The sequence below is a fragment of the Strix aluco genome, chromosome 16 (genome assembly GCF_031877795.1).
Source record: "Strix aluco isolate bStrAlu1 chromosome 16, bStrAlu1.hap1, whole genome shotgun sequence".
NCBI classification, from domain to species: Eukaryota; Metazoa; Chordata; class Aves; order Strigiformes; family Strigidae; genus Strix; species Strix aluco.
This window is the reverse complement of record NC_133946.1, coordinates 7,779,976-7,906,143: the sequence shown is the minus strand read 5'-3', so window position 1 is coordinate 7,906,143 and position 126,168 is coordinate 7,779,976. Positions and strand designations below refer to the sequence as shown.

The following is a 126,168-nucleotide window of genomic DNA, read 5'->3' as shown; positions in this document are numbered from 1 at the left end:
TCTCCTCTGGCTGTATGAAGGTCTCTGGGAGGATGACCTGCCAGGACAGCTGCAGCCAGCAGGATTGAACGGAGCCAAGAACAAGATTTGTTAGGGCAGAAAAACGGGGCTTCTCAGTCGCTAATCCCATGCAAGGAGCTCCTCCTTCCCCCCCGATCTCCCTCGGGGGACAGGGGACTGGCTGCAGAGCTCATCACGCCCAGCCAGAAGTGAAAACCCCTCTTAATTTTTTTTTTTACAATAGCTTTTCCATAATAATGAAAGCAAGAATAATTCCAAGTAGGTAGATGGAAATGTAGTAGGAGAAAAATGGAAGAGAAGAAAGAAAAGGAAGGGAAGTGAAATAATAGCTATTGGCAGTCATTTTTAAAAATCCTTTTGAATACTTCACAGCAATTTTGGGGGGAAATTTGGCCTCTTTTTTGGCTTCTTGCACATATGTGCAGTTTTCTTATGACTGAAAGAATTCAGTGATAGCAACTTTACAGCAAGTCATGCGTATACAATATATTGGCAGTAAAAAGTAGATATTGGCAGAAAAAAGGATAAACAGGAAAAAAGTCTGTTACACAAGCATATTGTGGCTTCAGGCACATCATTCAATGATGAAAAATAACTCCTTTGGTGGCTGATAGAAGATAATTAAAATTTTCAGGAAGCTGCTGTGAAAAATAGTGTTTTTCTCGATGTATGTATGGAAATCCAGCACAGAGCATGTGGTGTTCTTGTGGTTAATGAATTCTAAAGCAAAGCCAGAAGCTGGAAATACGCAGAAACTCCCCACTGCAGGGATCTTTGGCACCATTGTGTGCCTCTGTGGCTGAGACAATGGGAACAATTTTATGCTAATCAGCGGAAATAAAATGCAACATTTTGGTACAAGAGAAATTAGCTGACACCAGCACTTGAACTTTTCTAAGCAGAAGTCTTGGTTTGTAGGTTATCAAAGTGGATAACGCTGTGAGGCACTTCAAACCTAATGCAAGTTCTGGCAACTGAAACATGTACATCTTCTTTATTTTCCCAATTTTTTTTTTTTTTTTTTGGCAACTACAACATGTGTAATTTCTATATCTTCCCTATTTATTTTTTTCTTTTTGGCTTTACTATCTTAAGTGATACAAATTATGTCTTGTTTACAATAATTTGTTTCTTCTTTGGATGGAAGGATCTACTATTTTCACATGCCTAGTTTAAACGTCCTGCTTAAGGATACTTAAAAGTGATTGATAATAGGTCCTCAGAAAACAAATACAAAATCAGAGGCAGTGGCAGAGAGAGGTCAAAGGCAAAGGGCCAGTGGGGGTGAATGTGATCAAGTAATAGGGGGTGATAGGCGGAGGAGGCTGCATGAATGCATGTGAGGGGAAAACTTTCTGTTGGATTGCCTGTAAGTCTTTTCAGCCAGTTCTGCTGCTGGATCAGAGCTTTTTCTGGACTTTTATAGATAACCCCTGGGTAACACATGTGAAAGCGTGTTAAATGAATATTAGACGTTGTCATGCCACGTTGTTTGTTGAACAGTGTAGAGACACACACACAAATTATATAGACTTTTTTACTTTCAGTGAAACTTCTGCTTAAAGAAATTGTGAAATAAATAACGTATTATTTGTTACAGTTTTTATAAGCATACTAATTGGGATTTATGATTTTGGGAGGAAAGGTAAGCAGGAATCATGGGCTCGATGCATTGGAATGGAAGTATGAACAAAGTCAGATACTGCTGTTTAAATCACGAATCTGCTGGTAGAGAACGAGGATTCTGTGAAATAGCGTTTTTGTCAAGAGAAAGCAGACCCTGAAGCCAAGATAGACAGCCTCAGGGAAATCACCTGATGCACAGTTCTGCTTTTCAATATCAAGACATGTAAATTGAACCATGGAGTTACTTAGGATGTAGAGGCAGAAATATGGAACGAGCTAGTATCATTGATCAAAGAAGTTACCCACCTTCTGTGAAACAGATGCTCCTAATGGGTCTGTCTCTGGTAAATATGGTTTGTCTAACAAAGCCTTTCTTGAGTAATTTGCATTAGCTTGTGCTGAAGTGTTTAGCAGTAGTGATTTTTAGTGGCCCAAATACTGTAGAAGTGCTTGGACTACACCTTGATAAACTATATCTGAACATCCAAATGAATGCAGATGTTCAGCCACTAGTTATTTCATCCAAGAAAAAAACTTTAGAAATAACTCTTAAAAATGAAAACTTTTTCTGACAAAAATAAAGGCTGTCCGAGAACACAACACGGGGTGAGTGTAGTTTGCAATACTGGCATCAAAGAATATGAATGGAATAGGTTGAAAAAGAATCTTAAAATACATGGAGCATTTAAATGTGTGTGGTCCACAAGAATCAAAGTGCTTTTTTTGTGGCAGTAGTCACTATTCTTTTTATTGCTTTATTAATAAAATGAGAAACGCTTAAATTGATAAGCAAAAGGAAAAGAAGATATTGATTCTGCCCACAGTAAAAATGATTTTTTAAAAGGCTATTTTATCAAAAACATGTCTTTCAAAGTACTTTTGACTAATTTCTGCATGACAAAAACCACATTTTGTAGACACTAAAATAGAAATTGATTGCATTAACAAGCGAATATTCTTTAAATGAAAATTCTTGTTCTATGTGTTTGATAAACTCTGAGTAGGAAAGGATTTTTATCTCTGTAGTGTAAGAGCAGCTCAGCCTCAGGTGCTGGTTGTTTATATATGAAAAGTGTTTATCTCAATTCAGCTGAGTTTAGTAGGGTCAGAGGTGACAGGCAGGAAATATGTTAATGCTTATATTTTTATATTGTGAGATTGGAATTATTGAAAAGTTTCTTAAGCTTCCCATGCAGGATAAGGATTAAACCTTCAGGATTCAACTTTCATGAATCACTTAGAAAAAAAATTAATAATTTTTTGTATACCAGTGAGTTGTTAGTAGTACATGCAAACCATGGACATTTTAGTATTTATTTTCTTTTTTTAGAGAAATTTCTCATTTTTTTCATTCACCTCACATAACACTTAACACCATAAGCAGAATGGTATTTATAAGATCAATCACATCCTTATTCTCCATTCTCGCCAAACTCACTGAAAGAGAAGAAAACCAACCCCTTACTTAAGCAAAAGTAGAAAAGAATTTAGAAGTCCTTGAAGTACATGAGGCATAACACAGTGTTGCAAAGAGGGCAGAATACGGCCTTTATAAAAGCCATACTATGCAGCTTTTGTGCTTGCTGCTGCCCATAAGTATACAAAGAATGTGTGCGTGAAGGGTGTAACGGTCTGACGTTTGACTTTGGGGATGGTGAGTTCAGTTGTCCCCATTTCTGTTCTATGATGCAGCAAAATCTTTCTGGCCCAGAACTTGATATAAGCTGAGATAAAACTACCTCTGTCTTCCTAAGGTTTGAATTTTGCCCTGCGGTCCACATTTTCTAGAATCCAGTAGCGACAGGAACAGAGCAAGGAGAGGGCAAGGTCAGGAAGAGAAAGGAATGGGGATGAACACAAAGCTTCCACATTGCTTCAGTTTTAAATTAAATGCAGAGATCCCTGCTTTCTTACCCTTAAGTCCTCCGTCTCACTCCCAAGGCCCTGTGAGTTCATTTGAACATAGTCCCTCACACAAGTAAAGACAGACCTCATACGTTAAAGAGGTTTCAAGTAACTACTCGCTTCTCCGAACTGCCTACTAGCGAAGGTCCACCGGGCCTCCTTCCCTCTGGAATAAAAAGTGATGGATGTGGCTACACAAACATATGTGTGCAGGCCTGCTGCATCCTGCTTTGTCAGCACTTGGCTCTCTAATACAGCTCCTGGTGACCTCAGCATCCTTCAGTCAAGACCGAGGAAAGCTGTGAAATGCAGAACTGAATGTTTTTTTTAACCTGCGCATGCTGTAAGGCAGGTGAAGTTACGGATGCAACAACAGAGACAAGATACGAACTTTCTTTTGTTGGTTTAAACGTTATTACAATTTTTTTTTTTAAAAAAAAAAAGCTACTGCAGAAAATAGATGAAGAATATTTCTCTCATCTGTGGTCGATTTTTGTGTGATGCCGAGAAATTGCAAGAGCAGTAGTTGACACTTAGAGAAGAATCTTTTTTGACTTAGAAATATCAAAATGCATTGTGTTCAGTATCATTCTGTTCAGGGCTGCTCAAGTCTTAGAAGAATTGCCACTTTTGCAGTCAAATCCAAGTAACATCTGCTCTATGCAACCAGTCAATATTGTGGAAAAGTTCAAAGAATGAAGATCATTAGTAGTGTCAGCTTTACAACCAGAAGGTAATGGCATTAAAGTGAGCAAGTATAATACCCAACAATACCAGGCTCATTAACCAGTGATTTATCATGATGAAAAGACCTGTTTAACCTTTAGTCTTCACATGCTTTCTGTTTTTAACAAAGAGACCTATTATTTCTAGTTGTCAAGAGATAATTTGTGGGTTGTTAAAGGGATGTATTAAATTATACTTTAAACGATTATACACAATTACACAAATATTGCTTTTGCAATGGGATAAGTTGAAGCTAATATGACTCCCCCCACACCCCCTTTTAATTTTGTTCATCCTTTTGGAAGCTAAAATGAAGGCATTATATATATTAAGGGTACTAGTATGTGACTTTTAAGCAAGCTAAATTGAGTTTGATGCGTGCAGCACGTGACAACGTTGTTTCACAGAAGCAGCAAAATCCACATAAAATATTTTGGGGGTTGTAAATACCAGTGCAGAAAGCTTGTTCCTTGCCTCTGAATAAACAGGTGCATGCAGCTGACTGTCCTGTAAAACTGTTTCTTTTATCCATATGCTGGGATATTTCAGTAATTTAATTCATTTTTTCCTGGAAAGGAAGCACTGTTGATCCTAGACAGCTTTTGAGAGTTGCCATATAACTTTGTCTACAGCAGATCAGCCCACACAACTTTTTCTGACCTACAGTATCTGTGCCTTGCCAGCAATAAGCCTCTCCGAAAATGTCAGCACTGTCAAATTGTGCCAGACCATATGGTGGCTTTTGTGATGTAGACAAACATCCATTGAGGATCGGAAAGACCACGAGACTCGTTTCAGATCTAATTCGATCATTTATGATCCAATTCAGATTTTCATTGCAGGTCACTGGGAGCACCATGTCATCTCCTGTCTAGTTTCACATTATTTCTATCCATCTATTTGGTTCTCTGTCTATCCTTAGTACATTATAATGCTAAATTTATAACTGACTCCGTAATTCTTCAAATATTTCTGTAGAAAAAGAGATTCTAGACTAACTTGTACAAGCAGATAAAGTAGAAGGGTTGTGGACTTCACACTTGTTTTTTACACCTACTTTTTGAATATCATACATTCAAATGTATCGACATTTCATATACAAAGTTGAGAAAAGTTAGCATTTAAGAAGTTAATAGGAACAAACTAATACTGTTAAACATGGTAGTAGAGAGATCATATACAATATTCAAAATGAACAATCTGGAAGTATTTTCTAATCTATGAGTAGATTTTGTGATGTTAAGTTGGAAGGCAGCTTGGTAATTTACAGGTAATGCAGCATTTGTGACAGAGTTTTTCTTAAGTAGGTATATAATTGTAATATCTTTGAAATGAACAGAAATGTAAGACATTTTCTTTCCCTCAAGCTTTATTAACACATAATTTATGATTGAGAAAATGGCTAGGTACACTTTTTAAATTACAGAGACTCTAGATATATAGATCTCTGTAGATATCCCCTGTATAGATATTTACAGATATTCTCTTTCTCTACTTACCTCCAATTCTAATATACTGATCTCTGTTTTCTGCTGTGAGATTATTATATAAATTTTTTGGGAAAATACTGAGAATGTTTCATTCTTGGTGATGCTGATCTTCATCTCCTTGGTGATCACTTCTAGGTCTGGATAAACATTTGGGGATGTATTACTATCTACCAGTTTGGCTGTAAAATAGTCTTCATTGTCAAGAAAATATTTAAAAGTCTTGCTGCATTTGAGAAAAAGTTTGGACTGAAAATAAGTCATAGTGATCTCTTTTTACCCAGTATTGTAGTAATATCATACTTGTTTATATTTCTGGAGTGCTAGTTTTGGTATTCTCCTCAATCTGGGAAAAATCAAGTCTTCAATTACTGCAGAGTGACTGCCCTAACCACCATGGCATGAAACAATGCAGAGGGTGAGGTGAGCTTCCTTTGTTTCTTGTAGGTGTGCTTCACTATGTATTAAATATTCAGTGAGGTAAGAAATACATGATAAGACTTGAAGTATTTCATGATTAGGACACTGGTCTTGGAGAAGAAATACTTCTGATGCTGGTTTCAAAGATCATTGACTCTATGCACAATGGAATTGCAGTAAGATGAGTGATGGGTAATTGTATAGCATCCACGTCATCATGTATCCTGGTGGTTTTAGTGCTTTCTGTAGAAGCTCTTCAGGCCCTTTTAGGAAAGGGAAGGATTGAAACCAAGTCTTCTGAGTGAGTGACCTGACTACTAGGGTCCTCAAGGGGCTGTGGATGTATGTCAGTCAGGATTTCTCTGAACATACACTTTCTCTTTCCTGTTTTTCTTCCTTTATTTTTTTTTTCTTTTAACATATGCTTCATTCCAAAACATTTAATTCTAGCTCTGAATGTTTTTTGATATCTGCTTTGTTTTTGACCAGGAAGCTAAAAACCCCATGATTCTGAAATATACTCTTTGTATCATTTGGACTGAGAAGTTCTTTACTTGCATATTTGAGAGGACCAGGCTCCTAACAGAAAACTGTGGTTTTAGTTGGATTAATTTTCAATACTTTCCCAATGATCTTGTACTAAATGCAGATCCTTCCTTCTTTAGGCAAGATCCTTCCTTCTTTAGGTAACAGTCACTGATTTCTGTGGTTGCTGTAGGGCTCAAGAGTTTGGGTGAAATTCAGGCCTCATAGAATTTTTGCCATTGACTACTATAGGACCAGGGTCTCAGCTTTTGTCTTTCCACTGCAGTCTGATGGGGAGGGGGAGAGTAGGAAGACAGGCAAGTCTCTAAAGGATGGAAAGAGATGCCAATTTTATATATATTTTTTTTTTCCTGTACAGTTATAAGATTTGAGTGATTGACTGCCATACCTTTAAAAAAAGGACATGACCTCTGTCTCTTGGTTTTCAATTTTGCCTGAAATATAACTTTCAACACATATTTGCCTGTGGAAAAAAGCTTATGGTGCAAAATGAATATGCATAAACTTATCGTTTTCCTTTCAAAATGTAGAAAATGCCCATATCTTGTGTTTGGCTTTGAAAAAATTGTGAATGTTGTAGTTTGTGAATTCTCACAGGGAGGAGGAAAAAAAGTAAATGAGGAGAATTTAGCAGGTTCAGTTTTTGTGTGTGACTATTTGTAGCACTCTGGTGGTGATATCGGATTAGTTTCACAGCTGTAACAAATGTTTGCTCTTTCTGTGTTCAGTTTTGTGAATTCCTGAATGTTCTACCTCTTATGGAGCAGACCGTTTCAGGGTATGACATCTCAGAGATAACCCACGTGTAGAAGTGCTTTCCTACATCTGGGCTGAAATGCACACCACTGAATCCTGTGAGGAAATATGGTGTATGAGATCAGAAACAACATGGTGCCTGTAGTAGGATTGCTCAGAAAGGGGAATGTGGTTGAAACATCATCTGGACTTTTCTTTGAGGATGTCTATCCAGTTAGATGGAATTATAATAATTTTGCAACACTGAAAAATGGATATTCTATTCTTATTGAGAAAAAATGTATCAGAGTTGATTTTATTTGGTTGTTTTCAGTCCTACTTGCTCTAATATATCAAAATTGGAGCATAAACAGTGCTAAAGCACAATTACTAGAAGACCCCAAGAAAATGAAAATGATGGATATATGTGAAAGGTTGTGCAACTGCTTTCAAAGAGACCTTAAAAGCAGCACAGAAATACAGAGTGAGCGAGCTCAGTGGCTTGGCACATCGTGTAGTGTATATCTACATACACATTAAAATGCACTCGCTCTCAGAACGGGCTTTCTCCACTCCCTCTACGCTGCTCCCCCCCCCTCCGCCCCGTTCTGCACTGCCTAACAAAAGATTTTCAACAAAAGAAATTCTTCCTGGTTTGTAAAACAGTTGTGTAAAACTTGGACTGTAAAGCCACAGTTGACTGCTTTAATGTGGAACAGTTGGGAGGGTGGGGAATCGCTGGCAGGTTGGGACAGGACACAGCAATGGTGCCCCTATTCTGTCGAGGGTCTACTTAGTCACACCACCTGCTCCCCCTATTCTTTCAAAGGCAAACCAGTCATGACAGTATGAACAGACGGATGTTTAGCCTCAATACCTTGGACACACAGCACCAGACGGAGCAAGGGGAGTTAAGAAAAGATAAATTAAGTGATCAATAAAGATAAGGGACCTGTTTAGCAGTAAATGGTGGGGACAGAGCAGACAGAACAAGGGGTGAATGTGTGTTAAATAATGCAAGTGTGTGTTCAGCTAAACTCAAACTTTTCAAATCCATGTATTGTTCCCCAAAAAGCCTTTTTCCCCCAGCCTTGGTTAATTGTCTTTTAGGTAGATGTAGAGTGTCTGTAGGCACATACGGGCTCCCCAGTATAAGTCTCTTCAGAGTCAGCTGCACTCTTTGGTGCTTGGCTGGAGTGTGAGGAAGGGGAAGAGAAAGGTGTCTGTGTCTGGGCTTGAGTCAGTGACCTATTTGCACCTCCCACCTTTGTAATAAAGTTCTGATAGAAAATAAGTAATGGTGCATTGACAGCTGATTGACCGTTAAGTGATCCAAAACCATGGGCTTATTTTAACTGGCTATCACACTCTTCATTTCAAGGACACTCGTCCTGTTCTGTCTTTCTGCCTAGCACAGCAAAAGTCTTGACTTCAGGCTTAGGCTGCCAACCCTACTGTAGTTTAATAGGAAGATATAAAAATCAACCTACGGTCTTGCTTCACATTCAGCGTAAAAAAAATTGCAGTAGAGTAGCTGCAGAAAAACTATAGTTTTACGTATCAGTACTCTGCACCGTGAAGAAGCTTCTTCCACCTGTTGATGGTTACAAAGAAGCTACTGATGTAAATTATCATGCCCAGACCAAATGAGAGTTGTTTTTTAACATGACTGGCTCTTGCTCTCCTCTAATGCCCAAAAAAGGAGGTGCTTTTCTCTCTGGAAGATTCAGGGTTGAGTCAATTAAACCAATTACTGTGGTATAAGTGATGGTGTGTCTTATTGTGCCTCTACTACACTGTGGTAGCAGCATACAAGGGAGAAGCCACTTGGTGTTTAGCAAGGGGAATCCTGGAGTAAGTGTAGGCACAGAGGAAGGTGGTATGATGCATTCTAAGTTTATAACTTTGACAAGGCACCTTGTTCTTGTGTTTAAGCCACCAGTATCATCCACTCATTTGGGAAATTGCACTTTAAGTACTACTAATCTTAGAATAGAACAGTTCAGTTGGAAGGAACCGACAAGAATTGTGTAGTCCAACTGCCTAAGTGTCAGCAAGCAAAGCACGTTCAGTGGACCAGAACCTTGTGGCACTCTCAGCTCTCACATTATGGTTCAAAAACCAAAGAATCAAGTGACTTACCTGTTTGTACTGGGTCCATTATGTTGATTAACCTTCTTTTCTGCTTGTTGTTGTCCCAATATGATTAAAGACATTGTGATTCTGTTTGAATGGATAATTGCCAGACCACAATAAATAGGCTCTGATTGCACTTCATCTAGCAGATAATACAGGTCCCATGGTCTCAGCTCCCATCCTTTATTTTATTTGTGTGCTTGTGTAATGCTGAAACAATGATGCTGTACAATATATAGTAAAGTGCTGTAAGGTTTTAAGGTGTCACTCGCCAAAATGTCCCAGGATGTGAAAACTGAATTTTAGTGGTGCAATGGGGGATAAATCTATTTCCGTGTTATAAAGGTATATAAAAGTCTATTCCTTCTCACTAGGCAAAAGAAAATGCAGACCCCTAGAAGTCACTGATAAGTAGACTAAAGGAACACGGAGAAACAGTTGACTCAAGAAGAAGAATTGGTGATGGCTTGAAGTGCAGCTGAGCCTCAGCTGTTCTCTCTGGTGTCATCCTGAACACACACTTTGATTTTCCTTTTAGAGCTGAAACGATTTTCACTGAGTGTCCTCCACAGCTGATCCTGTGCAGCTGTGTGGCCTTGGGCAGTGGGAACCTGTTTCCTGAGGGCAGAGGGGCCAGCACAGCTGCATGGAGACAGCTGCGAGGGTCGGGCGGTTCTCATCACTGTGAAGGTGGAGGTGCCCTCCACAAACAGTCCCAGCATTTCAGGTTGCAATATATGCTTTCAGCCATCCTGCCTGTTCCACAGCAAACCATTCATGAAAAAAACCCATAATTGTGTGGCAATACTGGCCAGCTCAGACTGGGAAGTTTCCAATGCTTCAGGCAGAGCTATCACAGCCTTTCTCTGATGGCCACCTCGGGTGGTATAGGCTCCAATGAGAGCTTGCTGTTTAAAGGCCCTGCATGGTGCAGGATTCCTTTATTTTCACTGTATGCTGGTTTTAGTGATCATGAGAATTCCAGGATGAGGATGGAAAATGAGGGTAACCTGGAGAATGAGCCTTCTGCCCTTTTTAGATGTGAGCCACAGGCCGCTGTAGTGATACATAGTTACATGCAATAGTGATGCAAAGTCAGATAAATGCTTGGAATTACTCCAACAACTGTAGGAATTAATGATTCTGGACTAATGTCCTTGATGTTAGTTCTTTATTCTTACGCAGCTAAACTTTTTTCTTTCCTCCTTCAATGTGTGTTTCTTGGCTGCCTGGAATCCCAGGGCTCAGCTGTGCTTTGGAGACCTGCCTAGCTTGGACTTCATAACAGTATTTCCCCTTTTGTAATTTTAATGGGGTTTATTTTGGGTGGTGGTAAAGGGAGAAGAAGGTATGAAAAAGAGTGGAACTGAGGGATATGAAGGGCTTCTTGCAGTGCCATGTCACAACAGTGCTTGAAAATGGGATGGTGATGCTGACTAGAAACAAAATAAATTGTCAAAGCCTGCAGAAATTAAAAATATTGGTAAATAACTTAAGGCAAAATGTTTCCACTTTTAAAAGTGGTTTCAGTCCTCATAAACAAAGGTTTTAAGTGAGGAGAAATACAAACCTCTGCCTTCATCCTGTATTCTGTGATTGTTCAAAATGGACAAATAGATGACAGCTCTGTGTGAGACAGGATCTTCTGATTTCAGAAGTGGGCCTTGTGAAGTATATAAGCATATGATGAGGATTTTCTTGGTTCTTTTTCAAATCAGCAGCAATGTTGAGATGTCTGCATGCATGCTACATAAAAGCAATAGGAAAATTTTCTGTGCAGGAGGTACATTGACAGTGCTGTAATGGACATGAGTTGGCTGAACACTGTAATTACGACCTGATCCTTGTGGGTACAGAGGGATTTCAGCAGCAGGAAACTGCTGTCTGCTTTGTGCAAAGGGAACATAATCTAACCACATACCCACAAACTCCATAAAACAGATCCCTGGTTTGGTAATTACCTTGATACATTCTGTGATTAATGATTTGCGTCTGTGGGATTATCATTCATGAGCCTGGCAATAAAGCTGTTTATTTTTATGAGATATTTTATAATTCCAAATGCAAGAACGGCACGGTACATTAGTGTTGGTACATCAGCTAAATGTGCGTGCAGCATCATAAGATGATTCAAACAAACAACTGGGAGCATTATTGTGTGCTCTGGAATTTACCATAGTGCAGCCACAGCATGATTCATTTGGCAGCCTCCTCCTACACTTACCGCAGTCATTTTAGAAGACCACGGGTCTTTTTCCACAGAAAATCAGGTTGATAGTAAGATGTATTACATGAATAAAGTGTGTGATCCTCAGTAGTAACAATAAGCTACTCCAAAGTCATTGTGAATTCTTAACAAAAAATGTTGAAGCGCAGCTGAACTTCCTTCATTTTGGGACACAAAGAACACCTTGTTTTCCCCAAAGTTAGTTTCATTATTTAAATAGTTTGTTTTCCCGAACTCCATGAAGTGTGCATTCTGGATTTCAGTTGTTATTTTCTGGAAAGGCGCAGCCATAGAGGGGCCTGAGGGCAGACAAAACTGGCATTGTCAGAGCTGCTGCAGAGGACTCAGCTCCTATAAGAAGGAGAGAAGGAAGAAAGGAAAGGAAGGGCTTTGTCATCAAGAGAGGAAAGTGGTTGCTTGCACAAGCTGGCGGTGCCTTGAGTAGCTTCCTGAAATTCCCACAAGGTCAAATGTAGTCTGCCTGAATTCTCTGGTCTTGGCAGGGATGTGTAGCTACCATAAATGAGAAAGTGGGTAAAGACATGGGGAATTGCTTGTTTCTAATGGCAGATAGGGTTTACTTAAAACAGGGAGTAGACAGGGCACTACTGTGGTATCTTTTAGAGATACCTAGTGCAGACACTTCTTAAATAGTGTAATTCCAAAATTAAATAAGAAAAGAAAATAATTCGGATGTAGATTTTTATTTGGTCTCTTGGCTGCTATCAGTGCTGTTTTAAATGAGAAATGGGCAGAGCAGGAGTCCTCGTTTATGCCCAGAGCACATATAGAGAAGGAATATTGTACATGATGTGGTTGTCACCCACTGGAGGCAGCAGAGGTCAGTGAGTGCAGAAACGCAACTCCTTGGACTCTGGGAATCTTCAAGTGTCGGCACTGTGTCTCACACCATCCAGTTTAAGAGTGTTTGAATCCAAGGATTCGACTCAGCTGTAGGAGTATGAGGCTCCATGGTCTTTGTGTTATGTTGTCACCCAAAGGTGACAGAGCCAATGCGCCCCCAGTTTGTCGCCTTCCAGAGTTTAGGGCTGGCTATGTTCCTGGAGACAAAAGCTGTCACTGGAGAGCTGCAGTTCCTGTCTGGATTTCAGAGGCTTCAGCAGCCAGGCAGGTTGGTTGTGCCTGTCCTTACCTTCCAACGGCCCTAGAGAAAGAAGATGCAAAGCTACTTTTGATGTATATCTTCTAACGCCCTTGAGCTGCCTCATCAGGTCAGCTCACAGCCTGCTGCAGGCATTAACCAAGCATATATAATTCAGGCATGGAATTAAGGAGTAAAAGTTGGGCTGTCTCTAATTTAAATATTCCCTTTGCATCCAATTAGAAACACAGTAGAGTTTTCTTGCTTTGTAATATTCAGGTGAAAGGCAGTAAATGATCATTAAAATGCATGTAACTATATTGACCGTACATGGAGTCAGTAATACAGATTCAATCACTGCTTAATAAATGGGGTGTGTGTCATTATAGTTTCATAGTGATCAAACTGTTCCAGAGAGGAAATCCTGGAATAACACAAGGACAAATCGCATGTTTTTCCTTAATGTTGCATTGCTACTGTGCATTTGGTTGTTCTAAAATATAGTTAGTCATAAAGACCAGAATTTTTTCATTTTTTTCACATCTCTAACTAAACTTTAGTTTCTCTTATTTCACAAACAACTGCCATTGTTTAGGATAAAAACACAAATAAAAAGGCTATATAAAGAAAATTGAGATTTTACTACCAAAATTCAGGCAAGTGTAGTCAGAATGATGGTGTTAAGCTTTGGGGACAAAAAAATATTTTAAAAAAATCATAAATAATATTCTGCCTATGGGTGTTGTTCCTATTGTTATTATTACATTTGAATAGTCCCATCTTCTCTGTACCCCACAGCTTCCTTTTTGTAGTTATTTTTCAAATGTTAAGCTATCCTGAACAGCAGAAAGCATTCTCCAAATTGTTGCTGAAACAATGTGGCCGTGTTGGAATGTCTAAAATATTCCCCTCAAAAAACGTGTCTCTAATTAATGTCTATTGTGCGTAACTTGTGCCTTCACATCCTGCCAAGGCTGTCTTTGGCGTCGGGCTTTCCTGAACTGTTTAGTGTGTTTTCTTCTTGCGGTTGCTGAAGGTGCATTGTTGGCACTATGGAAGAGACAGTCTTGCAAATTTTTTTTTCTACATCATCGGTCACACGGAGTGATTACTCCAGCTGTACAAATAATGTAGGAAATGGATTTTTTTTGCATTAGAATTATGCAAGCCCAGCAAATACTCTCAACAATTGCTCCTTAAGTCAGTGAAATTTCAAGCCATTCAGTTTTCTTGTAAGGAGCTCACGGCTTCTTTGATGATGAGGTTTGTTAAGCCCAAATGTGGAGAACTAATAAAATAATAAAAAGGCTCCAGAGGTGTTTATAGATTTCAATTATCTCTTGCTTTCTCTCCCAGGATTGGGCTAGGCAGGATTGTGCTGCCCTCAAGTAGTACTTGAGTCTAGGCTGCATTTTATGCTGGCTGTCTCCGAGGTTTCTTCTTTGTGGCTGAATCGCCTTAGCGTGGGTAGTGTACAGAGGTGCTAAGGGCTCGCCTAGACAAAGCAGCCATGCTTCACAAAAGCAAAGGAGCAAAAGGAAGCAAAATTGAATCTCTAGCACCCAGCTCCTGGGCAAACAGACAAAACTAATGGATCCACTCTTGCTCCTCCCATCCAATTACTGTGATCCAGTAGAGAGAATATGGCAACATCGGTTCACACAAACTCTAATACTCTTAATCCCTTCCATACATATAAACCTCACATTCACCACCGTTACTTCATTATCGAGCCACCCAGGCAGCCGGAGCGTTGGAATGGACCCACCGGCTGCAAAAACCTGCCTCCTTCAGGTTTTAATCAGCTAATGAGGGATATGCAAATGACAAGATTATGGGATTATGCCTTGTCTAACAGCAGTCCTCCTCACAGTGATACAGTACTAATACAGGTGTTAGTAAACTGGTTATTAGGCGCTGGCTAATTTAGGCCCATTCATGCTGGGATTGTGCTGGCAGCCCTGCCATTTGTACTGGTGTTTGTAGCCCAGTAGGAGATCTATTAGGGCTGTGGTGGGTCTGACACAAACTCCTCACCGCTAGATATGAAGTTAATAAATCTGGTTGGTTTGGTCTTTAGCCATACACAACAACCCATGACTGAAATGGGGATTTCCCCTTCCACCCCAGCTGCCTGGGAAATTGCCACAGGAGGGCAAAGGGGGAGTTTAATTAACAGTTACTTAACATTTATATGAACTGTTCACATAGGTTTGAATAAAATGTAAAGCATAGCAGTATGATTAACCTATATTTTTTCAGTCACAACTAGCAGCCAACTCTCTCTTCCATGAGAGAACATGCAACCTAAAAGTATACAGTGAGCACAAAATACACCGCTTCTGGTGATGAGTGAGCTCTCTGGGGCTTTGGTTGTTTCAGTGGTTCAGTACAACTTTATAATTTTTCTTATTTGGTGATACTTCTTTAAAAAGTTCCTTCACCGTGCAAGCAATTCTACATTGCAGTGCATTTACTCACCGTGTCAGTGGAGAAAAGTGGAGTGACATCAGTAAGGTATTCACAGACCAGAGCATGTGATGTGAGCAATTTGTTAGCTGATACCCCTGCTATATGGTTGTCTAAAATTTCCTTAAGTATACTCGTTTCATAAACAGCAAATGTTCCCTACATGTAGATATATGATGCCAAGTCTAGAGCAATTTTCAATATTTCCCTGAAGGACTTTGGTGCCAGCTCATACAAGCCTACTGTAGAAATTAAGATAGGATTAGCAAATCATTTTAAAGATATGGAAGTATAGCCGTTTCTATGTATGAGGGACCTAGACTATAGTAGAAATCTACAAATACATCATCTGATAAGTGTCAAAATTAAATAGAAGATGTCCAATGAATGATAGCTTTTATATTCTCCAGCCAGCAGAGGAAAGGAGGTATTTTAAAGTAAATCTTATTTTAAGGCCCATTTGACGATTTTGCCAAAAAAGATGGGATGTGGGGTTTTGTTTTTATGACAACAGTAATACCTTCAATTACTCTCCTTCATTTAAATATTACTTAAAATTCAAGGACCTCACTAGAGAGTTGAGCTGTCCTAGGAGAAGCCAGAAATTCAGGGGCCCAGGTAGCCTTTGAGTTCAAAGCTTTGATTTCATCTTCAAAACAACTGAGTTGGAATTGTCATCATTATATGTGGGGAGATTGAGACAAAGATTTAAAGGGCAAAGTGTTTGAAAGTGGGTCCACAAATGTAAATACACAAAGCCTCTTAGATTTAATGCACACATATCTATTGTTCATCTGTTTGCTCTGACTGACCCTAACTAAACGTGTATCTTTAGAGGAAGGTTCTGCATCTGAACTTTTCTTGTGCCTTTTCACTTTAAGGCGTTTGAAAATCAAACACAGGTCCAAAATTTGCAATTCAGATCAGTGATCAATTTCTTGAACCCTAAAGGTTCTGGATAAATGAGGCTGGCTCACCTGCTTATATGGCACTTGCAGTAAGGTTGCCTTGCTCTCCTGGTCTGTAAACTGGGACTTGAGGTGGCCTGTGGACACTGTCTTGTTCAAGCTGTGCTTGGGATAACCTGTCCATATGTGTAATGAATTTGCAAATGATCCACTGGATCTTGTATGAGCTAAAAACCACTGACTAATGGAAAGGTAAAAGCCAGACATAGTGGAACGGTTTAAATAGAGCATGTATTTTTGGCTTCTTTATCATTCTGCCATGCTGCTCTTTGTTCACCTCTAAAACAACATGGAGGAAATTATAAGGAGAATTTGAATCACATTTATTACAATCCAGTGGAGTCCTGATGGCAGAATGTTGTTGTGCTACTTGTAGATAACAAAGGGACCACTGTGTATATATCCTTATGCTTTATAGCTGCATGCTGTTACTTCAAATAGTGAGAAGGTGAGGAAAGCTTACTGAGTTTGGACTTATTCAAAATCTCAGGAGCCAGAATCCCTGAATATTCACAAAGAACATAAATCCTCCAAAAGATTAAGGAACTCTTTAGAACAAGGAAAAAATATTTTAATGGATATTTAGTGAAGCAGCAGCATCTCTGTTTGCTGAGGACTCTGTTTTACTTGAGAGCTGAGAAGGTGAAGGATATTGAAATTATGAAATGCAATGAACTTAAGTGAATGCAAAAGACATGGCAGAAAAAAAGCCTACTTGTACTTGGACAGACCAGATCAGAAATATTGGTCACACTAAAGAAAACTCTCTGATTTGATAACAGCATTGGTAATAGTTGCCACAAGTGGGAGCAAAATAATTGTTTCTAAGAGTGCAGTTACACAATAATTTTTCTGTGTGTTTCTTTTTTCTTTATTTATTTATTTTTTCTTTTTTTTTTTTTTTTAACACAAGAATAATTATTTCTGGCACTTTGAGGAGAGTTCATACGGCATCCAAGAAAAAGGTTACCCCTTGATTTGGTCAAGAAAGTATGCCAATATAGTGTTCAAAAATGGATGTGTGTGTGAAAAAGTGTCTATGGTCCAAGTAAAAAGAAACATATGGGCTATAAGAATGTATACATGTTGAGGGATGAAACAGTGGCAGTAAACATTAAATTAAAATTAAATTAAGTTAAGAACCAACCCATGCTGATTTGTCTGGATGACAAAACCAGCTGCCAGGTGATGTGCTGTCAGCGGTGCACGGCTGGCAAAGGCAGATTATCTGAGTTTGTGAGGTTCTGAGGCTGGTACAAGCAAAAGGACCAACAGGCATGAAAGATGAAAGCTGTCCTCTGTGGAAATCTTTTGGAAAAAGATCCCTTTGACTTTGCTGGGATCAGAATTTCACTCAAAGTCATTAAAGGGTAAAATAATTATGCTATGCAGTGTTTCTTGTTTACTGAATATGTATAGGTCTATTCAAAAGGGAGACTGAGACATTTTGTTATACAAGATATGACTGAACTCCAGCTTGCTGCTGTATGTGTTGCTCTGCAGGGTCTGTTTTCCACTGTGAATTAGCCCTTCAGGCTTTCCCCACAACTGGACCCCTCAGATCGTCTTCATAATTCAACACATAGCAATCACTTGCAGTAAATAAATTAGCAATCATACTTTACAAACAAACCCAGTACTGGTACTGGGATCTTAGGCAGCTGCCAGTCTTGCAGACCAGAAGAGCTAGTCTGAGAGGTTGGAAGAAAGGAGTATATGCCTCAGCTTCTGTCCAGGGACTCTCATCAGTCTAGCAGCAGTTTAATTTGCCAGATAATATTCATTTGTCTTTTGGAAATGAACCCTTCAAATACTAAGCATCCTTGACTTCCACATACATGGTATTCAAAGGACCACTAATACTGCAAGAATTCCATTTTATCCTGCTCTATTGCAATGTTTTTCGCAATCCACTTCTTTGGCTCTAAAATGGAAACGGCACAATGATATTGTCAGGGTTCATAGCAGTTTGAGTTTAAGCAACATCCTCTTCTAGATTTTGGCCTACTGTTTTACTTATGCTTTAGATAATAGGTCTTTCCTTGGTTGCCCTTGAAGTAATATTTTTTGCCAGCAGAAGTTGGGGTTAGATGAATCATGCAGCTATATTCAGGAACTCACTGTAAAACATTTATTTCCCACATGTGCAGAGTAGATAATAAAAAAGAAAACACAACCCACCCTTATAAATAGAATGTGTAGTTTTTACGAATCAGACTCCCTGAGAATTTCAGTTTGAGTGTCAGATGCTGGGATCTGTCTATCTACAGCTGCTGGCTTTACTGTGAGTAATTTTAAAATTACTTCATGGAAACAGATGTATTCATAGAAAAAAGAATCCATTTTTTGCCCTCCTTAACTTCGACAATAGTCCTCCACCGTGCTAAAGACAAGATATTATTCCAGGCTACCAGAATATCTTTAAGAGATCCTACTTTGTAGGACCATCAGCAAGCAATTGTACGTTGTTTAAAGAAATCCTATGTTCAGCTCGCTAACACAGTAAAATATTTCCGACAAGAGAAGATGCCTGCTTGAGAGATGGGGTTGAGATAACATTGCAGATTCAGACCATGAATCTAGCCTGAGCCAACTGAGTTTCATCCTGAACAGTGTCTCATGACATGGCCTGTACGCAGGTGGTAGAGGAGCGTCTGCGGAGCAGCTTACCTGCTCTGGGATCTTCTGCACTTCCAGCTGCCCCCCTGAGCTTTGGCCTCATTCCATGCTGTGGTTTCAACAGAGTGGTTCAAAATACAGTTAATGAGAAGGTGAGACCAAAATATATTTTAGTGTTGATAGTATTTTCTAGTAAGTACCACCAGAGGGAAGTTGTAACTTAATTTATATATGTTTCACAGCTCCTTTCAGCACCTTCACTCTTGCAGCCTAGGTGAAAGCTAAATGCTAAGCCTGGCTTTTCTTATTCAAAGAGAACCTCCTGCGGTGTGGTAGAATTATAATTGCTTCTTTTTCAAGCAAATTTCTTTATCTGACTGCAACAGTTATATTCTGTATGTTCTAGATGGTCATTTTCTATTACATAAAAATGTTATGGCATCTCTCTGCATTACATGGGTTTATTTTTAGTTACAGGCATAAGGCAGGTCTACACCTAGCTCTCCACCTTTCCCAGTGAACGATTTCTAGTCCCTTGGGATAACTCCATTATCAGAAGGATCAGTTGTCAAAGACAGCTTATGTCCCCTGTCCCAGGGAAAGTAAATACGCCTTCTTTCTTAGGCACTTCTGAATCCTAAATTGTTTGCAACTTTTTCTGGAAAGAATTCTCAGTTCCCTCGCTGCTAAACGGGATCACAAAATGGAAAAAGTGCACCATGAAAAGTAAGTTTGTTTGGATTGTTGTTTAAGGAGTTATTTGCAAATGCAAAAAGATGTGAGAAAATTACATCCAAAAGTTACCTTCAGAAAATCCTGAGGTCAAATAGCCTTAATGCTACTCCTTGTGTATCTTTACAATGAGAATTTTAAGCGGATTCCTCCTGCATGGCAGTACATAGGGTTAAAGGTTAACAACTGACCAATTCCTTGGACAAGGTGTTATTCAAAATCAGGTACTTAAGACATTTGCTAGAGGACTTAGCCATTATAGCTGTTTGGAATCAGTGCATTTTCCAGCAGGGAAAGTATTTAGGGGAACAAAAAGAGTGTAGAGATGGGGAATTCCAGAAAGCCTGTCGCCATATAAACTAAAAACCACCATTAGAAGCTGAGTTTTCTTTACAAAAATCTGACAGTATCCAAATACGTTGTGTGGAAACCATGGTCGCTAGAAAGAGATGAGAGCATTCTCTGCAAATACTTTAGCCTGGTTCTATTTAAGCTCTATTTTCAATGTACACATGAGTTTTTCTTCCCATGTTGCTTTCCTTTGATGTAGTTATCCACCTCAAGATCTGACTTGTTTTTCAGAGATTGTAAAGTAAGTGGTAATTTTACAGTCAGATCTGAATCAAAGGAAAAAGCTGTTGGAGGTTTCTGACCTTGCACTGTTCGAAGCAGTATCTCATCAGGGATTGGAGTTTACTTGGGGGAAACCTGAAATATAAAAAACTCTCAAGGTTGTATTGTCCTCTTTTGAAGAAGAGTTTATAGTGTAGGTGGCCAGAAATATTCATATTGTTTAGGCAGTGAGTACAGTTGTTGGATCTTCTTTCTGACCTGGGTTGCAGGGTTTCTTTTCTAATTTTCTTTTCTGTTCCTGGGTCTTCTGTGTTGTGGAGCAGTTGGTTGTTATGGACAACACGGCTATCTTCTTCATTGGGTACGAAAATGTCCACAGTGGTTTTGAGCGGGATGTAGAGAAGCCAAGAGAGGCACTTAAACATCCTTAAAGGACTAATACAGTTCTCAGAACTTGTGTGTATGTAAAGGTAAACATATTGGATTCTAGTAATATGTTTACAAAAATATAAATATTGGATTCCACTGCTGTCATGGGGAGGAAGATGTTCATTCCACCTTCTCTAAATCACTCGTTTGATTCAGGGAAATAAAAAGCTGGTGTCCTACTGGTTGCATTTTGGCTTTTCTGTGACAGATCTATGCCATAGCTTCCCGGCATGTAAAATAGCTTTTAGCTACAAAGCAATCACGAGGCTTAAATGAAAGGCATTGTATTTATAAGGAGGAATAGGAAGCATTATATTTAGATATATTTGGACAGAAAGCAATACAAGATAGCAATGCAACACATACATTTTGGAGAACTGAATTTAGAATTAAGTAGATTCTTTAATGTGCTTCCTTTAACATATACTTTTGTATTTTGAGGAATTTTCAAATCCCAATCAAAACAGCTGTGTCTCTAAACACAATATAAGAAGAAGATTTGAGCTCAAGCATGATTCAAAGACTAACTAAACAATGATAGCCTTGTGTAGCTTTCAAATTATTTTAATCTTTGTTTTGTCTCAGACTCTTCTCATTGTGGAAATAAAATTCTCAATACGCATTTCAATGAGACTCTTTTAACCTGCTTATCTCTTTTGACTACAGATGTGAAAAAACTGATAGAATGCCAGTCTTAGATATGACATTTAGGAGCTGGTATTGTCCCACTGGACATGAATCAGTAGCCTTTGGTTCTGACCAATTTTGAAATGCATGCTATCTGTTTTTTAAAGAATAATACAAAAAAAGCTAGAGTGATTGTTTAAAAAAAATGTATTTGTGGGAGCGCTAGTAATGATATTTAGCTTCATTTGCTTAAAAATATTTTGCAGAACAGGACATTCAAACAAAGAAACAAAGGAAATGGTAGGGATGTAATTTACCCAAAGTCATATATGTATGAAATCAGTGCTGGGGCTAGGAACAGTAGTTGGATTTTACGATCTGTAACTTACTCCTTGTCTAAACAGTTATTAGCAGCGTTGAATAAGATCAGTGTGCTCAGTCTAACCGAATGCAGCAGAACAAGTAGGGGGAATGTGTGTGGAGAAAAGACAAAAAACTTCATCTAAAAAGTATATGCTTTTAACCTATGAAATAGGACCCAGGTCTGGATATTCCAGCCTCCCCAAGCTTGGATGAAGGTTTGGGCTCTGTCATATAAAAGGTTTTTATTTATTCTGTTATAATGACCTGTAATTTTGCTGAGGTTTATCTTGCTTGCTTATAGTTGAAGAATGACCATCTGGAGGATGAAGAGTTAGAAACAGGGGTTTTAATCTCTTTTTACTACCTGAGTTATGAAGATGGTTCTGTGGGAATAGTGGCCTATAGTAAATCCTGACAAGATCAGGTCAAACAGAATTTCTTACAGAATGCAGCTAAGATTGTAAAAGGTCTGTTTTTCATCTAATGTAGTTGGATGGGTGCTCCTGGGTTGATGTTAACTTTAAAGAGCTAATGTGCCTGAAATAATTTTTACTCAAGTGTTATTATTCCAGCCTAACTGAGGTTTTAGATAAAACACGTGAATTACAACAAATGTGCCATCCTCCTAGAGAAGAGATCACTCTAAGAGAAACTGGGACTGCACCACTCTTATTTGTCTTGCAATGTATTTCCTTTCCCTACAAGACAGCTAGTTGTGGAGCTGGAGAGCGTGGCTGGAGAAAGGTAGAGTGAAACAGTGGATTTGTAGAGAGAGCAATGCCTCCTGTTGCCAGCTGCAGGTCACAAGAGGGAGGCAACACATTCAGCCCCCAAATGTGTTAGATTATATGGTTATGTATCATCCAAACATCTATTCCACTGATGAAATGGATGCCTTCCCAGATGAGCTGCTGCTTTCATAGAGTAATGCTGTTGCTGTTGTATAGTTATGATCATAGACAGGTAAGATAGAAACAATTTCCTATGTGTAGAAGACAAACTAACAAAAGGTAAGAATTATGCCCCTCTTCTCATCTGAGTGAGATTCAGATATCACTTGCTTCAACAGAAATCTCTGAGGCTTTAATTTGTGTGAATATCATCCAAGATTCAGGATTTAGCTCTCCTTCAGATCATCCATGGCATTTATCTTTAAAAAGTGAACACGAGGAAAAATTCTGTAGTATACCAGCTCTGTCAGGAGCAGTTGTGTCCTCAGCTCATTAAAGTGTCTGTCGTTAAAAGGCACAGAATGCGGCCTTTCTCTTACGTTGTCACTTCAGTCTAAACAACAGACAAGAAGCCCCACACCCACTTGCAGGGATGATTCAGGCATTATTGGAGCATATAGCTATGGAGATAACACATCCAGCCCAAACTTCAACACCAGGGAGATGGGCAACCTTGTTCGACATGCAGGTGCTTCTGTGATTTCTTCTAAACTCCCATTGATGTTTTAAAGTGTTTAAATACCTTAAAAATTCGAGTAGGAGACCATATTCTCCTGGTCCTAATCTTGCGGTCATTGATATCAGTTTCAAAAGACTGGTTGTGTGAAGAAATGGCAGACACTGTCTGTGGAGCTAGGGCCATATCCTGAAATGGTTGGGCCAGACACCGTGCAACCTGTGCAAGTTCTGTCTCTGAAGTCTAGTGGTGACCTCCTTGATCAACCTGGGCTTCCCCCTGAGTCCTGCCCAACCCTGAGCATATGATCTTTTCCCAGAAAATGAAGTATTTTCAATTGTGCTTATTATCAACACTATAATAAAACATTTTTTTTAAGGCTATCCTTATGAGAAAGTGCCTTCGTTTCATATTAAAAGCAGTGAAATGAATAATGCAGTCAGTTTTCACTGGTTGGATGTATTTTGCCTACTTTCTCCATTGTTCTTCCACATTATGAGAGGTATTGAATCAAGTTGGGGATTTTTTTCATCCTTCAACTCCCCTGCTCCCTGACAGAGCTCCTAAAATTATATATTCTTTACTGCTTTCTAAGAAGATTACTAAGCCAGCTGACCCAAGCAGCAGTGGCACCAATTAGACATCATTCAAAATTAATAACCACTATGATGATAACAAATCAAAAGATTGGTTCTTCTGATGGGAGAATCATTTTAATTAATTTAATCCTTGTTGAAAGATCAGCTGTGCACAGTCCTGCTCACCAGTGGGGCCCATTTGTCCCTGTCTGTCCCCGTCACCTAAAGCCAGTGAATATGATCAGTAGCCAGCACTTAGGGAACAATAAGAAACAGATTGTACTGTCAGGGTTCATTAAAGATCATCATTAGTATTCCAATTTAGAAACAGTCAATCTATCCTAACCTTTTACCAATTCTTTTTGGCTGCTTTTGTGAAGTTTGGTTCAGCTGCTAAATGTAAAAACGCTGCGCAGGCTTTTTTAAAAAAGCAAGCTGGATCTCGCTGATGCCTGTCAGACTACAGCTTAGGGACAAAGCTCGGGGGAAATACGTGTTATGCAACTGGGCTCTAAATGATATCATGTGCAGCTGCTTATGATCTGAGTATTTATGGGCAATGAAACTTTCTTAAACTTGAAGCTTAACAATGACGAATGGAAATGAAATTGATATGGCACTTTCTTTCATCCCGCCGTTGGGAGTTGGGTTTTTTTTTGGTCCCAAGGGTGTTTTTGCAGCACTAGCATGCTGGCTGGGCTCTCCCGCTCCTCTCCGGCGGCGTGGGCTGCAGAGGGCATTTCAAGCATGTTGATGAGGGAGATGGAATTTGAGATTTGTTTGCAGTTCACTTTATCTTTTCTACTGAGGTCAGATTGCTTTGTTTGTTTGTTCTTGATTCCGGTGGCTGGAAATAGTTATGGAGAAATGGATTATAGGATTTTGGGATATATTTCTGTATGGTCATCCCTTTATCTCAGTCACATCCTCTGGCTGTGCAGGAGATGTATCTTGGATCTTAGTTTTCAAAACAGTTTGTCTGCCAGGCAATGATCTCATTACTTTAATATTCTTGACATTTATTATTTGTTACCCTTCACAGTTGTCCAGCCAGCTTCCTGAAGATGGTGGGAGGGCATGGATGTTTTGGGAATGTTCTGCCTGAAATACCAACAGAAAAATACAATCCTGTCATTTTGAATTATCTATTAGAGAAGTGCTTTTAAAAAAAGGCCCGATGAGTTTGGCTTTTTCTGACAGGAGAGGTTTCACAGTGATGGCAAATGAAAGAAGATTTAGACTAGTGAAATAGGGAAGGAGTGAAAGATTAATTTTCACATTTCTTTTTACAAACCCCCCACCCCCCTCTTCAAATTTGATTAACAATTAATAAATGTTATTATGATTATTGTAATAGAATGACAAAAAAAAAAGTATGAATTAATGTAGTCTCCATAAAAGTTCAGAAAATTTTATGTAGTTTAGTATTACTTTATTTTTTAAATGTTTTATACAGTTCAGGAACCCTCTTGGGGACAATTATTTGCGATAACTGGTGGTTCATTGCATCCCCATGAAGATTTCTGCTGTTTAATTCCACGAATAAGTGGGCTTTTCTATAAACAAAAATAGTCACAATGAAAGTAGATACTTCTTAAGAATAATCTAGCTCAAAATCTAGTCCTGCCACCCTGCCTTATTTAAAGTTTTCCAGAACCAATCCAATAACAGTGAAAACATTATTTTTTCAGTCAGTTGCATTAGTATGGAAGAAAAGAAAATCCTTTGGTAGATTGTTGCAGCTGAAACCAATGTTAATGAAGATTCTGTGTGAACTTGATCAAATTTCCTTTACTTTTATGTTTGTTATCTGTGGGGGAAAAAATAAAAGCTTGGAGGCATCATTGTTTTTCTCTCTGAGGAAATATAAAAACTTAATTTGTTGAAAAAATACAACACTGAGGTAACCAAACCACAAATGTTTTGCTGTATGCTTTTTGCTATGTATAAATTCTTGTACTGTTTCTCTCTTTGACAAGATGGTTTTAGTCAAAATTCAAAAGGAATTATAGATTTTATAGGTTAGCATTTATTAATTGCAATGGTATTGGCTATGCAAGTAGCTACATAATTATGTTAATTAACAGCATATATTGCAGTGGTAACATGTATATTGTTAGGAATGCAGATAAAAAAATTCTAGCATCCCCCTGAAGAATGTCAGTCTTTCAAATGATTAATATTCTGTAGGTCCTTCCTTTTTAAAATTTGTTTATAATTTTCCAGTGACTGCTTTGATTATTTTGTTAGCTTTGCAAATGACAAATCTGTTACAGAAGGAAAGGCAGAGGGAATAATAATGTTGCTTCATGCTGGAGATGAACCAAGGAGCCAAAATGATATGTACTAACTACATGACTGTGTGATTTCTTGACAACACTTCAGTCTTAATGCTTAGTAAGCTGTAATTTGAAATACAGAAAAAGTAAATACAGAAAATATATATTAAGATATAATGCAGCTCACTAAAATATTAGCTAGAAATGCTCATAAAATAACAGTATAAAATAACGGCCACAGATATCATCAATGATTTCTAAAATTTCTGTACATCTCTCTATGAATATACATATTCCACTATTGAGTATATATATTCCAAGGCATAAAACCATCCATGAAAAGGCTCAAACAGAAACAACTAAGTGCCACAAATGGATGACCTACAGAATTTAATGAAAACATATTCCTGATTAAGAAGTATTTCAGCACAAAAATTTATCTGCTGATGTGGCTACAACAGATTCTGTGAGATCTTGTGTAATGCCCCTGCATGTTATGCATGCTATGTGGTAAAATATCTCCCATCTCATGTAGCCATGTGCTCTAAAAGTTTCTCAGCACTGTGCTACGCGATGGGATCCAGACCTTGAGCAGTGCTGCGGAGGTTTCAGAAACACCCCATTCCTCGGGTTCTGCAGAAGGTAAGAGCCTGGTTAAAGTCAATATCCTGATAACAACAGACTGTTCACACTAAATAGTTGACTTGCCTCAGTGTGCTGGGGGAAATAAGAGATGTGCTTAAAAAAATCCCAATTATTGCACCAAACAGGGTAATCTTTACTGTCCCAAATTACTCATTTACTTCAGTGACTATTCTGTTTGTGTGGTATTAGTCATTTACTTTGCAAAATGCCTTTTCAGTGGGGTATCTGCTTGGAAGACATACTGTGAAATGAATACACTAAAATAAACAGAATGTGACAGTGGAAATACATTTTACAGAGGAAATTTGAACAAGGAGGCTGACCTATCAGAAGGGATCAGAACAAATCTGCCAAAAGGGTTACCAGGAAAAAAATAATTGCTAAAGTTTGTGGAGTTTTTGTTGTGTTTTTTTTTTTTTTTTTTTTTAAGTGGTTATTTCCTTTACCTATTTCACACATTTTAAAACCATGCAGCTACAGTGTCTACCTCAAGTAAAATTTCTAAGATGTATTTAGAGGTGTACATGAGTTGGCATCCTGACTGACTTTTTTTGATGCCTTTGAGCCCAGCTGTTTGTTTAGGTGCAGTACAGATAAGTCCAATACACCAAACATTAGCACTTCCAGAGTGAGCTAGATCGACCAAGCTTGAGGAGAGCATTACAGGGAGAAACCAGAAGCCTTCACTGGTGGGAGAAACAAAATCTGTGAAACCAGAGTCTACCTGTGGAAATTTGCCCTCTTTTTCAGTTTAGTTTCTATGTTGCAGTTTTGCCTTTTCGATCAATACCAGGATTTTTTAATTCCCTGTTGAAGATTGCATTAAATTGTGGGCAGAACTTTTAGTCTTCATTTCCAGTAAGCAATTCATTCCATTAGCAATGAGGTTTTGCTCCCCGCAAAATTCTGGGGCATCTTCTAGCACTACCCTTTTATTACAGACTTAAAGTCTCTCCATAGGCTCTGCCTGTCCTGTGTTATACAGTCGTTCTTACGATGTTGAAAAAGACCGAGACACATGTGAGAAAGCAACTTGATTTATTTTATTTTAATCTCAGACCCAGGATGGGGTCCCTTCACTACAAGTGAGAGGCTACTGCACTAACCCCTGCCTTGCTGAAATTGGTATTCAGCATATTTGTTACACGTTAATACCAACTGCAGTTTGGAAGAAGTTTGAAGAGCTTTATCTTACAGAGCTGTTACTCAGTGCCTTTGGAGAGATCCATTTCAGACACACTTGGTCTGCTGCCGAGTTTGGCCTAGGGCGGCCTGAGCACTTACAAATTACTCCAGAGGGATTACGGGTGACCAGCACCTTCCAGGATTGGGTCCCCAGTGGCACTGACAGATCCACTTTCTTACACTTAGGGAACATTTGCCACCTTTCCCTTCTTTTCTCCCCCCCCCTTTCCCCCCCTTCCCCCCCTTTTCCCCCTCTTCCCCCCTTTCTCCCCCCCTCCTTCCCTCCCTCTTTCCCCACCCCTTTTCCTTTTTTTCATTTTCTTTTTATTGTCTTTTTTGTCTTTTTTTCTTTTTTTTCCCCCTTTTTGATTTTTTTTTTTTTCCCTTTGGCAGTATAGTTACTTGTTGCACGTGCAGAGGTTGAGGAAGATATATTTATTTTAAAAAGTGTGACTACAGGTGGGCTGTCAAGTGTAATAATGAAGGAAAGAGTAGAAACTAACTGGAACAGAGGCTTTGCTTAGATCTGGGCTGAACTTTATGTCGAATACCATCTGCTTCATAGATGTTTGAATCCAAACTAGAACTGCAGTGCCCTCCTGCGTCCACAGCAGAAAAATCGTGTGTGAAAAGGAAAATGTTTCGGGAAGAATCACTGGTACAGAGGAAGCGTCTAGTTTTGTACGAGGACTTAAATAAAAAACCCAAAATGTTTCCTGTGCCTGGCTACTTAGAAGTGCATATAGGCAAATTAATTTTGCCTGCTCAGGGCAGGTGCTGCTCTCAGTTTCATCCAAAACATACAGAAAAAATGGATAGTCCAAACTGTTTGCAGTGTTTTCTCCAACTATGCATTCATCGCCTAAACATTTGGAAGTTTTGCAGGATGCTCTGCTTGTACAGGCAGCCAGTTCAGGCTCCAGTGAAGCCTTGTGCAAAGGCTTTAGGGAACCTGAGCGTTTTATAGCTGTTTTGGATTCCAAAGCCATCACTGACAGTACATCCCATGGTAGAAAGCTCCTAATGCAGATGTGAGGTTGCCCAGTTATTTCTTCTCACCACCCCAAATACTGGGTTCAGCAAATTCAGAAATTTCTGGAAAGCAGAAAGGAAGGGCTCAAGCTGAAACCTCTGAAAACCAGGATGTAGACCACAGAGGTGTCCATGCAGCCTTCATATGATCACTGCCAGAGCTGGCAACAAGAGCCTGCTGGCTTTAGCCAACACACTCCAGTGGCCTTGGCTGTATCAGGTACAGCTACATTAAACAGCCTGGAGGTTAATTTGAAGGGCTTGGCAGAGCTGGCCAGGGATGTGAAATGCTGGGTGGCAGCGTGTGTCCCCAGGTCACAGCTGGGTGGGCTGGACGGCTGGTGATGTGCCAGCAACCCCTTCTCCTGGTCCTGCTCATAGCAGAGTGGGCTCGCAGGCTCCTGGAGCAGCAAGAGCTGTGGACTGTCCTGCCCCCTGCCTCTGCACCTGCACCGCAGCTCCATCCATCTGCTAGTTCAGAAATAAAATAGTCCCTGAGCATTAGAAAAACGAGGTCTAGAACAATCTTTCCATGAAAGGCTACGAATAAGAAGAGCGACTCATTTTAAAATGAGAGTTAGTGCACTTAAAAGGAAACAGTGGCCTGCAAGAATAAGTAGGTAGTATGGGAAAATCTACCGAAAGTTGTTGCTTGTTACGGAGTGCCCTCTGGTGCTGTCTACAGATCTGGGGTTCACTGGAGGGTCACGCGCTTTCTCGTTTAAGTAGTTCAAGCCACATATTGAGTGGGGCTTTCCTCCCTGTGTTATGGCAGTAATAATTTGGTAACGTCTCTTCAAAATGAGTTAGTTCCTAGAAGGCAAGCACAGAGACCTGTGCCTAACAGAACAGAAATAAAGCATGCAGGCAATGAATGCAGGAAACAGGACACCAAACACCAGACTTTGTCCAGTATTACTGAAAAGGGATAAGCAGGGCAGCTGCTGGGGAGGCCAGATTTGGGATAAAATAGCAAAATATTAGTTCAATAGAGTTGTACCAGGTTTACTGTAATGGTAACATAAAAGTGCTAATTCTCATTTTTTGAAGTTTTTTTGAAGACGGAATCATTCATTTTTTTGCAATCACAGATTTCTTCTAGGGTACAAAAGTGAAAATAATATTAATAGAAGAATTATTTATTGTCAAATATTTCTAAGTATGGAAGCTGAAAGTCAAAATAAGCCACTGTCTTTAAAGCCACTGAGACTCAATTTTAATGAATTACTGTATATCCAGAGGAATATGTTTGGGAATTACATTCCCTGTTTAAATTCTACTCTGGATCTGGGTCTAGATTTGTTCTTGACCTTCTCTGATGGTCATATTATTCAGTTCTGGGATTTTAAAGTTCAGAAGACAAAACTTGGTCATACAAATCATGTGGCCATTAAAGAAATCAAGTCGTATCTACCCAAACCAATGGTTAAGAAACAAAAATGCCTGATCAGTTAATAGCAAAAACTGCATAACTGCTGTCTCCAGTGTGCTCTGAATGTTGCCAAAGAAATGAACCAGTGGTTTGGAGAACTTGAGCAAAGCAGTAAATCTCCTTCCTGCTCATGTAACTTGGACAACAGCTGCTGAGCGTCTGCCTGGGCTGCCAGCTGTATGATTTGGCTACCAGTCAAAGAGGTCCAGTAAACAAGTTGGGTTACCTAAATTTTGTACCAGTGCACAAGCATCAATGAACACTAATGGTCAGTTTGCAGAGGCAGGTGACCCCTAGCACCAAGTGAAACGTTGGAGGAATTGCTCTAAATTGTGACAATTTGTAATGATTTCTCTGGGGAAGAACTCTGAAAAAATAGCACACTCAGCCTGACAGCAAAAAATCTGATATTTACATTAGTCAGTGGTTTCTTAGGAGCAGATCAATAAACAGAAGCAAGAGATGCAGAAGCTCTTACATCTACACGACATTAAGTTCAGCCTTTCAGTACTTAAAGGGGGTTTATAAGAAAGGTGGGGACAGACTTATTAATAGGGCCTGTAGTGATAGGACAAGGGGTAATGGTTTTAAAGTAGAAGAGGGTAGATTCAGACTAGATATAAGGAAGAAATTTTTTACAATGAAGGTGGTGAAACACTGGAGCAGGTTGCTCAGAGAGGTGGTAGATGCCCCATCCCTGGAAATGTTCAAGGTCAGGTTGGACGGGGCTCTGAACAACCTGATCTAGTTGAAGATGTCCCTGCTCATTGCAGGGGGGTCGGACTAGATGAACTTTGGAGGTCCCTTCCCATCCAAACCATACTATGATTCTGAGTTCAAGAGGTTTATACATCAGATCAGATTTAGTCTGGTTCCCTAGATTCACTATCTGCACCACACTTGTGGCTTGGAGCTGTCTGAACAAGTGGTTATTGGTTCAGACCCTGAGTTCTGCTGGGGAGTATGTTTGGTGTGCACCTGGAGTGGAGACTCTGGTTTAGCGTCTTTTGAAAAGAATTTGGTGTGCATTCACCAAAAGCGGTCTGCACATCCAAATGACAAATCAGAAATGGGAATCACTTCACCACCATATTGCTGCTCCAACACGAAACAAAATGCTTTGGTAGATGCAGCCACTGCAGTCTTGACATGCAGTTGAGGCTGTAACCCAGCATTAAATTAGGATAGACAAGAACTAAAAAGCTTTCTATCCACGGTGTATTAGGGTAAATTAGAGTATAGAGTTTTGTGCTGCTCTGCATAGACTCCTCTCTCAATACCTGAGTTGGCTTGTAGACACTGCTGCAGATATACCCAGACCTCACAGTGCAGCAAGAACTCTTCCTGATTGTCAGTCTTTAGCACCTCTATACGATGGTGGTGCGTTTTGTACTGTGCTGTCAAAGAAAATCTTTCAGGTTCAAGTACTCCTTACAGAATGACTAGGTTAAGATTAAGATATTAATCTTTTCCACATTATTACACAAAAATAATTTTATGAAAAAACAACAAACTCTTCTTTTGCTGCAAACAGTGCGTGCTGTTGCACGATACAACATCTGCAGATTGTTGCTGTGCAGAATAGCCAGCTTGAGAATACACTGAAACCTTGTAAAAGGTTTGATACAAAATACATATTGCTTGTTCAAATCTTGAATCAGCAATCACTTTCTAAAGTTACAATCATTTGCCTTAGAAATATAGGTTTTGGAAAGGAATTCTAAACTATAGTAAGTGCTTACTGTAGCGAGTGATATTAATTTTAATGTTGTTTCTTGTTAATTCTTATTAAGCATACAAAACTGAAAAACATTCTTCAACATTTTAGGCCCATTTTTACCACTGGTAAATGCAACAGGGTCATGCACAGTAGCTGAAGAAAGCGTAACAAAAAGTTGATGCTTTATTTGGCTTGGCAGAAACTTTCATGTTCCATTTAAAATGTCTGAGATTTAAAATGCCAACTTCTTTTGAAAATTATGAGGTGTATTTTTTGTCCACTGTTTTGATGAATATTTTTGATAGGATAGATATTTCTCCTAACAGAAAAATGTATTGAAAGAAGAGTTTGACATAAGCCTATGAAAGAACTATTTGAAACAGATACTGAAAAGTCAAATTTGGAGCTATTTTAACATTACACTCCAAACAGATATGTTCACAGTACTTGTACCAACTTTTGAAAGTTACTGATTTGAAATGTTGCCTCTGAAACTTTACATTTACAGTCTGTTTCAGAGCAGGTACTCTATTGTCAAGGCTGACTTAGTAAATCCATGTTTTCTTTCAAGAGACATCCCAGAGGATTGTATCAGTTGAAGTAACTTTTCCCTTTCTACTTCACACACACTCTGGGTATGTTAAGCCCCCACACAGAAAGTATAAAATGTGTGTTTAGTCCATTTTGGGTTTTAGTTAATTCCTTCAGTGTCAAAAAGAACTTCTACTAGCGTTAGCTGTGTTGCACTAAAGAGTCAAGGCAACCCACTCCAAGATTTGTGTGAGGCAGGGTATGTGCAACGTTGTTGAAGCATCAGGTTACCAACAACCCTTCCTTCCCTGTTGTTGCAGAGGGACTATGTTCTATAGGAACAACAACTCAGCAGAGACATTCAGAGAATAACCCAGACCTACAAAGCCAGCTCACCAGGCCTTGAAAGTCAGCATCTTGTTTCTGGGAGCTTCATACACTCAGCATGTGCCTACCAATCCTGCCTGTCTGCCTTGACCTGGTGATTTATACTATCTCACGTAAGTGAACTATCATTATATTATCAGCTACCATCATCAATGTCTCCAGGGCAAAGGCAGGCAGACAGTAGGCTGAAGCAAGGATGGGTAAATCCAAGAGGAACAGTGTTTGTGATGCTGTTCTCCTTGTGCCTCACAGAAGATACATCCATGACCCAACACACAAACAAAGGGATCATCAGAGTGTACCAGGCGTGCCCAAGCCTGTGTCTGTGACTTGAACATGAATGGTACGTTGTTCAATAGGGCAACTGCTAGCTTTGTTAGCATTTTATATATTGTAAATCAAAGAAGCCTACTTCTCTCTTTCTCTCACTCCTTAGTCCCCCAGCCCACAGACTAAGCAAGAATTTACCATGTAGCTGTAAAAAGAAAAGGGAAGTCTCAGAAGCTCTCTTAAGTTTCAAACTGATGGATTGAAAGTGGAAGAGCTAGTAAATCTGCTGAAGGTTGGGTGGCATAGGTTTAACCATGTTTAAACTGCAAAACTTTGACATTTGTAAATGTCCAGTTAAAGGCAACTTTAAAGACAACAGAGCTCTTTTGCTTTTGTGGCTTTGCTTACCAGCTACAATGTCCCATATCAGAGCAGGAGGGTTGGGAGGAGAGGGGAAAATGCATCTGAAATTTAGCAGCTTAAAAAAAAAAAAAACCCAAACGTTTATAATCAGCTTGAGAGCTCAGTGGATTTGTGAAATCGTTTGGGATTAACAGGCTATTGATTGCTAATAAAACAATATTTAGCTTTGTCTGATGAACAGCAATGGAAAAAGGTGTGGGCACCTTGTCAAACAAGACCCATTGAGGACGGATGATGGGTTAAGTGTGGGGGTCTGAGTGGCAGCGTGGGTGCCTGGTCTTCAAGGAGAACTTGTCAGTTGTTAGTAAGGCTGGTGAAAGGAAGGACGCCAGCGCCTGATGGCTGGGGTAGTATTGATGCAAGTTAGCTGACTAATCAGATTGAAAAAGTCCCATGGTATTTATGTCACTTTAATTTTCATCAAACAATTGGAGACGACAGCACTCTATTAAGAAGAGGTTGATCCAGAACTAAAGCTAAATAAATTAGGGTCTCAGTTTAATCAAATTATCCCTCTACTGGCCTTGGATTAACTGAGGGAGACAGCGTCGGTCTAGGCACTTTTCATTGGCTGATATTTTTTTTTTTTTTTTAAAGAAGCTGGTACAAAGAATGGGAGATTTAACACACATAGCTACTACTCATAATACCTCAAACAAGCACCTTTTAAAGAAGCGGGAATTAATATTTATCAGGAGAATTTGCAGTTTTACTGAAGGATATTTCCATTTTTATCTTTAGTCTTATTCAGTGAAATGAACCAAAAATGAGGTAAAAATCTGTCAACAAAAAGCTAAACCGAGAGAATTTGTAACAAGCTGGCACAAAAATGGAAACACTAGCCTCATGCTACTTCTTGACTTCTTGTTTGGTTCACAATAGATAGTTTCATTTACCTGCTTTATAAATCATTTGATTGCACATTTACATTTTGCTGTTGTTTGCTTACATTACTTGTGCAGGGTTAGTCATTCTTTTTCCTCCTTCCTACATTCTTTAGACCTCTGAGAGAAGTCTTAGAGGTAGCTAGATGGTCTCTGAGAAAATAATTTTCCCAAGCTGTCCAGTATCTTCCCCTGCAAAGTGTTTTCACTAGAAACATAGCAAGGGATAGTTAACTATCTTTTCAATACTAGTAACATGAAATCCTGTGTTTATAGATACTCTACATAGATTTAACTGAACTGTTGCAATAAATCTTTCAAAACTTTAAACTCCTGAAATATTCCCAATCTGTGTGTTGTCAAAATCATTGTATAAATCTCTCCAGTTTTCTAGTTATAGAAATGAAAGTAAAATAGTACATCCTGTGCTGCAAGGAACTAACTGAATTCATCCCCGTTAACTATGAAATTTATTTTTGAAAAATGCAACGTGATGGATACTCCCATTTTGCTGGAAAAGTAAACATGACTTTGCAAGAAAGGCAGTGTCAATGGCTGTGGTCCTATGCCTGATTCTACTTTCTGATTTGTATCTTTCTCTGACTTCTAACTTGTTTTTATCTGATCATCATCATCAATATTGCTCCTCATTCTGCTGGGGCAGTCACAACTGAGGGGAAGTGGAGCTGAACAAAGAAATACTTGTATTTTTGTTACATCCATCGAAATGGAGAGACTGGGCTGGGCTGTGATCTAATGGTCACTAAGGTAAATCATTTACACTGCGTATGTGATAGACATGAGAAGTATGACTGTTTTTTGTTGGTCCCTATTATCCTTTAATCTACAGAATTTCACACTCTTCCTCTACTTGCATTTCAGTTCTGCTCTTAAAGATATTGTTATCAAGTCCTTGGAAATCTGGGCACTAAGCCCTAAGATTCCTTATGTAGCTATGAAAACATCTACTAACACTCTTCGTTTAGGATTTCTAAATTTTTCTGCAGCTATGATATTGTTATTTCAAGCTCAAACAATTTGATCCTTTATTTTTATGGCACCCTTCAAGTTTTCACTGTCTTCGGTCTGTTGCTCCTCATGAACACAGACCAGAGCTAGTTAGTTCTGGTGAGCTTAGCCTTCTCAGATGCTCAGCCCCTCACAAGAAGGGCTTTTGTTTCAAAGTAACTCATCTAGGTATTTACATCCAAAGTTTGCTAAATGCTTAACAACCACTGTTGTGACACTAAGTATCTTGTCCACATTAAATAAAAAAATTATGTGCCAAACAGCTGATTTTGAGGGCTTGTTTTTAAAGTACAGCCCTCATAGTTCCACTAGTTTGACCTGTTAGTGATCTGAATGATGCCTTTTTTCACTTGTTTTTTTTTTTTTTTTTTTTTTTTTTTTTACTGTGACTGAATAGAGATCATATATTTTCATGGCAAGATGTGGTCCAAGGTAAACATTATACTTCAAATGGGGATAGGATTTCTTTTGTAGTTTACAATCTTTTACTCTTAAGTCTGGATATTTTTTCCCTGTAGAAACACAGATATTAACAGATAGAAAAGTCTGGATTACTTACAAATGCTTTCTCTGTGAACACTGGTTTACCCTTAAGATGCTTACAAGTACTTTTATCTGCATTTACCTTTTGTACATCAACAGTGAAAGTAACTCTCAAGATCACTGATTGTCTAAGTCTCTGAGTATTTTTTTTTTTTTTAACATTATCTGGTGGGAATTATCTCAGTTTGATCCCAGTGGTCTGTAGCACCTGAAATTATCCTGTGTTCCTCAATCTGCTGCACAATGCACGTTTTATGGAGGCACTTCTGTAGGTGCACAAATGTATTTTATCTCAAGGTATTATCACTCCTTTTTCTACACTGTAGATTTGCCCTAATTGCAGAGACTGGTTTTGCTTAATCCTTTACTGAAAAGGGTCACTTGCAGTATTTGTACCAACAGTGCTACATTTCTGGCTGTGCATTCCTGCTATTTGTCGTTCCTCAAAGCTGCTGACTGAGAAGTGCTGAAGTGCACTGGCCTAACCAGCATGTCTGATGGGGCCTAAACATCAGAGGAAAGAAAACAGCTCATCTAATCAGTTTGCTGATCTGATGCAAGAAAGTGGGGAAGAAGGTGATATTTGTATTTCCTTTGCCTTTCTGACAGGTTGAGAAATGCTGCTTTAATGTGAAAGCAGAGAAAACAGAGAAAGAATGGAGGGGACTAAAAACTAACTGTGTAACATACTGAGTCCCACACTTCGTAATGTAACCCTAACCCTAGTTCCAGGGTGAGCTTTTGTTAAAAACAAGACAAAAAAACCCCAAATCAGACAAAACAAAAACCCCCAAACAAAAAAATCGCAACAAACCAAAATCTGCCCCTGCCCAGATGAAAAAAATCTGTTTTGCAGCCCACATTTTCCCTTGGCAGCCCCTTCCAGCCCCACTTCAGCTGCAGACCTAGGCTTGCTTTCTCTCTCAAGCTTAAACCTAACCCTACCTTCAGGGCAAGCTCTACACAGGGTCCCCTAGGCTTTGCCCAGATGAAAAATATCGCAGTCAGATATCTTAGTTCAGAATTATATTAAGGGGAATAAGGCCATAATTTTATGAAACTTTTAAACTGACTGAGCATGTAAATTCATATTAGCAATTCTGCTTTCAGTATCACTCATTTTTCCTGATGATAGGAATAAAAAGTATTTTTTGACTAGAGCTTCTTCCCTCTGTATACTAACTGACACTCAAATTTTCTCATTTATGTTTCATTTAAATCTTTCCAAGGTCTTCATTGAGTCTAAATTCACCCTTTGAGAGGGTAATAAAGGTGTAAGGAAGATCACTAGCATTAATGATGTTTTACTTGCAGTGATGCCCTTCTGCAAAATGTGAGGTTTCTGTACCCCTTTCTGTTGCACCTATCACTGCTGCAGCTACACTTCTCATTGCTGTGTGATGTTGCAAAGTGACAGCTTTGTGAGAACCTCCTCATCACTACACATCTTAAAGACTTAATGAAAAAGCCACTATCTGCTTTTAGGCTGCTTGCTACAAAGAGTTTGCATCATTAATTTAACAAAAAAATGCAACAAACTGGGATGGGAAGACTGAGTGAGAGAGAGTATTTGTGATCATACTCTGCTTTTGGGAGTGTCATTCTTGGCACTTACATGTAGCAGGCTGGGTTTAGTATCCAAGGAGTGCAGTGTAAAATTTCAGATGGTTTGGACTTTCTAGATAGAAAATGCTTTTGAAAAATCATCTTCAGTCTTGAGTTTCATGGTTCTGTGCAGTTGTCTGTTCTGTTGGCAATGCTGAACAGTTAAAATTGAAAAAATATATAACTCTGATGACATGACTGTCTAAAAAGTAATTTGGTTTCTTAATATTAATTTTTAAACATTTTCTCTCTCTTTTTTCTAATATATCTTACACAGGGTAACGTCATAGCCATTTAATAATAGTTTGCTCAAAAATGTTTCATTCGTTTCCTACACAATTTCTGTTAACGTACTTTCTTTTCTTCTGAATAATAACAAGCACTGTGGTCACAAAAGAGGGATGAAGGTAGAGAATAAAGTTACACATGCTTGGAAATTCAGATGAAGCAAAGCCCACAAGCGTTGCGTTGATAACATATTTTGTGTGTGAACACTCTCTAACAGCCTCCCCAGTCTTGTGTTTCCAGATCTGGAAAAAAGTTAGAAATGCAGTAAAAAAATTGTAAATATTTGAAGTTTCTTCCCCCTGGCCCGGATTATGAAATAGTAATCCATTACATTGTAAATCTTCCTGTACCATGCAAATCCCTTTACAAGGATTAGGAGATTGTAACAAAGATGATCATATTTCAAGAGGTACCACTGTAAGTTATACGCTTCTGCTGAAAGGATTTCATACAGTCTTCACCCAACGTGTTATATACACTGACCCAAATGAACAGGTGCTTTACATGTATTGAGAATCTTAATTCACACAATAATAAAAAAGAAGATTCGGTTACAAGGCTGTGCAGCACATCCAGTCTGCTGCTCTCTGAGTGGACTCAACAATAGCTGAGGGTGTGCAATGGAGCAAAGACTATGCAATCAGTGACCCCTTGCCCCTTTGGTGGGGGAGAATTTCAGTAAAACACAAAGAAGCTGCTGTTTCTGCTTTTGCTGCTATCAGCCTGGGCACTACTGACAGAGCAGTGGCTGTTTCAAATCTATTTCTGCGATTAGCTGCTTGAGCAAGAACAGAGGAAAAGTGTCATTCTGCGTCACTCCTGTTTCTTTCATGGAATCAGACCCTACTTTGGGAGAATAAGGTAGAAGCATCCGACATGCCTAGAATTCTTCTGTACACTAAGGGTATGCAGCGTTTTGCCAGCATTTTGCACTAATTCTAATTCAATCAGTGGTACTGAGTCTAACTATGGAAGGAAAAAAAATTCCATGAGAAGCATTGTTTTACACCACTAAGTAGCATTTGCAGAATTGGTGTTATCTTGTCATACCTATAGAAGTAATTCTGAAGGATATGGAATTTAAAAACAAAACAAAACAGAATTTGTGAAGAAGTCTGATTTAGTAGCTCTTAGATCATTTCTCAAACCTGTCATTCTGGTCTTATCTAAAACCAATTTCTGTATTTATATTTTTCAAGTCCCTTTGGATTTGCCTATAACTAGTCAAGCCTAATCTGTTTAATTAGTACCATACTTAAAAGCCTCCTTTTTTAGCTTTGAGAGATAGGAGGGTAAGCAAAAGGGAAAATTAAACTGCATGGGACAGATTTAGAAGTACAGATTAGAAATCAGAGATTGCAATCCAGACAAGTAAATTCAGACTTTCAGGTTTCCTTCTTGAATTCTGCATGCCTCTCTTTTTTTTTTTTTTTTTCCCTACTGATCAATTCAAATCTCTATATATCTATATTCAGCAAAGACGACACGATTTGCACTCTAAAAATGAGACTAGAATCTGACCCTTGGTTCCACCCCTCTAGAAATGACCAAAAACTGCAGTGATGAAGATGATGATGGTGGTCCCTCTGTTGAGCAACAATTAACTATCATGCACTAACCAGCACTTGGTACCTCCATTTATGCTACATGTCAAGACTGGGTGCTGTTGGAGCTTAAGCCTTTGTAAAATAAATATAATGTAGAAGAGCTTCTTATGAAAAACAAGATTGGAGATGAAAAGGGAGGAGACTATTGCCATGTCTGCCCTGGCAAGTAGCATGGTACAGCAAGAGTAGCAAAACATTTGATGTTGGAAATCCTGTACCTGGATGCTTCAAGATTTTAACTTTGGGCTAGCAGCTGCAATTTTGTCCTTGTGGCCTGCAGTCCTGGGGCAGTCTGGTACCCATTCGATATTTTGTGAGAAGAGGGGGAGTTTGGCAAATCAGCTTTTAAAGGTTGTATTGGATCTGCTGAAGTGCCAAAGCACAGGCACCATAACTTTGCTAACTGAATGGAGAAAGAAGAATTATTTTCAACCTACTCACAGATATCTGATTTGATCAAAAAGCACAAGATGCTATTTTAAAATGACTATAACTCTTTGCAAGTCTGGATCATCTGTTTCATTAATTTGACATACATAAATCAACAAAAAAATGTGACATACGTGATACCTAAGGAGGTGCAGTTGTCTAACAGCTGTGAGGAGATAGGGGAGATTTCGGAAGTATCCTTGTTTGGTTACGAGATGCAGCACAACTACAGTATTTAGCCACCTGCTTCAGACCACTGCTAACAGGATGCACAGCACATCTCTGTTCTTGCAGTTATATAAGGTGGTCAGGTTCAAGGTGAAGCAGTAATTTCATTATTTTTTGAATTATTTGTAGTAGCACAGATGCGAATTTATACACTTGGATGGTACAAATTGGAAAAATTCTAGCTTTTGCATTTCCTCCACTGTGTCCTACTTAGGAGCACCATGGAAACCAGTTAGAAGGTAGTTTGGTTCTGAAGGGATGTGTGTTTGTCGGGTGCAAAATGAAGAGAGAAAACGAAGCGGATTCTAGGTAGGTTACTGAATGTCGAGCACTGTCTTCTACAGATGATGACCCTCAAGCTCGGTATGTAATTTTTTTTAAATCACTTCTTAATCTCTGCATTTGAAGAAGGCCCTCGGTTACAGAAATCTGTTGCTAACCTCTGTTTAAAAGCAGGTACACTTGTTATTTCCTTTCCCTCTCCCATTGCAGTCACGGTGTTTGTGAGGAGCAGGACGCCGGCTGCCAGCCCGCTGCCAAGCGCCCAGAGCACGGCTGCTCCCCCAAGCAGCAATCACGGCCTCTAGTGCGGGCCGGCTGCGGGGGCGACCCGTCCGCCTGCTGCTCCCTCCCACGAGGCTCCCAGCCCCCCCAGCGGAGGCTGCCGCCGTGAGGGCGCCTCAGGTGGAAGCGGAGCGGGGAGGCCGTGGCCTCGCCCTTCCCCGCGGCCCGGCCCCCACAAGATGGCGCCGCCCCCCGCCCCTTGGCGGCCGGTAGCGCTGCCACCGCCTCCGGCCGGGTGGAAACGAGCGGTGGGCGGCGCCGCTCGCCGTGGCCGGAGGGCCCCGCCAGGGGGCGCGCTGACCCCCTTGGGCCCGCCCCTCCGCGTGACGTAGAGGGAGGGGCGGGGCGGCCGCCCGGAAGCGGCGCACGTGGGGCGGCGGCGCGGCTATGGGTTCGCGCTCGGCTCTCGCAGGTGGGTACCCGCGCGCTCCGCCCCCCCTTCCTCCTCTTCCTCCTTTTCCTCCTTCTCTTCCTTTTTTTCTTTCCCCTCTCTCCCCCTGCCCCGCCGGTCAATAACGGTGCCTTGCTGTGGGCTCCACAGGCGCCGGCGGGCTGCCCGCCGAGGAGGAGATGCCCGAGCTGTCCGACGGCGAGGAGGCCTGGGAGGAGGAGGAGGAGGAAGGCGCCACCGCCGCCGAGGGCCTGCGGACCCGCTGCCTCTTCTGCGACAGGTGGGGCGGTGTGGGGAGCCCCGAGGGCCGCGGCCTGCTCTTGCTGTCCCCGCGCTCCCCCTGCCCGGCCGAGGGACAGCCTGAGGCGCTGTTGTAGCCGCGGGGCCCCGGGGGCGGGGCGGGGGGGCGAGTGCCCAAACTCAGCCTGCGGGGAGCAGCCACCTCAGAAACATCGGTAGTACGTGGTTTGTGACTGTGCTGTATAGCTTATTGGTCTTACATATGGCCTTTCTAGAGCTAAAGGTATGTTAAATCCAGGCTAAAGGAGGGAGTAATGTGGAAGGCAGGTAATTCCTCTCTCCTGGCCCAGAAGCAGTATGGAAGCTGCTCTCGTGAATTCTGTCATCTTTTCCCATCGTCGGTAAATAGATGGGAATTTTTGTTTTGAAGTAGCAGATCTAACCTGTCAACTCGTCTCTTATATATGTGGCTCATAGATTTCAGCTTTAATGCTGCCTTTTCTCTCAAGGGGGTTTTGAGGGTTAATAGGATTTGTGGTTTTGTCAGAACTTTAGCATTTATTACTTTTTGCTGTAAAACGTTTTGCAAACAAGGTAAAAGCTTCTTCTTGAGGTATGCAAGTACGTGGTGCCTGTTCATTTTTTCTCAAAGGCAAAAAATGATGTTCTGAACACATTGCCTAGTAGGTCAGAACAGATAAAACTCTTGTGAGCGTTACAACTTCTAAACATGCTAATACGGTATATTTAATAATTTGTTATTTACAGGTTGTTTAGTTCTGCTGAAGACGTGTTCTCCCACTGCAAAACGGAGCATCAGTTTGATGTGTCTGATGTGATCAAGAAACATGGTAAGTTTTTTTCACGACTTGTCACTTCCTTCTGTGTATCAGCATCTCATTTAAAATAAATTGTGAAGATTAGCTTGTTTCTAGTGGATTTCCTGGTTGTAGCTGAAGATTCCAAGACTGAACAAGATAGGCGTTTGTAGAATGCTTATATGTTATCTTTATGCTGGCTGTTTCCCGTATGCTTTATCAACTGGTAAAGCTCTTGACTAGTAGCAGAAGTAAGACTGATCTCTGCTGGCTTGTGCTGAGTCCCCACTGCCTACTTGATGGACCTGAGCCAGCCCACTGCATGCTGGAGTAAGAGCTATTGCCCTGATCTGTTGGGATCTCTTGCCCGACTAGTGACACTGTAGTTGGGCTCAGGAGCTCAGCAGAGACCAAGGTGGATGTATCCACCTAGAGGTCAAGTAACTGAGCTGTACTCCTGGTGTCTCTGAAGCGGCTGTTTGTGGTCTTGGTCTGTGTTGCCTCAGGTGAGCACAGGAGGATGTACCCTCCAGTGTCTGCTTCACTCTTTCTGAGTGAAGTTTGAGGTTGGCTTTCACTTGAAGCATTTGTGTGTTTAGGCCAAGGTGGTGACTGAAGGAGGATAGAGGAGGATGTATGTGAAGGGAGGGGGGCTTTGAAAGATTTAGGTAAGTGCTGAACTACTGATTCTGACATTCATGTCTTGCTGCATATAGAGGAAAATTTGAAAACAGAGAAGGAGAACGGTGTTGGAGAAATGCTGTTTTAAGAGCATGCACTAAAAAGGAGTGAGAGATAAAATGATGGGAACTATGTGAAGCATTTAGAAATCTGCAGGTGAAGTTGTAAGATCTGGTCTGTTTTTTGTCTAAAATCTAATGGGAAGTATTTTGAGTTTATGCAGTGTCCTCACTAGTCTTGAGGAGAGTACATAATCACATTTAAACAACTTATTTCTGAGTAAGGTGTCAGTTTTAAATCAATATTGGTGTGTATTCTTGATGAATAGGATCAGTTTATATTTTGTTAAGGAGAAACTTAAAAATAAGAACAAAGAAACACAACAGCCTAGAATATTAGCAAGGTAGCCAGTAGGACATAAATGTGCCTGTCCTGATGCAGTTGCTTGCTAAATGAATGAAATCCCTGCTCATAATCCACATTTGCATGTGTTTCATTCTTAATTTGTGGCGAATGCATTTGTTCTGAGGGTGAGAATTTCCTGGTTTAGTCCTAAAGAGAAGAAAAATGTAGATGGCAAACATAAGATAGGAAGGCTGCACTAGATAATGGTGCACACCCCAGGGGAAGCTGGCCAATTGAACAAGTAATTAGTGTTTATATAATTGTAAAATGTATGTGGCTTTCCATAATGTAAGCTCTCTTTTTTTTTTTTTTCCTTTTCAGGACTTGATTTTTATGGATACGTTAAACTAATAAACTTTGTTAGATTAAAGGTAGGTGTGCCACATGTTACTTCTGTAATTGATGTCTGGAGAATGGAAAATCAAGACGCTGTGCTTTCAATTTGCCCTTTTTTAATAACTGTATGGAATTTTATATTTCTAGAAATAAGAAATCATGGGAATTAAAATAGCTGTTGATGGGTTTATTTAGATATGAAATTGTTTTCAGTTTAAATATAGTTAATTAACGTGAGTTTTGTTGTTTCCAGAAGAGGATGTTCGGACTTGCAAAAAGCCTGCACTATGTAGTATCGTGTCTTCTTAATTCATCTCGGCCTTTGACTTGCTGTCTCTCTCCAGTAATGGAATCATTTCTTGATAACTGAAGTTTCTCAGACCTTGCATGTGTCTTGGCATAAAAGAGTCTTTCCTGGGGATGTGAGCTGGCCAGACCCTTACTGCAGCATTAGTAAAGACAACAACCTTAGGTTACAGAACCTAAAATTAATCTCTGCTAAAATGATACCAGAATCAGGAAAGCTGATGAGAACCTACAGTTTTAAGTTAGGCCTGGGTATCTTTTGTCTGTTCTGTGACTTGGAAGTACGTTCTTCTGTTGTTACCTAAAAGTTTAGGTTTAGACTTAATACTGTCTTCTGTAACTAAGCATTTTTTACTTGAGTCTTGAAACCTTAAATTCGCAAATAGTTATTTAAGGCATAACTAGCTATGGAGAGTAAACACAGAAATGGAAAATCTGAAGTCCAGAATCTGACCTCTCCTTTCCTGACAAAGCATTAACTGGCCGGATGCAAACAGGAGAGGACAAAGCATTTCTGACGTTTGTCCCTACAGCACTGTTCGTGTAAAAACACTTGGCATGATTAGTATCTTGGCTTTATTGATTAGCCCCGTTGTAAGCTGTGGGTCTGACTCGGCCAAACACTGAGTAGACTTGGTTCCTGCTAACAGTGTAATCCTACGAGTGTCCTTCATTGTCTTATCAATCTGCTGTGCTTTACTGCTTGTGCTGGATTCCTTGATCCCATAGCTTCCTGGGTTTTGGGACCCAGACTAGCTCACAGGTGCAGTTTGATGCTATTGCCTGGTCACCGTGGTTGTGTCCGTTTGCTAAGGTGAGTACTAGTTGTCAGAGCCGGGATGGAAGCCAGAAGTTCATTTCTTCACTGTTCTCACTAGTTATGCTTTAAAGTAGTATCTTTCTCAGCCTTTGCTATAAAGCTACTTTAATAACACCCTATTTATTTTAATGGGTGGGAGAACAGATCTTTGCCTTATTTTCTTGAATGAGATTGAAGGGCTGGTGTTTTCAAAGAAACTTAGCTTACGTGCTCTTCTGTCTAGAAACCAACAGCAGCATGTTTGAGTTCGCTCAGCAGCCCACTGCCTTGGGAAGGAGAGGAATATTTGAAACCAGAGCTAGAAGATGATCTCCTCCTTCAGTTTGGTAAATAAATACATTTCAGTATGACTGTACTGCGTTGTAGGGTAAATGTGGTCTTGACAGACTTCATGTCATACGAAGTATCATCACCATTACTCAATTGAGTTATGTACATGAGATAGTCCACATACTAGCTGAAGCTGGGCGCTGAAATTTTTACCACAGATTATATGTTGTTTTTTAATGACTGAAATTTCCATAGCCCTGTTTTATTATCCGCATTCACTTATCGTAGATAATGACGTTCATAGCAGAGATGCTGTATGTAGTAATTAAGCAGGTCAAAGAGATACTTCACCCAAGCTTCATTGGAAGGTTTATGAAGCTTTTAAAGCTTCTGAGTGTAGGTATTTCAAATCAGATGCATTCATTCAAATATGTATGCTCTAAACAAGGAGCAAGTAATTTGTGTTGTTGAAAATATCTTCATCTTTTATACAGGTTCTATTTTGGACCAACCCAGTGTAAGATGCTACAGTGGCATAGAAGAGTTCTGCCACTTTAGTGATTCTAGGGACCAGTACAAGCAGCCTTAGTTTCTCTCTCATGACAGTTCATCAGATGGTCTTGAAAGAATTCAGTTTGACTTTTGAACTTGGTTTTGCTGCCCATGATCCTCCCGCTCTCTTCCTAATCTGCACTTGATTGTACATCTTTCTTTCACTAAACGATAAGGTAGTTAGGGCTTGTGGATTTTTTCCTCTCCATACAGTCTGGAATGCAGTTTGGCCCTTTTCTAAGTAATAATGTGTGTTAGAGAACATTGATTCATTGCTTCAGGGATTTTACATTTCACTGTATCAGCTCCTGCTTAATGTGTGTGCTTTTTGCCCAAGCTGTAGACTTTTGAGATGTGTTGAGGAGCCATTGCAGTTGCTGAAGGATTATGGGGTAATCTCAACCTCTGAAATCTTACTTTAAGTATCTGTGCTCTGTTTCAGTCCCATGGGCCAAATAGTCTTCTATGATTAAAAGGAATAGATACGTGTTTTCTAATGAAGTCTTTTGCCCAATAAGCTGGCAGTAACTTCTTCCTATATCCAAAAACACAGTAGCACTATTTTTTTATCCAGTAACATCTGCTGAAATCAGCAGCTGAATTTAGCAAGAGGTGAATGGGACCTAGTGCTGAGTCTGAGGTTTGGTAGTTAAAAAGTAGTGGTTCATGTAGGTTCTTTCTGTACATGTTGTTTTGAGTTTTGGGTGCTCATAAGCTTTATAAAAGCCCAAGGAACTGGTTTGAAAATTGCGAGTTAGTTTATAATTATTAAGAAATTTTGCATTTATATACCTTCTTACCTTTTACCGTTACCATTAGCATCCCTTATAGCCTCAGAATAATATAACTGGAAAAATAGAGCATAGGACTGTAATTAACTTAGTTACAGTCTAAACCTAATGTCTGTTTTATCAATAAGCAAACACTGGTGTTTAAAGAAGCCTCATTTCTGGATTTATTTCCTTGGTTAACTTAGAGCTTGCTTCTAGCATACTTGCTTTTACTGAGCAATATTGTGTTCTGCAGTTAGTCCTATCAAATTCAGTGGTGCTTCTTGTAAAACAGGCTGCTTGTACAAATCATCCAAAGACAGAAACAGCAACACTGAAAACATCATGTTCATAAGCTGCTGTGAAGCACCATGTGACTGCTAGGTGTTGTTTTTTCTCCCTGTTTATCAGATATAGAAGATCTTTGTGAATCTGCAAATGTTTTGCCTTCTAATGGTTTAAATGATACCATGGTACTCCTTGAACAATTAAAACATGCAGAACACAGAGCAAGACTTGCAGAAGCAGCCTTGGCTAGAGTACAAGATGATCTTCAGAAAATGAAGTAAGTGCTTGAACTGAAGTTTTGGGCTTTTTTTATTTGATGTGTTTCAGGTGAGACCAGATGTTTGTGTTTAAAGACTAAGAAATTCAAAGAAGTGGTAGAATGTAACTATGGAATAAAACTCATGACTTTTGAAACAGCAAAGTATATTTAGGAAAGCTAAATAAGCACATGGCCCGGAAACATGTATTTTGCTTCAGACAACTCTGTTTTTTAGATGCTTTTCTGTTGGTCCTCCAGATATGAATTTAAACATTGAAGATGTACACAATGGAGAAGAGGGAGGTATTGATAAATTAAATATGGGACTCTAAACATTTTCAGAGATGGCTCCAGTTACTGTTAGTAATAGAATCCAGTTACAGTTGAGAGAAATTAATAAACCAACTTAGCTACTTTTAATTTCAGTCTCAGGTGTGGGTTCTGTTAGTAAGAATATTCAGAGCATCACAATCAGGAATCAGGACATCCCCATAGCTGTACATGCTGCTTCTAAATCTTGAGGTCTTTAAAATATGGATTGATGATGCTCATGGATAAAATGGGAATGTAAACTTCTTTTTGGGTCACATAGGGTTGAATCCTGTACAACCATGTCATGTCATGATCATGCTGATTGGGCACTGAAGAACTGAAATTGTGTTTAAGAGACTTGGAAAAATAATTCACGTTCTTTTGTGGAAAAGCAGAAAAAAGCCTTGTTTTGTAGAATATGTTTGGGGATTCATTTTATGTTTTGAGAGTGCACGTTTCATGTTATTAGTAACTAAGTATACCAGAATAAATTCATGTATTCAAATCCAGTCAGCTGTGAAAAAATGAACACTTTTGTCTTCAGCTGGGTTTAACTTCTGCAAATCATACTTCATAGCATACAGCAATTCTGATATCTCTGTGTAGATTATGCATTAATTCATCATAAACAATGAGAATGAAAGAACTTTGGCATTGTACTTGGAAAACTTGGGGTTTTTTTCCTGTGTGTCTTGTCTTGTTCCCGTGTTTTTCATTTAAAGAAAGAAAAACATTTTCAGGTCATCAGTTGCAATTTCTTTTCAGCTCTCTAAACTTCAATCAGGCTTATGTAGATTTCTTTTTGAGGTTAGTATATCAAATGATCTGCTGTTGTAAAAGGGAGACGTTAATTTTTCTTCAATTTAGGCTCTTCAATTCAGCAGGGATCAGCTGGCAGCAAAAATAGCATAGTTTTAAATTACAGACAGATGAACCAGTTGCACTGTAGTAGTACACGTGCTGTAATTCATAGTGATACTGATTCATGCTGGAGGTTACTCTGAAAGAGACTATCTACAGATGTTTCCTTTCAGGTAAACCTTTGTGAAATAAAGATAGCTTAGAAGTTTAAGGTCCTCTACACTCTTCTTAGTCTACATCAGTCTACGGTAACCTGTTTTTCTTTTGTTTTCTGTCATGGAAGTAGATATATACCAATATTTAGCAGGCTGGTTGTCTGACTTCAACTTCTGGAGTAAAAAATCTAGATACAGGAGAGGTCTCGTGCTCTACCTACCTACCTAGACTTCTTGGGAGACTAATAACCGTAACTTCTTTTAGTTGCAACATGGCTGCATTATGCAGGTCTTGCTCTCTAACGTGGAAAAAATGTTTTAGGTGTTTTAGTGACTGCCTGTTCAGAATCAGTCGTGCAGCTCCCTAGAGGTTGTTGCATTCTGAGCCTGGGAATAACAGTATGAGAAAACTCACTAGTTGAGTATGAAATTATTTCTGCAGAAATGTTTTTCCAGGTTTGCTAGGCTGAATATAGACTTGTAGAATTATGAGACTTGAAAGAGGTACAAAGACAGGTAGCTTGGAGGCCTAGGCCTTGTTTCTCCCCACAAATGGTAATGGTTCTATTAATCAGGTCACCTCTAGCATTTGATACAAGATTTAAGAGCATGGCTTGTATATACTGAATTTTTTTAATCTGTCCCCTGTTTAGAGGTGATGCTTTTGTTTTTACTTACCTTCTTGATTAAAAAGGCAGGAGGGCAGCTCTGTCTCTAGTGTTTGTTGGGTACTTGTGTTGCATGCATAGGCTGGAGGAACTATTGGCTGAATCCGTTTTAAATAATTTTAAATTTTAAATTGGGTTTATATCTTACAAAATGTTGATGATACTTAATTGTATGTCATAGAATTTTTAAGTTTCAATTTTTATCATTTTGATATTTATCTAAAAGTAAGAAACATGTAAAATGCTGTGATGAAGAACAATATTAAAAGTAAGATTCAAACCTTACCTATATGTCATAGGAATTTTTTGGTATTGACAAACTTTCAATACAAATTTCTTTCTCTTCTCCATCCAAACTAGTTAAGTAGAGAAATACTTGAAACGTTAAGCCTGAAATAGTATTTTTTTTGTTCTATGAGGATGGTAATTGGTAATGAGATGTTACCTACAGCTTCTGTATTTCTGTAAAAAGTTCCTATTTATGAAAGTATGAGCAGTGTTAAAGGTGAGCTTTGGCTGATTTGCAGTGGTCTAGGATTCAAGCTTTGTTGATGTTGGGCTGTAGACCTTGGAGAAATATTGTCTGGCTGAAGCATGTTTGCTTTTTCACTTCATTGTGGGTATAGTACAAGCTGTTTGCTTGTCAACTTTTAATTGTGTTTTCATGTAAAACCCCTGATTTGTGTATCTTGACATCAAAACTGCTTTGAGAAATGAGAACGTGTGAACTAGGAATGCAAGGCCGTGGAGGAGGGAAAAATAAGCAGCATGAAATGAAAGTAATAAATTGAATTTTAAGCTCTGGTTTGTTTCCACCCAAATGCTTCAGTTTTAAAGTACTTCCTTCTACCTTCCACTAGTCATGCAGTGGTGTATGGTTTGTAGTTCTTGTGCTGTTCGTGGTAATGAGTCTGTGTCAGCCTAAAACACATGTTGTTTTGACCGCTGTGGTACTAGCTTTTGTACTAGTGAGCACAAAATAGAGAATTCCTCCCTAAAAATAGAAATGAAGTGTGAATGTTTCACTGCTGATCTTTGCTGGTGGAAGGCAGAGTAGCCACTGCAGGAGGGTGATGGAGGGAGGCTGGCGGTGCAGCAGCGTGGCGGAGCCGGCAGAGGGAAGGTTGTGCACGCTGAAAGCTGGTCCCATTGTTGTCAAAGCCCCTGTGCAGTCTGGAGTCCTTATCTCTTCCCAGCCCCTCTCCCTCCTCACCCCTGCCTTCTTTTCATGGTCCCATAAACATGTCTCAAGGGTGTATTTCAAATTGATTACAGACAATTTGCACAGGATTTTATGATGAACGCAGATGTCGGGAGCAGCTCGTCATCCAGCGCCATCGCAGACCTTCACGAGGATGAGGATGGTGTTTACTTCAGCTCCTATGGGCATTATGGAATACATGAAGAGATGCTAAAGGTTAGAAAGTCATCTCACCTGCATCTTAGTAAGACTAAACAGGCGAGATGGAATGAAGTGGGCTGTGTGCCCATAAATATACTGCAGAGCAGCTGCATTTTTAACCCTTTCTATACATGACAGTTTTTTCCTAGGAGTTGGCTCGAGACATCTTTTTTCAGTTTTATTTCCTTTGTATAAATTCTGTTTTTGGGAAGCACTGGGAACATAAAATCATTTACTCTACAGATATGCTTGAAGATATACAACAATATCTGTACCACAACCTTACCTTGCCAAAAGCAGCTTTTTCCTGGGTGCTTAAAAGATAAAGGATAAACCATGGTACACACAGTGAATATTTTCCTAACAATTGATATTTGTTAGGCCAAACCATGTCTCAAATATTGTGGTTTCCTGTTGCATTTGGTAAACAGAAATTGTTGGTATTTGGGCACAGTTCAGTGTATTGATAACATGACATTGGACAGCTGGAAAAACTATATGCTCCTTTTATATGATAATGATGAAAAAATGAATGCTTAAAACTCTTCAAAGGTAAACCTGTGTATTTTCTTTTAACTTCAAAAAAACCCAAACAACTTATAATGACAGGTAAATCAAAATCTCCTAATCCTTCCTTTCAGAGAAAGTGTCGTAGTTCTGAAAGTTATAAACACTTCTATCATTTTAAGGCAGAATAAATACAATTCCTGCCTGATGTGGAGATAGAATACAGAGTTGTGAAGTGACTTTGTCCATACATGTAGCTTATAAAGTTTTCTGCTTTGTAAATCATTTAGCGGCCCCAATGTAGAAATACACATGAATCTGTGTTACGAATAGTATAAGCATGAGGTTAATTGTAAGGGGGGGCTGGATTTTACAGAAGCACAGAGATGTCTGCAGAAGTAGAAGAATGTTTTCCAGAATGTATAGTCTAGAGAAACTGTAAGTCTTGAAGATAGATAAAAATGCAAGAAGTTAGGTTTTCCAGTTGTGTAAAGGTGTCGTTTGAGATGACAGAGGCTATAGGATGAGGAATCCTTTCTCTTCGCTAATAAAGTTTATAATAATTAGGCATCTCTGCACAAGGAGATTGGTATTTTATTGGTTTCAGGGAATGTTTGTCAGAATACTTTTAAGAAGACTTTCCTAAATATAGGAAAACAGTTGCTTTTTATCATGTGCGCATTGAATTTTTTCCTAGGTGCTAGGTATTCACTTTGATTTTTATTTTTTATGTCTACCTTATATAAATATAGTGACTTGCTACATGGAAATTTTTAAGAAAGGAGCCTTGCTGTCTGAATTTTAAGTCTTTTTCTGACACTGTTCAGTTTTGAAACCTTTTTTTTTCTTACACCTGGTAGTGGTAGGATGAAGTTTCAATTTGGGTTTTTTTGCTGCAGATACTTCAGAGATGGGGGAAGAGTATTGTGACTTTACCAAATGGCTAGTGTTTCCCTTTATTTTTTCCTCAATAATTTCTTGACTATCGTCTTAATAAATGTCTTGGCCATTTTATTTAAAAACAAAAAAAGCATTGCACTGAAAGAGCAAGTGAGAGAATGGAATTGATGAATAGAGAGACCTGAAGTGAATGACCATGGCTCACTCAAGCAGCAGTGCATATAGTAGAGACAGCAGCTAGAATTATATTGATTAAGTTGGGGCAGTGCTGAGGCAAAGGGACTGGGCAGGATGTAAGGCTGAAAGCTTTCCAGCTGACTGCTTTCTCGATTGATGCTGGAGTTGGATTTTTTTTTTTTTTAAACTTTTTTGGTCATTTTAGCAAATCCTATTATATACTGCAATAGAGGTAAAGTATTAAAAATAGTTGCTCTGAATACAACATCATAGTGAACCAATATGGTTTTAAAGGATCAAAATTTCTTTTATTCATGTTAATTATGTACAATTTTCTAAAATCATCCCTAACTGTTTGAGCTCTGTGTGTATGTAGTAATCCTCCTAAACTTAAAACTGGATTTTAGGATTTTCAAGCCTCAAAAAAAATTTATTTTGTCTCCAGAATTTTTATGAACATATCCTTTGTTCTCAGTCTCTGGTTTTGATCTTGTTTTCTAATAAAATAGATTTTGTTCTTTCTCATTAGGGAAAATTTCTTTAGTTTCTGTATTGTTTCTAAAAACTGTTACCTTCCATAGTAGAAAAATGTTAACTTAAATATTAGCAGTTGGATTTTATACTTCAGTATTATTTATAGACTGGTCTTTCCTAGACAAAAAATGCTTACAATTTTTCTTTTACTTTGCTCTGATACTTGAACTGCATCAGCAGTTCCAAAACCTATACTTGGCTGTCAATTTATGTACCTGCTGATGCATATTAAGAGAATCAATATTTTAGTAGATTATCTTGCTGGTAGATTGAGCTATACTGTTTACTTTCGTATACTAAGATACTATAAATGTTTAGTTATATGCTTGAAAATGTTCCAGCTTCTTAGGTCATGTTGTATTACAATTAAGTTTGTTTATTACATTGGGCTTTTATAGAATGGGCTGTACACCTTAAATTACTAGCTTGTCAGGTTTGCAAATTTCCAACTTGTTCTGTAATAGAGGGTTGATCTGATCTACCTTTTTTTTTTAAAGAAATCCGTGCGTCACAGGAGTGTCAGAATAAAATGATACAAAATGTTTTATGAGCTTGTGGCTCAAATTTTTGCCATTGTACAGGAAGTTGTTATGTAAAGTTGGTGCAGTATTGCCACTCTTATTACTGCTGTTCCTGGAAAGTGATGAAGAGATACTAAGAACTTTGAAACATCCAAAATCAAATGCAGCAGGTCAGAAAACTGTAAGCTAATTTCTTATTTGTCCTCCAGAGGCTCAACTGGCTTAATCTGCAAAGACAATAAATTCTGAAAGGATATTGTGTAGGAAGTGTCGTGATTCCAAAGCCCTTATAAGTACAGTAGCCACATAACATCGTTAGGCAAAGTTAAAGAGCAAGTTTTTCAACGTTTTTGAACAATACGATGTACCTAAGTAGAAAAAGTGAATGCTTCTTTATCCTTTGAATCATAGGATAAAGTGCGTACGGAAGGCTATCGTGACTTCATCTATCAAAACCCACATATCTTCAAGGACAAGGTAGGTAAAACAGCTCAGAAAATACAATAATTTTTGTGCTTTATTTTTTCTCAAGTGGTAGAAATCCTTCAGGTTGACTACTTTGTAGCTTTGGGAATGGAATATTGCACTGACAAGATTTGATTTAATGTACTTTGGCTTTATTAGGTGGTAGAGTGCTATTCAACTGCTGGAGGGTGCAAAGTGCTGATAACAGAAGTGCTGATAGCTATTGTCACTGTTCTGTGTGCCGTGTCGGGATGTTCATTAATTATGTTGGTGGGGTTAAGTTGAGCCTTTCTTGTCCAGTATATAAAGTGGTATCTATCTTAGAGGGCCTCTTGAACAGAATTAAGTGAATTTCAGTTTGTGCTTGATAGTAAACACATCCTAGAAGCACTGTGGAATTAGAACTGGGGAAGAACTCAGGTGCAACTGATTTATTGAATTAGTGTTGTTTAGTCTCTACACTAGGTTATTTTTAAGGGTCTAAGAACCAGGAACTAGCATTTCACTTGCAGTGAGGAGAGATTGTGCTGGCATTTGTTTATAATCTTACTGTGGTTATGACCCCTGCCCAATTTACAATCCCCTTCTTGTCTTCTCTGTTTCCATTGGCAATTTCTGAGTTTGTTGTGTTCTGAGTGATGCTGTGCAGCCTTCTGTTCTGGATTATCTTTCCTCTGTTTAGTGCTTACTGTTCTTGAGCTATGTGTATGGATATTTCTTAATGTGAAACCAGGATGTCTAGGTTTATGGAGGGCAATCACTGTTGATTTTTATTTTGGTTTTGATTAAGGCCTTGATAATAAGTGATAATACAAAGCTTCAGAATAGTTGTGGAAGTAATAAAACTGCACCAATCTGATAATTCCTCGGTTGAAAACTGTGCTCGATATGGTTTTGTCCTAGGCGTGAGGTGTTTCAAGGTAGATGATGCATACTCTTTGTATGTCTTAGCTCAGTTTTCTTTTAGCAACTACAGCAGAAAAATGAGGAACAAAATTTTCTTCCTTTTTTTTGCTTCAATCCATATCACAAGCCTGTTTCTACTAAACCTTTTTTAAGCTCTTTAATTATAATGAGAAAACAAGCAAAAGTGTAGAAGCAACATGCTGCCAGCTACTTAAAAGATGTGGGTGACTGCGTAGGTGGGCGGCTCATCCAACAAAGCAGAAAAATCAATTAAGGACAGAAAACTTTCATGGGAGAAATTTAGTTTCGCAGGTGCCTCTAACATTGATAACTGCAGGTTTTCACAGGATAAGACTGACCTTAAATTACATGGATTGAGTGTCCTAGTGGAACAGTAATTTTTCAGAACTGGTTGCATTTCTCCTGCTGTATGGACATATTGGCAACATGTGAAACAAAACACAGATGAACTGTTACAGATGACGTTGTTTCAGCCCCAGCTGTAGATGCACTTGCTCAGGAAACAGCTACAAAACATGTGTGCTTACTCTGTTTTTACTTCACATGAAAGCATTCAAGTTCTAAAGAAAAGCTTGTCTACTATTGCAACATCTACAAACTGCTTTCTGAACTTGCTGTTTTTACAGCATTTTTTTGATCAAGATTACGCCAACTTCATAGTGTATCCAAACTTGTCATATCATGTAGCAGTTGAATGGAAAGAAAGATTCTCAATTGCTTTGCGTTCCCAACAGTGTCCATCCAGGTAACATGCCCCACTTAACTTGTATGTCTGGCTAAATGTTGATGTACACTGGTACAGTTATGGAGAATCTGTGGGATTCTTTTCAGAGATCTAGCTTTGAGGTAACATCTGGTATAGACTTCTGCTGAAGGAACTGTTAAGATATCTTGCTTAATTTATGTATCGTATGATGCTCTCAGAATCATGAGTGAAAGCTCCAACTTGGGGAAATAGGCTATTTAATCTTAAAGTTTAATTACAATTTTTAAATAAAGTGAGTAAAAGTCTGATACTGTTATTTCCTAGAGCTCCTGTATGGTATTCCTCCCTAGAAAATACAGTGATGCTTTTTGTTGCTTCTGAAAGGACACCTGTAAGGTGGGTTGGGAGAAGCTTGTTCAAGGAGCTTAATTGGTTGTACTAGCTTTTGATGCAAATCTGCAGTATCCCAAAGAGGTGTGGTTGCACAGTAACAGATGATAACAGAATATCTAGGTTTATTATGCATACTTGACTCAACATACTTTATTCAGAACCTGTCAATTTGTGTGTTCTTTCTCAGCTTCTAAGAGAAATTATTGAAACTTGAAAGAGTCCTGCTTGCTGCCTTTATTTTCAGCCTGTCAGATGTACTTGAGATGAGAATAGGACCACTTAGATTACCTCACAGGACTAGTTAAGGTGGCCTTACTCAGTAAAAGGAAATGTGATCCATTTTACAGTGAGAGTATTTTTCGGTGGAAAAATAATTGGTTAGAAAAGCACTACTGCCATGCTTAGTTTTTGTTGTAGAATAGAAGTCTGAGGCAGGCATCAATGCCATATGGAGGGAAAAAAATGAGGTTTTAAACATCATTGCTACTGAAAGTTCAATGATGGCATTAAGTTAATTGGCCAGATTATCTGACCTCTGGTTTTTCTGAATTTGAAGGTTTTTCTTCCTGTTACTGAAAGTAGAATATCAGTTTTGATTAGACTACAGAGAAGGATGTGATGCTGCAGTATATTATGGTATAGTCAGATCACCGGTCCAGCTGCTCCAGATCTCTGGTGAGAGGCCATATGTGATCACCGCAAGAATGCGTTAGCTGTAGACCCTTGTCCTGAGGCTAATTGGTGATCATTCTGCTTGTCTTTCCATTCCTCAGATGTGTTCCAGCTTGTATATTTTCTCTCAGTTCCTTTTTCTCCACCCCCATCCCCTGCCTAAGGCTAGATGAGTTCCATCTGGGTTTTTAAGTGACCAGGGCAGCTGTCCAAAGTGGTGTCTGTTTTGATTTTTTCCCAATTTGTGGTGATTGCTCTCTTTCATGGAACTGTACATTAAGATCGTTCTTTCACTGAGGTTTATTTTTGGCTCTGACTTCCAGCTTTCATGGCTCAGCAATTTTGTTAACTACCCTGGGTTAAGTGTTAGAATAGGTGATGTTAGGGGGCGTGAGATTTCAGCAGCTGCAAGACCATTGATTTTAACTTTGTATTCTTGGCTCCAGAAGACTTCAGCCTAAGGATTTCTGTAGCCATTACATACTCATGTAGCTTGTGAATGACTTACGGAATTGACTCCTATTGGAACATAGCTGCAAAGAGTTGTAAGTGGAACAAGTAACTGTCCGCAACTTCCGTGGCCAGCCTCTACACAAGATGCTGTAAAAAAATTCATTGTGCTAATGTTTTTTAGTCTGATTACAGATTGTAAGTTGCTCTAGCAAGACAGGTGGCAGTCAACTCTTCAGTCATTGCTTCCCAGTACACCACAGCAGGCGCTCAGTTACACTGTGCTGCTGAGGATAAATGGCTATTTTTATTCATGCTGGCTTCAGAAACATTATTTTGTATCCACCATCAGAACATGTAGAACTGTATGCAAGGGAAGGCGAGCAGACCTAATGTGCAGAGCATTCAGGTGTTTACTTTGAAGCTATTTGTCGGGTGAAATTTAAAAGTTTTTGTTGTGCCAACGCAAGAATGCTCAATAGCTCATAAGCCAGAAAGTTTGTCAGTAGGGTGCATTATTGGCTTGAAATATTTTCTAAATGGGATTATAATTCTCTAGTGTGGGATTGACTACTGAGTGATTTGATGTCTTCTCTGGAAAAAGATTTAATGTCATGAAAGCTGTGAGAATAGCTTTTACAACACTGGATGCTGTGCTAAGGAGAGACAGTGAAATAAGTTAATTTTCTCTTCTAATAAATTATTTTTATGACTAGTAATTCTGACTCAATGTTCTTGTTATCTTAGAAGTGTTTAAGTTGTGCTTACTCTCTTGTTTAGGTCTCTTGTATGGGAAAGGAAGTCTCTCTTTAGAGTTTCTGATTCTGGTAAGGCCTAAGTGCTATGCATGGTACAAGTGACTACCTAGTGTAGTGTTTAGGAAACTTTTTTTGATTTTCAGATTTCAGAACGTTCTTGAGTTTAGTGCTTAGAATTTTTTAACACTACTAGTAAAGCTTGATTGTATTAAGTAGAAGTCTAACAGTAAAGACCACTGATACTCTGGGCAATGCAACAGAATGCACCCTTGGCAAATTTGCAGATGATGCAAAACTGGGAGCAGAATTTGATACAGCACATGGTTGTGCTGCTGTTCAGAAGGGCCTCCATAGGCTGGAGAAATGGGCCAGCGGCGGTCCTGGGCAAAGGGCTTGGGACAATCAAAGGGCAATGCAGAGTCCTGCAGCTGGGGATGGAGGAATAGCCCCAGGCATCAGCAGAGGCGGGGGCCTGCTGGCTGGGAAGCAGCTTTGCAGAGAAGAATTTGGGGGTCCTGGTCAACACCAAGTTGACCGTGAGCCAACAACACGCACCCTCGGGGCAAAGGCAGCCGACCAGCCTCCTGGGCTGCATTAGGAAGGTGACTGTCACCAGCAGGTCAAGAGAAGTGAACTTTGTCTTGCGCTCAGCTCCAGGCAGACAGCCGTGCCCCAGGGAGATGACTTCTGGAGCGCTGTGCCCGGTCCTGGGTTCCCCAGTGCAAGAGTGAGATGGATGTCATGGACCAGTGAAAGGCCACAAAGCTGATGAAGGGACTGGAGCATTTGTGATGCAGGGAGAGGCTGAAAGAGCTGGGGTTGTGTTATCTGGAGAAGAGAAGGCTCAGGGGAGATTCTTATTGGTGTGTATAAATGCCTGGTGGTGGTGGGAGTAAAGGAGGTGGGGCCAGACTCTTTTTCAGTGGAGCTCAGGGACAGGCCGGGAAGCGACGGGCACAGGTTGAACTCCAGGCAGTTGCCTTTGAAGCCAAGGAAACACAATTTTACTGTGAGGGCAATTGCACAGTGGCAGGGGTGGTCAAGGGAGGTGGTAGAGTCTATCCTTGGAGATACTCAGAAGTGGTTTGGACATGGTGCTGAGCAACCTGCTCTAGTTGACCCTGCTTTGAGCAGGGGGTTGGTCTAAGTGATCTCCAGAAGTCCCTTTAAATCTCAACAATTCTATGTTTCTGTGAAACATCTAATGTGAAACACAGCTTAAAAACCTACTGTAACACATCCAAGATTAAAAGTGTTAGTTTTTAAGCTGTTGACAATTTTCCAGCAGTTAGAAGAAACACTACTATGATATTGAGGCCTGAACAAGGCTACTTGGTAAAATCTCTGCTTTATGAAGTTCAACACTCGTGGCAGCTCAACTCTACTTATTAATGTATTTGATACTGTTTTCTCAGATGCTTCACGTTTTTAAACTTTTCAATCTTCCTACAGTAGCTAAGATGTGAGATGTCAAAACCAAACATTTGCATGAGTCTTGTTGCTATGTTGAGTATACTTTTTTCAAGTGTAGTGATGAAGTTCATTCTTCTTTCATGAAAACTTGGGCATGCGATCTTCCTGGATTTTTTTGGTCCTATTTTGATTATAAATAGTGTTAGAAAATATTTCCAGGTGTTAAAGCTGTGCCAGTTAACATTTTTGAAATTTAGTCATCTTGAGACATAGGTGTTGTGAGGCACTGTGGCCATTTCTACCACAGGATTCCTAAATAAAGTTTCTGAATAGACTCTTAATGAGAAACTGTACTTAGAATATGTTTTTTCAGTGCCAGTGCTGAATTAATTTGTTAGTGATTCACTGATTAAAATTGCTCAGACTATAATTTCCTGTTTCTCCTGTTCATGTAACTATTTAGTTGCTTGTGATTGTTTCCCATGTGACTGAGTTAATCTGCAGCTGGACCTGGTCTGCTTGATTGTCTATCTGTAGCAGGTAGTAGAGGGTGTGGAACTGCAATTTGACATGGATATCTCTGCATGCAATAGTAAAACTTGATGCTACCATTTGTTCCTTCTGTTAGAATATGGTATCTCACTGATGAGCTAGAAAGACGTGTGGAAAAATCATAGCAAGGGAAGATGTCTATTTTTACCTCCATTTATTCATTTCAGGTGGTTTTGGATGTTGGCTGTGGAACTGGAATACTCTCCATGTTTGCTGCCAAAGCGGGTGCGAAGAAAGTGATCGGAGTTGACCAATCGGAAATAGTCTATCAGGCCATGGACATCATTAGGTAGGAAAAGTTCTAAGGGAAGTATGGCAAATATTGCGGTAAAAGGTTACTAAAACGCTGGTACTAGTTAATGATCACCCATCACTCAGTATGTGTTTTATTGAAGTCCTTCTTTGTCCTAAGAATTAACGCGGGTTTTGATGTGCAGTAAAGCTGTTTCCTGTTCCAGTAGGGGTATTTGAAACAGGGCTGTAGGTAAGGCAGGATGTTTCCCAGACCTTCCTTGTAATGTCAGCACAGGGCTAGTGCTGCTTTGCTGCAGAGGTTCCGACTGACTGCTCCCAGTTCATTTGCATTCTTAAGCTTTAAATGTTGCTACTGATAAAATTGTAAATTTTTAGACAACAAACACAAGAGTTGAGACATGTTCCAAGAGGATGTGAGAAACTTTTCCTGGCTGCCCTACTTTGAGTTAAAGAAACAGTTCTGATTTAGATAAACCCAGTAGAAGTTGTTTAAGAGTGTATGTGTGTATATAGTTGTTTCATTTTCTGTTTCTATATAGGAATTTTAAATAATGATACAATTTCTATAATTTTCTATATTACAGAAAAATAATTATAGAAAGTATTTTATAGAAGTATAAAAATTAGAACTATAGAAATATAGATTTTTTTTGTGTTGGAAATTAAACAACTTAATTCATCTAAATATATATATATGTTTTAGATTGGAATTGTGATGTTTTTAAATAAAAGCTTGTCAAGCATTAGTTAATTTTAACAATTTTAGCACATAAAAAGGAGACATTTAATGTGGCTTGCTTTGACAAATACGTTTTATAATTATATGATATTTTAGTTTTAACTTGTGGAAAACCTTTCTCTAGTAAGGTTCTCTGTACATTGGTGTATTTAAGGGACTCTCTGTGAGAATAGTAAATGTCTATTACTCTGTGTTTTGTTCCTTTAGAAAACCTGCTGACCTCTGGTTTTCATGCTAGTTGGAAAGTGATTACCACTGCACTGTAATATTTTCTGTAGTTTGGTGGGGGGAAGGCAAACCAACCAAGCAAAAGAAAAACTCAAAACTAAACCCATTTTGAGAGCATGCACACAGACACATGCACATAGTCTACAGAGTTGCTGAGAAAAGTTGTCTCCGGGAGGACTACAAAGATGTCATAGAATAGTACAGGGTGGAAGGAACCCCGGGGCAGTGTGGGGAAGTACGTCTGGTCCAGTCCTCCTCTGTCAGAGCAGGCTTACCACTGACACGTGGCTCAGGCCTCGGCTAGTCAAGTTCTGAACATTGCCACTTCTGTCTGAACTTCTCTGGAAAATGTGTCTTGTCTGACTAGCTTCGCTCTTAGTTTTGAAATACCAAATTGTAACTTCCATTGTTTCAGTTTCTGTCTGTTGCCTGTCATCCAGTCCCTGTGATACAAGAGAAGAGCTTGGCTCTGTCTTCTCTTCACCCCTCTGCTAGACAGAGGCAGACATCAGAAACTCATGCCCTAACCATCCCTTCTAAGGCTGAACAAACCCATTTCTCAGCTTCTCCCTGTATGTCATGTGCTCTAGCCCCCCATCATCATGGTGGCCCCTTCACTGGACTCACTCTAGTATGTCAGCATCTGTCTTGTACTGGGGAGCCCACAACTGGACACGGTACACCAGATCAGTTTTGCAAGCATCATATTGAGGGGAAAGATCGCTTTCTTGACCTGCTGCTACCCTCTTGCCTCTGTGACACAGTAGACAGTCGGCCACTTTTGCTACAAGGGCACACTGCTGACATATGCTCAGCTTGTTCACCAGGCCCCTGTCGGGGCAGGGTGGGGAACAGCAAGCAGAGCTTATTTCTGACCAGCAGGAACCAATCCTTACGGTTTCATAGGGTTATTCCAGCCAAGGTGCAGGTCTTCACCTTGCCTTTGCTGGACCTCCGAGGTTCCCATCAGCCCATGTCTACAGTCTGAGGTCCCTTGAAATAGCAGCCTTGCCCTCTAGCATATCAACTGTGCCCCCCTAATTCAGCATTATCCACTGACTTGTTGAGGGTGCATTCTGTCCCATTAGGTCACTAATAAAGGTGTTAATTAGTATCAGAACTATCGTTGAACCCTGAAGGACACCTCTGGTAACTGTTTGTCAGTTGGACTTCATATTCCTTCTCTCAGCTCTTGAACCTCATGGTCTAGATATCAGATGGGTGGAAAGCTGGTTCATTTATCCACTCCACATTTCACTAATTTACTTATAGAGGATATTAAGGGAGTATGAGTATATGTAAAAATAAAGCAATGGCATCTGAAGACATAAAAAGGATTTCCTAACATGAGGTACGAGAAACCTAGCTGTAAACGTGTGCTCTTGATAGCTGAGGTGTATAGTTTTTTTTTCATTTTGATTGTTTTTGTAAGAGCAACTGTGGAAAAGAAAGTCCAGGTAGATATTGAGGAATTTGTGAGTGACAGTTTTTATGCGAGCTTAAGTCATACAGAAATAAGGTTGCCTAGACAGAATTTTTAAGTTAGATAGCGCTTCACACATTGGAGATGCAACATTGCACTCTTGGATGCTGTAAAATTATTCTATTAAATAAATGCCTATTTAAGGAAGTACCAAGCATTAGGTGCAACTTTGACTAAAATGTTTTTATGGCACAAGAAGTGGTTCTCTAAAGAGAACTTTTCCCAGGAGTCCTTGATATCTTCAGGATGGTTACAATGTGAAATAGTGTTTTGTTTCCAGTGTGTTATTTTCCAATGTACTAGATGACAAACTTAGGATTGTTCATATCTTTCAACAACTGCACAAAAAGCCCTTTATGTGTTATTTATACTTAGAGGAGGATAGAAGTATCAGCCAACACGTATTACCTTTGTGAAGAGAAGGGCAGCCCTTTAAGAAAAGCAACAAATCAAAACTTAAACTCGTTAAGAGTGAAGAATTGCCACCTGAAGTACACAGTGAACCATCACTAAGGCTACACGTTTATAGATACCTTCTGCTATAAAAGGTTCAAGCTTTAGTCCCTCCCAAAATTCAGGTTCGTTCCTAGCATGCTAAGTACTAGAAACAGTGCAACCCATGTGTGTAAGTAAACTGGAATAAGTGGCCACAAACTTGAATAAGTAGCATGATTCATTCGTAGGGTTACATAGTAAAGTTATTTTTAATTAAATGCTTGCCTTCTCTTTTTCTTACTCAAAATAGCTGCCCATAAAATTTCTAGTGCAGTGAATGACTTGATTTGTGTCATTCATCGCAGTTATGCTGGAATAGAAAGTTGAAGTATACTTCCTAAATAGCATCTCAGCCTTTTTGTAGGAACGATGTGTAAACTACATTGTTTTGTTTGGGTTTTCTATACCTTACAATTGCAAACAAGTATCTAATGAATTAGTCTTTTTCCTCTCTTTTAAATCAAGTCCTTGTATGTGGTCATTTAGGATCCTTAGATCTCTTCTTGTCCTTCTTAAAATATTGTTGTGGTGATAGCTGTTTAGCATTTTGTCACTTTGAACTTCTGCTTTTACTTCTGTTTACAGCATTAAATATGATATTAGTGATGAACTGCTACTCTTCTAACAGAAGACTGTCATGTGTAGAGTATTTAATTGATCTTCGCAACAGCCCACATGTTCAAGTAGCCCTTTGACCCCTTCCTTTCCCTCCCTTCATTCTGATCATTCTCCCATTGTCTTTTAGATTGAATTTTTAATGTGATTACTGGTCTGCACTGAAAGCCAGACAGAATGTAAGAGTAAGATATCAGGATAGGGAGGGAAGGTGCAGAGATACGAACTGCAGTGGAAAGATACATTTCTGTGGTGGGAATACTTTTCCGCCCTCTATAAGAACAGCTATTGTAATAATGGTATGTGCAAGAAAGACTAATATGCTTTGCCAAGAAGAAAAGTGCTAAATTTCAAGCACTTAGGTATTTAGTAATTCCACTGTTGTACAGTTTTTGTTTCAAAAATGGTAGTCACGTCACAGTACCTTCCTCCTTACACAGGATGGTTGTACCCTTACTTGCCTATGAGGTAATACCTGATTACTGCAGTTACTAAACATTGCAGATGATTTGGCCAAAATCACAGTGGGGAGGATGCCTTTATTGTGGAATAACTGTAATACTGATCTAGAAATCACAGTGGGGAGGATGCCTTTAGTGTGGAATAACTATTATACTGATCTAGAGGGAATGTTTGTTCTCAGTGACTTTGCAGCTAGTTTTGTTAAATAAAAAAAACAAGTTGTGCAAAACAGCTTTGTAAGGAAGTTAATTTCCATTGCTATCCTGGTGTGATGAGGAGGCTCTAATCACTATAGACTTATGCTACAGGGGTCAGAGAAGGAGAACAGGGAACAAGCAACTCTGAGTAAAAAGGAGTGTCATTTTAAATTGTTGTCATCTCTCTTTTCCTGGTTTCTGAAAGCTTACACATTTGCATGCACAGCACATGGGAGGTATACAGATCTACTGTCTGCTATCTTTGCCTGGCACTTCTATCTGCTGCAATTTTTGGTTACTCAGAAGCATTCCCTCTGAAATGTAACCAAGAAGAGGAATATTACACTTTAGTGCTTTCTTGATGAGTTTAAAAAAAAAGTTAGCGGGGGGAGGGAGAAATGCAAAATATAGACATCAGTATATCTCTCTTGACAGTATAAATTGGAAATATAATTCATGTTGTGACTTGCAGATTAAACAAACTTGAAAATATTGTTACATTGGTCAAAGGAAGAATCGAAGAAGTTGATCTGCCTTTGGAAAAAGTGGATGTAATTATATCTGAATGGATGGTAAGGTGCATGAATATTCTTTTCAAGACAGTTATTTTCAGGAAAAAAAAATCTGTTGTCTTATTTAACTTGAAAAATTATTTTCTAAGCAATGCTATTTTTTAACCAAAGATCCATCATGCTTGCAACAGTGTCTTTGACGGTGTCAGAGAGGGGATGATGGTACTCAGATGCAGTTCCTGATCCCTCTTGTTCATGCTCTTTCAAGTCAAGGTTCTCTGAGTGCAGCTGAGCTGTTTTGGGTACAGCAGTAAGTTTCTGTTACGTAGTTAGTGTGCAAATCTAGATAAGTACTCTATTCCTCAATAGGGTACCTCTTTTCATGTGAAAGTAATGAAGAAATATTGTATTGGTTATTCAGCTAGATGATTCTGATGTGTAAAATACGCAGTGGGAAATCTGCAAATATATGTAGAGCTTAAAAACCGCGTTACTATTCATGGCACTTATTATGTACTTTTAAAATCAGTTATTTTATTCTTACATTAAAGATGATGGACAACAGGAGATGCAGTATACAGTGTGTAAATGAGCCATTTGCTGCAATCCACTGGATTTCACCCGTTGGCCTGTTACCTTTCTTTCACCTGCTGGCTGATGACTTACACAGTTGTGCTTGCTACCTGCCATTGATCCTAATAAAGAAATCTGTGTGACAAGACCCAGTCCCAGGCTGAACTTCATAGGGACTGCATAAGTCTGTTCCTTACCAATGTGGTAGGAAGCAGCCCTTGTGACTTTTTGTGAACTTCCACTCTTCAGTCTCCTCATATTGCAGACCTTCAGAAAGCACTTGAAAACACAGGTTTTCTTCATGCTAGTTCCCACAGTTTGGGTTAAAGAAAAATTCTCTTGCCCTTCAGACTTAAGATCAATAATGAAAACTTTGAATATAAGTTACTTGTTTTGGTGTTTTGTTTTCAAACTGTGGCTTTTGTACTGTATGGAAGGGCCTTCAGGAGAGAGGTCACATGTTCAGTATCGATCCATATGTATCTAACTAGTGTCCAGGTAAAGGTGGAAATATATTTTTTGGTTTGCTTTTCTGAGGGTTTTTTTGGTAGTACGTATTTCAGTGAGCTGGAAATCTGCAAAAGTTTTTCCTCCACTGCTATAATGAACATTATTTGAAGCATGAGCTTAATTTAGTGTTGAGGTCACTAGTTTCAAGGAAGGTTTAAGCCATTGGCTTAAACTGAGGGTTTAAAAATAATGTGTTACGGTTGGCGATTTCTGACAGTATAGTGACTTCACTAGAAATGTAATTATAGTTCTTTCAGGGAAACTTCTGATCAGTTGCCTAATGTGTGCACCAAGAATAATGTTCCCAAAATCACATTTCTCATTCTGGAGCCCAAGATTTGGTTTTAAAAGCAACTTGGGCATTTAAGAGCTGAAGTCTTGTTGTAAATCACTGCCTCTAAGGTGAAGTAAAGGATTTCAAAAAGCAGCTCTTGTAAGAAATGAAGTATTGAAAGTTCCATGTTTCCCATTTGTGTGCTAATTTACCTTTTAATGTCATAATTATAAAGTCATGTGCATTTCCCTTAATTAGGTATTCTAAATATTTAGCAATGTTAGCATTTTTATAGGTTGCTGCAATACAGAGATAAAGAGGACAATGCCGTGAAAATAAGATTGATAGCTGCCCAGTGTATGCACTGTCCAGAAAGGAACATTATGTTGCCTAGATGCAAATGAAGATTCCTCTTTGTCTGGCTTCCTTGTGTGAATTTGCTTTTTGTTTTCTTTCCTTATATGATACTGACCACTGTGAAATCTTCTGTTAATAAGTAAATGTAGTGCTTGAAAACGTTGGAAATGAGAAGTGTGAGAGCAAAAAGGAATTCAGTATGTCAGTTTTCAGCTCTTTAGAGAATCTCTATGGACTAGCAGGAGAATTCCAATGGGAACAGTGTGTTTTCTTTGTAACAAAAATATAAAAAGTTGCTGTTCTGTTTAGAAAACAAACTGCTTTTAGACTAGTAAACACCAACCCCTCTTGTGGAGCCATAGCTTTGTTTTGCTTGGTACAGAACAGTGCTTAAGACCAGTACACTGTAAGCTTTTTTAGAACTGTCTGGAGCATCAGAAAATTAAAATAAGTGTGAAGTGACAGAATGGAGGCAAAAGAGGAAAAATACTGCATCCCCCAGGAATAGTTCTAGAACAGGCTTTCTCAGAAAGGTGGTATCCAGAACAGCGTATTGTAAAAGGTGCAATATTGCGTTATGAGCATCTCCAACGTAATGGTTTCTGATGATCATTGTCTTAATTGTGTAAGTGACCTATAACTACCACAAACTGCTTGCTATTTCTACTTCTCTTTCATTTTTAAATTTGTTGCCTTAAAATATGCAAGAATGGGAGAAGCATCTTAAATATTGCACAGTGGGTAAGGATATGTGTGTGTACATTTCTATAGAGAGAGAGCCAGATTATATTTCAAATGTGTATTTTGCCGTCTTCCAAAATAATACTTTTCAGATTTAAATTCAACTGGATATGTTTTTGTTATGTTCTAGGTTGAATGATGAGCAACTGTCTTTTCAGTGGCTTTATTTAAGCCTATGAAAGAAATTAGCAGGGATCTTGCTTTTTACGTAAAGACTAACTGCATCGTTTGTGACCTCTGATGTATGTGTGTCTGTTAAAATCAGACCATAAGCAGGGCATCTGTGTGATTGTGTTTCACTGAAACCAGTACATAAACCATTGAGAGGGAGAGTGGAAGCTGCGATGAGCTGTGAGCTGTTATGTTGGTGTCCAGAAGGCAGATTGCTGAAGATTGTGGGCCTCTTCAACTGCTGAAGAGCCAAATGAAGCTATCTGTTTAGACTTTTTCACGGTGAAGACAGCTATGCATTCCTTTTCGGAAAACATGGGTGAAGTATGCAGCCTGACACAAGGACTTCTTGTGTGCTGTGAACCAGGAGGGCAAGGGAGAGCAGGTGGACTGAGGAGTGGTGGGAAAGTACTTACCAGTTGTATACACTGTAGGCTTGCTCTCAGTCAAGATCACATTTATGTATTCTTCCCAGAGATACTGCATTTTAAGAAACAATGGTATTTTACTGTAATTAGAGTAATTTTTCACACAGTATATAAGTTTGAAATGAGAGCTCCTATGCAAAGTACTGGAGCTAGTTTTTGGTTAAATTGAATGCTTGGCAGAAAAAAATTTGCTATCAGCATCCAAAGGTGACTGTGTCATTGCACACATGGATTTGGGTGGTGTAATTGTAAACTTCATAGGCTGCTTACTGAGAGGATGGGAGCAGAAAGAAACAAAATGTACATAATATTTTTCTGGAATGTTCTTACCCAGCTGCATCTGTGTGTAGATGTTTTTCTCTTTGGTATGCTTTTACTTCCTTTCTCTAGCTAAGACTATAAAGCTAGAGGTTGAGAGTTTTATTCATTTGAAAAATGTGTGCAGTTCTTGTTCGTAAGGGGTTTTACTGTGAGAGACAATTGTCTGAGATGGTAGTCTCAAATACGGTGTTAGAGTACAGTGCGTTCTCATAAATTGCTGGTTTATGCAGTGCTTTATGATACTGAATATGTAATAGAGTTTTACACAAGGTAAAACTGGGAAAGAGATGGACTTAAAATAAACCAAGGATAGAATCCAGTACTCTTGTCCCTTAATTGTATTATTGCTTGAGGAGCTAATGTCTTTTTTTGTCTTTTTTTGTGTGTGTGTTAGATAATTCTGAGGTGCTATCAAGTTGAGCTGTGGATGGGAGGTATTCAGCGTCTAGGGAAAAGGTTTAGGAAGTGAGCATGTCTGAAACACTGGAAACCATCTTTTCTCTCCTTCCTTCTTTCCCCTTTCTATGATGGATATGCAGTGATGGCACTTTTTAACAGTTACTAGTTCTTCTGTAGTCTTAATATTCTTTATTGTTTCTATTAGTATTTGGAGGTGCATTAATACAAGTGTTCTGTTTCTATAACGGTAATAATTTTTAACTTTATGTAAGAATTGAGCTTCTCTTTTTTGTGTTTTTAATAATGCTGTGTAAAGAGCATACTAAGTAGCCGAATGCTTTAATTTCTTTACTGCAAAATGTTTTTTATAAAGGAATTTATTTCCTTGCATGAAAAAATTATTTTTTTTGCCAGCACCAATAATGGGTATCAGTCTTCTGCTCTTCACATCTTCCCATTTGGTGTTCTCACTCCTATTTAAGGACACAACAGGGTGTGAACAATTTCAAAGTCAAGCTGTGGTTTTGACGTGTAGACTTGCTCTGTCAGTATTGAATTATTTCCTTTTTTAAGGAACATAAGAGATCAGCGTGAAGGCTAACTTGGCGTGAGGGAAATGGTGCTGCAGCAAGGCATGCAGATGAGTTTACATGTAGCTGCTGCTTCTCATTTAAATGAACCACAGGTTTTGGGGGGACTTTGTCAAGTAAAAAGTAATTTTTCACAAAATTGAGTGGGCTGTGTCACTTCTGTCTTCTGTTAATGCAAGATTGCATTTCTTGTTTTAAATCAGAACCCGTTGTCCAGTCTGTTTTGCATACCCCGTGTAACTTGTTTTACTCTCTAGTCCAGTGGAAACCTTGTAGTTAGAAACTTCAGTTTAAGAAAATATAATATTTTTTTATACTGAGAGGGATTTAAAAAAGAAGTCCACTCTCTGGGCCAGTTCTTTGATAGCTGCCTTACAACTCATTAAATATTCAGTTTTGGGCCTTACTGAATCTGGAGTACCAGACCAGGTTAATGTATGTTACAGAGAATAATAAAATGGATCTTTGATAGAAGGCAGGGAGAGGAACACAATGCTTATTCAAGTAGTTAGATATTTCTTCTCAATTCTATCCTTATGTGTTTTTTCTGCTGTACTAAAACTTCTGCTAATTCCTGCTGTTGTAAAGCTGCTAATACCACTTCTTGAAATATATATGGCTTTCACCAATAAGTAGAAAATAAATGAAGGAAAACCAAGTTTCACTAAGGTATTTGATAGGAATGGACAAGGGAGATGTACATGAAGAGGCATTTTTAGTCTGAAGTAATTTGTGTTTTAAACAAAGCATTTTTTGGTAGTATTCTCCATAGAGGTATACTTTAGAATTCTGTGTTGTTCTTGTGTCATGATGCTTTTAAAGAGCTTTCGCTTTCTCTCCATGAAGAATATCATGATGAATACAGAAGCACTAATGTTAAAAGAACTTCCTATACTTACATTTTGATTGATTGATAAAATATTTTTATGTAGCTTTGAATTAAAATGAGTGCTGTAGTGTATTTGAGTAATAGAGGAAAACTTAATAATGGAGGATATTAAGCCATCAAAGTTTTGTGAGCCTTTTATAATTCTGTTACAAACGCAAAATACAGATACAAAGGATATATAAGAAATGTGTATCACATTCCTCTGGATTCAGATTTGTCAGTATGCTCATGCATTTTTGATAGCTGAGTTGTTGGAGGGACATGGTGTAGGACAGACATATGCTTGAGTGGAGTAACTCCATAGTGCTGTGCATTTCTGTTCCTGTCCAAATCTGTTTATATGTGGTTTTGTTGTTAGCTGGAGATCAACCATTTCATTCCAGCTTTGAAAATATTAAAATAAAGAACTTCATTTTGCGAAAGCTTTTTAGCAGAAAACACATAATATGACAGCATAACATTTAAGATGTGCCATGTATTGTTTATCTTTAACAGAGAACGTGTCACTTTTTATGTGTCTTAGTTTAGCCGCTAGCAAGATTGAGTTATTAATATGTGACTCACAGATTTGTATCCTGGAGATCTCTTTGCAGTAATTAATTCTGAGGATGCTAATACACTCTTAAGAAAAAACAAACCCCTGAACATTCTTGGGGTGGAAGCAAAAGTGCCCCACAGCATCGCGGGGAAAAACGTCAGGTATAATTCTCTTTCCAGATGGCATCCCTACAGGTGAGGCAGCAGCCTGTGAAATTACATTCTAAATTACACTACAGATGAGCACAGCACACTGAGCAAAACGCTTTGGTAAAAGTAATAAATGACTTGATTCAGTACCATTGACGGTTTATGTAACTTACAGGAATGCTATAATGAATGGGGGGGGAAGGTAGAACTGGGATGGGGGGAGAACCAGCAGTGCCAGAGTGGAAAGGTTGGGGAAAGGACGGTGAGAATTTCCCTGTTTTTTTCATGACAAGGTGCGTATTCCAGCTGTACCTCTTGAACTTGCTTGGCAGACATTGTAGGTGATGGGCATTTTAGGCAAGAAGAAGTAAGGGAAGAGGTGATCAGTAAAAATACCACTTTGTAACTTCCTGACTCTTGCTGGTAACTAGACTTCAGATATGTCTTAGAGGTTACATTTAACATACTGTGAAAACAACTCATTTTCAGTTAAAAGCATCTGAAAGGAATTTTTATGAACAAAACATTCTTTTTTTAAACTGAAAGAATAAGAATAAAAAAGAAAACTGGCTCTACTCTGTGCTTTTGGCTTGCTGTAGGCATAAAATTATCTCTGCCTGATGCCATTGAAGCTCCTGGCCTTTTCAACCATTTTGCAAAGCTTACTAAAAATGATATTGCTCACAAAGCAGTAGTCTTCATTGTGGGGCTTATTCTAAGGACATGATAAAAGTTAGGCAGTAAAGAGGAAGAACAGGCAACATTTGGAAGAAAAGTGTACAGTAGAGCACTGTCCTGTTACCAGAAGAAACGGGTTGAGAAAAGGGTGTTTCCATTATTTTCTAACTATGTTGTTGTTGAATACATCATGCTTAAAGTTTCTGGTTTCTTAGTTCTGTTTTTATTTGTGAAGGCTGCAGTGTGGATAGTGACATTTATAAGCAATTCTGAACTTGCAGCATTTTTTGTTCTAAGAGCCTTGGTCAAAATAAACATCCAAGATGGCATAAACTTGAAGTAAACTTGGTGGTCTTAGCAGTGCAGTTCCCGTGCAGTGCTGTCTATCTTCAGTACTGTGGCATGATGACTTCAAAACTAAAAAAAGAAAAGAAAAAATCCCTATAATTGTACAACTATGGAAGAGTACTAAAGAGGAAGGAAAAAAATCTTAGCTTTGCTTTGTTTGGTTTCTGCTGACTGGGCTTGTAGGACTGTAGGTCCAAAGTCGGGACTTGCAGTTGTCTTTTTTTGTTCTTTCTTAGTGGCAAGCACTGTATAAATCAAGCCATGTAGCTAAGCTGTGTTTTTAAGAGAAACGAGAATTGGGACGCTAAGTGAAAATCCAAAATGTATGCCAGTATGATTTGTCTTAACTGATTTGATGTTGTAAGAATATATATGTAGATTAAATGTGTTACAGTATTCAGTAAGAACAAGGATTGTATTCCAACTTGGAAGATAGGAAGGGTGTGAAAGCAGTAAATCAATTGGAAAACAAAGGGCTATATATCTCTTAAATCTGCAGTTTACTTAAAAATAGTTGAGAAACCGGATGTTTTAGATAAAATGCTAATTTTATGTAATATTGCTATATTGTTTTTTATATCTCAGAAATCTTTAAGGAAAATTTTTTTCTGTTTCAGAAAACAGCTGACTTGCTTAACTTATTCTAAACATCTATAGTAGTATGATTAACCAGCTATAAAATTAACCCAAACACAAAAAAACCTCTGCAAATCTAGTTCTAACCTTCTTTTATACTGAGAATTTTTTAAGTTCAAGTCCTGCTAAATGATGTAGAACATCCAGAGAACCCATGCTTCTGGTATATGATTTATTTCCAGCTGTCATAGTGAGCATTGCCCAAGCTGGTACAGGGCACCACGAGGTTGCAGATGCGAAGTAGCAAAGATGCATTCCATTTGGTGTTTCTCTGACAATAATTTTAATGTTATTTGCAGTTCTAAGTGGGAAGGGATTTTCTTGGGTGGTTTTTGTTGGGTTTTTTTGTATGGTGCCTCAGAGTTATTATCAATATATACAACTTCTCACTTGGTTTGAGTTGAATTTGATTTCTTTTGATGTTGTAGGACTCTACCAGGTAATTGTTGTTGTAGATTGGATATTTATTGCCTACAGTTTATTAATTTAGTAGGTGCTAAATAGTTGCAGTTTGGGAAATTAAAGATGATAGTTTATGTAACTAAAGTTTTGAACTGACAGCGCTGTTGTTGATAAATTCACTACATGCTGGCTTTTATTGAGGTGTATGGGCACATAAAGTTCTTAAACTGTGTTGATAAAGTCTATCTGTAGATTGATTAAATAGGCTACGTAAGAAGCATAATGATTTCTAAGTTCTTCCCATTTCTATTAACAGGGTTATTTCCTTCTCTTTGAGTCAATGCTGGATTCTGTCATCTATGCAAAGGACAAGTACCTGGCAGAGGGAGGCTCAGGTTGGTGCGCATAATTCTTTTAATAAATTTAGCTCTGGGGGGAAACTAAATTAACTCAGAGACTTAGAATAAGCTATGCATGAATGAGAAAGTTGCCAGTCTAAATGAAAAATGTTTCCATTAGTATGAGCTTCAAGGCATTAATTTACTGTATGGGTAATAGAAGAACATTAGATGGAGTATCAAGGTCTCAAATTAATGGTGTTTTTAAGAATAGAGGGGTTATTTATTCTTAAGTACAGTCTAAATTTTTCCTCCCTACTTCTTCCCACCTGTGTGGATGTTTGTTTTCCCCTTTCAAAATCCCAGTTTCTGCATAACTACTAACAGAGGCTAGAAATTTGTATTCTGTAAGATGTGATACTGTTTGAGTAAGCTACTATGAATTAAAGGAAAAGTGGATATGATGTTTTCCTGGAGGAGGGAAGCTGTGTGGGGAGGTCATAGTTTCAAACACAAGAAGTGGCATGAAATAAGTAATGGAATTACATTGTTTCAGTTCAGCAGATTTATTCTGTCCTGGTGGGAATATACCCATTTTCTTCATGGTTTGAGGGTAGGGAAGTGATAGAACAAAAAGGTTTTATTTTGAAGTAGAGTTCTTTTATCCTTTTAAGTAGCTTAGATGGTGTCGTCTTAAGCAGTGTTTAAATGCCTGTAAATATTTATTCCTCATGTGATGCAGTTTTCTGCACAAGTTCTGCATATGGTTTATTCCCTGCACTTAATTCCTTTGTCAGTGTTGTATTTCATATTGACCTTTTCAATCGTAGTCATCAGTCTGGGTTTTTTTTCCCCTTTTGTGCTAACCATGCACATAGTTAGTTTCACTACACTGACTTAATGATTGGATTAATGACTGTGTAACAGTACTCACTGCAGTGCTTCCCTTTGATTGCAGTGAGCTTTTGTATGCTACAGAGTGCAGCAGAAAAAAGGGGTTTTGTGCAATTGTTCAACATTTGGTCACAAAGCAGAAGATACAAGCAAGAGATTACTGTTCACGTGTTTTAAAATATTTAGAAGCCACTTGACCTACGTAACAGAGAAGAGCTGTTCTGTTTTCAGTAATGTATAATAGTCCAGCCAGATCCAGAACACGGTTGCAGTGTGCTTTGTATCAATATATGCTGATAGATTTACATTGCAATATAATTAAATCTGGGGACATCCCTTAAAATTGTAAGAAATGGTTTTATGTTTAGCTACTACTTCTAAAGCCTTCTGAAAAGGGCCAGAAATTTTTGACCTCTATGGAAACTGCAATATTTTGTTCTTTAGTTGTATTGTTGGTAAGTTTGCTAGTGGCTTGTGCCTCCCAAAGTTTCCTTTGAGAGATAGGGTGTGCAGGTTCTGCAGTACACATCCTTTGTGGTCTGAGAATGGTCTTGGGCCCTTATTTGACTCTTCACAAAGCATACGGTATTGTACAGTCGCCAATTGGTATGGCCAGATTTTAAATGGGATGCTGTTTCTTTAGGATGCTGACAATTACTGCTCTTCTGCTAGCTTGTATAGCAGGTAAATGGCTGTGCCTGAGATGTGTGAGAAGTTGCTCAGCGAACAGCTTAGCAAGACAGATGCTTCTGCAGTGTAGATGAATAGCAGCAGAACTGTGGGCACGTCCAAATTCAGATGAGCCAAAACGAAGAGCGCGTTCTTAGGTGAAGTCTTACCAGAGAAACTCCTGAATCTGCCATAAAGCTTAATTTTGTCTTAAGCCACTTTGCACTATTGAGCCCAAGACCATTATTACAGGGACTGTTTGAAAGCTGAAAAAAGCAGTGGAAACAGCTGCAATTTGGCCAGATCTTTTGGTGATTGAGCTGGGAATAGAATCCAAATTTCTAGATTTGTGTTCAGTCAGTCATATCGTCGTTACTTCAATTCAGCCTACTGGCATGCTGAAGTGGGTTATGCCAAACTGTCTAGGGTGATGTGTACAGTATATAATAGCTTTATTTGGGAACATAAAATTCTTGCTGCACAGGACCCATCTGTTTGTTCTTTAAAGCTGTTACTTGCTGGAGTATAGGTTTTTGCACACACTTAAGTGCAGTGCACGTTGGTGGGGGTGACACAGGTAAGGATGGCATTGTTCAAAACGTAATATGGTTTGCTTGTTCACGTAAAAATGACGATGGTATTCACTTGGAATTATTTCTGTATATCTGGAGGATTGCTGCCTTACCCTTCAGTGTCCTGAAGTTTGTGAGGCATTGCCAAGGGATAAAGGATTTCCCATCGTATTCTGTTCACCACGTGAGCTGTTACTACTGACAGATGACTTCTGGGCACTGAGTCGAGAAGGACACAGATGGTCAAAACGATGAATCTGTGAGAGCACTGAGGATTATATGCTTTTGTCCAATCAGAATTTTGTTCATTTCACCTGTGAGAAGGAATAATTATTAAATTATAGGCTTAATCAGAAAAAAATTGCAAGTCTGTCAGGATTGCACAGGAAAGTGTTACAGGATTGCAGAAAGAACAGAGGCTTTCCAGGGGGATCCAGGATAATGGCTGAAATGACAAATGCAATAATCAGCAGTTGCTTTTAAACATTTACCAAAGTCTCGGGCATTTATATGATTGAGGCTGATATTTAGATAACATGCTTATATTTCCAGTCCAACTTCAGTATAGTATATGCTTCTGGACATGGGTGGGTTTGTAAACTTGGAAGTTGATGTTTATCTGTGCCCTGTTACTGGAACACGGAATTCCTTTTGTGAAGTCTGAACAGGCATTCTTTTTTTTGTTGCTATTGTCAAGCTAAACTAAAAATGCTGATTAGATTAGAGCATTAGTGTTTACATTTTTACTTAAGCACTTTGTATAATCGATCATGAGTTCCACTGCTGATTTAAGGATTTGCTGTGTGGACAAAGAGATTTAATAAAAACTGGTTATGGTCCCACTCAAATACTTCACACTTGATAGACGTGGTAAACTTTTTCCTGTTAACAGAATGTCCCAGAAATATGGGCTAGTCTGAGGAAGGAAGGTTATAAAGTAGTTGATCACTTCCTGCTGTGGTTTTCATTTTTGTTTGCAGTGTCTCTAGCACGCTGCTGTAAGTGCATTCTGTAACTAGGTACTTTCAGTCTCTTTTCATCCCTGTTTTCACCATACCTCTTGCGTCCTATGAAGAGCATTCCCCTGAAAAATATTCCCTCAAAGGCGGTAGTCATGTTGTCTATTTCATACTGTCTTAATTTTTGGAGCATCAGTGGTGGCTCTAGAGGTTTTAAATGCTGGGAGGTAAAGCTGGATGTAATGCAGTTGTCACACTAGTAAACAGCAATATGAAAGCTTGGAGAAATGGAAATCTATGGCTCCAGAAACTACTTGCAAGTATTCCTATCACCAGATGTTGATTTCTTTTTTTTCTTTTGTGCATGTGTGACAGCTGTCAGGTGTGCTTGGAACCAAAGGATTTGTTGCAGACAAGACAGCCTTCCTGTTACGATTTTCATCAAACTGCCTTGTTACTGCTGGGTTAATTGTAGGCTGTTGCTGGAGAAACCTTCTGCTTTGAGTTCCTCATCTACAAATCAGGAATGATGGTAGCTTACCAATGGGATTGCCATTTAAGCTTACTGATATTTATTTACTTATTCTGTTTTAAACAGAAAGTGAGAAAAATGACACCGTGTTCATATTTTGTATGAACTAGTCATTCGAAATGTAGAGGTGGTTGCTTACTTTAATGTCATCGTATGAAAAAAAGAAAAAGCTTCTTTAGAGAAGGCTCTTCTTTTTCATTAATATGTATAAGCTTATTTCCTTTATTATATAATCTACTGTCACTATATAGAAGGTCTAATTTCAATTTGCTGTTTCTATCTTCAGTATTTTACAAGGCAAAAAATACTGCTTTTCTGACTTATCATGCTGTACCAATGATTTCTCCATACTCATTTTGATAAGCTAACAATTTCAGTCAGAGCTGAAGACAAAATTAATTTTACAGTTCACTAGATTTTGGGGAGGAAAAGAGAAACTTAGCTTCAGTTTTATTAATGCTGCCACATTCATGTATCAATAAAAAATAAAATAAAATTAGGTGTTTATTAGTAGGACCTTGCTCTGACGCCAGATCAAGAATTCAATGCATGCGGCTTTAAAAGCTTTGAAACTCCTAAAAACAAAACATGGGAATTTCTTTGTGGAAAGGAACCTAGCTAAATAAATATAAACTGAGCTTCTCTTACTCTTTGATAGTCAGCCATGTTCATAGCAGCTGTTCTCTGTGCTAAAATCAGTAGTGGATAGAGATTGCCAAGAGATTGACTGGCTTTGCTGTAGCAGCTGTTAAAAAGGCAAATGTCAGTCTTCCACTACTGTTTGGAAAAGCTGTAAATAGGTACTTGTTCTGAAGATATTCCTGGGAGAAGGGAAAGCACGAATGGGAGGATAGTGTAAGCATGATAGCTGGTCATCCTAAAACTTGGGGGAATGAATGAGGAAGTTCTCTTCTGTCTGTTGGGTCACTTCCATACTCTTCAGGTGCAGATAGAAGAGTGGTTATTCTTTTCCAGTACCCAGAAATAGTTTTTTAGGTTGTAAGGCGAGTATCAGCCAGACCTGATAAGAAACAGGAATAAAACTCCAGAGTTAAGAATATTTGCTCTTTTCTGGAAATCCGGTCATTTCACAGGGGGTTCTTGTTATTGCAAAGCCCTCACTTGAATCTTCCTTTGGGTGCCTGTCAACAGTTATTATATACATTTTAGCTCAGTCTTTGTATAGAAGCCAGAATAGGATGTTTCAAATGATTTTCCTCAGATACCAAGTTTCCAGTCATTTCATGGCAGTGGGATTCAACTACAAAGATATTTTGTCACGAACAGGAAATACTGTTACCAGAGTAGTGTGGGAAAATTAAGTTCTAATGTCTAGTTTTTTTCTGTGGACAAATGGGACTCCAGAAAATAAAGTAGCAGAAAAAGTGTCTTGTCCGAGAGCTGAAAAAAGTTCTATTTGTTCTTTTAAGACATTAATCACAGAGAAAGTGTAAAAAAAAAAAAAAGAGTCCTCTTTATGCATGTCAAAAATAAAAATTAATCTGTTTCTGTTGTTACAGTTTATCCTGACATTTGCACCATTAGTCTAGTAGCTGTTGGGGATATGAATAAACATGCGGACAAGCTGCTTTTCTGGGAAGATGTATATGGCTTTGACATGTCTTGCATGAAGAAGGCTGTAATTCCAGAAGCTGTTGTGGAGGTGCTGGATCCAAACACACTGATATCTACAGCCACTGTCATTAAGGTACCATACTTCTTAAGTTCTTAGTAGTGAGATTAGAAGTTTTCTTTTTTTATGAAGGAGGGATGGAAAAAAATACACACACACAAACTTTAGTATCTTCAGAATGATACAAATGCTGTAAGGTTCTTGGTGTTAAGACTGAGACGTGTATTAATTGCTCTACCAAGTTTGAGCTCCTAATAAAGTAATCTTCGCATATTTAGATTGTTCTTGTCTACATTTTTGTCTATCCAAACCCAAATTTACTTGCATTTTAGTAAGCTATGAGTTGCATAACTGAAATTTAAACTATACCACTATACCAAAAAACCCTGGAATATAGAGTTATCTTCTACTTTGCTTCCCTGTTCACCTCAGTCAGTGTATGGAGTTGCAGGGGAGCTTCATACCTATTTCTGGCTTTATTTCGTTGGAGGATCACTGACTATCACTTTCATCTGACAGGATGGCCATGTCTGAAAAGGCAGTGGTAGTTTCTGTAGTATTTGTTGAATTTTATGCTTGCTTTTCTGTGTTGTCTTTTTTTATGGCAGCTTTGTGATGGGGAATAGTGGCGATTCCTTGCTGCTACACCATAGGTAGTGATTCCTATGAGACAACACCTACATGATGAGATATAACTCCAGAACACTGACTAGTTTGAAATTCTGATGAACTTTGTGATTAGTAATAATTTGAACAGTTCAAGTTGAGAAGACTATTATAAACGAAGATTTTTTTTTTTGTTACAATGGTATTCTAATTATTGTTCATATAGTTACTTTTCTATTGTAAAATACTTAAGGCAGTAATATTACTGCTCATCAGTGGGAATTGCGTGTTAAGTAGAGGTAATTTCTATTTAAATGCATTCCTATCCTATTTTTATTTAGAAGAAAATGGGTTTACATAATTCATCACTGAACTTGACACCATTACTGAGGGTAGTTCTAGTCTCTTCCAGCATAGTTGCTTGTTCATACTTGCTGTGTTCAGTTGTCATCCTGCCCACAAAAGCAGTAACATCTGAAGTATGGTTTGTGTGTCCTGATGCAAGTTATTGTTTAAGCTTTTCTTGCCTATAATTTTATTACAGAGAAGATCTAAAAGTATTAAGTTTTTTAAATCGGGTATTCAAATGTAAGAAGTGCTGAGACTGGTATTTATTAAAATAACTAATTTGGATGACTTGTGCCTCTCTGCTTTCTTTTTTTTCTTCAGCATTCTTTATTCGTAGATGATGAAGTCATTACAGATGTCTTGCATTTTATTCTCTGAGCTTGTTGACTAGACTCCCTCTAGAGTCAGGGAAATAACATTCCTAAGGACACCTATAATAAGTTGTGTGACTTGAGGCTTACAAGTGTCTGTTTTCCTTGAGTGTAAGGAGGGGCTAGAGTCATCAACTCTGTTGTTGACCTGTCATTGTGGGGAAGATAAATTCCACCCTTAGTGAACGAATGCACACAAAACAGAGTTACCGAGATCAAGAATCTGAGTCAGTAATTGTTAGTGCTCTGACAGGTTTGATTGTGCAATGAGTGAGGCATGGGCACTTTTCCCGCCTGCCACTTTTTAATAACATTTTGCATGTTCTGATTCAAGTGAAAGTGTAGTTGAATACTTCTTACAAATAGGTCAAGTTTGATATACAGAAAATAACATATAACATGCTCTAAATTAACAGCTGTGTGGGTAAGTTGAACTTTGTCAGTTTGTTAGGCAAACAAATAAATTAAAACACATCTTAACCTGGAAAGTTACAATAACTGTAGTTAAATGTGTCCAATGCAGTCTATAAGCTGCTGTCATTTTAGAAGCAAGATGCTTTCCTGATAATAGTACCTGTCCCTTTCTAATATGTACTGCCATGAGCAGTGACTGTCCAGCACCGGTGTATGTGCTTAGCACATTTTGTTGTTGTGCAGCATTTTGCATAATTGTTATACTTAATGGGTTTATATGCATTTGTTATCAGTAGCAATCGTAATTTTTAAAATAACCTAAGTCAGTGCATGAGCTCGTTTGCTGGGGTTACAGTACAAAGTAGTAAAATTAATGAGTTGAGCAACAGTGGCATTATAGGTAAATTGTTTTAATCGATAGGCATTCCACAGAACAAATGGAATATATTTCTGAGGGAAAGTTTAAAAATGTTCCAATTTATCATATTATTACTACAGAAGATATTTTAGTGTGTTTGCCCAGATTATCTGCTGCTTCTTTTGTATAGTTTATAATGTAACTTTTCAGGAGACAAAACAGTCCCTGAAGAAAGACAGGGCAGCATCAAGAAATACTGATTAATAACGTGTATGACTTTTAACTTCAGCAGTATATGATGTTCTTGGATAAAACATTTTAACTGAGTATGTAAACTGAAGAACTTCATACAGTGAAAAAAAAATGTGGTGGAATTTTTGTGAAGAACTAAAGCCTGAAGTTTATTGCTCTTTATAAACTCTGGGGTTTTTTTATATATATATTACAAATAGAATATTGAAATGCGGGTTGCAGTTTGGTTTGACACTGTGGTTATCCTGGATGCTGTTGTTTTCTGTTACTTTTAAAATAGCGAAGCAGTTCTTTGCCTCGTGTGCTCTTTTTCTTCTGTTGTGTCACTGATATTTCGCATACTGATACAGCACATGGTTGTGCTGCTGTTCAGAAGGGCCTCCGTAGGCTGGAGAAATGGGCCAGCGGTGGTCCTGGGCAAAGGGCTCGGGACAATCAAAGGGCAATGCAGAGTCCTGCAGCTGGGGATGGAGGAATAGCCCCAGGCATCAGCAGAGGCGGGGGCCTGCTGGCTGGGAAGCAGCTTTGCAGAGAAGAATTTGGGGGTCCTGGTCAACACCAAGTTGACCGTGAGCCAACAACACGCACCCTCGGGGCAAAGGCAGCCGACCAGCCTCCTGGGCTGCATTAGGAAGGTGACTGTCACCAGCAGGTCAAGAGAAGTGAACTTTGTCTTGCGCTCAGCCCCAGGCAGACAGCCGTGCCCCAGGGAGATGACTTCTGGAGCGCTGTGCCCGGTCCTGGGTTCCCCAGTGCAAGAGTGGGATGGATGTCATGGACCAGTGAAAGGCCACAAAGCTGATGAAGGGACTGGAGCATTTGTGATGCAGGGAGAGGCTGAAAGAGCTGGGGTTGTGTTATCTGGAGAAGAGAAGGCTCAGGGGAGATTCTTATTGGTGTGTATAAATGCCTGGTGGTGGTGGGAGTAAAGGAGGTGGGACCAGACTCTTTTTCAGTGAAGCTCAGGGACAGGCCGGGAAGCGACGGGCACAGGTTGAACTCCAGGCAGTTGCCTTTGAAGCCAAGGAAACACAATTTTACTGTGAGGGCAATTGCACAGTGGCAGGGGTGGTCAAGGGAGGTGGTAGAGTCTATCCTTGGAGATACTCAGAAGTGGTTTGGACATGGTGCTGAGCAACCTGCTCTAGTTGACCCTGCTTTGAGCAGGGGGTTGGTCTAAGTGATTTCTAGAGGTCCCTTTCAATCTCAATTATTCTATGATTAATACAAAACTAACCTGGCAAATCAAAAAAGCCCAATTTTAACCCTTATCAGTTTCATACTGTAGTTTACTGTGTGGCTTCATGAACAAGGAGTAGGGTGAAGGTGCCTGTGAATGCTGCTTAATCTCAACAATGGGGAGCTCTCATAGAGTAACTTGTGAGCTACTATATCTACTTCTGTACTGCTACTAGTCAGAGTATCTGTTTATTTTGGCATTTGGGGAAGAGGGGTTTTAGGTGTTCTGTCAGTGTGCAGATAGGACTAGGTGGTTTTTAAGTCTCTTCCCATTTTTGCAGTGCTGAATTAGACTTGCCCTAGAGAAGTTGTCTTATGGGAGCAACTGAACAACCTTCATCCAAAGGAAGATCTTAAATTAAATTCAGCACTGTTACTGACAGATTTGTATTATTCCTTTTGACAGCATATCAACTGTAATACTGCATCCACTTCAGACTTAGAATTCTCTTCAGATTTCACCCTGACCATTACAACAAGCACAAAGTGTACGGTAAGACAATTTTAGTTTCTTCATATATGGTCAGTATCACATTAGTCTAATACATAGTGCGTTAATTAAGGTTCATTATCATTTGTCCTTGCCTTGAAACACTCATTTCTGCAGTACAGAGATGTCAAACGAGCCCTTTTTGTAAAGAGATGGATGTAAAACTCCAGTAATAGTGTTACAGTATAATACAGGTAGATGAGGAAAGGGGAAAATAAGGAGCCTTAGCTCTGGGGTTGTTCTGTTTTGTTCTCTAGTCTGGTTCCTGAAATAATAGTTTACTGTTCAGACACGCTGTTACCACTGTGCTCAAGAATGATGCAGTCACTAGTCTCAGAAGAGCTCTTCTGAGCTTTTTAGTAAAAAGAGTGAAAAACAAAATAGATAAAGGAAAGGTAGACTATAGCTCATGTAATAAACATATAGCAGCTCATATGGCAAACAGTTTCTCAAACAGGGAAGTTCATGAACTTTACATCTGAAGACTGAGAGGGGAACAAATACAGCATTAGAATCTCAGTCTGTTAGCCAGGGTTTTTACTGCACCTTTTTGATTTATTGTACTCAAGTTAGTATTTTTACTTTATGTAAGTTAATATGACGTATTCTAAAGACCACTAATTCTAGAAAGGCTGTGGAATTGGATTGGAGGAGGGTGCCAATTACAGCAAACCCAAGCTTATTCATCTCGGACTGCTGCATTAAGTTGAGTAAAGAATCTCCAGCAAATCTTGAGGTTGTGTTCTCAGCTGAGTATTATTTGTCTATTAAACACCAGTCAATATGAAAATAAAGAAAAGAAAAAATAAGTTTTCAGTGTGAGCTTTGGAATTAAATGAAGACTCAGTACTAGAGCATCTTTCAAACACTTATTTGACATTGTGCCTGCATTGTTCAGTATGAATTTACGTAAATACACATTCATTTTGCAGCTTTTTTTCTTGATCATTCAGTATGTGGTAGTTATGAGAAAACAGAGAGACACAGATTTTTGGATTAATGAAAAAAGTCCTCTATTTTTTTCTGCCAAGGGCCCATACAAGATATGTCATGTGTTTTGTATTGCATTTTTCAAGTGTAAGTCAAGGAAGATCCATAAATATTTTTATTTAACATACTTCATGTAAGGGTGTGAGTGACTTCTGAAATAAACATTTTATGGATGTGTTTAAAGCTAAAACAAATTAGGTATTCCAACATCAATATTCCTAAGTGTTTAGATTGGTATCTATGTGAGGATGCCTTTTTGATTTGACTTACTTAGGTTGCACAGCTTGCTTTCTTTGTTGGGATAGGGAAGAAAATAATTACATAGAAGGATTTTTGTAGTGTTGCTGTTAGGCAGGGCAGTTGGGATAAAGATGAGGTACAGATGAGAAAGTCTGGTGGTGGCTTAGATTGAAGTAATGCATTGAGTTATTAAATAATAAATTATAAGCAAAGGCAGGATGACCTAATTTTCACAGATTTTATGATTGCAGCAATATGCTTTTACATTCCAACATCAATTATAAATGCTTTCTAACAATTTATTAGAATATCCTCATCAGATTTGAGAAAAGTTTGTATTAGGTTCTGAGATCTGTAGTAAAAACGAAATAGTGTATTGTGATACTTCTGCTGGGAGTTTCATGCTTAGCTTTAAGTCACAGCACATCACAGGGTCAAGTCCAAAGGGGTAATTAGTAGTTAATTTTTAATATATTGTGATAGGTTTGCTACAATTTATTTGGCTTTCGTGTGGGTATATGAAGAGGAGATGCAGACTTTCTCGAGTATGGATACAAAGAATATGTTGCTGTATAATGTAGACGCTTGAGCTGATAACCAAGTCTTGGATAACTACGTCAAGCAATGTAATACCTGGTTTTGGATGGGTCTGCGTGTTAGTTCATGCTGCTGTGTTTGCTGCCACTTCTGCTGTGTAACAGGATGCATAAGAATTTGTTGGAGTTATAAAGTTAAGTTTTCCTGTGTATATAATTTAAAGCATTGTTATTAGTGTGATTTAGTAGCTGTGTACAAACACTTCATAAGTATTTTGAGTTATCACCAAATTAAGTAAAGCCACGGTAACCTCTTGTTTTTCATGAAATGGAGATCTATATATTTTTATTGTGCATTCACAAAAAAAATCTCCTGTTTTTAATTGTCATAGAATCACAGAGTAATTTTAGTTGCCTCAGGGCGGGGTCAGCTTTGATTTCAGACCAAGCTCCAGTGCAGCCCTGGGTTAATTTTGTTATGTGGCCACTTTTGAATAACTGATTAGTTAAACAGAAATCTTTATAAAATCTGGACAATCTTTTTGATGTTTGGGTAGAGTAAAATAACTTCCTTTGTAAACATCATTTTCCTTAGCACTAGACCTTTACAAAAACTTGATTTCTGTTCTATGATTCTATGGTATCATTGACTTATAAATCAAGATGTACACCTGCATTTTATGACTTGCAGGGAGAAGGGGAGGGAAGTGGGGGAGGAGCAGTGCTTCTGAAATTTTGCAGTGAATGCAGGTTCTAAAAAATGATCAGAACTCTGTGAAGTATTTTGCACTTCATCATTTAGGTTTATTGACACTTTGAGTGAAATTTCCACTATTTCTATGATGGATTGTAGAATTTTAGTTGGGGGTTGACAGTTCATCCATCATATCAGGCTGCCTAACCTTGCAGTAAATGAACAATAAAAGTCCATTATTTATATTGAGAATTTTTGAGGAGATGCTTCAAGATTGCAATTTGTCCTCCGAAAATAACATTCGATGTTTTTCTTGTTTGCATCCATGCTTTGTTGTTCTACTGGCTTTTCATTTTTTGCGCAAAATATTGCTTATATTTCACACAATTCTAGCTTTTTGTACTTGTCTGTTCTGATTTTTGCATTTTTTAAATATGAACATTCTAAAATAGTTTTGCTTTATTTAAAAAAATCACAAAATTAAACAATTTGGAAATCCATCCTTATATGCTTGTGTATATATATATATATCACTTTTTTTAGCTCACAACCTAAAATTCATTTCAAAGCAGCTCTTTTCCAGCCCCTTCTGTCCCATAGAAGTGTGAAGATAGATTTGGTTGTCTTATTCCTAGTGTTGCCATCAACAGCAAAGCTAACTTCAGACCAGTGTTGCCATCAGAACTAGAACTCCCTCTGTTAAATGGTCTGTCTTCAAATACTGAACAAGTGGAAAGCTTGGGTGCTATGTTAGTGGTTTTGTGGATCCTATTGCAGATCGGCTACTAGTTTGCACTGTGCTATCGGGTTGTGGGGAGTGGGTTTCCATGCTGCTTCTTTCCAGGGCACTGTGTGGGTGCAGAGGAGTGTACATAGGGTAGACATTCTTACATGGAAATGGGTCAGCAGCATGGAGTGTGTGGTTGCTGTTGCTGAACTTGTTTTTGCAGATGTTAGCACTCATGTAACTTAGGTAAGTACACAGGGAGAAGAGTGGTGGCCTCCTCTACTTGGAGTATCTAACATCCATGTTCATTGTTGAAGAGCTAAACTTTCAGCTGACAACTTTGGAGGCATTAGCCATGTTGGGGTCTCTTGCTTCCTCCCATCAACCTGTTTACATGCCTGTGGTAACAGGACAGAAAGTTGTAAATGCTGTCAGGAATCAGAGCCATAATGCAGTCTTTTTAGCAACTCATTACCACATTTGTTTTGATTGGACTTGGAACATCCCCAGGACCCCTCAGGCAGGAGAGGCTGTACTTCTCATTTCTGTGGCAAGATGTCAAATACCTCTAAAATCTGACCTTAGTTTTTCCTCAGTCTGTTGCTCCCCCCCACACACACACTTCAGTAGACAGCCTTTGAAATCCTGTGTTTATTTTCAGACTCCAGAGAGAAGTTGACCTCTTGTTGATTTCCCCATACTTTATTTTTATTCTTGTAAATTGTTCTGGTAAACGCTTTTGAGAGGATTTCGTAAAGGCTGTGGGGAAGCTTCACCTAGGAGAGAGTTAGGAACGGAGCTTGCTTTCTGTTTTTGACTGGAGGGAGCACAGGAAGATTAGCCTCTCAAGCATAATGCTAACCTTTGGGATTTGTCACCCACCTCTTTCTCATCCTTTGATTTTTTTTTTTTTCCCCCCCTCCATTTTGCTTTGTCACTTCTTAGTACAAACCTTTTACTTCCTGAAAACTGAAAATGCAAGTGCTGAAATAGATAATTCTCTTCTTTCTAGATATTATTGCTGTTCTTGCTCTTGGAGGGCCTTCCTGCTGACCTCTTGGCTAATTATCTGATTGTATGATAGTGCCACTTAATTGTACTAGAGGTTGTTTGAAAACCATGCAATTCAGTATGCAATAAGCTAACTGTTTTCTATTTTTAGCTAAATGGACTAAGGACAATGTTCTTAGAAGTGATGAGCTTCTATGAAATAGAAAAACTGTTTAGTTCCTAAAACCTAAGAGCGTAGTATTAGTTGCCACATACCTGATTTCTCTGTCCTTCCACCTGTAAATTATTTTAAATCACTCTCATACTTTTGTATGGAAAAAAAAAGGCAACCAAATGCTAGCAGAGTATTAAGTCATGCTCGTAACAGGTCAGCCTGATGTCTCTATGTAGGTGCATTCTAAGTGTATTGCAGATGCTCCTGTAATGCATTTATTGAGTCATATCCTTAACAAAATGCTTAATGCTCTAAATAGGTTTTTTTTCCAAGTGTTCAAGCAATTAAATAAGTCTTGAAGAAAAAAAAAAAAAACCTGAGAAATATGGAAATATTGAGCAAAAATAAAGATTTTAACTGTGACCTTGTATGTGGTGCTTAGTCTTTTAGAAGTTGGGGGGGAAGTCAAGGCTTTTTTCAGAGCACGTATTCTTTCTGTTGATTTTTCTTTTATTTGTCCTCTGGTTTACCACAAAGTAGTATCTTTTAGCATTAAATTTATTTATCATTACTGTAGCTTTCAAAGAGTGAAGATTTTTCAAAGCATGAAACGGTTGCATGGAATCATTATATGAAATTGTTTCAAAGCACTTTTAGTGCAAGTGGGCTTGATTTCAGTCTTACAAAGATAATGCCCAAAAATAAATTTAATTAGCTGCAAAAGTGCATTTTCCTATTAAAGAGCTAGGGTTTGTCATTGCCAATTTTAGTAAGACATCTGGCTAATATCAGTTAGTAGATGCTGCTAGGAAAATATTCCATTAATTGTGTTCTAAGTTGATCACTGTGTGAGCTTTTGAGATAAAATATAATGGTGATTACCCTCAGTGTAGAAATCAATTGACAAACTTTCTCTTTTGTTTGCGAGCCTTTCCCCTGTGAGTCCATCAAGGTTGATCTTTCCTAGCTGAATAACAATATCCCCTGGGAGGAAAATGGCAGTATCTCTTCATTGCTCCCAGGAGATCTTGTCAAAAAGCAGAGGATGTGTATAAAAAGTGGGAGGGAGAAGGGGGGTGAAAGAAGGATAATGAAGCAGACAACGTGACTGATGTATTAAAACCTTTAGGAGGAAAAAGGAAGTTGAGTTGACTGTAGAAAATTATTTTTACTAAGGAAAAATCTTTGCTTGTTAAAACCTTAAATACTAGACAGCTTCATTTCTTAACATCCAATCTTCCCCTTGGGAGCCCACAGTAAGTATTAGCATATAAATCTTTAATTCCAACCTTAGCTGAGAAAATAAATTTTTTAAGCTAGAAGTTGGAAATCTGGCTTTGAGTACCACAATCAAACGCATCCTGAATGCCTGATTTCTGTTTAAAGGAAAGACTACTCTTACGTTACGAAGCGGTATTTGTTCTTCTGATCTTATTTAGTTATTGGCAGCCTCCTCTACGGTGTTCTCCAGGTTCTTAGTATTTTCAAAACACAAAATTGTTGGGTTTTAATAGCGAGGGATTTCTTTTCCCTGTGATAAAAACGCAGCAACTCTGCTGCATGGATGACAAACATTCCATCTCCATGCTTGGATAAACTCCATCAAAAGCACATTATCTCCCACTTCTGTGGCCAGCTGTCTAATTGTATTTGTTGTAGCCACTCACTGTTGGAACATGATACTAGTGAAGAGCAAGAATGATAAATTACTCACTGTAGGTGATAGCGATGATGATAATTTTTAATTTCCTTGTTCCTAAGTGAATTGGTAAGGTTGTCTTTGAGCTCTCATAAGGAGTCGAGCAGTCTCATTTGTTTTACCCTGTTAAAATGCTGCATGTACAGCCAGCCATTTTCTTTAGAAAAAAGCCTTAGTATTCATATGTATTTGAATTAAAATTTGGACTCCCCTTCCCACTTCAGCTAAGGGCTCTAAAGTGAAAGAGTATAAATAACATGTACTAATATTAATCTATTATGTATGTTGAAGCGTTTTGTGATCTTAATATATTTGGTACATGTTACATGAATAAAAGGGAGAAAAATAGGCTCAAAATGATTTATCTGGCAGGGAAGAAAAATATGCTGAAGACAAGCATATCTTACTGGGAGGATGTGTTTCATTTACAGTTTTTTCATATGGTTGCATGAACATCTTAGAAATCCTCAGTGATGGATGAAGACCTTAAGCTACTTTGCATGAACTCTTCATCAAAACGTGGATTTGACAATCAGGTAGAAGTTAGTGGCTGCTATTGTAATTTCAGGAATATTTTATTCTTAGTTGAGTGAACTTTATAGGATGATGCTTTGCAGTCTCAGTAATGTATATCTGTTCCTGAATATTTTCTTAGTTCTTTATTTAACCTTCTTAGTTCCCTTGGTAAACATGGAGACTTTGTTCTAGGGTTGAAGTTTTTGTCCTCATAACTCTGCTTTTCTCCTGGCACTTTATTTGAGAACAGGAAGAATAATATTTCTGCAGTGTTTCCTAATATTTAACATCCTTTGAGGCTAGAGCATGTGTCAGGCTAAACTTGCAGTTATTTATTACCAGTTTAGAAGTAATTATTTTTGTTTTCCTCTTTCATGCTACTCAAGAGACTGGCACTTGAAAGATTCTTCTAGAGGAGGCTTAAGCTCTTGCTGATCAGTTGCTGGTGAAGTTGTAAATGAGCTGTCAAAGGTGGCAAAAAGATCGTGAAAACTGCAATGGAAGAAATAACTGTTACCCTTATGCTTAAAAAACCCAAAAAAACCCACCAAACAAAAACAAAAAAACCCACCAAGGCAGTAGTTGTAAAACATCATCTAGAATTTATGGGGGTAATATTTGCTTTGGGGTTTTTTCTTTAGTTTGACTTCTTGTAAAAATGCCACCTTTAATAAAAATTGGCCAGCCCTGTATTCCGTTTTAATATGCTTGTGTCTGTGATTGCTTTTAGTATGCCACTTGTAAGAGTTTGGTTTTTTCCCCCTTATATTTTGCTGTTTAGCTGCAAGTGTTAAATTTTACAACAAGAAGGGAGGGGGAGGACTTAATCTTCCTTCAAGCTATAAACATTGGAAATATCTTTCTTTGTAGCACTGCGTATTTAATAGAAGTTTGATTGACTGTTACGGCTACTGCAATTTGTGGTAGTGTTCAAAAGTGAAATGAAAAGAAAATGTTTTGAACTTCATGTTTACAGAACTATTTCATTGAAATGTACTTATATATAAAAGATACGTATTGTGCATTTCAGCATAAAACCACCACCGAGTAATGAATAGAAAAAAAATCTTAAGGTATAAGGCAAGATATAAATTCCTAAAAAGATAACAATCAAAACCACAATTTTGTAGCTAGTTTTGTATTATTTGGTATTTCAACTTTGATTTGTGTGGGTTTTTAGATTTGTGAGATACTATTTTTAAACATACAGGACTAGTGGTTGCAGATAAAATTGTAGAAAGTATCATCTGCATGTACTTCTAACTTTTTTTTTCTTTTCCAAAGGCATTAATGTGGGGTACCAGATCATTTCTGTAGTGGTGCAAGGCTTACACTAACATACTTTAAGGGGCTGGGGGTTGTTTTGGTTTACGGCTTTTTTAGCACTTGCATTTGGGAGGATTGAAATAGGCTTCTGTAATGCAGAGATTTTAGTTTTTCGTAACTTTTTCAAGGAAGACTTCCTACTGCTTCATGTAGAAGCAGAAATTCCAATGCTTTATGTAAAACTTCTCAGAAAACATTGAGGGAAGAAATAAATAGAACTGTATAGCAGCTTTGAATCCTCCAATACTTTGCCAGTGACACAGAATCATTTAGATGGGAAAAGACCTTTAAGATCATTGAGTCCAACTGTAAATCTAACACTGCCAAGTCCACCACTAAACCACATCCCTAAGTGCTTACATCTACATGTCTTTGAAATACCTCCAGGGATGGTGACCCAACCACTTCCCTGGGCAGCCTGTTCCAATGCCTGATAACCCTTTCGGTGAAGAAATCTTTCCTAATACTCAGTCTAAACCTTCCCTGGCGCAACTTGAAGCTGTCTCCTCTTGTCCTATCACTTCTTACCTGGGAGAAGAGACTGACACCCACCTCACTACAACCTCCTTTCAGGTAGTTGTAGAGGGCGATGAGGTCTCCCCTGAGCCTCCTTTTCTCCAGGCTAAACAACCCCAGTTCCCTCAGCCGCTCCTCATAAGACTTGTGTTCTAGACCCTTCACTAGCTTTGTAGCTCTTCTTTGGACTGACTCTAGCACCTCAATGTCTTCCTTGTAGTGAGGGGCCCAAAACTGAACACAGTATTGAACACACCAGTGCTGAGTACAGAGGGACAGTCACTTCCCTAGTCCTGCTGGCCACACTAGTTCCAATACAATCCAGGATGCTATTGGCTTTCTTGGCCACCTGGGCACACTGCTGGCTCACAGTCAGCCAGCTGTTGACGAGCACCCCCAGGTCCTCTTCTGTTGGGGCAGCTTCCAAGCCACTCTTCCTCAAGCCTGTAGAGTTGTGTGGTGTTGTTGTGACCCAAATGCAGGGCATGTCACTGAGCCTTGTTGAACCTCATACAGCTGGCCTTAGCTCATCGCTCCAGCCTGTCCAGATTTCTCTGAAAGGAAGAGCCTTCCTACCCTCACACAGATCAACACTCCCATCCGACTTGGTGTCATCTGCAAACTTACTGGGGGTGCACTCAATCCCCTCATCCAGATCATTGATAGAGATATTAAAGGAAACTGGCCCCAGTACTGGGCCCTGGGGAACACCACTCGTGACCAGCTGTTAACTGGATTTAACTTCATTCACCATGATTCTTTCGGCTCAGCTGCCCAGCCAGTTTTTAAGCCAGTGAAGAGTGTACCTATCCAAACCCTAAGCAGCCAGTTTCTCCAGGAGAATGCTGTAGGAAACAGCTTTAGTAAAGACTTTGATATTGCAAAGAAAACTTTCTTTCTGTATTAAAGATGTAGTGTCATTGACCAATTTTTGGAAAATTAAATGTTTTGCTGCTACTAGAGTAACTGACTTCTTTGAACATGAAAAGATTTATAGAATTGAGCTATAATGAAAAAAGCTACACTCTGGATTTTAAGTGTCATGGTAGGAATTAATAGTTAAAATTTGTACTTGCTCTGTGCTAGATAAATAAAACTAGACCATCATAGTAAGGCTTTAATGGTCTATTCTTTGAATTCCTAGATTGCTTAAAGCAAAGCTTGGGTGGTTGTAAGAAGCTGTCAACTTCTTTTCTGGTATGAAGAAATCATTGAACTGAGTGTAAAGAGCAAAGTTTCTCTTTGACATAGGCCCACCCATTCTTTAGACTAAGGTTTTCTGGATTAACTGCAAATTTGAGGCTTCCCTTTCTCTTGAGTTCCTTCCTTGCTTGCTTTCTATGAAAACCTCTTAAAGCTATGCTGAGATCCTGCATGCCCTCCCTGTATTTTAGCATAGAAGCCCAGCCAGTTTCTTTTGATAAAACTTCTAATTGAATGATCAGTTTCATACACAGATGTATTGGAATGGGTTGTATGAATTGTTAAAGGAAATAGAGACAAGTAGCTAACTACATACTTTTTTTTTTTTGGCTCAACTATTTCAGTATCAATGTTGAAGGACATATATCCATTTTAGAACGTAACAAAAAATTGAATGGATCAATGTAGAACTCTTGTTCTCTGTAATCCTTTGAACTCGAACTCTGTAATCCTTGGAGCTCTGCATAAGGTGGCCTTTGATGTGTAATAATTACTGTTACTACCTCTTTAGACAGTCAGTGTTTCAGGGTGTTTCTGTTAGGAAACCACTGATACTGTAGGGAATAAGATGGTTAGTTATCCTAGTCATTTAGAGAAGGTGTATAAATCCTGTTTCCCTGAGTATGGGAGGCAGCAAATAGCAGGGGAGAGTTTCTTTGCTTGTAACAGCAGTTTCTTTTCAGCCTAGACTTGATCCCAAAAAAATGCTCACCTGGGGATGTTTCCTCAGGGTAGCATGTAGGGTGTTTCTGTTACTTCTTACTGCCAAGTGTATAGATAATTGCATCTACCTTAGCTGTGGTATGTCTGCTTGGAGCTTTTAGCTTTCTGGTCCAAAATGTAGCTTGCTCGTCTCATTTGCTCTAGAAGTAAATTTTTTTTCCCCTTAATTCTTAATGTATTTTTGTTGTCTCAACCTTGTTTTCCTTTCTCCAGTAATCATATTCTAAGTCTTATTTGTAAGCATATCACCAGTATTAACCTGATGATTGAAAAATATTTTTATGCTTTAGAAAATCTCTGACTAATGTCCAGAAAAGTTTGTGCATCAATAAAAGTAGTCTGATGGGTCAATAAAGCTTTGTCAAAACATTCTCAATCTTTACTCAAAAAAGCTATATTAGAGAGAAGGCTGTAATTCACCTGGGAATGAAATTCTCAGCATTGAGTGATAGGACTTCACTTAAGGGATAGAAGAGTCACTGTTTCCAACATCTGGTGCTCATTTGTCACAAAGGTCCCTCAGTGTCTCCTTGGTTCATTTTTTAAGGAATATTTGCCCACATTGGAATTTGGAACTTTGCAGGCTTATCTGGAGTGACCTTAGGTTGAAAAGCTAATAGAGGTGCATTAACATAGACTTAGTTGCTTTAAGACATTGTGTTCACCACCATGTTGGTGAGATCTGTTCTGGATTTAGACTACAGAGGAAAATTACCAGAATGGTTTAGCTACCATTCAGATTACATGTTCCATAATAATAAAGCCTCGTGCCATGCAGTGTGTTACCTTAATTTTGTAAGCATGTTTGACTTTTTTTTTCTTCGCAATCTATCTCAGTCGATATGAAGGGAATGCTACAGAACTTGTCCTTTGCATCTGTTCAGAACAACCAGTTTTCTAGACTTAGAGTAGGAGAAAAACACTGGTGGTGTGAGAGGAAGGTTATAATCAGTTGTTTGTAGTGAGTTTTCATGTTAGTAGGCTTGCCATCATTGAATTGGTACATATCTTACTTGAATGTACTATAGCTGACATGGGGAGAATCCCTTCTTGCTGTCACAGGGATAGAGAGTCCCCAGGTGCTGTAGATGGAGTTACTCAAAAGCTCTGTGCTGGGTCATTTCTTCAGGCTGACATGTAACAGAAAAGCATAACTGCCTTGGGCCCACACTCCGATTTGCTTTAGCCTTTTTGTAGGAGACAGAAAGCAAATGAAGGTGAGCATGGACAGGATTTCAGAGGTGAAACTGTGGAGTGGATGGCATTTTATTAGCATCTTCCAGTTCTTCATCTGAATTCTTGGAATTTCTGGGACTCTCACAAGGTTTTTTTGTCAGAAAAGCAGGCCAGTATTAAAGGACTGTGTAACTAATAGAGTCGGTATACTGTTTTGCGCACAGACTTTTTGTATTTCTTTTCCTTTTCAAGCTGCAAGAAAAGTCTCACTAATGAATTATGCACTGAAGAGGCTTTTTTTGCAGTTAGAAGTGGGATGGCAGGAGGGACAGGAGAAGGGTTCCAAGGAATCCTATGGAGAGTTGTTATTAGAAACTATTAACTGCTGGAAAGGCCAGCATGAAGCATTTGTGAATCTTTCTCCTTATCTGTGTGTGTAGTAGAGGAAGAAAAATATTCCCTGCCTGGTTATGCTCTACCTCTGTTCACAAGGAGCTTTTGTGGAAAATAGTGTTAAGCTATGCAAAGAGTGAACACGTCGTTCAGGATCCCCCCTCGTACTGTGTGTGTATATCTAGTGAGAGTCATGGGAGGAGACAAGGACTGAATTTTATGCTTGTGGATTTGCACATCTGAAAGACTGTTTTCTCCTATGTAATTCTAGTTGTAGTTAGGGTGTGTGGGTTATTTTGGAAACTCAGATTAAAATTTGATATGTAATAAAATGCAGTTACAGTGGGCTGAATATTCTCAAGTAGGACAAAGGTGTGATGACAGCTTATTTTTTGACTTGGGATTTCTAGCATGCTTGAAAGCATAAATATAAGCTTGTTCCTCTTAGTAAAGGCTTCAAAAGGAGTAGAAATCCCAATAAATGTATATATAACTAATGATAGACTTTCCTCTTTTTTTAATAGGCAGTTGCTGGTTATTTTGATATATTTTTTGAGAAGAACTGTCACAACAAGGTGAGTATTTCACATGCATTTTTAAAATGTCTTTGAGAGATGAGGGTGTTTATGTATTTTATTCTGCCTCAAGATGTTTGGCAGTCAGTCCGTTTTGTTGTAGCAAACACTTCATGTGCATGTGTGTTTAGTAATTGATTGATGTGGTGTGATATCAAAAATGTTGTTCTTAATCAAACTCTTGAACTCTTCCATTGCAGGTCTTGTTTTCAACTGGTCCCCAGTGTACCAAAACACACTGGAAACAGACAGTTTTTCTCCTGGAGAAACCAATTCCTGTAGAAGCAGGTATATTTAAATTCTGTTGTGGTGCAGCACTGATTGTGTTACGCTGCAGTTGTCATTAAATTTAAATCTAAAATACTTATAAAAAGATGTGTTTAAAAGAACTAGTAAATAAATCTTTCAGCTGCTGTTAAAGAATTTTTTTGTCTCAGCAAAGCACTGGGACGTATCTGTCTAGACAAAATTCACGTTAAAAATACATATAAATGTCTGCATAGCTATGTTGTAAGTGAGTGTCTGTCTTAGACTTGCATAGCTCCATACTGTAATTTTGATGAGTGTCACATCCCGCTTCTTGTCCCTCACAATGAGAAAACTGTATCAAAGCATTTCTGAGGCAGAAAAATGTAAGACCAGAACACTGCTATTAACTTTCTCTTAATTTTAACATTACTATTGTTCTTAAGTATCATATTTGTCAAGTGATTGCATAGAATTTTTTATAGTGCTCCTGAACTATGCTGTATTTGTTAAATGAATTGTGAATATATGCATGGGTGTGTACCTGGCACTGTGGGGTTACTCTGTAAATTGAAAACAGTTTCAGATAATTTGCAGCCATGAACTTGATCCATTGAAGTATGGAAAATGTTACTTTGATACACTGTAAATTTTTATAAAATGGATAAGTACTGTAATATGTTTGACCTTGAATTTGATGCAAGTAAAAAGGCTTTTGTTGTTATCAGGGATAATCCAAAATTCAGGTGATAGATTGATGAAGTAAGATATTGAAGACTGAAGTGGTGCTTGTTAGTGGTTTTAATTAGTTCAGTTGGGTAAGTCTTGAAAACATATTTCTGTGCAAGTAGTCAAATATTCCTTGCTTTATAGACACAGAAATGTGTGTATTGGCTGTCACAGGATAGTCATGCAAGAGGATGGGCACACAACAGGTCAGGAATTACAAGTCTTGCCCTCTTATTCCTGTAGAACTGCACTTTCTTTCAGACTCTCCTAGTCTTTTTATAATCAACGGAAATTTTTATGCTGTTTTATTTTCGTCCACTTAACCACTAGATATTTACTCACCACTGTTGAACTCTTACCCGGTGGTGAATTAGTCATCTTTGAGGGCCATTTTTCTTTACAGACCTAGCGGAACCAAGGGAAAAACGTCAGAATGGGGCTCATTTCTGCTGGTTGGTTAATAAACTCATGGTAGTACATGGCCCCAACCTGAACAGTTTATAAATAGATTGGGCATATTGAGGGAAAGCACACAAAAACTTATGTGGATGCTGAAAAAAAACCTGAGATCAAGAGGCTTAGAGTTCTTATAGAAAAGTATTGGTGTGGGTGGAATATTGTGTCTCTAACAGACCTAATTATGAATGTACAATTGTGAAAGCAGCATCTGACCTCAATTAAACTGCTTTTACAGTTGCCTCTTCCAGCTATCAGCCGAGACAACTTTTTACCAGGAGCTTCTTTCCTAAAGGCACTGTGGCCTATGTTATCTGACAAATCATTTCTCTCTTTCATTTTTGACTTTATATCGTTAAACAATTTTTATTTGCATATTCTTAGGTCCTTTCACTTCTTGGGGTGGACATACACACTGGTGCGTTTGTACTTGGCTTGTGTTCTGTTCAGGTTCTCTTTCTAGACAAGGCTGGATAAGGTCTCCTTGCAGCAACTCATTAAATTTCAATGTCATAGAGTGTGAAGGGAATTTTTTAAGTGCAATGACATTTGTTAGAATATGCACATTATTTAATATTACATAGATCATTTGACATTTACCAAATGTGTGAAATTACTAGGAGGTGTGCCTGGCTCTAGAATTCTAGGCTAGGTGCGGTGACTTTCTGAAGACAACTGCAGAAACAGTGTGCTTTGAAGCAGTGAACACAACCTAGTCGACCTTCAAGATCACTTTTGCCATAACTCCTTCCTTTCTCTGTATTAGCTCATATTTCTTAAAATTACTCCCATAACAAATCTTGTGACAATTGTGTTTCTCTTTTCTTTTTACCCGTCTCCTTCTCTTTGTAATTAATTGTTTCCCTCTCCCATCCTTTTACTCATTCTGTTTCTGTATCTTATATAAATTTACCACTTTAATCTAGAATTCTCTGCCAGTTATTTCTAGTGTTAGAGAAGGTTCTGAGAAATATTCTTGATGTAATTTGCATTTCCTTTGTAATCCTATGTTTATTTTTTGTGGGATATTTGTTCACAGATGACATAAGCCCAACAGGGCAGATGGTGTTTACTGATACTTACATAGGAATGTTTCTTAATTTAGGTGATGTTTTTGAAAATAACATTCGCTCTGACTTTGACCCTTCTCCTTCATTGTTTCAAAAATCTTTTTCCTCAACACATGTTACTATAAGTACAGATTTCCCTATCTTCCTTTTTTCATATTTTTTTACTTTGTAAAAATAGTGACTTAGGAATTCATCTTGATAATTTGTGGTTAACCATATTCTTTGATTTCTTCAGTCTTTCATTTTCCATTTCACCAGCTGAACAAACTGCTCAAACTTCTTTTGCAGTATATGTAAAGTTGCACTTCCAGCTGTTTCTCATCTGATATTTGGTAAGAAGCAGTGCTAATTCATTAACGGTTTACTATGCATTGTTTGCGCCTGACGTTGACCTGACTTCCACTGCAAGTGTACTTTGCTTTTGGGGAAACTTTTTGTCTTCAAATGGACTCTTCTCAATGCAAGTTTACTGAAGAAAAAAGTGACTCCATTAGATTCAATACATTTGCATCATTTCAAGGCTTCAGCCTTTTATCTATCCCTGTGTTTACCAATATTCATCAATCCTCTGTATGAATTCTTAAAATAAGAAATAAATAGCAATGGAAGATAAAGAAGACCCACTTGTGACTAAATGTGTTCACAGAACCATTTAGGTTGGAAAAGACCTTTAAGATTGAGCCCAGCCAAACTGAACACTGCCAGGGCCCACTGAACCACATCCCTGAGTGCCACATCTACATGTCTTTGAAATACCTCCAGGGATGGTGACCCAACCACTTCCCTGGGCAGCCTGTTCCAATGCCTGATAACCCTTTCGGTGAAGAAATCTTTCCTAATACTCAGTCTAAACCTTCCCTGGCGCAACTTGAAGCTGTCTCCTCTTGTCCTATCACTTCTTACCTGGGAGAAGAGACCGACACCCACCTCACTACAACCTCCTTTCAGGTAGTTGTAGAGGGCGATGAGGTCTCCCCTGAGCCTCCTTTTCTCCAGGCTAAACAACCCCAGTTCCCTCAGCCGCTCCTCATAAGACTTGTGTTCTAGACCCTTCACTAGCTTTGTAGCTCTTCTTTGGACTGACTCTAGCACCTCAATGTCTTCCTTGTAGTGAGGGGCCCAAAACTGAACACAGTATTGAACACACCAGTGCTGAGTACAGAGGGACAGTCACTTCCCTAGTCCTGCTGGCCACACTAGTTCCAATACAATCCAGGATGCTATTGGCTTTCTTGGCCACCTGGGCACACTGCTGGCTCACAGTCAGCCAGCTGTTGACGAGCACCCCCAGGTCCTCTTCTGTTGGGGCAGCTTCCAAGCCACTCTTCCTCAAGCCTGTAGAGTTGTGTGGTGTTGTTGTGACCCAAGTGCAAGACATGTCACTGAGCCTTGTTGAACCTCGTATAGTTGGCCTGGGCCCATGGATCCAGATCTCTCTGTAGAGCCTTCCTACCCTCACACAGATCAACACTCCTATCCAACTTGGTGTCATCTGCAACACTGAGTCAGGACAAGTTCTTTTCTATTTATTTTCCAATATTTACTAGGAAATTAATATTATTTGAGTCTTGCAATGATCTGACCGCTGTGCTTATGGTGGCATTTGCTTTTAGTTTTTTTAATAGGTTGTGAAAGAAGAATTTGGTGGTATAAAATGCATTTAAAATGTTTTATTTTTTGAAAGCATCTTTTGGACAGGGCAGTGGGGTTTTTTTCCCCAGTAAAGAAATATGGTTCACTTGGATTTCTAATCCTGAGTGAAATAGTAAGGCTAACTTAAAATCTCTATTGGATGCTTTATAGCTTTTGGGGATATGCCTGAAGTGGTCATAAAGCACTTGATTGTATTTGGATTTGCTCTGTAGAAGAGGTTGAGTTTACAGATACTTGAACCTGTTGGGTATTTAACAGAAAAAGGCTCTTTTATGCCGTGGCAAAATTGTTTTGTTCTGCAGTGTGAACTAGCTAATTTTCTCAGCTGTTTGATGCCAGGTTATTTGTTGTAAAAATAGATCTATTTTCTCAGCCATAAAAAAGACAATGTTTTGATCTCTAATCTAACAATAACGGAATCAAGCCATCAGAAGCCAAAGAATGGGGCTTACAACTAATCCTCCCTCCTTTGCCATTTCTGCCACAGCCTGTGGGATGAAATGGGAGAGGTTTAATCTAGGTCCAAAGATTTGGAGAGTGAGGCCATAAAAGTTAGACCTAATTAATACTTCTGATTTACCACTGAATTTCAGCTTGATATCTAACTATGGTAGTCAGCTTTGTATATAGTTTTAATGGATAATTTCTATTGATTTGGTTTAGATATAGTGTGTGAGTGAGGGATAGTCTCTTACTACTCATGTATTCTGAAAAGCTAGTTTTCCTCCTCACAGACTGTGACGAGAGGATTGAAGGTGATGTACAATGAAGTAAAGCAAAATAGCATCAGCGTGTTGGATATGCTTTAACTGCTTAGCAAGCAGTAAAATGAAAGAAACTGAAGAAAGAAGCGAGATGATACTTTATTGCCAGAAAAAATGGGCTTTCTCGGACAAGAGTACTGTGTTGTAGACTCCCTACAGAGTCCAAGACTTCACTTAGTAGCCCGTTTCATAGCTTGAAAATCTCTTTATTTTGAAAATTGAAATTGAGATGCCAGTGCAGTATCTCTTTCTTATTAATGGTCCAACCATAAGTCTCTTCCTTTGGTTGTTTGTTGAAATATTCCTGCTAAGTTTCATAAACAAAAAATTATACACTGAATATGGTTCTCATTTGGTTGTCTCAAGCATTTACTAAATAAATAAAATGCTTACAAAAATTATTTTAAAGGACCCACTGAATCTTTTCAGTAACAGTGCATTAAGTTAAAACCCAGATCTGTATGCAAGCAAATTCTATTAGCAATAAAACAGCATATTGTCAGCATCTTGTGTTCTTGATATTGCCTTGCAGTGGAAATAAAACCTTGATTTGTTTTTCTATGGTGCTATAAGGGGCTAGCACAGCAAAACTGAAGTAGAACTCACATAACTAAGCCCCTGTAAAATCCTTGATTATCTTTAGCTCCCCAGTCTCCATAATTGGGTAGCTGTTTGTAAATGTACAAACTGAAAAATGTTAATTTGTCTACCTAGAGAGCTTTGTTAAAAGTAGGAAAACAACACTGGCACAATTAATCTGTCTGAATGTTTTGATCTTATACTGAAATACTTCAATATTGTGCGTCCCAGTTGGATAATTTGGTTCCTAATTGAGATTTTAGTGTCTGTTTTGCTTGTCTACAGCTGCAACATGGTGTCTATAGAATTCTGTCACTTGTTTTCTTACAAGTGATACCTCCAAATGCGATGCTTGCTTTTAAAAACTATTAACTGTTAAAACTTGAATTTTGAGGTCACACTGAGTCTTCCATGTCTTATGCTGTATCTTTTGAAATCTGCAGTTTAAAATCATCCTGCTGACTTTTCAGAAATGTTTCTAAGTGTGTATTTCAGGCACTATATTGAGAGAATCTCTTCCCATGGCTGTTTTATCTCATTGAAAGATAATAGAAGTTCTGTATCTAGACAGGAAGACTTGGATGGCATTCTTGGGCTATTCTGTGTGCCCCCTTTGCAAGTGCTGCGACTGCAAGGGCATATGGCTCATAGAGCAACAACAATTTACTTTTTTCAGAATTTTGTCACACCTGCTGAGAGAGGAGGATTGGGACAAGGCTATACACTTTAGAATCTGTACTACAAAATATAGTGAATTAAGACTAGTTCTTGGTGAAGGAGTTTGGCCACTGCAGCTATACATTTTGGAGGACCATGTGTCTGGCCTTTGCAGTGCCCTGTAGCTACTATTTCTGGTACCTGAGCTATTCACAGTTCCCTGTAGCTACTGTTCCTGGTACTGGAGCTATCTTGGGCATCTCAGTCACTTGCAGTATGTGCACGTTCCCTTGGGCAGCCATACAAGGCTGTATCACCTGTCTCAACTGGCTGGGTAGACTTCTTTGCAGCAGTCTAGTCCATAGTTTGTCTCAGGGAGTTGAAACATGCCAATTCGGTACAAAAAAATCTTTGGAGAATATACTTAGAGCATGAAAGGAAAAGACAGAACCTCAACACAGTTTCAGAAGAGGTGGAACAGTGATGTAACAGAAAGGAGTTGGCAAACAGCTGGTTAGTTTATAAAAGTGGGCAGCTGATGGAGGAAGGGTGTCACAGATCAGATGGATAATGCCAAAAGAATCAGTGATACTGCTCGGTGCAGAAGCTGCTCTTTGGATCTCGTTGGGGTGGGGATTCAGTAAGAGAAGTGGACAAATGGGAAGGTGGCAGTTTGTGCACGGCTGGCTGCAGGTGCCTGTGGTTTAGGGAGATGAATGGGAGGATTAAGGGTAAGTTATCGAGTTTAAGGGAAATGCTCTTGGTCCCACTGCAAATTTATTTTATCTCTGTAGTTCTTGTTTGTTTTCAGAAGATAGATGGTATATGAAAACTACTTTCTAGCCAAAAGAGTAACTCTCTTGAGACTTGCTTTTCTTCAGTTGTGTGCTAGACCTCAGTGTTGCCTAAGATAGTGGGTCCAGTTAGTCTAAACTAGATAATGTTTAAATTGTCAGCCTCAAACGAGGAGAACCTTATCGTGAAGAGCAGTGGAAAGCTTACTGTTGTATAACTGTGAAGGCATGTATGACTGCCCCTTAGAAGCTTTGTAGTTCTTAGAGTGTAGGGAGTTTGTAAAGATGTTTCTCACCAACAGTTTGGTGGTTAAAGTGTCTTTAGTCCAAATCCACTGCAGTTTTCTAGCAGCATTCCTTGAAACAATTCCAGTGAGTTCTTTCATAAGGTTCTTAAATTTTAATGTGGGGCAGAATAAGGAGTGCTTTGAGTACCATGTTGTTACTCGTCTCACTGTTAGCTTCATAAAGCTCTTGCACTGGAAGAAAAGAATGAAACCTGGAAGGTGGTGATTGTTGTCTACCTTCAGTAACTCTTCCAATCTTTTGCATAATCACAGGGGGAGGGGACACCAAGTTGCATTGAAAGGCAGGGTAGTCTTCACATTACAAGTTCATTGCCATGGATCATTTTGAGCTTTTAAGTAGATGTTATGGTTACATATGCAGGAGACTGCATGGAATCTTTGGGCTTGGTCAAGTCCTTTTAGATGAATCAAGTTGCAGGCTGAAAAAATACGATTTGTTGGGCCTAAACACTCTTAGGGCTTACACAAGTGAAGGATGCAGTTGCTTGCAGTTTCACTGATGGTAAAAGTCAGAACTAAAATAAACTATTTTGAATGTTCAGAGCACATGTATAAGGTGTACTGTAGAGTGTGGAATCAGATGTGTATTGTTTATCAGTATGGATCTAGGGATGCGTTTTTTTTTCCCCTGCTAGTAAGCTTGTGCAGCACTTCTGCTGAATTCTATTTTTTTTTTATTTTTGGGGACAAATTTCAGGGCTCCCCAAGGGATAATAAAAATGCAGGAAGGGGTTTAATGAATTCAGTTTTGTCCTAATCAGACTGCAGTGGCACTGTGTGGTTTACTTGTATTCAGCTGAGCGTGATAAGAGCAAGGTGATGCAGCTGAGTCCCAGAGACAGCTTCCTCCAGGCAGCTCACAGGACAGCAGAATGGTGAAAAAACATCAGTCATTTTCTATCTACATGACATTGATTAATTGTTCAGAACTGCCTTTCTGTTACTTGGTTGCACTGCTGTTGTTTGCTTCAGCCCTCAGAAAGACTGTTTAAAAAGGCAGATTTAATGTGATTACTGCATAAGAAATAGCTGAGAAAAATGGAATGCTTTGTTTTTATTAACTGCCTTTACAAACAGAATCTGAGGGTTCTGTTCTAGGAAGTCAGCTATAATTTATGAAATTGTATTTAGATTCTTAACTTCATTTATTGTATTGCTTTGTATTAATGTTTTAAGTGGTAAGGTTGAAGTATGGATTCATTTAAATTGTGGAATTTTAGTTCTCAGAGGCTCTTTAGTCTTAATGTTTTGAAAATTGTTGTTTTAGGATGTTAAAATATATCAAATAATTCATTTTGCAGCAGTTCTGAAAATCTGTGTGTTCAAACCAGGTTAAACTTCCTAGCTGAAGAGAAGCTATAATCCCCTTTTTTCTTTACCCTGTCCTTCTACCTGGCAAATCTGTCTCTGTTTAAATAATCTGTGAAACCATTTTCTCAGTTCTTTGCAAATCACATTGTGTTATGTCAGTCATTTGTGTCCTAATAATAAAGCTACCCAGAAACTGAAGTGGAATCTCCAACTAACTGTTAAATTATGCAGAGAACACAAAATTACCAAAGAAAATGTATATTTTTCTGATCCTTTATACAACTATTGGTACCATAGTCATTCTTTCTTTGATGTTTATACTTCAGCCTTTGACAAAATGTCCTGCATTTATGATTTATAATGTGGATCTTGTGCCAGTTTACTGTTTGTGGATGTAACTGAGAATTGTGCCAAATGGAGAATTCTAAAATTCTTCCTGAATTTGAAACCAGCTTAGTTTCTAAATTACTATTTGTTTTCATTTTTGCAATAAGAATATTGAAAACTTCAGCTTTTTAACAGAACATAAACAATAACTTTTTAAATCACAGTAAATACTGAACAGCTTGGAAATATTTTGAATCCAGTGAAATAGGAAAGTAGTAACAGTAGATGTGTCTGGTGTGAGGGATGAGGATGTACGGGGTAAGGGAGGCCTAATGGAAGAGTAGCAGAGAATGTAGTGCTGTAGATCAAGATCACACCCTCCTATGATGTGTTTAGTAGAATCATCTGCGTAGATGTAGTTCATGTGGTTTTAAAATGATGGTATGAAGTGGCTTAGCAATGGACTTCCTAAATATTTACGGCTATAACTTAAATTGCAGGTCTTATTAAGGACTGAAAATAAATTGATATAAAAACATTACCTAATTAGAGCTTAAATGAAATGCAGTGCAAATCCAAACCGCATGGCATACGCAGTAGGAAGTGGAATAGGTTTTTGTGGTTACTTGGTTTTACTCAAAGTTGATAGTGGTGATGCATTTAAATTAGGGAGCTCAGCAAAGGAATAATGGAATATTAATTTTTGTGGACTAGCAGTTTTGCTTTTTTATACTGTTTTGTTACTGCTAATAATTTGCTTACTTCATAGACAGAAATCTATGGTCAAGAATTTCAAGATGTTGTTTTATATCATTTCATGAAAAAACAAGTTGATATTTGAAGCTCGGGGTGGGTAGGGGCACTTACACATAGTACAGTGACACTTAGTACCTGTCCAGCTGAGACCTGTGTGGGCCTGGGAATACTAGGTAGTGATGTGCAGATCCAACTCAACCAGATACAAAGAGAGGTTAATGTATCCAAGGAATACAGTGTTTTTTCCACAGCCACAAGTAAAATTGGCTTGTCAGCTCTTTGGGTGGATAATCTGAGAAATAAAGCATCAGACAGAACTCAGCACCTCACCAGGCTTAACTGCAGTTAGACTTAGGTTTGTTGTCAAGACCATTGCTTAGAGCCTTGAGAACATAAAGGAAACCTTTGTAGAGTTGTTGAATTCTGACTGAGAACAGCTTCTCATGCAATGTAAGGGTATGTAATGTATCTTTGCTGTTACTGTGCATGATTCAGTAATGTAAGCGTAGTAATTTCTTTTTTACTTTTGCAGGAGAGGCCCTGAGAGGGAAGATAACAGTCCGCAAAAACAGAAAGGATCCACGGTCCCTCTTTATAACCCTTTCAGTGAAGGACGCGCAGCAGACCTACAGCCTTCAGTGAAAATTCTGTGCATATAACTTTGAGAAATGTTCTATTTAAATGTTAGATTTAACTGTTGATAACTCTTTCTAAATATCCAAAAATGGTAAACTCTTGGATTTTTGTATGTATATGCACACGCAAGAATATGAAAGGTTTACCTAGAACTGAGAGGGTACTATTAGGATGCTTTTGTACTGGGATATGGAGACTGATGACAAAATCAGATCCTGCTGTGTTTCACGTGATGTGGGGAAGTCAAGAAAGATGGGTTTTGGGTTACATGAGACTACTAGGTGAGAAAAATCAGATTAAAGTCTTGCTGTGAGGAACAGTAAATATGATCTCTCAATATTGTTTTATTTTCCAACTGGAAAAATCCTTGTACAATTCTTTTTTAGGAAAGAAGCAGCTAAATCACGTTCCAGTGCACCTCAACAGTAGCTGGAAAATCCCAGTGGAAATAAGTTTGGAATTCCGACTGCAGGATTGCAGCAACAAAGACTTTATTTTTATTACACTTCTAGAATTAAAAAGTTGTAACTTTTCAGTTACATTTATCTAAATAAATGAACCGAGTATGTTATATAATGCGGTTGCCAGTTTCCCTGTTTTCTATGTAATTGGAAATTCTTCTATCTATCCAGTAATGGTTCATTTATTTGTAGCTGCAGTTTTTTCTGTACTAGCCTATTGGAGCGTAGGTGGATGGAAGTGTATATTTTAGCAGCTTTAGGAAAAATACTGTGAACAAATAGCAGCAGTTGCTGAATTGGTGGATTTGATTCGGGTGCTTACAGAAACTGAAAAATCAGGGATTGACCTGTGTGTCGTGATGTTTAAACACTTTAAACTGCAGTAGGGTTGGAACTGAGTGTAACACCGTGCAGTTTACATGCTTGTATTGTACACGTATATTTGTGTTAAAAGCAATTTCAAAAATCATTGCAAGAAGCAAAGATTACAGTGTTTTGCTAGCGATCTCTGAGCTGCTGTTAAATGATGTTAGGGCCTTTTCTAAAGGACTAAGACAAGAAGGAAATTCTTTCCCTTGGAATCTGCTCCACAAAGTTTGGGTAATTGTATATTGTGTAATGGGGTGAAATACTCTTTTGCCTGTAACTCAAGGAGACTGTTACCAGTGGCAATGCCACTTTGGCAGAAAAGTGGGAACTTGTATTCCAAAAGCTGAAATTCTCCTGCAACACAGCACTTGATTTCATACAGTGAAGTGGGCATTAATAATAGCAAGTGACAATTGCTACAGCGCTACTCTTGTTTTCAGCTGGAAACAGACTTGTGCATTTGTATTTCATCTTACACTGCTTTTATTCTCTCCTGGAAATGTGGCTTACTAATTTGTATCCAAATAGTTTCCTTGGCTTGCAGGGGTGGAGTGGAGATTCTTTCCTGTGTGAAAACTATCGAACTACCTTTAGACCCTTAAATGTCCTGATTAACTTCTAGATGTTCAAGAGCTCAGTTCACATATGCAACTTAATAGGAATGTTCAGATGCTGAGCACCTAGTCTGGTCAACTCATTTTAATGGTCTAAAGGAGAGCGTGACCACCCTTGTTGACACTTTGGCTGTTAGTTCACCTAGTAATAAGTATCAATTCATTGCTTGCACTGATTTTTAGATCCCTCCATTTTATGCAAGTGAGACTGCCCAGTTTATAAATTCTACCTATTTTCAGAATTTTGTTTTCAAGATAGACTTTACTATAAAAAATGAATTGCAAATGAGACAATTGCACACAAAAAAATCAAAGATGAAAGGTTTATTTCACAGTAGTGTCTGACAAGTACGAACACTCTACAGTGATATAGATGATGTGCAAGTCTCGGTGATCTGCTAACATTTTTCTGGCTTGGTGACATACTCCTTTTGAAAATACATTGATAATCTTCGATTGTTAAAATGCTTGAGCCTGGTTATCTGAAACTCAGACTGTTCAACTTTGTATGAAAATTGACCTTGCAGTCGAAATGCCAGCAGTTGGCATTGGGCTGATTAATGGAGTTTGTGACAGAGCTATTGGTATTAGACAGTAAACATGCAGGCTGGGGGATGGACTGTTAATTTTGTACTTTGCCGAAAGGCACTGTAGAAATACAGGGTATTGATAGACGAAGCAAAATTCTCATACAGTGTTCTCAGTACTATGGCAACCAGAAGTTGGAAGAATCTGCATCTGGTTTTGATCATCTGATATGTATGACTATGGGAGCTTCATGTGTTTTTAGTGTGACTAATAATTTGAGATATTGGTGTTAGATTAGATGATCTTGTTGAGGTTCCTTCCAACTTAAATTTTTAAATGCTTCTGCAGATTTTGTGTTTGTATAAACATTGACATAGAAAGCAAGAAAGGAAGAAGAATGCAAAGGGAGAGCAGTGCAAAGGCTTATACAGAGTTTGTGTACCCTTCATTAACAGGAGACTATAAATAGTTGAAAATGTGTAAAAGAAAAAGGTAAATGCTAGCTATTAAAAAAACCGAACAACAAACTGCAGCAAGAAGAGAGGATGCGGTGTCATTTAACCAGAAGGAAAATGTCCTCAGAAGACCTTAATTAATGTAAAGCCTGAGGAGGGTCATTTGATAAAGGTACTGGAGTTTCAAAGAACTTTAAATACATATGAGTGGGAATTATCTAATAGCCAGTGTCACACAGTGGCCTGTTGAAGTAGCCTATCAATTATAAGTGGCTTTTCTTAACCTAGCAGTTGGATAATACAGGGTTCATCTGACAGCACCATCAGTTATTTATGTTTCCTAATTGTAATTCTGAGAAATATTGTAGGAAACGTGATCAATAAATACTCTTTTAAAGGGACTCTAATGATTACATTAGAGACAGAAAAGAGGAAAGAAGCTGCTTTGAGTAGAAATACCCCTGAATTTGTGCAGTGAGAGATAGTAATACTTCATGCAAAATGTGATCCTTTATTCTGAGGCATGTCATGAATATAGCCAAAGGTGTAAATAATCTGTAAGAGAATTTAAAAAAAATAATAAATAAATAAATAAATAAATTAGTGTGGCAATGGCTGGAAATGCAGAGGTGTGCATTCTGCATGGTTCTGAGAACATTTCTTTCTTCAGGTGGTGGTAACAAGTTGTCTTCCAGCTACCTCTGCTGCCTGCAGCTTGCAGGTCATGTCCCCACATACTTGTGCAGACACTTGATGTCTGACCTCTTTAATGAAATAGCTACAACCCATTGCTGTGGAAAAGCCAACAGTGTCATCCTCATCTTGGGTATTTTCTTCCTAGGGAGGGTGATGAGAATCCTGCAGATGTATCTGTGTTGGGTGTTTGTAGTCCCTGTGTGTCAGTGCTGGTCGGAGGTGCTGCTCGGTGGTGCCGATAGGCACAGGCAGAGCTGTACTGCATCCCACACATTTCCAGCCCTGCTGCAAACCTGTCTGCCACTTCTGTTATTCTTTGCACTGGAGTTACCGTACCCTAACCCACTTCTGTACCACCGAGGACACTTGCTCCCTGTGCGTCCTCTTTAAATTCCTATGATATGATGATACAACCCAGTTGTAGCTGTAGAAGTAGCCATTTGTCAGTCATTTATGTTATTGATTTTTTAAAACTGTTCTTTTAACAACTGGGGCAGTCATAGTTTCAGACCTAGATTTATTACTTTGGCGTGTGCTCCTGTATTCAGAAAAGAAAAAAAATTAAATTGTAGAGAGCCTGAATTTCACTTATCATCTGATAGGGCTTGTCTGTTAGACCAGCTCATATAAATTGAGCTGCTCTACCTCACAGTATTTATCTTCATAGTAGCAACAAATTACATGACCTTTTTTTTTTATTTATTCTTCTCCCTAAGAAATGTCGAATTGGTGCGTATCCTCTGGGTCAAATCTCACTAGCTTTGAAATTCCAATTTGGCATTTATTTACCTGCCTCTCTTTCTCTGAGGTCTGTTTTCTCCTGTCTCCTCTTTCTCCTTTTTCCTGCATACTGGTATGTACAGATGGAGTTTTTCATGCAGACAGCAAACCCTGCTGGTGTTTGGCTGCTGTCCTCTTCACACCACTCATTCTGCCCCTTGTGTTTCTTGTCTGTGTGATGTGCAAGTTTGCTCTTGGCTCCATTTCGGAGCATGTCTCTCTTGTCCCTGGCCTTTGGGTTTTTTGTTGGTTTTTGTTTTGTTTGAATTTCTTTTAATGTACTCTGACAGCATTCCCTTATTTCTCATGGCCAGAGCTTCCCGTTGTCTGAAGACTCTTGCTCAAGTCTGTCCCCAGTCCTACACTGCTGCTCTTCTCCCTGCTCCTTCTCTCATTCTAAGTGTTGAATGTGCAGATTATTCTTGAGAGATGCAACAGACTGTGTACAAGTTTAAGCTTTGCTTCAGCAATCAGCGCTGCCCAGAGTGTGCTTGATTTGCAGGCATGGCAGAAACGGGATGCAGATGCAATAAGACAGGTACAGACAAAGGGTTGTTACAGGCCTTAAAACGTATGAATTAGCAGTTGTTGCTCATGAAGAACTACTAAAGCATGCTAAAAAATCTGGTTTTGTCTATGATGCATATTTAGGAGGATAGCAAGATGATTAATATAAACATAGGTAATTTCAGGTCAGTGGTCAGATGCATGAAGTAATATGAACTGAAATTGTGATACCTTGCTTAAGGTAATTTCACATGCATAAAGAAAAAAGTCTTTCCTTTGACATCAGCCATGTTTAGGAACCTTAATTCACTTGATAAATTCATTTTGTGAAACTTGCACACAGTAAAGGCCAAATGAATACATGGTGGTAACAGCGTGTCTGTTTTCCAAGAGGGTAGAACTTTGCCTCCCCCAAATTGCAGGTGGCAACTGTATATTTAATGGGAAAGATTCTTCATTTGCAAAACCAAAGAACCTGCGTAGTGGATAGTAGCAGTGTCATGGAAGTGTGTATATGTGTGTCTCCAGTATTTATATATACAACCGTATATTCTATACCCCTACTGGAGGCATACTGAAATTTTCCAGTTTGCACCATGCATTTCCAAAATACCATACACTAATGATACTGTTTATAAATGCATATTGTATTCACTGAATGTTTTGTAATTAAACAAATTTCTTCTAGAAAATTACACTTGTAGATTAATTCAATAGGATCACATAGATAATAACTATCTTTAATATCCCATAATTATTTCTGCACTTACTCTATTGGATGGATAATTGTTTAGAAAAATTGCTGGTTTGGCTATAAATGATTTTTCTTTTTTTGCTTGGGAAAGTATGTTTTTGTTGTGCTTAATAATGAAGTCCGGCAGTTCTGAAGACATTGAATGTGCATAAGTTTTTAGTGTTTAATCCAATATTTAACGGTTTTTGCAAGGAATATTCTCAACTACCAGTTGTCAATTTTAAGTCATGCTTAAGTAATTTATGTTATATTTAGCCCAAGGTCAGAGGTGTTGACTAGTGATTCATAGAATTTCTTTTTAATATTCAGATAAAACTGAAGGTTAGCCTACCTTCTGCTTGCAGATCTGTGCCCAAATTCTATGTACTTGAAGATAAATAAACCCACCTGGAAAGAGTATGGATGCTCATAGCTCCACTTCTTATTTAGGTGGTAAGCTACAAGGGTTTTCCCCTTTTTACAATCTGTTGCTTATTTAATCTTCCCTGTCTTCTGCAGTGCTTTTAAATGTTTAGCTAGCTAAGCTGTAAAACTGTCTTCCTGGCTGTAGCCATCAGAGAGCAGCTAAGCAAGAAAGACAAACTTGGAAGCTGCTGGTCCTTTGTTACTGAATGTGTCTTCAGCGTGCATCATGCTGGGGTCTCTAATAGGATTTGTCGGTGTGCACCTTAGTTTGACCTTCTAAATTCTGTCCTATGGGGTACACTATAATGAGATAGATCCAGCTTCTGTGATCCAGATAAAAGCAGAGTCTCAACTTCAAATAGACAAAGCTCTACAGAGGATTTGGAAAGCTGGTTTGGGAGATATAGCTGCTAACTGAAAAAGGTAGGCTGCTATTAAGTTTTTAAGACTTCTTTTTTTTTCTGTTCTTTCAAGGATGTTTCTCTGCTATCTGTTTAATAGTGCCTGAAGTTCCCTGTAGTAATGACTTAACATTTTTCTGTCCTTGGTTTACATTATTTGAAGAAAAAAATTGCATAAGTATGGTTATATGCATAAGAGGTTAGTAGAAGGTCACAGCCTAGCTAGACTGACTTTCTGTAAGAAGTAGGAGGAGCCCACACCCTTACCGGAAGGGGAGTTGGAATATCAAGAGTTGAAACTAAAGGCTTGAGTGAAGACTAAAATGATGATGATTTTATTTTTAGAAACCAGATTTGGGGGGTACAATTTGCTACTGCTTTTACAACATTGATTAACTGCATTTAAGAGTTTTCACAGGCAACCAAAAATAAAATCATGGGCATATCTCTTAATACACAAACTTTGAAAGAAATGCCAAAGAGATTTTATGCTGTTCTGCTTATACAGGCATTGGTAGATGTTAATGCTGGTGAAACAGTGACATCCAGTTAAAAGACAAATACTGTATTATATGAGAAGGCAAGCGAAAACAGAGAGAAAAGCTAGCATTTAATGTTATGACCGCTGCAGATAAATTTGCAGAAGGACTTAAAAGATTAAGTAGGTTTAAAAAGCAGTCAAGAGTTACTTTTATATAGTTGGACTGGAACCTGAACATAGTTGAGTTTTCCAGGTTTAGCAAAAGAGTTTAAACATACTGTTTAATATTTTTTTTGATCTGGTATAAAATTCATAGGTAGATAATTAATTTCACAGTTAAAAGCAGTATTTTTAATGCTATTGTTGAGAGACAAGATGGAAGGGGCAAGGAGGAACCTTACTGCTGGTGAGGTACTGTGCACATAGAAATTAAGTTTTGGTAATGTAATATATCAAAAGCTTGTGCTTCCTCAGTACATGAATCTGTAAGTAACAGCCTGTTCCCTGATGTCTACCAACTGGTTCTGAATTTTTATCTACTTTGCTAATTCTCATATGTCAAAATAGAAAGAATTTATATCCCTTCCTGAATGGCAAGTGTGTTACTCAGTTTCTTTGACTTACTAGTGTCTCTGGTTCCAGCACTTTCTGGACTCCTCCATGATAAATGAAAAAGACTTGTCCCATGGAAAAACTGCACCATGGAACAATCAACTTAGAGATTTATAACATTTCTAGTGCTTTCCTGTAACAATTAGCCAAAGTAAAATAGAAGACTCTTAATGACAGCAATAACAAATTAAAGAGGAATAAAGCTTACTCAACATGTTAATTCTATTTTCCACTTGGGTACTACTCAAAACATCAGTGGAAACAGAGTGAGAGCAAATATGTCCCATGGAAAACAAACTAACTGAAGTTAGCCTTTCACAAGTGAGAGCTACAACCCAAATAAAATTATTCTCCTTGGATTCAATTGGCAGATGCTGAAGTAATCCTGCTTTACATGGTGATTGAGAGGCTTTTCAAGTTTGGGGTTTTTTTTCTTCCAAAGAGAGTCAGGCAAAGCTGGAAATGCCCATTTTCTCATGCTTTTTTCTTACCACTCTAGCATCTTGAAGCATGTTATGGTCTAGAGAAAATAAGGGATAGATATTTCCTAGTGACTTGCATTAACTGGGAAAGATCACATCTGTATCCAACAGTAATGCGCAGTGAGTAACAAGGATGTGGGTGATTCAAGTACTTAGAAGATATCCACATTTGGGAAATTTCCACTGGTGAAAACCCACCTCATGGACATGCCATTTTACCAGAATATAATCTGCGGTATGTATGCTCCTCTCAGTATCATCACACTTGGCTTGATATTTTTTCCACTTTAGCAGGTGATATTCACACTATATATTTAATGATTTAGATTTAAAAGAAAAAAAAAAAAATCTGCAAAATCGACATGGTTCATCCTGTGCTATCCAAACAAATGAATACACATCTGTTTAGCTCTTCAGTACCATCACTCTCCAGTACTGCGGTTTGCAGTAGTTTTCATTAAAAAGTCAATCTTGCTAAAAATTACAAACTTTTACTGCCTTATATTTCTGTGAGTGTTGCAGTCTGCCTGAATGAAAGAAGGAGCTCTAGGGTGGCAGGAGAGAAAGGTGAGCTGACGGGAGACGTGCAGGAGAACTGTAGATCCTGGGTGGCGCGTACCACAAAGAGAGCTCCCTTGAAGGAGTGGTGATCCAGTTTGATGATCGTTTAGGTAATTAAGCCTGAAATACAAGTAGGATTCAGTAAGTAGAATTGAACTTTGATTAAACCTTCTGATGGGTTATGCAAAGAGAAGAGCACTGAAGAGAGCGAATTTCTTAATAATATTGACTTCTGTCACAACACTGGACATTCTTGAAACTAAGTCTACTCAACTGGAAAATTGAATGTGAGGAGGACGACTTCTCTGCAACTCCAGTGTTACAGCTGCGCTATACTGCTTGCTTGTGAATTAATACAAAGCCTTACACTGAGAAGATAAAGCAGTAGGAAACCTGGGTCTTTTGCCTCATGTTAATATATGCATTGATGTTAATTCTGGAAGCATTGTGTGTTTAGAGCATTCACAGCTGCTATATCTACATAGACCCCAAAGCAGATTTAGCTTAGAGAATAACAGATATTACCTAGTGTCCCTAGAGGTAGAAATATGCTCTTGCGATTGGTTTGCATGTCATTTTGACCACCTTTAGGGTACCAGATAACAAGGACCCTGGTCTTTTTTACTTGCCACCTAGAACAAACCAACACCTCTTGCAAGCGACAGCAAAGAGCAGCAGGGAACACGTTGCTGTCTGAGGAAAATGGAAGGCGGGTGGTTTTGTGGAAATATGCACATGCCAAGGAAGGTTAATGCTGTCAGAAATGGAGGATGTAGAGGAAAAAATGGCAAGCTGCTCCTTTAACAATCAAACCATTCAGCTGTGATCAAAATTTTCTCAAGTGACTAGTGATTTTTTTATTTCTCTGTTGAAACTGAGATTTATTTTTTACAAGCGTTTGTCTTTCTGAAAAGCCTAAGTGAAGGCCCCTTTGTAGTGTCTTAAGTGAAAGATTGATTGTTTTATCTAAAACAGACTTCCTGGATATTATTTCTTCATAATAACTTTGTTTTAATATTTCAAGTATCATGCTTTTTCTTATCTTCCTATATTAAAAAAAAAAAAAAAGAGGCAGATGACATGCTATAAGGGCAGTAGTAAAGTCTCAGTTTTTCATAGCTTACAGATTGCTTTTTAATCCATTATTTTGGTCAACTCTTAAAACCTAGGAGTAACATGTAGCTAAGAAATATTACTATGGAGTTAGGGTTGTGGTTCAGCCCATCCCTTAATGGAATTTTATGTTTTTCACACAGCTATTTTTTTTGAATCAGATGCTTCATGCCTGACTTACTCATCCATATGACAGTTAATTACTTTGGAAGTAATTGAGACATTACTGAAGGAAGTGGTTAAGAGAGCTGTCAACAGGAACACCTTAGCAAAATCAACAACATAAGATCATCTTGTCTGTTTTTGTAGTTCCCATCTGAAACCCTTGCTTTGGTTAGTAGAATAAACAAACAATGCCTGACCTGTTATGAGTCTCACCATTTCTCTGTGCATTGTCTTTAGTCTACAGGATTGGGAAGAGGCATTCAATAAACTTTGAGGACAGTTCAATGGGTTTTTGTTAAAATACTACTCTTTCATATGCCTGCCAGAACATGGTCGTTTTTCCTGAGGTCTGGCATTGCTCCTCCGGGACCACTGTGTGCTTGAATGTTTTCGATAACTTCATGTGTTGGTACATCTTGTTATAGCACTGGGAGCAAAATGGGAGCCTTTCCCATTAGTCTATATGCCCAGCTAATATATTACCAGTACTGTAAAGCTTGTGTTCAGTAGGTCATTGCTAGTCAATGTATTTTTCAGCAAATTCTGTTGTTGCCAGCCATATTTTTAAAACACTGAAATGTACTGATCCTTGAGGACAAATACATATTTTCAAATCGCTTTCCCCATCTGCATTCACTCTGTTTGATATGTGCAGTTTTCACTATTTGAAGAAGGAGGGGAAGTGGTCCAGAGTCAAACTGTTTGATTTGTTTGTTTGACATGTACTATGCATTAAGCAATACTTCACCAGTCTGTTTGAAAAAAAGGGTGGGGGACTAGGTAGATCTATCATGTGGGGTTTTTTGCATAAAATATTTTTAATACACAGTCTTTTTCCAGAGTACCTCACCTCTACCTGCTCTTCCCTGCTCTCCGTCAAGAATAAAATCTTAGATGTAGTTAGCCAAGCATAATTTGCCTTTTCTCTAGAATTGAAGCTGAATTAAGGAAAGGGATTTATAAGCCTAGCTCATAACAAGAGTGTACATGGTAGGGAAAGTTAATAAAAGGCAATAAAATACCTACTTCAAAAGTATAGTAATTGTCTCAAATTTCAGTTTAGTTTAAGAAAACATCAGCAGATCCTATTATGTTTTCCTGTACTTCACAGAAACTTCTGCAAGTCTTGTTTCTTTTCCCTCTTCACTCCTGCCAGCCTGTTGCAGTTTACACTGTGAAGCTATTTTTTATGCTCAGTAGCATGGAAACAGAAGGGAGAGCATGAGCTGTCACCTGGAGGATTTTTACAGGGGGTTATGTGGTGATCTGATGAAAGGCCAGCTGTAGATAGTGCAGATGACACTTAATCTTTTTCTAGTACATCCTCTGGACTATGGTTTGCACTAGCTTGCTTACCTCAGGCTGTGTGGGGTTTGAAAGGGATATAAAAACTTGCTATAGGTGTTGATAGTATTCTGGCTCTACATGCAAGCTTTCTAGGCTCAGTATATTTGGTGGTAATTACTCCAAAAGTAAATACCGAGCATGCACATATTCCTCTTCCTCTTCCCTGGGACTGTCCAAGAGGAAGGCATGTATCAGGTCCTCTTGCCTATTGTAACTAAATCTGAGTTTTACAGCAGTTTTTTATGATCTTGCCAGGAAAAAAACAAACAAACAAAAAAAAGGAGCAAATTAAGAGATCCTGGGTCAGCCCTGTTTGAACCCTGCTGACTCTCTTAGTCGATATCATGAGCTGCTGGTAGTTTCCAGGTCATCTCTGCAGAAGAAACAGTTCTGTCTTGCAGACCTTTTTGCTGCTACTCCTTGCACTGTACCTTGATTTCCAATCTGGTTTCGGTGGGGTTTTTTGTTTTGTTTTCTTTTTCCTGTATCTGACACATACTCCCAAATTTTTATTTGTCTCAATCACAAATGTGTTAAAGTGTGTGTTTGGATGCTCCTTCACTTTCTTCGAGGGTTCTTTGCTTTTCCTCAGGATCAGGGCTGTGTGATACCTGGAATTTACCTCTCTGTCTGCTACAGATCAAGCAGACTTGGTTTCTAATTGTCTAATAATTGTCAATCCCAGCAGGAAGTTGGAGAAAGGAACTTCTGGCCAAGTTCTGTGAAATTCTCCAGGTTAGTCTTCAGACTTCAGAATCTATTTCATTTGTCTGTCTAAATGTTACTGCTCAAATTTGAGTAATGATGTGTTGCATCAAAGATGTCTCTGTGTTGTCTGTTTTGTAACAATTCCTATAAAGTAACGACTGCTGCTCTGAAAAATTTCCTCTGACATAGGTGAGATGAGAATGCTGACACTGAAGTAATTGGTTTGTCCAGGTGGATATATTGCATACCTCTGTGCAGGCATCAGCTGTCTCCAGTGTTTGACCATACAGCTCCCCATACCATGCAAGACTCTAGTTTGAATGTCCCCATGGCCCTTTCCTTGTGGGGGGTGGGAATGGTGACAGCATGAGTAAGTCAGCCTACCTCATCTCCTCACCTGGCCAAATCCCACCCCCACAGTGAGGTGGCAGAACTGAAAAGCACATATTTCCACTGTCAAAAAGTCTCTTCCAAGCATGTCATCTTACTAAATATGCGTTTTCTATTCATTTGCCCAGTTACAATTAAAGGGGGATGTGTTTATGATTGCAGGAGAGATGTGGTCACAATGCAGGAGATGCAGGTATGTGGATTACAGGTTTCCCTCAGAGTTTTGGATCAACTTGAAGAGAACTGAGGCGTTAGTCTCAAAGCAGCACAACAAAACACTTCAAGCAAAAAAAAAAAAAAAAGGAGAAAGGAAAAAAAAAAATGCTTTGTAGTCTCACTCAATGAACCACTATACTTGAAGCCCATAATCCACAAAGCTACAGTTCTGCAGTAAGGATATCTGGAGATGTTTGGGTGCTGTTTCAGCTAAGTCCTTAATGTGCAATCTCCAAGAAAGCAGAATTTGATGTAATATCTTGCTTCCTTAGAAACTATGCAAGGGGGATTGAAAGTAATCATAACCCCTTCATCCTATCTTGTCATGGAACAGAAGTTTATTTAATTCTGCTTTTTGAGACATTTATTTCAATGTTAGGAGTATCTCCCATGAAAATAATTGGAAGTTTGGATAGAAATATCAAAACTACTTTGAAAAGTATTATGTTTAAAAAATTTTGTTAATGGATATTTATGATTGTCTTTCACAAGTAATATGATTCTTTCGCTTTTACAGCACCTGAGGTGGAAAACACATATGCAGAGGTGCATGAACTATGAAATCCATCACCACCCTGCACACCAAACCAATGGTGCCAGTCACACCCTTGGCACCAAGCAAGAATCTTCTGCCTTTAGAGTAAAATCTCACAGAAAAAGTAAACCTCATGAGATACAGCTAGAGTGTAATAGCAAGGGCAACTGTATTGATAAAATACAAGAATTAGGCTTCAAAAGTGTGAAATTTGAGTTATGTTTAAATAATGTTTAAATAGTATATTTAAATAATATATGAACTGGTAGCTGCAATGCGTATGGCTACCATTGTCCCAAAACTGATTTGCTTTTAAATATACACCTTAGTTTCCTGACTTGTGTTACTACACATATTTTGAAAAGGCAAGTATCAAAAAGAATTAAAGTAGCTTGTTTATATGACTTGAATAGTTTCATTATAAAGATTTGTTTTGAAGGTGGGTTTTTAAGATTTCTGAGGAAGATAGGCATGTAACTGTGGTGGGTCAACTCGGGCTGGATGCCAGGTTCCCACCAAATCTGTTCTATACTCCCCTTATCAGCTGGACAGGGGAGAGAAAATATAACAAAAGGCTCATGAGTGGAGGTAAGGACAGGGACATCATTCAGCAATTTCTGTCACAAGCAAAATGAATTCGACTTCAGGAAAACTAGTTTAATTTATTACCAGTTCTTCCTGTACTGCTCCAGCATGGGTCCCTCCCACGGGGTGCAGCCCTTCAGGGATCACCAGTCCTGCCAGCAAACCTGCTCCAGCCTGGATTCTTCTCTCGACGGGTCCAGAGGTCCTGCCAGGAGCCTGCTCAGCGCGGGCTTCCCACAGGGTCACCGCCTCCTTCGGGCACATCCCCCTGCTCTGGCGTGGGGTCCCCCACGGGCTGCAGGTGTGTCTCTGCTCCCCCGTGGGCCTCCCTGGGTGCAGGGCACAGCTGCCTCACCAGGGGCTGCATCAGGGGCTCAGGGGAATCTCTGCTCTGGTGCCTGGAGCACCTCCTCCCCTCCTTCCTCACTGACCTTGGTGTCTGCAGAGTTGTTGCTCTCCTGCCTTCTCTCTCTGACTGCTGTCTCACAGCAGGTTTTTTTCTCCCCATCTTAAATATGTTATCCCAGAGGCGCTGCAACTGCTGCTGATGGGCTTGGGCTTGGCCGGGGTGGGTCCATCTTGGAGCCAGCTGGCACTGGCTTTATTGGACATAAGGGAACCTTCTAGCAGCTTCTCACAGAAGCCACCCCTGTAGCCCCCCCCACTACCAAAACCTTGCCATGAAAACACAGTACACTAACTTAGCTGAAAGCCACTGAGCACTGTTTAAATTCTAACCACATTTGGAAATCTATAAATGCATTAGAAGTTGTATTTAATTTCATGTTTGTTGCTAGAGATGTGTAAGTGTTTTGGGACATGATGTTTCGGGAACAGACGGAACAACTGCAGTGAGTGTGGGTAAACAAATGTGAGCTGACTGCTAAGGAAGCAATGAATAGACTGAGGCAATTTATCTCAAGGTAGGGAAGAGTAAGGGAGATGAAACTTTAAATAGGACTTAGAAAAAAAACCCAGAAGCCTCCTCTGAAGAGGAAAGAAACCATTTGCCTTCCACACCTGCAAGGAGTAGAGCAATGATGATGGGCTTTCCCTGAATCCAGAGAGTCTGAGTGAAGTCGTGGTGGGTTGCTCAGACAAGGAGGCTGCCAAGGCAAAGGGGCTCGATACCTCTAAGGGCTGTGAAATCTGTGCTGTGGGTGTTTCCACAGCCTGAAGGTCTGGTCTGTTTGTTGACCTGTCCTTGTGCAGTGTGTGCTGGCTTTGTTAAGGCTCTCCTGTTTTCCCTGTCAGATTTTGCAGTGTTCCCCTGCAGTGTGGCTGCTCTTCCAGCTTGGACTGCACTATAGGGTGGCTGGTAAGGGCACAGCCAAGAGGTGTTGTATGAGGTTTGTTGAAGTCGGCTGTTACATTAGCTAAGGAAATGGCCTGCTTAATGGGTTGTGGTTTTCCTTTTTCTGTTGCTCTTCTTGGCTGTTATAGTGTTTTGTGAAAAACGACTATTGTGAAGAGAGGTTATTCTGAAGTTAGCCATGAAGAAGCAGATATGTAAAAGCTTGTGGTGCATGGCCTGCGTAAGGCCAGACATTCCTGAGCTCCAGGAAGATACACTTTAGCAGTTGAGGGCTAAAACTATACAAGGGCCCCCAAAAGACTAGTTTGATTTTTTTCCCCCTAACAGCAAGACAAGAAAGCTCATGCATCAAGCTCGTGCATCAGCAACTTGTTCCCTCGTTGCACAATGTCTAGAGAAAAAAAAAAAAAACATATAAATGACAGAAAATTAATCCATAAGTAGCTTTGAGGGTCTGTAATTTGGGGTGTTCTGAATGGAGAAATCTTGCTTTCTGGCTGTCTCTTACTTTTGCATCGATGTCTCTTGTGTCAATTAGTCACATGTTTTCCCCTTTTTTAAAAGGAGAATCATGTGAGCAGTGGCAGGACAACATGTCAAAGTCAGCAGAGATTCCCCATTACTGATGTGTTTATTGAGGAAAAGAGGTGTAGTCAACTGGGAATACCTGAGCCCAAATATGTTCGTCTTGTCTGAGAAGAGATCTCTCCTTGAAAATATAACTGTATTATGCTAACATAATCAATCCGTAGAAGCAAAGACGTTAGCGTGGATAGCTTGCTGTACAACGTAAAATAGTTAAGCAAGTCTGACATTTTGACAGTAATGGTTGTATAGGATTAACTGAAAAGATGGGGGTTTTTACCTTTTATTAAAGATATGTTAGGAAAACAAATGAAAAAAGGGAAATATAATCTTCTCTATTAGGTGTTCACAGTTTTTAAAAATAGCACTTTGGTTTGGGGAAAAACAATAAAAACAAGTGAGAAGTGGGAGTTATTTTCCATTGTTGCTGTTGTTACAATCCAATGCTACTTTTTTAAAAAAAGCACCACTTTACAAAAGCAAAAACCAAAAAAACCCCAACCCCAGAGCAACAATGTGAAAAATCCCAAAACAAGGCAAAAACAACCACAAGACAGGAAAAAAAATAAAGCAGAGATTGACAAGGCAGCTTCTCTGTCTTGTGCTGATTCATGTTAGCAGTCTTAGCACTGATGAGAGATAGGCCCAGTACGGCATCTCATCCATACTCTGACATGGAAAATATGAGGTATCTGAGATAGTGTCCCTTTAGCTGCCTTTCTGGTCAGAAGTACATGGCAATGATCCACCAGGCAAGCTTGAACTGGTAGGCCAGACCTTTCAGAAAAGGGTTGTAGAATAGGCAGGGGTGGGAAATATGCATGAGGGAAGGCTAAGAATTCAGCCTGTATCTCTGGTGGCCCAAACTTCTGTTCAGACACTGAATGATTGAACAAATGACAGTAATTCTTGTCATGGTGAATGGGAGTCTACTTGCAAAATGTCAGGTAATGAGGAAAACAAGAATAAAAATTTTATAAAAGCACAATAAAGTTGCTTTGCCAAAGCTGGTGGAGGTAGGCTTGTCATTAGGATCTCTCTGGGTCCTTTCTGTCTGGGACTTAACTTCTAGGTTCAGACAGACAAAGACCTGAGACCCCCGCATATGGAGGCATTGGTTGCTGTGGTGCTAAATCTTACTCATTTAAATCTGTTCCTCCTGCACTAATGTCACTTGACTAACTTGACAATTAAAGATCATGAGCAGATGGCAAACTTCACTTTTTGCACGTAATATCCAATATCACAATTTTCCCATTAATTTGTAGTCCGTTTTGCCTGTCTACCATGCATGATTTTGAAACTGCTTTTAGATGGCTTCAAATCCCTTTCTAGGATGAATTCTGTCTTTCAGCCACAGAATATTGCTGAGTTCTTTGTAATTGTATGTAACCAGTCAAGTTGGGCAACGGTTACCTTGGACAAAGGTGAAGCTCGTCTTGTGCTTTGAACTCAAGATGATTCATTACCTGATCTCGGGATCTGAATAGAATAGTTTCAGTTGGAAGAGACCTACAATGATTGTCTAGTCCAACTGCCTGACCAATTCAGGGCTGACCAAAAATTAAAGCATGTTACTAAGAGCTGAATTGGCTGCTGCAATAGATTATTTTTTTTTCTATAACTGAGTACTCTGATTTTGATGATTTAGATTGCTTCCTAATAATGCCCAACTGTTTTTGGACATAGAGTTAATCTCTGGTGTCAGGGTGGGATGCTGTGATGAAGGGACAATGCCAATAAATCCACATCAGCTGCTGTTCTATGCAAAGGACAAGAAATAAATGAATTGCTGGAGTGGAAAGAAGACGTTTAATGCCAAGGTGCTAAAAAAGCTAAAGTTTTGAGGAAGGTTTTCTAGCAGTATGATGATATTTGGAAAGCACAGTATGGGTTAACCATGGCACAGTGGCCTCAAGGCAGACTTATATTTCAGTGTCGTATTTATAGAGACTGTGAAAATATGTAATAAGGACTGATTCATAGACAGGGTTTTGCACCAATTTTTCTTTCAGTTAAGGCTTGACAGAGTTTTTTTGAGGAATGGGAAGGGTTTAATTCCTTCAACCTGTGCAACCTCATGCCGACTACCAGCATAACAATACTTCATAGTCATACATTTGCCTAAAATTAGGATGGCTAATATTTTTTCAAGTTATGTACATAAATGCTTTCGTCTCAGACTATTGGCCTTTCTACTGAGAGGTCACACAGGGGATATGTAAGCCAAAACATCTTGCTGACCATTTTTTTTCCTCTTTATCTTGCTTTTCATCTTGCTGAATATTTTTTTTACTGACAATGAAGTAGGTCAATGTCAGTGTAGCTTCTGGACAGTAACAGTTTAAGTTCTTGCAGTCAGACCTGATCTCAGAAGAATATATTGCTGAACAGGAGGAGAGAGAATGGAGGTTACTGCCTCTCTTCATTCAAACTCTCGGTTGGTCATGGGGAGGCTTGGGGCAGAGCTAAGCTCCGGTCTCACATCATCCTTGGTAGATTCCTCCCCTCTCCAGTTTCATCCACTGCCTGTCTGTGGTAGGCCTTGTTGTCTGCCTCTTCAGCTGCAGATGTGAAATTATGGTATTGAGGTATATTTTGTTAAGTTCTTTGCAGTGTGATGAGAAAACATCCTCTGAGTGTCACTGATAATTGTGGATTCATTAGGAAAGGGTAAAGAAAAATTAAATGAAAAAGGTACTCAGGAGAAACTGGCTATTGAAATGGCTCTGGTGGTCTTTTTTTGCATCTCTTTGCATCTCAGCAACAAGTGTAGGAGTGAGCTAGGAGGCTTGATAAGAAAATGGTCTTGACACTGAAGTCTGGCTTCAGTTTTCCATCACCTTAGGTAGTGGATCACCTTGAATTTTTTCCAATGACCAAGGCATTAAGTATATTTGGAGCTCAGTGTTGAAACTACCCAGAATTTCAGAAGATGGACCATGGGAATTAACAAAGTGGTTATTTAAACAATGAATCTTGTACGTTAGGAGAGCAGTGTCATCCTAATTACTTGGAGATTTATGCTCAAGGGAGGGCTTAAACCTGCTTTCAATATGTAAACTGCTAGAAATTTACTTGCTTTTTCTAACTGTTTTTAAGCAATTCAATGTCTTTGTTTTAAATCCAGTGCCCTAAATGCACAGATTGTCTTGGGGAGTAAATAGTACTTGTAATTTTTTATTGCAAATATTGTTGGAGCTGTCTCTTCAGAATTCAAGTTGAAGGTATGCTTCAATTCAAGTCTAGGTCAGCATGACCAGAAAAAGCACTGCGGGGTTAGAGAGCATAACTCTGCACTTAGTGAAGTGCAGACATTATGGGATTATGGAGCTTTGACTAACAGCTGAGAAGGCTTTGAATAACAGCCACATGTGTATAAACTGTAAGCCAGATTCTCTGCTGTGATGCCAGCCCCTTTGAGCCATCTGACGGTGTAATGGAGCTGAAAAGTGGCTGTGTAATATATCCCTATCTTCTGTTCCTCAACCATGGGGTAGTTCCCAGCTGCCACAGTGTTGGCAAACCCAGCTCTCTTGTACCCAAGGCTTAGACCCCAGAACAGGGACTCTGTCTGGACTTACACTGGGAGTCTGCTAAGGAGGATGCGATTAGGTGAAGCATTCCTACAGAGCTGTTCCAAGTACACCGGGACCAGTTTGGTTCAGGAAAGGGAGTTATTACTGATGTTCTCCAAAGGGGTGTCCCAGTGAGAGAAGCTGTAGCTGAAAATTTTCCCTTGGCATTGTTTCTTCAGCCAAAATTAAGTTAGATTTAACCTATAACCTTAAAAGTTCCCTGCTCCTATGAATGTCCTACAATCCACTCGTTGATTTAGACTTACATCCCAACAGTGGACTGACTTATCAACCCTGAACAGATGGGTTCCTTCATCTGGCACTCTGCTAGACGAAGTGTGGGATTTTTTAGTGCTGACCGAGGGATCACAGTTTTGTTATCTCTGTACAACAATCACCATACCCAATTCACTAAGTATTGGGGGATTTCCCCTATCACAGTGAATGAGGAAAAAAAAATGAATGCAGAGCACTCTGGTTTAAACAAACCGAGAACTTCATATGGGAGATCACATAAAAAGTTTAAGGCTTTCTTTCCCCGCCCCCCCCTCCCCCAAACAGAAATCCAAATTACTATCATGACTTGCCTTGTGAAATACTGAAGTAGTCACATTACTATGTTTATTATGTTTTTTTCTTAAAATGGGACTATGTAGTCAATGTTGCTGACTCCTGGGAAAGCTCCTGTAGCCTCACAGAGGTACATGCCATGATGTTTCATTCTTACTGATTTTGACTCAACAGTCAAAAGTGAATAAGGCAGTGAGTGAAAGGTGTTAAAATGAACTGGTTATCTGCTAGAATCTGGTATATTTTCTGTGTGATGCTCGTGGTGTTCTCCCAGGGCATCTGCCTAGAAAATCAACTTTCATTTTGTGATATTTGTAATTTTTTCTTTCCAAATTTCTGATCAGGAGCTCAAACCTTAGTGTGGTATGTTCACATAGTAACAAGAGACCAAGATACCACAGTTTGGAGAACTACTCTTTTCAGATAGTGTTGTTTAGAGGTTAATCTTTATTAAAATTGAAATTTAGCTGAGTTGATGCTTCATGGCTGAAGAATGAGGCTGTGTGCTCCAAAACTTTCCCACTTGCCAAGCAAAAGCAGCTTGCAGGTGGTTTAGGCACCTTTCCACAGGTGACCCAACCCTGTGAACATGCTGGAGTTCAGTGTCCTTCCATGTGCAGATCCTTGTCCCTGTCTCCCTGACCTGCTGTATCTGGTATGGGGGCTGCTGCCGCGCTCTTCTCACAGCCAGGATCTGCTTCTGTTCTGGCCTCTTTGTCCCACGGTTGCCACAGCCACTATCCGTCACCCCTCTTAGATTTGTGCCGAGATTGAGATAAAGCAACCTGACACCCAGAAGCCCTTGGATTGCTCTGCAAAGCACTCCTTTATGTGCTGTTTCCGCAGCTCTCCCTGCACAGACAGAGCCAGCATGGATTTAAGGAGGCTTCCTTGTCTTTTCTCGGTGCTAACCCTACTTATTAGAAGAAACTACTGCTCTTAATCCAGTTTTCAGCACCACTAGTTCAAAAAGATGTATATTTACCTTATTTGCAATGTAAGCACAGTTACATTCTTACCTGAACAGAAGTGTTAAGATTCGGTGACTGGGCTGGGCTAAATCTGGAGTTTACTGTGGCGCCAGAAAAAATATCCTTGACTTGTTTGCACATGGGTAAATCATGGAAATGTATTTATAGCTCTAAATAGTATCTGCTTATAATTTTTCATTAAATATATGCTCATATTTTTAAAGCCATGTCTTATTGCAAAGTGGAGGTTCAGACCTGTGATTATTATGCCCTGTATTGAGATTATGCCCTGTGGTTAAGGCAACTGTCTGGACAAATGAAAAAACATGTATATGTGGGTTAAATAGCTGTTAGGAGCATAAATGCCTGGCCAGTGGTGCAGAAATTTCCTCCAGATGCTTCTGTTTCCACCCACCTGATCCCCCTTTCTTTTAATTCTCTATTTACAGTGGTCTCCACTGAAGGAGTTAAGTCTCTCAGGGAAGCGACTCCCTTTTACAATAAGGATACCAGACTTTGACAATTATCTGAAAATCCAAGACCCATCCTGTGAGTTATGTGGGCTAAGGCAATTGGAAGCAAGCTCATCAGAAAGTGTACAGTAGAGCTAATAAATAGCAGGATAAGCCTGAGGCATTTCACAGGAGAAAAATAACAGGTAATTATCACTAGAAAGATTTTACAGTCTCTTCATTATCTGGACATAATTAACTGAGAGGCAAAATATTGCAGCCTGATAAGGTGAATTTTTGTGCTCTGCACGGGAAAGCTGCTCAGTTGAATTAAGGCTACAAAAATTCATGTATATAGATAGAATGAAAAAGGAAATAGAAGAAACTGAAGTATCACTTCGCAGGATCTGGCTTATTGATACCTGCTTTTGCTGGGTTTGATTTCTAACTCAGCGGAGTGAATACAATATTGTTCTTGGCTTGGCGTTATGTATTGCTGTGGTGAAATCATTAGAATGATTTAAAACCCCTGTTGATTATAAGAAGAGCCATAATCTTTTTTACACCTATATTAACGTTTCCCTGTTAACCCAAACCAGGAATTTCTCTGCAAGATTTCCAAGCCCTGGGTGAGGGCAGGTTTATTGAGCAGGGAGCAGCTCGAGGTTCGCTTTGCAGCTCGACATCCTCAGAGAGCCGGTGGCGACCTGCAGGGGCTGCCAGACTGTCCTCGGCTGCAGACAGGGCTCTTGGCACTTGCCGGGGACTTGCCCTCTACTCAGTGTCACCAACCCATGAGCCTAACGAGCAGATGAA

At 38.9% G+C, this 126,168-nt stretch overlaps 1 protein-coding gene across 2 annotated transcripts; it reads left to right on the top strand.

Annotated features, from left to right (window-relative positions):
- Nucleotides 1-41,115: 41,115 nt before the first annotated feature.
- On the top strand, nucleotides 41,116-105,292 carry PRMT3 (protein arginine methyltransferase 3). Of its 2 annotated transcripts, XM_074842294.1 has the most exons (17): nucleotides 41,116-41,189; nucleotides 41,319-41,448; nucleotides 42,177-42,259; nucleotides 43,634-43,683; nucleotides 44,998-45,100; nucleotides 46,778-46,931; nucleotides 50,185-50,326; nucleotides 53,362-53,427; nucleotides 59,454-59,575; nucleotides 64,233-64,332; nucleotides 72,593-72,671; nucleotides 77,761-77,948; nucleotides 81,868-81,954; nucleotides 94,380-94,430; nucleotides 94,631-94,718; nucleotides 104,613-104,729; nucleotides 105,103-105,292. In XM_074842294.1, exons 1-16 carry the CDS (start codon nucleotides 41,165-41,167, stop codon nucleotides 104,720-104,722), a joined length of 1,578 nt encoding a protein of 525 aa, XP_074698395.1. In that variant the 5' UTR covers nucleotides 41,116-41,164; the 3' UTR covers nucleotides 104,723-104,729; nucleotides 105,103-105,292. The 2 variants fall into 2 exon arrangements, with proteins under 2 accessions (XP_074698395.1, XP_074698394.1); XM_074842293.1 differs by having other exon boundaries at nucleotides 104,613-105,292.
- The last annotated feature ends 20,876 nt before the right edge of the window (nucleotides 105,293-126,168 follow it).

Excerpts from the sequence above, each read along its gene's own strand:
- PRMT3 (XM_074842294.1), top strand. The coding sequence starts at position 41,165 with ATGGGTTCGCGCTCGGCTCTCGCAG. Across the intron at positions 53,428-59,453 it reads CACATATCTTCAAGGACAAG|GTGGTTTTGGATGTTGGCTG; the intron begins GTAGGTAAAACA and ends TATTCATTTCAG. Across the intron at positions 72,672-77,760 it reads CCTGGCAGAGGGAGGCTCAG|TTTATCCTGACATTTGCACC; the intron begins GTTGGTGCGCAT and ends CTGTTGTTACAG.